Source organism: Melanaphis sacchari, unplaced genomic scaffold (assembly GCF_002803265.2).
Source record: "Melanaphis sacchari strain LSU unplaced genomic scaffold, SCAv2.0 Contig0_pilon_pilon, whole genome shotgun sequence".
NCBI lineage: Eukaryota > Metazoa > Arthropoda > Insecta > Hemiptera > Aphididae > Melanaphis > Melanaphis sacchari.
The window spans coordinates 11,000,905-11,122,800 of record NW_020270366.1 but is presented as its reverse complement, the minus strand read 5'-3'; the positions used below and the strand labels follow the sequence as shown (position 1 = coordinate 11,122,800).

At 26.5% G+C, this 121,896-nt stretch overlaps 13 protein-coding genes across 25 annotated transcripts; 5 read left to right on the top strand and 8 right to left on the bottom strand.

The window, feature by feature from the left end:
* Positions 1 to 3,381: 3,381 nt before the first annotated feature.
* On the bottom strand, positions 3,382 to 5,431 carry LOC112595531 (putative deoxyribonuclease TATDN1). Of its 2 annotated transcripts, none has more exons than XM_025340779.1 (6): positions 5,307 to 5,431; positions 5,029 to 5,208; positions 4,775 to 4,964; positions 4,498 to 4,704; positions 3,839 to 4,042; positions 3,382 to 3,567 (listed from the first exon to the last, which is right to left on the bottom strand). In XM_025340779.1, exons 1-6 carry the CDS (start codon positions 5,365 to 5,367, stop codon positions 3,465 to 3,467), a joined length of 945 nt encoding a protein of 314 aa, XP_025196564.1. In that variant the 5' UTR covers positions 5,368 to 5,431; the 3' UTR covers positions 3,382 to 3,464. The 2 variants fall into 2 exon arrangements, with proteins under 2 accessions (XP_025196564.1, XP_025196571.1); XM_025340786.1 differs by having other exon boundaries at positions 5,029 to 5,228; positions 5,307 to 5,372.
* Positions 5,432 to 8,464: 3,033 nt separating this feature from the next.
* On the top strand, positions 8,465 to 19,214 carry LOC112596224 (putative sodium-dependent multivitamin transporter). 9 transcript variants are annotated; one of them, XM_025341773.1, is made up of 12 exons: positions 8,465 to 8,682; positions 16,071 to 16,149; positions 16,224 to 16,378; positions 16,439 to 16,660; positions 16,799 to 17,023; positions 17,082 to 17,197; positions 17,342 to 17,584; positions 17,642 to 17,816; positions 17,891 to 18,103; positions 18,165 to 18,310; positions 18,845 to 19,052; positions 19,117 to 19,214. In XM_025341773.1, the coding sequence occupies exons 3-12, from the start codon at positions 16,271 to 16,273 to the stop codon at positions 19,156 to 19,158; spliced, it is 1,698 nt and encodes a 565-aa protein (XP_025197558.1). In that variant the 5' UTR covers positions 8,465 to 8,682; positions 16,071 to 16,149; positions 16,224 to 16,270; the 3' UTR covers positions 19,159 to 19,214. The 9 variants fall into 9 exon arrangements, with proteins under 9 accessions (XP_025197558.1, XP_025197531.1, XP_025197570.1 ...); XM_025341730.1 differs by lacking the exon at positions 8,465 to 8,682 and adding an exon at positions 15,573 to 15,896; XM_025341753.1 differs by lacking the exon at positions 8,465 to 8,682 and adding an exon at positions 15,573 to 15,896 and having other exon boundaries at positions 16,215 to 16,378.
* Positions 19,215 to 20,123: 909 nt separating this feature from the next.
* LOC112593479 (DNA polymerase alpha catalytic subunit) lies at positions 20,124 to 29,433 on the bottom strand. Its single transcript, XM_025337874.1, has 27 exons — positions 29,418 to 29,433; positions 29,136 to 29,336; positions 28,845 to 29,044; positions 28,431 to 28,564; positions 27,974 to 28,157; positions 27,799 to 27,894; positions 27,627 to 27,730; positions 27,125 to 27,206; positions 26,738 to 26,902; positions 26,507 to 26,674; positions 26,265 to 26,441; positions 25,983 to 26,184; positions 25,522 to 25,793; positions 25,350 to 25,466; positions 24,596 to 24,660; positions 24,272 to 24,518; positions 24,005 to 24,211; positions 23,785 to 23,940; positions 22,663 to 22,911; positions 22,399 to 22,604; positions 22,061 to 22,322; positions 21,801 to 21,975; positions 21,632 to 21,743; positions 21,483 to 21,546; positions 21,292 to 21,426; positions 20,702 to 20,809; positions 20,124 to 20,327 (listed from the first exon to the last, which is right to left on the bottom strand). Exons 1-27 carry the CDS (start codon positions 29,431 to 29,433, stop codon positions 20,124 to 20,126), a joined length of 4,308 nt encoding a protein of 1,435 aa, XP_025193659.1.
* Positions 29,434 to 30,127: 694 nt separating this feature from the next.
* Positions 30,128 to 41,583, top strand: LOC112602954 (PH-interacting protein). Its single transcript, XM_025351372.1, has 27 exons — positions 30,128 to 30,185; positions 30,299 to 30,357; positions 30,496 to 30,525; positions 30,592 to 30,651; positions 33,868 to 34,012; positions 34,074 to 34,166; positions 34,225 to 34,385; positions 34,451 to 34,627; positions 34,757 to 34,908; positions 35,009 to 35,341; positions 35,423 to 35,633; positions 36,342 to 36,554; positions 36,634 to 36,859; positions 36,989 to 37,072; positions 37,136 to 37,256; positions 37,397 to 37,559; positions 37,640 to 37,927; positions 37,988 to 38,185; positions 38,258 to 38,462; positions 38,532 to 38,690; positions 38,768 to 39,018; positions 39,093 to 39,244; positions 39,472 to 39,702; positions 39,961 to 40,144; positions 40,282 to 40,378; positions 40,438 to 40,668; positions 40,728 to 41,583. Exons 1-27 carry the CDS (start codon positions 30,128 to 30,130, stop codon positions 41,513 to 41,515), a joined length of 5,070 nt encoding a protein of 1,689 aa, XP_025207157.1. The 3' UTR covers positions 41,516 to 41,583.
* A 1,930-nt stretch (positions 41,584 to 43,513) lies between these two features.
* LOC112594228 (presequence protease, mitochondrial) lies at positions 43,514 to 47,267 on the top strand. Its single transcript, XM_025338915.1, has 2 exons — positions 43,514 to 43,552; positions 44,168 to 47,267. Exon 2 carries the CDS (start codon positions 44,188 to 44,190, stop codon positions 47,197 to 47,199), a length of 3,012 nt encoding a protein of 1,003 aa, XP_025194700.1. The 5' UTR covers positions 43,514 to 43,552; positions 44,168 to 44,187; the 3' UTR covers positions 47,200 to 47,267.
* A 1,951-nt stretch (positions 47,268 to 49,218) lies between these two features.
* LOC112591687 lies at positions 49,219 to 51,501 on the bottom strand. Its single transcript, XM_025335588.1, has 3 exons — positions 51,148 to 51,501; positions 50,767 to 50,927; positions 49,219 to 49,671 (listed from the first exon to the last, which is right to left on the bottom strand). The coding sequence occupies exons 1-3, from the start codon at positions 51,177 to 51,179 to the stop codon at positions 49,352 to 49,354; spliced, it is 513 nt and encodes a 170-aa protein (XP_025191373.1). The 5' UTR covers positions 51,180 to 51,501; the 3' UTR covers positions 49,219 to 49,351.
* A 5,493-nt stretch (positions 51,502 to 56,994) lies between these two features.
* On the top strand, positions 56,995 to 62,120 carry LOC112590882 (mitochondrial glutamate carrier 1-like). The gene is made up of 8 exons (XM_025334475.1): positions 56,995 to 57,384; positions 60,305 to 60,331; positions 60,673 to 60,807; positions 60,870 to 61,016; positions 61,082 to 61,218; positions 61,418 to 61,603; positions 61,665 to 61,821; positions 61,880 to 62,120. Exons 1-8 carry the CDS (start codon positions 57,350 to 57,352, stop codon positions 62,019 to 62,021), a joined length of 966 nt encoding a protein of 321 aa, XP_025190260.1. The 5' UTR covers positions 56,995 to 57,349; the 3' UTR covers positions 62,022 to 62,120.
* A 6,154-nt stretch (positions 62,121 to 68,274) lies between these two features.
* Positions 68,275 to 70,548, bottom strand: LOC112596896 (V-type proton ATPase subunit E). The gene is made up of 4 exons (XM_025342771.1): positions 70,382 to 70,548; positions 70,052 to 70,225; positions 69,218 to 69,388; positions 68,275 to 68,644 (listed from the first exon to the last, which is right to left on the bottom strand). The coding sequence occupies exons 1-4, from the start codon at positions 70,412 to 70,414 to the stop codon at positions 68,342 to 68,344; spliced, it is 681 nt and encodes a 226-aa protein (XP_025198556.1). The 5' UTR covers positions 70,415 to 70,548; the 3' UTR covers positions 68,275 to 68,341.
* Positions 70,549 to 70,790: 242 nt separating this feature from the next.
* On the top strand, positions 70,791 to 76,574 carry LOC112596768 (CCR4-NOT transcription complex subunit 2-like). 2 transcript variants are annotated; one of them, XM_025342668.1, is made up of 7 exons: positions 70,791 to 71,696; positions 74,331 to 74,584; positions 74,654 to 74,925; positions 75,089 to 75,397; positions 75,456 to 75,717; positions 75,791 to 75,898; positions 75,966 to 76,574. In XM_025342668.1, the coding sequence occupies exons 2-7, from the start codon at positions 74,412 to 74,414 to the stop codon at positions 76,189 to 76,191; spliced, it is 1,350 nt and encodes a 449-aa protein (XP_025198453.1). In that variant the 5' UTR covers positions 70,791 to 71,696; positions 74,331 to 74,411; the 3' UTR covers positions 76,192 to 76,574. The 2 variants fall into 2 exon arrangements, with proteins under 2 accessions (XP_025198453.1, XP_025198378.1); XM_025342593.1 differs by having other exon boundaries at positions 74,654 to 74,967.
* Positions 76,575 to 76,727: 153 nt separating this feature from the next.
* Positions 76,728 to 79,826, bottom strand: LOC112594421 (proteasomal ATPase-associated factor 1-like). Of its 2 annotated transcripts, none has more exons than XM_025339193.1 (8): positions 79,704 to 79,826; positions 79,299 to 79,361; positions 79,202 to 79,242; positions 78,878 to 79,068; positions 78,719 to 78,814; positions 77,828 to 78,033; positions 77,619 to 77,758; positions 76,728 to 77,204 (listed from the first exon to the last, which is right to left on the bottom strand). In XM_025339193.1, exons 2-8 carry the CDS (start codon positions 79,346 to 79,348, stop codon positions 76,762 to 76,764), a joined length of 1,167 nt encoding a protein of 388 aa, XP_025194978.1. In that variant the 5' UTR covers positions 79,349 to 79,361; positions 79,704 to 79,826; the 3' UTR covers positions 76,728 to 76,761. The 2 variants fall into 2 exon arrangements, with proteins under 2 accessions (XP_025194978.1, XP_025194987.1); XM_025339202.1 differs by lacking the exon at positions 79,704 to 79,826 and adding an exon at positions 79,593 to 79,682.
* Positions 79,827 to 80,441: 615 nt separating this feature from the next.
* LOC112591255 (probable hydroxyacid-oxoacid transhydrogenase, mitochondrial) lies at positions 80,442 to 82,318 on the bottom strand. Its single transcript, XM_025335015.1, has 2 exons — positions 82,087 to 82,318; positions 80,442 to 82,014 (listed from the first exon to the last, which is right to left on the bottom strand). The coding sequence occupies exon 2, from the start codon at positions 82,002 to 82,004 to the stop codon at positions 80,613 to 80,615; it is 1,392 nt and encodes a 463-aa protein (XP_025190800.1). The 5' UTR covers positions 82,005 to 82,014; positions 82,087 to 82,318; the 3' UTR covers positions 80,442 to 80,612.
* A 17,297-nt stretch (positions 82,319 to 99,615) lies between these two features.
* Positions 99,616 to 103,316, bottom strand: LOC112600604 (trophoblast glycoprotein). 2 transcript variants are annotated; one of them, XM_025347885.1, is made up of 4 exons: positions 102,772 to 103,316; positions 101,976 to 102,711; positions 101,351 to 101,562; positions 99,616 to 100,502 (listed from the first exon to the last, which is right to left on the bottom strand). In XM_025347885.1, exons 2-4 carry the CDS (start codon positions 102,222 to 102,224, stop codon positions 99,761 to 99,763), a joined length of 1,203 nt encoding a protein of 400 aa, XP_025203670.1. In that variant the 5' UTR covers positions 102,225 to 102,711; positions 102,772 to 103,316; the 3' UTR covers positions 99,616 to 99,760. The 2 variants fall into 2 exon arrangements, with proteins under 2 accessions (XP_025203670.1, XP_025203663.1); XM_025347878.1 differs by having other exon boundaries at positions 101,976 to 103,316.
* Positions 103,317 to 107,707: 4,391 nt separating this feature from the next.
* Positions 107,708 to 110,269, bottom strand: LOC112600595 (60S ribosomal protein L5). The gene is made up of 6 exons (XM_025347868.1): positions 110,155 to 110,269; positions 109,790 to 109,975; positions 109,589 to 109,723; positions 109,329 to 109,531; positions 109,084 to 109,261; positions 107,708 to 107,960 (listed from the first exon to the last, which is right to left on the bottom strand). The coding sequence occupies exons 1-6, from the start codon at positions 110,155 to 110,157 to the stop codon at positions 107,763 to 107,765; spliced, it is 903 nt and encodes a 300-aa protein (XP_025203653.1). The 5' UTR covers positions 110,158 to 110,269; the 3' UTR covers positions 107,708 to 107,762.
* Positions 110,270 to 121,896: the final 11,627 nt, after the last annotated feature.

Here is a 121,896-nt window from a genome sequence, read left to right as displayed (position 1 = left end):
ATATCAAATATTTCAAAAATGTCAATTATAATTTTTAGATAGGTACCTAGAATTGTTTTTTGTTACCTATAATAGATTAAGACTAAAGAGTATAGGTGCCTCTATGTATTTTTAAATCATGAGAAATAGTTAGGTATTTACATTTTAATGACAGATAAATAAGTATTTCAGTAAATTTAGTAAGACTGTACTTGATTTAACTATATATATATATAGTATATACGTTACCTCTACACGTTATACAATAATAACATTCAAATGATATTTAAAAAACATCAAAATATTCTTTTGGAATGTCCATGTATGTAATCTACAACACCTATTAATAACCTAGATAGGAATAATCTATATTTATGAACGAAATATCACTTAAATAATTATTTCTAATAACATAATGGTATATACAAACATTTCTGGTTTAAAGGATAGGGTTATTTAAAAAATAATATATATTACCTATATAAAAACATTTTCACTTTTTTGTATGGTGAAAAAAAGCCAAGATGGATTTGAACAAACCCTCGCCCTATATGTATATACCACTTAAAAAGCATATATAATATACCTAGGTATCACCTATGTAAAATATACATAGAATTATTCAACAATCATGGTCAACTCCATTTTTTCCCTATTAATAATAAATTTATTCAAATTCTGATTTTTAGAATTTAGAAGTATACTTACATAAAATTCATATTTTCAAGTACTTTTTAAATCACTTAAGTAATATCCTGTAATGATAAAAACGTATTGTTTTTTCAATAAAAACCAAACATTTTTTATATATATTGTTAGATAGATATATTTTTTTTTTTTTTTTGAAAATTATTTAAATATATCTAAATCAAAATTTGAACACGTTCTAATTAATTACAATGTAAAATAGTTCTTACAAATAATCTTACATAAATACGTAACAGATGTGATACTTAATAATTAATCTAGTACTTGCTTACTATATAAATTATGAAATGTCAACAAATTAATATGAAATAAAATAATTTTTAAATAATTATAACCCCCCAAATCTTCCATTCAGATTATCATTATTTGAATAACACAAGTTAAAACTTTAAAGTTAAAATTTTAATTTACTTATCTACACAAACAATTTTTTTAACTATTTATTTAACAATTTACAGAAAAAAAAAGTGATTCTCATTTAAAAAATCAAATATTTTAAAGTATAGTTTTTAAGTATAGATACTAAAAAATTCCAAAAATTAGAATTTAATAAATAAATTATTAAAAGAATGAATTGGATGAGCATGCTTGCCATATCATACATATATGTGTATAAATAAATTATACATGCAAAGCTATAATAGCTTAAGTGTAAGTAGATATTTTCATTTTAAGAGGACATGATGACTGTATGTATAATTGTGTCTTCATCTTACAATTGTATAATTCAGCAACTCTGCATTCAGCAGAATCCAATTATGAGTTGTGTAGGAAGTTTAAGTATTATCCTAGGTACCGTAAATATTGAAAAATTATCAAATTGAATCGTGAGAACATTATTTGTGTTCCCAAGTCAGTTATTTTTGATATTTTAATATTTTAATTTTAAATTAAATTATAAGTAAGTAAAATTATATTTAATTTAAAAAATACTTATAACTTGCTATAAAATTTAAACAACAAAAAAACATTGAGAATCAGAGATAATATTCTTACTTTTAAATTTAATAATATTAAAACTAATAACACAAAATGGGTTTTGCTTTGCTGAATTCAAATTCATTAAGTTATAAGTTTATAAAACACAAGTAAATACAGCATCATTTCCTCCAAATAACTGAACTGCAATAATTATATCAATATTTTTAACTATTAAATATTATTTTTCATGAAAGTTGTATTTGTGGTATTTATTAGGTGTATAATTAATTATAGAATTTAGTATATTTTGTCATTTATTAATTATACAATATATTATAAATAATATATAAATCAATAAAAAAATATAGTCTTTTTTTTAAATCATTTAGTTTATAAAAAATATTGTAACTCTTTATTAGAAAAAATTACTAATTTATCTATAATGAAACAATTTATTTATTATTTATTAATTAGTATTAAGTATCAAATGATTCTGCAAAAATTAATAATAACAATAGTCTAAACAAACATTAAGGTTGTATACCTATTACCCACTTACATTTGAAAATTTTCAATTAAATAATAAATACAATTTGATTTATTATATAAAATTATACTTCTATAATTTCTTCACTAACCTATTCATAAAATTAATAACCTTGTATATTTATTAAACAATAATTAAACCTATAATTTATTTAATTTTACTATTTAAAATATTTTTACTTTATGAATTACTCAGAGTTTCTAAAGAAATCTTTAACACCACAGTTATAATATTATATTGTGTATAGTATAAGGGTAAAAATAATTAACAAAAATTTTAATTGTTTATTTTTTTTTACATTACATTATAAAATGTATAAATAAAGTCTTATAGTTATTAATGTATTAATGTTCATTTAATATCTTTTTGTTATGATGTATTAAAATAAGGTAATTAATAAGCGTATTATAGTATTATATTGTATAACCAATGAATATTTTATTAAGATATATTTACCATACAGATCAATATGGACATAGAAGTAGAACTAATATCTTCTATTCATTGATAAAATTTAAAATAATATATGTACTTAGTTCTTTATCAATAAAAAAAATACATTAATTTACTTATGTAGTATGTATAAATTGATTATTTGTATGTAGTATTATTTGCTCAAACCTTCTACCATTGACTATAAAATAATCTAATCTATAGGTAATCAATGCCTCTATTAACCAATCGGTTAAACCTTTACGCTATTTTAGTTAAGTTTAATAAAAAATACACATGTACATTAAGTATATAACACAATATTATGCATATAAAATATAATTTCTATACAACATATAATTTTTATTTATTGTTTATATCATTTTAAAGAACCTAAATTTTAGCGATTAGAATTCAACATCCTAGCATTGATTAGATACATAAATATAAATTTATTTATTATCAATAATTCTAGTTTAATTTGATTTCATATTCTATATTGAAATATTAATTACTAGAAAGTAAAACAATAATACAATTGTTCAAAAAACAAAAAATTAGCTTTGAAAATAGAAAAAATAATGTGATCAAAACAACCAATCACAAAATGAAGTATAATATTTAAAAAATATAAACGAGATTTTAATTTATAGAATGCTTATTTTGATTTCAGTCATTTAAGTTATCATTAGTATTCACCTGGCTGTGATAAAATAATATATTCCTCAAGTTATTGTATAACAGCAATTGAAAATGTTATCTATAATAATCTTCATAAATAAATAATACAAACATATTATATAAATATATATTTTCTGAGAAACATATGCACTATTAATAAAAAATATTAATGCCTAATTATTAGATAGTTTGAAAACTATCTATGTTTAAAAAATAGATCCATAGTATTTTGATATATTTGATTTCCTAAGTAAACAGGGTCTTCATTTTTCAGTGAAGCTAATACTTCAAAGACTTGTCTGAAAAAAAAAACATAAAATCCAATTAAATTAAACAAAAAGTTAATATAACTCTAAACAAGTGATATAACTTCATAAGAGCATTTAATAGCGATAGGGAACATTTTACAAATACATAAAATAAGCATAATATGTAATAGATAGATTAAATATTCAAATACTCTATAATAGCATAAATAAAATAAATACCATACAAAATATAGTAAAATATAGAAATGTGCACATGTGTTATGTTTATTTTAATAATCTATTTTGATTTTTATGAACTTACTTAATAGTTGATGGTTCATTTCTTCCTTTGACCATAGAACCATCAATAAATTTTTCTTTTTTCACTGAATTAAATTTAGTTTGTACATAAGAATAAGAAGGATGTGTTTGTTTTACTTCACACCACGGACAATCTGTTTCCAGCATCAAACGATTTATGGGCAACTCTCGTACTGTTTTTAAATTATCCTCTGTCCGTAATGAACTAAAACATATTACATTTTAATCAAAATACATTTTCAATTTAGAATACTTAGTGAAAAACCAAAAAAAAAAAAAAAAATATTTCAGGGATGAAAAAATGTATCTTATTTTGTAAAATTAATTATAGTTTAATGAACTTAAAAATATTGCTGTATATAATGCAATAATATATATATATATTACATTATATTTTAAAAAAATATTTATAAAATATTATTATTTGTAAACTTAGACTTTATAAATTTTCTGTAATTTTATGATATAATTTCCTTTATTCTAATTTATATATTCAATATAATTTTATCAATAACAAAAGATATTAAAATATACTTGGCATAAGTGTATGTGTGTATATTGAATTTTATATACTATTCTTAAAGAATAAAAAAATTAATAAAATATTTTATGATACTTAAATCTAAAAATATTAGTAATGTTTATACATATTTTGCTTACCATCCATTAATACCAATATAAAACCCTAAGTTAATTATATCTTCAGCCTCTTTTAAACTTCCATCAAAAGAATGCACAACACCTCCTGATTTTATAAAATTTGAATTTCTCTTCAATATTTCTAAAAATGTAGGAGCTGCATCACGGCAGTGCAAAAATAATGGTAGATTAAACTCTTCACTTAATTTTAACTGCATTTCAAAATAACTAAAATAAACATAAATTATAATTTATAGTACATTACAATGCTTAACAGTAATAGTGTGATAGTACAAACTTTTCTTGGATTTCTTTGGAGCAAAAATGTAATCGTTGATTATCAAGTCCACATTCTCCTATAGCTACTACTTTTGAACGATTATTTTTTATCAAGTCTGATAAACTATTTAAATATGATTCAGGACTTTGAGCTTTAATAAACTCATCACAGCGTGTTGGATGACAACCAACAGTGCAGTAAAGATTTTCTGTAACACTTGTTAACATTAAAATATGCATTAAATTATATTTTAAATAATTAATAATATATACCACTCAATGATGCTATCTTTAAAGATTCAATGGAGTCATCTAAACTGCCACTAGTTATAATAATCTTTTTAATATCATTTTTCCAAGCACGTTCCAAAACATTAACTAAATCTTCTTTATGCTTTTTATTACCATTGTATATTCCTTTAAACATGGGATCTGTCAAATTTGCTCCGATATCTAAAATAAATCATAAGTACCTAACCAATAAGTAAATACAAAATACATATTATGTACCTTTTTCATTAATAACAAAGGTACCTAATATAATAACTTACCAATAAATGGAATAGAAGACATTTTTGTTATCTTACGAAGTAAACTTAATTTCGTAAACATTCAACATCAATCATTTAAATAATATTACTTAATACTTTATTATAATTCCATAATAATATGGAATATTATTATCTCATTCCTCTGATAAAAAATACTTAAAAATGATTATTTGTTATCCATACCTGAAATTATAGATGATAAAAATAGTGATATGGGTATATGACGTCACGTATAGCCAAAAATAACCTATAAGGAACTACTGAATAACTGGGTTATTTTTATTTGTATAGTTTTTCAGTTTTTATTGTTTTAAATATTTCTATTAATTCATAATTGTATTTATATTTTATAACTGTAAACTATAAAAGTGTACATTCATTACAAATCAAAAAAAGTATAAATGTTTTCGAAAATATATTTTTTCACATAATTAGAACTAAAACTACCCAAGCACCAAACAACATGTTTTCACTATTTTTATCATCAGTCTTAAGTTTTTATTCAAAATACATTTTTAATTTTATTTAACCTTTCGCAGAATATTTTCTTGAGAATTTTTATGGGTTAAAAAAATGTAATTTTAATCAATTGATTAGATACCTTTAGTGAGTGAATTAGTTACCTATAGATTGACTAAAATTATCAAAAGAAGACGGAAATCGTGCGTATGTGTGGTGTCACCGTTTTTAAACATACGAAATTAAAAATTTAACCTATTTTGTGTTAGCCTATTAGAAAATACCAATTAAAATTAATTAACCTGTAATCAATTATTTTTTCAAGCTTAGATAAGAACAAAATTATACATTAAATTATATCCTTATCTTACCTTCGACAATATAGGTAAGAATATTATTTGCTTTGTACGATTTCTGACGAACTAATGTTGTACACTCCAACAATTTTTACTACGAAATACTAAACCTATTCAAATCTGAATTTGAACATTTTTAAATATACCTAATTTAAGGCTGTATTACTGAGACTTTCTGTTTTACTCAAAATGTGTACTTTTGAGATATATATATCTGTAATTTTTAGAAAACCCACCATTTTTATTTTAAATTACATAAGTTGATAATTTTTTTTTTTTTTTTAATTGTGATACCTAATTCAAAATTTGATCTAACAATTGTTCAGTAATTTAAATGTTTGTACTAAGTATAGTAGTTCTTAAATAGGTTTTACAAAACTATACATTGGATGTAATATTGGATCCAGTATTTAATATTTATTATAGTTAGATTATCTAATATATTCACAAACTTTAAGCGTTGATCGATTTATATTAATTGCTAAAATTTTCAAATAGTCCACATGTCTTACAAACCCATAATTATGGACTTATTATATAAATAGACCTCAGAACACAAAGTTATATAATTCAAAAAATAAAAACCACTTGTTCAAATTTTGATATTGATATATCAACATTTCTAGAAAAATTATCTGTAAAAGGTTGAACAGAATAGAGAAAGGGAAGTTATATTATAAAAAACAAGTTTTTATCTTCACATAACATTCCTTTAGCAGTATAAAAAAATCAAACATTTAAAAATACTCTACCTTTACGTAAAATATAAGTAGTAAGGACTAAGAAATTCTAATAATCATATTTTAAATAACTGCATTATTGAAAAAAAAAAGGAAATTACCATACCTACTTATTGCTTAGTGAATTGCCCTGTATAATATGTGTACCTCTTCAACTACAATTCATCTTGTTATAAACATAAGAACATTATATATTTCTGTATAGTCATGTCTAAATAGTTAGGGTTCGTGGATACTGGATAATATGTTTGTGACCTATGGACTATGAGTGGATTAATTAGTAGGAAAAGTCAACTTGTGGTCTATAATCGAATAAATAATAACAATATATAAAGCCTGATCCACATAATCACGCAGGTTTATACAGAAAAACCGGTAAGCAATAATTGTGTATTTTAATAACAGATATAGATAAAAAATAAAATAAAAAGTGGTAAAATGGTTATACTTATAACTTTACATAGGTATTACTAAATAGGTAGGTACATTAATATAGCTGACAAGTTATTTACCAGTATACACATTTTATAGTAAATAAAAAATTTAGATAGATAAGTATCAAAAAAAAAAAAAAAAGCTCAAGATTCTATTTTCCACCAATAATACAAAATTGTAACAAATAAATAATTTAAACGTTGCCAGTAAAAATTGTATTTTTTTAACAAATAAAAAATATAATTTGTAAAAGATTTATCACATGATAATAATTTTATATAAATAATTATATCATATTATATCAATAAAACTCAAATGTTCAAATATCAAATAATGATAAAATTAAAATTTACATTTATTTTTAAAAGTGTTACTAACGTACCTACTATTATTTATATTATTTTTAACGTCTATAATAATAATTTTTAGAGCATATTTAAGCAAAAAAATAAAAAATGAAACAGTATTTTTTATATAATTTTTAATTAATACAATAAATACAAATTAGTACCTACCTACTTTTATATTTTTGTATTTTACACACAATATAAAAATTATCTAGTTAAATAGTCATATACCTATTATTATATACATTTTAAACAACACAAAGCATAATAATATGTAGTAGTTATCTGGCTACACCTTCAGTCATTTTTTTTTTACAAGTAATCAAAATTACGTATTGTAATTTATTCTGTAATCTAAACACAGAAAATAATTATTAAATTTTAATGAAAAAGGGTTATACATTTTTACACTTATATTGTTATTTAAACAACAGAATATAAAATAAAAGTTAGTAAAAAAATATAATTATATAACCATTTATAACAATTGTCAATTCAAGTTGTATTTAGATTTTAAGATCAAAAAATTAAAAAAACTAAGTATGTACATTAGGTTTAGGTATACCACTATATCATTTAATGAGTAGGTATGTGTATAATATGTATAATATTTATATACTACCTATAGCTTAATATATTAAATTTATATTGACAATTTAACGCGTGACATCTATATATAAATCCTATGGTACTTATTTTATACGCCAAGCCAATCATATTACAATATAATAATATACTTATCATTACAAAATATTGTATGTCGATTACTGGCCACGGAGTAGGGGACAAATTCTGACACCGCAGTAGGTTAAGAAGACGTGTTGAATGTAACGATGCGGTTAGACAACAGTTATGCATGAACAATTTATACATTTTTAGTAACCGAACAACGTATCAATAGTTTTTGGTTCGAATTTAAAATAATATTATTTCATATTTTAATGTGTCATTCACATGTGCAGTGCTCGTTATCTTATTGATCCCCTCTATTGCTATAAGTGGATATATCATCATTCATCCGAAGGACTATAATACGCAGGTGAAAGTTTTATCTAATTATTACATCTATCAATCATAAATTTTAATAATAAATAGGATTTTAATATTTTATACCTAATAATTCCACTTACTTCTGCAGTAAGGCTGACAATTTAGTACAGAATTATATTTACATAATAAATTTAGGGATATTTTCTATACTGAAAACACATTATATATTTATATGTGTGTGTGTGTGTGTGTGTGTGTGTGTGTATGTGGGACGTGGTTTTTCTGTAAAAAAAAAAAATAGTAATTTAAAGGAATCTTGCAACATCGACGTACATATATCATCAGATTGTCTGATCAGTAACGGAGTGAACTGCAATGCTCGCTCATAAAAACTTATAGGTAGGTACCACATAAAAATATTCTGCTTTGAAGTATTAATTTAAAAATGGATTTCATTATTTAAAAAGTAAAAATTATAAGTAATGACGATTAAAATTGTAATATTTTTCTTAAAAATGCGGTTTTATAATGGCTTTAATCATGCAAAACAATATTTTCAAAAAATTTAATATTTATAGAATAATAATGAGAGTTCTTTGATAAAAATAATTTCCTACTCGTATCTATACACAATGGACAACGACACCGAAATGCTCTACAATCCACATTTATAGATAGGACCAATAATAGGTGCGAGTGTCTGACAACAGTGATTATTATGAATACATTATTATTTTTAGCTATATTTTTCATTTGATTAATGTATTGACAGTTTCTAGTCAAAATTTGACACCAATTTAGCAAGAATCAAGAATTTTTAAAATTTATCAATTTTAAATAATACTAAAAAAAGTAATTAAATTAGATTATAACCTATATGTAATATAATCTAAAATCCTCAAAAATAATTGTTTGCTCGCGTCGGTAAACATTAAGTGTAGCCGTGTATAAACCTAGTATAATTCGTATTATAATATAGTATTAGGTACATAATACTGTAATAGCCGAGGATCTTTTATTTATATACCAAATCATTTTAAATTTTCAAATAAATCACGTGCCTATTTTTAAAGTAAAAAAAATTAAAATACCACAGGTATACTTTATGAAAGACAGACCACAGTTTATTTAAACATTAATGTTACGCTGTATATTTCACCTTCTTTGACGAATTGTAAGACAGAAAGTAGTTTATCGTATTTAAAACATACAATACTACAATTATTGCAATCTCAAAACCAGATCACCACTACATTACTATCATACCGAATGCCGATTAACATACATATAGGTATCTACTGTGTAATGCGTATATTACATGTATGATTGTGCTCTATATAATACGATTGTGGTGATTGCATTTAATGCCATTTATACAAATGTTATAAACTCTTATAAAATATTCAAATAAGAATTTTAAATAATATGCCACGTTATAATTTATGATAAAGTGTCTCCGTTCTTCACCACCGATCAGATGACATCGGCGTCCCAAAATTATACAGTTTGTTGACGATTAAGTAGATACTTTTAGTTATCTAGTGAATAATTAAATAAAGTGTGCGTGTTTTCTTCGTCTTATAAATTTACAATGTAGAAAATTTGCATTAATATTTTAATTATATTGTTTTATTGTCAGCTTATACAATAAATTACTCATTTCAATTAAAAATTAAAATATATTAAAAAACCAAAGTACAAATATTATGTAATGTTCTTGTTCTTAAGTTTAATTATAGATCAATTATTTTAGTAAAATAGTAAAACATAGAATTAACATAATAATATAATATAGACAATATGACTATATTCTGATGAAAGTGTTTTTTTAATATTTAAATTTTAAAGCAAAATATGACTTATGAGTGAGTTAAATATTACAATTTAAAAATAAGCATAACTCACTTTAAAATTAATATATCAAAAACAACTTCTTGCAAAAAGTATTACCTTTATAAGTTTAAACTAACGAAACTAAACTTACTAAATATAAAGTAAACATACCAAACGTAAAATCGCGATATTCCGCATTTTTAAAGAGGTGACATCAAATGCAGGCATGTATCTTAAAATATTTTATTTTCCTATTAAAAATATACCTATATTCATCAATATATGTAATTTAATGTATTAAAAATTATTGGTTTTAAATCAAAATCGATTTTATTTTAATTCTTCTTTAGTTCATGAATCATGATTTACTAAATATTTAAAAAAATATTAAGCCATATGACATGGCGCAACAAAAAATAACATCATTAAACAGGTTTTTTAGATTAATAGGTACGTTATTTTGTTTTTTTATAGGGTCAGTGAATATTGTACTTGCAATTCCTATCTATATTGTGTATGTGGCGTGAATGAGTAATACATTAATGTTGCTATATATTATATGTACAGTAATTTTAGTAAAAAATTTTATTTTTATTTAGTTTTACCAATTAAGGTTTTATTTAAAAACAATATTTTTACTATTTTTTATAAGTGTAATAAAAAAGTTTTACGCTTTTGTTTATTAAATTAAAAATATTTAGGTTGTCATTAAAAACAAATAAAATAGGTAAAACCATAATGAGAAATTTTATTTTTTTTTATTTTTGTAAAATTAATTAAAAATACTATCTATTAAAATTAAAACATTTAAAAGTACAAAAATTGACTTAGAAAGTTAGTGAATTTAGGTATAAAACGAACAATTTATAAGTACCTAACTACTAACTTCCTTTTTACGCCACTTACGCTGAGTCACGTATCTTACAATATTATATTTACACCATTATACGAGTATTTACTTATTTTATAAGTGTGTCAAATTATTGTTCATTTATAAATATATATTGTTTCACATATGATTAACATGATGTATTTATTACATATTGTATAGGTATGAACATACCTGTTTGTATTATAAAATATAAAATATAGGTATATGCTCATATAAATTAAGTGATATTTTTAGGAATCAGATGGACTTGTAGGTAGCAGACGTCTGAATAAAGTTTCTCTGAAATGTCATGAATATAAATATCTACACATTGTATATATATATATATATATAGAATATACTATATATACATATATTATATGTATATAGTACGATTGCATTATAATACATTTATTTCAATTCATCATTGTTGCAGTATACAGTGTAGTATGACTAATGAATACTGCTGAGTGTAATTGTTTTGAAATTAAAAAAGTTATCACCACTTAAAAAAAAATACACAGTAACTAATTAGGTATATTGGCATATAGCTATATAATGTAATATAACAAGCCTTGGTGATTGTTATTATTGGTGTCTTTGATCATCACGACCCAATAATATATTATACATGGTTTATGTGTTACGAATAAACGATTAAACTGAATAACGTTCCAACAATCCTACTAATAATATTGCATTATATAATTTCCTTTCATGCTAAATTATTTTCAGATATAATACATTTATAATTATAAAACAATAGACATTTATCAAGTATTAACTAAGTAATAATATATATATGTAAAGCATACACACCGTATTCTACAAAACGTGTTATTTCTTCGAAATGTTTAAAGAACCATACAGGTCGTCCGAGATAATTTCAGTTCTAATGAAATTTTCAAAAAACTTTTTCCACGAAAGTGCGATTTCAAACAATATCCATTAGAATATTTCCTGCGATTGTTTAATGCATTAAGCCAGCAAATGGCGAGGGTTGAAAATGTGGCCTATAGGTATACACTTCTAAATTGACGTATCAAAAATAACCTCTTGTAAAACAATGTTAGATACCTCGAAGTTTGATATTATTAAAACTAACGAAACTAAACGTGAGGTGCACTTATTTGACTTACTTAACGTAAACTTGCGATGTTACACGCTTTCAATTCAAGGACGTCAAATATAGGCGTAGACGCGTAGCTTTTTAAATACCTATCTTTTTACTATAAGATATAATATTAATCGTATTCAAATATAAAATATTAACATTAATAAAATGTATGTGGGTGTTCTACATCGTATTGGTCCAGTGTCCTACTACCTATAGTTTTTTAAACATCTGATATAGACACTTTACATAGTTTATTCATTGTTATTAACAATTATTATTTATTAAAATGTGTTTAATAATTTTCATCACGTGTAGGAATGATATGAAAATAATGTCTACGCACGAATTTTTGTAGTTTTGTTACAGTGGCGCTAATCCTTACAGTTTACGTATGACTATTGAGGTCACAACATATTTTACTGTAGTGGGGTGATTGCATGTACCTCACATCCTCATATATTCAACCTCAAATGAGCTCTAAGTTCAATTAATTAAAAAAATGATTGGTGAATAGTTGGCAAAATGGCTTTATTTGTTTTCAAACTTTCCATAGTTCGATACCTAATTCATTATTGTCAATTTGTCAATTAGTAAAAACTTAAGTCTTCCCCACTAGTTATAACTAATTATAAATTATTGTAATTTTATTTAGATAGGTATCTAAACAAATCTGATTTACCGTGTATTGACTCTGTACATTACTCCATGACATGAAACTAGTACCTTTTTATCTATACAAAAATGTTTCCTAAAAATAAATCTTGAGGCCAAGTTTCTGTAAAATTATCTACGGACCAAATTAACTACCTAAACATAGATCAAATTCAAATATATTATTTATAGTATACTTATCATCTAATAGTCTATATTAGGTAAATAAAATATAATTAATATTGGTGCGTAATATTGATGTATCATAGATTATAAATGCCTAAATGTATATACTTGTAATTAATATTTAATACATTGATAGAAGTACAGCCTTACAGCTATAACATAATCAATTTAAATGGCTACACTTATTTACTATTAACATTGTTATGTTTAGGACAATACTGGTTTTTTTTAATAATCTACTTTAATAATATTATTTGTACAAAAAATTTAATTCTTAACTATCTTCTTTTTATCATATTGAAATGTTAGGATTTTAATTATTTTTGTTAAACGAAAAAATATATTTAATTTAACATTTAAAATGTGAGATTAGAAACAGAATAATTTTATAAGAATGTTGATAGATGTAAACATCTATACCTACCTATACATACATCGAATACCTACTGATTAAATAGTTTTTATTGATAAATATTAAATTTCAATAAGAGGAGGAAATGACAAAGGGTAATTTACATTAGTTATACCTATAGATCTAACTTTTTTTCCCAAAAAAACAAATAAATTAATGTAATCTAATAATCAATAAGTATACTAAAGTCAATATAGCCAGCAACTACGAGTTAAATGTTTGGATTGCCACGTATAATACAATATGACTTTAATTAATCTACAAGCTATCGACCTATATTGAATGTTAATAATAAAATATTATTGTGAAATAATATTAATAAAATTATTTTTATAAAAATAAAATAAAAAAATATCTAAATATCAAAATAATGTAGATATCACCTAAACCAGTGATTCTCAACTTTTTTTGTATGACGACACCCTAATTTAGATCTATAAAAATGGCAACAAACTGGAAGGATACCGGCTACTAACCCCAGTGACCCATAGATACAATAAAAAAAAACCTTTTTTTTTTTTGTTTATTAATTCTTTAAATAATTTTGTGTTATTTAATATTAGTACTTCTCGTGACACACTCGTTACTCGAAAATTATTAGAATATGTTATATTGTGTATTGTAATTTTTATTTTTTTTATATTGTTCTTTGGTTTAATTCAAGAGTGGGTGCCATACAGTGAGTGGAAGCAAGAAGGTCGAGGGATGTACTTCCACATATTTTTTTTTGCATCCTATTAATGCAGATGCGGATTTTTTTCTTTGATCAGCTAAAAAATTTACAACCACGTAGTATAGGTACTATGGACTGTAGTGTAATACTGGTGCATAAAACTAAAAATTAAATTTATATATTATTAAAATCGAAATGCTTATATAGTAGGTATGAAGGTATAGAAATGTATAAATATAATTAGTATCTATTAATATATACATAGGCGCAAATAGTGTTTGAAGTTTGGGGGAGCTGAAGTCAAAATCCATTCCAAACACCTTAAAAAATTATAATACATAACAATATTGACTAACAGACGATAGTCATTAAAATTTGGGGGGCTCAGCCCCCTAGCCTCCCCATTATTTGCGCTTATGAATATATAATATAAAATGCATCACGTGAACTATTTCTGATATCGAATTTAAAAAAAAAATGAAGCCTATGCTATGCCTACAGTCAAATATATGCGCTATAGATACATAGATAGGTACTTAAAATATGTGTACAAAATTATTACAACAAAGAAAAAGTGGTCAGACAATAAAAAAAAAAATTAGCCTGTTTAAATGTTGGCACCCACCACACCCTTATTAAAAAACTCAAATGGAGCCTCTGATCCTCTGATCTAAGGTATATTCATAGAATAAAATGTGCAATAATCATTCACTTAAATTTTTATTCTTAATTTATTCTATGTTTATGTGACTCTGTACTATGACCACTAAAGGTCTGACGTTTATCCAGCACGATGAAATAGTATTATTTCTTCAATCGCGCTGTTCACGAGTATTTAGCCACACACGTGCTGACCACGTGGTTTTTATTATCACGATATGCAAATTATCATGATAAATAAAAAAATGTCAATTAAGTAATCGATTGTACAATCAGTAGGTACCTACTTGTAAATTGTAATAGTATTGTCAAATGTCAACGGCCAGGGCATTATGGCAAGTACAGATATTGTCGGCAGACAGCAAGACATAGTAACCGCGAACATTGATAAACGTTTGTCCACAATCGCTATTCGCATCGGAAATTTTACCAATAAATTACTGTATTGTAATTATTATATAATTACATATTTATATAATGTGAGATAATTCGATCTGAACTTCTAATTTTTTTCATTATTTAAAATCATTTAATTGTTTAATGGTAATTTATTTGTTTTGTCATCGATTACCTATCGACTAGGTATTTAAAATTCAAATAACTACAAATATCGCAATCGACATATAATTGGGTGATCCATTATATGTATTATGTGAAATATCAAATAATGGCAATGACTATCAAAGCAAAGTTCTGTTAAATTGAATAGTAAATTGTGCCCATAATATTTGTTAAGTGTTATGAGTTTAAACTACAGATCTGAAGCTATTTTTCTAACATGTATTTTGAATTGAATCATGAACCTGTAGTTCTTACCTTACTAATAATATCAGTTAAATGAACTGACTCAATAATAAAAAGTAAGCACTAATGGATTTGACTAACAGTGAAAATAATTATAAGGTACCTAAATATAATATTTTTTTGATGTTGGAGTAAGACTTAGCATATATTTTACATTTTTACATATTTTATAATATATACTTAGTTAGGTATCTACTTTTAATTAAATATGTGATATTCTCTATTTTTAGAATTCATATATAAATGGGTTATGCTATATTGGAAATTTGTAATGACCTATTAAACTCAATTGACATAATTAAGTATTAGGTACTAATTTAAAAATATTTACCTGTAGTTACTATAATAAATAAATGATTTTATTAATTATTCAGTGTTTTCAGGTATCTATTTGTAACAATTGCACATTTGCACTATACTAGTAATAGTGATGGCATTTGGTATCGTTGATTATATTGTGTTTGCAATAATGTTGGTAATGTCAGCTTCAATAGGCATTTACTACAGATTTACTGGTGGTAAACAGAAAACAACACAAGTAAATTTTAATTTATTGATATTAGTTTAAATTATTATTTCTTAAATTCAATTTTTAAAGGAATACATGCTCGGTAATAAAAATCAAGGCATTGTACCAGTTGCATTTTCGTTGATGGCCAGTTTTATGTCTGCTATAACATTATTTGGCGTGAGTGCAGAGAACTATTACCATGGTACACAATTTGTTGCTATTAATTTATCTTATGTCTTGGGAACTCCAATAATTGCATACATATTTTTACCCGTATTCTTCAAACTTGGAAATTTATCTGTTTATGAAGTAAGATGTATTGTTATTAAAAGTAGAATAGATCTTTCTCACTTTTATTTACTTACAATTTATTGTTCATGTACTGGTTAGATATTATAGAATGCAATACTTTTAATACTAATTATAATATGTATTTTATATTTACAGTACTTAGAAAAAAGATTTGGTCGATTGACTAGAACTTTTACATCTATGGCATTCAGCATGCAAATGATACTTTATATGTCAATAGTTTTATATGCACCGTCATTGGCTTTAGGTGCTATAACTGGATTATCCTTAACCTCTTCTATTATACTAGTGGGTTTAGTATGTGTATTCTATTCAACAATTGGAGGAATTAAAGCAGTTATTATTACAGACGTATTTCAAGTAATTATCCACTAATTATTTTAATATCAAACTTTATTTATTTCAATTGAAATTTTAGTCATTACTTATGTTTGCTTCAATATTTGCTGTAATTGGAGTTGCTATGTATGAAACTGGTGGAATATCAGAAATTTGGAAGATTGCTGATAAATATGGACGAATTGAATTTAATAAGTACTTTAAATTTTAAATTTAGATAGAAATTAGAACATTAAATGATATTTTTAACATCAATAAAAATTATATTTTACATTGATAACAAGGATGAACTTGTTACAACCCTTAAATACATTTTTTTTAACTATAAAAATATTTTAGTTTTAATATAGATCCCACCCAAAGACATAGTTGGTTTAGTCTGGTGATTGGTGGTATGTTTACCTATGTTTCGTTGTATGCAATTAATCAAACACAAGTACAAAGGTATTTAACTATGAAAGACTACAATACAGCTGTGAAATCTTTATGGTGTAGCTTACCTCTTTTGTCATTACTATCTATTTCAACAAGTTTTTCTGGGTTGGCAATGTTTTCAAAATACCATGACTGCGATCCTATCAAGTATTTATTGCTGTTTTATTAGCTTAAAACAAAATTGTAACACAAACATTTTCAAAGGTCTGGTCGTATATCACGTGGAGATCAGTTGATGCCTTTGTACGTATCAGATACTATGGGATCAGTTCCAGGATTGACTGGATTATTCGTTGCTGGTATATTTTCAGCTGCATTAAGTTCTGTTTCACCAGTGCTTAATTCTTTAGCTGCAGTTACAATGGAAGATTATCTTAAGGTATCTTTTAATTACTAATTTCATCAATTTTTGTGCATACCAAAACAATAATACATTTTTTCTTTCATATTTAGCCTTTTATGAAACAAGAGATTTCAGATAAAAAACGAGTATTTTATATGAAAATGTTAGTCCTTGCTTATGGTGCAATTTGTTTAATATTAGCTTTTTTGAGTCAATATTTGGGCTCAATACTTCAAACTTCATTGGTTATATTTGGAGTGATTGGTGGACCAGTATTAGCAGTATTTACATTGGGAATACTATTACCTCATGTCAACCAAAAAGTATTTTACTTCCGCTATTTAATATAATAACTTTTCAGTTAACACTATTTAATTATTTTAGGGTTCATTAACTGGACTTATAATAGGCCTAGTATTTTCATTTTCTATTGGGTTTGGTAGACCTGCAGACAAAAATTTGTCAACATACATAAATGGATGCCCAGGGCTAAATGAAACTCTTCAATTATCTTCCTCGTTACATGATGAGTAATTACAGCCTAACTTTATTATGTTTTCAAACTTGGTGATTTTTTTTTTTTTATTGCAAAGTACTTATTATTTAAAATCATTAACATTTTTTAATTATTTTAAGTTATTTTAAACAACGTTTTTGTTTTATAAATATCAAATTTAGGATTAGTAGTTAATAACTTATAAATATTTAAAATTTAGGTGAGCAAAATAGTGAAATAACATCATGTTGTTTAAGGGCCATTAAAAAAAATGTCGAAGTAATAAATGTTTTTACATCATACATCAGTGCATAATAAATTATTTTGCATTAATTAGCATACATTTTAAATTCTAATTTTAATTAATAAATACAATATAAAGTAACATTATTTATATCTAACTCATTACTTTGTAGTTAATAAATAAAAATAAATAAAATATTGCTGTTTTATACAATGATAATCAAATTTTTGTATATGATTGAAATTTAAATATTTAATCAATTATTAAAAAAACTAAAACATTACCTATTATTTGTTTTGATTTACTGAATTTGATTTTTTCAAGGTTACCAAAAGACAATTATTATTATTGGTACCGCATCAGTTATTTGTACTGTATAGTTCTTGGGTTTATGGTAACATTCTTAGTTGCACTTGTGGTCAGTTCAATTTTCAAAGAAGCACATTGCGATAATCCAGATTTGTTTACACCATTTGTAGCCGGACGATTAAGAAAGCGTGGATTATTATTGAAAAAAAATTTTATCAAAATGGTTTGTTTTTTATTGTTACCAATTTATTTTTTATTAATTGTGTAATATTATTATTATTTTGCAGGATATAAATTATCCAGATGAGTTAAATCATATTTTAAGTTGAGATGGATTTGTTACTTTATTTTTTTTCATTATACATTGTTGAAGATCTTTTTACATTTATATCACTGGTATATGTGTTTTATATAACCAATAATAATGATTAACTTTTTTTGATGTTTATTATACAATTGTTGTTTTTAAAGACATCTATTATAGATCAAAAATCAGAGCTGTATAAATTCAGACAGGTTATTGTCTAAAATAGACTGACATAATAAGTTAGTTATGTGTTTCTATTCTATTTTATATGAGAGTAACCTCAGGCAAGAGTAATGGATGTAGCTAACAAAATACTACTAAAAGCATTAATTTATTATTTCAACAACTGCCTTGGTTGTATTTTGGCAAGATTTACACTGTAAAATAATTTTTTAGACTGTGATTGATCATTCAAAATAATAGTAGTTGACAAGAACCGATTTAATTGAAGGAAGTAGTTTGAACATATCACCTAAAGTTATACTTGTATAAGACATGTGATCATCTTAACATTGAAATATATGAAATGATAATTATGAAATAACCAAAAAACAATCAGAATGTAGACTTGATAAAAGAAATCTTATCAAAAAGGTTCACTTTACTATAGTCATAAATGGATTGTCTGAGACAAACATAATTTATTATGCAAATTCTATAATTTATTTGCTAAGTAATTAATAGCTGTTATAATTTATACTAGATATAATACAATTGATAAAAGTATTTAATCATTTTAATCTATATATGTTATGTAAAAATATAAACACTGTATAAAATTTAATAACTAAAATGAAAAAAAATTATTGAACAATTTTGTGCTAAATGTATTAAAATTAAATAATGATTAATAATAAATTATAAGCATATTAAATGTTTTTTTTTTAGTTTTATGATAAAAGTAAAATTATAATAGACATAGTAACTATACTAATTAATAAAAAAATAGGTAAAAGCGTATTATACAAAATTTAATATTAACTAATATTAGCCAAATATTTCTTTTAAATTAACATAGTAAAAATCATGATGTTTGAGCACTTTTTGAACTTTAGCTTTTAATCTACTATAAGCTATATATAATGGATCCTCATTAGCTAATTTTATTTCCTTGTTTCTGTACAATACTTTGTCAATGTCAAATAAAAACAAGTAATACCTTAATTGAAACAATAGCTGGCTGGCTGAATACTAAAATATAAAATATATGTCAAATTAGTTTATTGTTCATTTATTAAGTAAATAATTATATTTTTTTTATTAACGAGGAAAATATAAAATAATAAATAAAAATTCCAGTTTATTTCACTATGATTTATAAATTCCAAATTATACCAAAGTACAGTCTTTTATATATTTTAGTAGTAATTAAAAATTTAAAAACGTATAATTACTTCATATGATAAGTGATAAAAATGTTTAGCTTTTCATTATATTTAGAATTACAATCCAACTTAAGTTCAATTAAATGTTTGTTTTTTTCATTTATTATATCAAATTTTAAGTTACCAAGACTGTATTATACTTAATTGGTTTAATGTATATTTATTTATTAAGATACTTACTTCCTTTCTTAACGTTCCAGATTCACATTGTACACACACTTCATCACTTGTATGTGGCAAATATTTGCTTTTATAATCACAAGTACTTTCATCACATACATAATAACTCTAAATCATTAATTCAAACAAATTACATATAAGTGATTGAGAATGCATAGATATATATAGCAAAACTTCTGAACAGTATTTTAGATCATCAAAATTTTATTCACTAATCAGAGGGAGTGAATATTTGAAATTTATAAAGGGTTAATGTCTAAAATCACTTAATAAAAAAACAAAAGAACCATAGTCAAGACATTTATATTATAATCAATATGGTTTTGTTAATGCATGGTTATAAATTATTAACTAATAATATTATATTTATAATTGTTTATATTTAATGAACATGACGTGTCGATAACGAGTTTGTTATTACTACATCTAGGGAGTGTTTTATCATTATTTTTAAATTAGGTTATTCAAAGGTTTTTAAATTAAGAAAAAGTGGAAATGTTCTTATTACTTTACAGAAATGTCTGTTAGGTTAGGTTTGGGAAGTTTTACTGTATATAAATAATAAAATAAAATACAGAAAAAATAATCACCTTATAAAACTTCATTGTATGCTTCCTTATAGTTATCCATAAAGTATTTTCTAACATCCCAATATATTTAAATGGTGAAATATAACATCCTAAATTAGAACAACTTTCCAAGGAAAATTCTAATTTACCATTAGGCTAAAATATTAAATTAAATTAGTTCAAATTATATTTTTGTAAGAGATAAATAATACCTTTTTAATTGCTGGAGCCAATATTTCTAGTTCAGTTTTACAACCAAGACATTTGAATTTAAATCTAAATTTATGATTTAAAAATTTAAAATATTAATTAATTCAACATTTAATAATATTGATGTACATATTAAGAAATTAATACTCACGGATCACAACTACTAAATCTTGTTGCATCATCCAAATCAACTACATTTTCTTCAAGTGAATTTTCATAAATAGTCTTTATTCTTTGATTTTGGTATTGTGAAGGATCAAGGCCTATTAAAAAAAAACAAAATTACTTTTTGCAAAATCACAAGATAGTAACAACCAAACCTAAATACTCGGCAATCATTTTAGCATCAATATCTTCTAATGGTGCACATAGTCTCATTATTACTGGATGTATTTGTTGTGATAAATAATACTTAAAATCGATTTTTAAATTAGTATTGTTTTTTAGCTCATCTACATGATAAACTCTTTGAGTAGATGCAAGATTTGTTCCATCCTATTGATAATAACAGATATTTTTTTTAACTACAGTTTCTCAATCTATTTATTTATCAAAAAATAAAATATAAAAGTAAACTTACTTCACAAACAACATATGATACAGTATCTCCTTGTCTAAATTTAATACTTTGTTTGTTAAGGCGTTGAGCAATGGCTACATGTGGTAATGCTTTAGAATCTGAATAATCCTGAGGAGCTTTAGTTAATGTTTTACTAATGGCCAAAAGTCCAAGGGGAACTTTATTTCCCTCACAGTCAGCTCTAAGTTTTTCCAATTGAGCACAAATATTTGAAACCCTTTCTTCGGGAGACTGATCACATAGTATTTGTCTCAAGACAAATCTATATAATTAAATTATGTTTAATCAACAACTATAATATAAATAAAACATATGTACGAATATAAAGTGTATTTTACCGTCCAGCTTCTTGTGATAGTTGAGACCAATCTCTTCTTACAATATCCAACCCTTTGATCTCTTCTTTAGTTATAAATTCACCTGAAGGCAATTTTGATATAGATATAGCAGCATATTTTTTCTTTTTTAATAACAACATGTATTTGAAAATCCCATCAATATCTAATTCCACTTGTTTATACATTTTATTGACTTCAGCTTTAATCTATTATCAAATAATAAATATTTAATAATAAGGAAAAAATATATTATAAAACACATACTTTGTAACCAATTTTCATGACTTGATCATAGTCAACACAGTTTGAATTGATCATTAATGAATCCGTATCTCCGTAAATAACATCAAATGACAATTTTTCAACTAATGCTTTAGTACTAATTAATATTTCTCTACCTTTAGCAGTAATTAATGCGGCCAATGGCTTAGCATAAAAACGGGAATGAGTAAATCCCAAACATCCATACATACTATTAGCAGTAAGTTTTAGTGCAGTTTGTCTCAAATTATACTATAACAAAATTAAAAATACAAAATATTATTTAAAATATAATCCTAATATTCATATTTCATTGTATAATTAAAATCTTGTTTTTATATTGGGGTCTTTAACTGAATATTTTTAAATATAATCTTTACAAACTAAACACATTTTACTCGATAAATTTTCTAATTAAATGTATTCTGTACATTATTGATAGTATTGATACACTTTTCAGGCTGTATGTAAACTGCGGCAAAATTTACCTTTTTCAAAAAGTCGATATGTAAACTGCGACAAAAAAAAAATTAAGATTATATAATCTGCCACAAAACCGAAAGATATATCATACAAACTGCGGCAATTTAATTAGATACCTATTGTATTATTATTTATTTATTTATTTATTTTTTTTAATTAAACAATTTTTTTAAATAATTTTTAATATAATAATAATATTTTTTAATTTTAAAATTGGTTTTTTGATTATACAATCATTATGATCTAATTTTTAATAATAATATATTTTTCAATTTTAAAAATTGGGTTTTCTTTATTTTTACGCCTAGTACTTTAAGAGATACTAATAGCTGCCATAACACGTAATACGTATTATACCTAATTAAACAATAAACGTGTATAAGTATATAAAATAAATTGCCGCAGTTTGTATGATGTATCTTATCGGTTTTGTCGCAGATTGTATAATCTTAATTATTTTTTTGCCGCAGTTCACATATCGACTTTTAGAAAAAGGTAAATTTTGCCGCAGTTTACCATCTCCCACTTTTCATAGGTACTTAAGTACCTAATAAAATATATCTAACGATAGACTATTAGTTAATGATCATATATATTAGAATTAAAATTGAATTACTTAAAAGGAAAAAAATATTAAATTACCTGCTCTTTAAGTGTAGCAGATATTTTTGGATCATTCATTAATTTCTTTACTTCTCTTCGTGAATCTACCAACGACTTAATTTCAGCAGGTAAAATTCCACGAGCAACGGATTGATTTGGAGTTAACTTTAATAATTCAGCTATTTCATCATCGCCCTAATTCAATAAATAAATTATTAATTAATTAAATCTAATATTTAATAATATAATTAATGTAAACCTCTTGAGAAACCAATGTTCGAAAGCTAACTGTAGTAAAGCAAATATTGTATTCTTGAATTATACTTGGATAAAGAGAATTGAAATCCATTAATAAGATCATTTTGTCATAAAAACCAACTTTAGGATCAAGTACAAGACCTCCTAAATATTGAGCTTTTTTACGGCCATTTTTTTTATTATCATCTTCTTCTACATTATCTTCATTCTAATTAAATTGATAAAATATAAATATATCAAACATGTATACACGTGAAAAAAAATTTACTTTATTCATTGGTCTTTTTTTATATTGTTTATCAGGAAGTATATATCCTTTTTCATTGAAAGCATGTAATAAAAGATATTCATTTCTTTCAGCACGACCACCAATTAAAGTTCTGGATAGTAAATTTCCCGCGACTTTGGTTATTTGAAGTGCTAAAGGAAGTACATTCATTTGACACATAATGCGCATTATGCAAGAAGTATCCATAATTGTGAATTTGATCAGCTGCATTAAAGATACAGCTGAACTGTAAATTTATATTATATATTCAATATTTTTATATACACATACACATATATATATTTATTTACTCTAGAAACATACCAATACATATAACTAACTTCATCATCAGATAAATTAAACTGCTCATTTTCTTTGACATTGAGAATCTACGAATTAAAATTAATTATAATATAATATAGTACAGACAAAATGGTGAGAATGTTAGGATTTGCCTATTCAACCTTAATTTTATGCAAGTTTTATAATTATTTTTACTTAAAATTACATATCAATAATAAATCATTTAACTTTGAAAATGATTTAAAATGAAGTGTAACTAATATTTAATTATTTTATAGTGATATTTAAAATAATTCTTTTTAATACATTAAAACTTAAACCATCAGCATAGTAATATCAAGGAAAGACAGGGAATTAAACTTATGTTGCTTAAATAATTGAATAATTACTCATAGTAATGTTTGAATGTTTGATATAGCTTTGATAATAATAAAACTCTTTACTATATTATCACTATATGCATATATAAATAGGGAAAAAATTAATTTAGTTCATCTAAAGGTTTAAAAAATATACTAAAAAAGTAATTATAAATTTTATAAAATGGTAAATTTGTTATTTTGAACTTTTTATCTTTATTGTAACTAATAATTATTACACTAGTCATACCTATGAGAGTCACTAAAATACAGTTTAAATTAAGTTTCTAATCTAAAGAATGTTATATACTAAATTTTTTTTTTAAATATATATTAATGTAAAACTAATAGTTTCCTTACTCTTACTCTTAAATGATAGTATAATTATGAATAACTGATTTAAAAATAAAATATACCTGCTCAGATAATGAGTATAAATCATAACTCCTTGCTTTAATTAATTCTTTAGCAGAAATTTGAGTATCACAAATCAATCTGCCACTGAGCACACTTTTTTCAGTCATAAATTTCCCCTGAAAATTAATACTAATAAATAAAATGTTGATAAATTAATTATGTTATAATTACTTTTTTGGGAAATAAAGTTCTACGAAGACGGCCGATTTTTGACCAATTTTGTATTTTATTAGCTTCTAGACGATTTACAAGCGTTGACAATATGTAACTACATATATCATGTCCAATTATCAAATCTGGATCGATTTTGGATAACTTGGCAAGAAAAAAAGTTAGCAATGCTCTTTCTGAATCCATTTTTATAATTTTTGAAGGATCTCCACATTTTTTTAATTCTTCTTGATAACGAACTGGCCAGGGTATATTACTTGGGCGTGATATCGCTAATTCAAAAATGGCAATTTATTTGATTATCAATAATTAGTACTAACTTTTAATTTACAATTTAAGTTAAATAATCATATAAAATAAAAATTGTATAACAATATCTATTTTATAGGTAAAATATATAACTAGAAAGTAAAATAGTATTAATAATTAAGTTCCATACAATAAAATTTAATTTTAATTACCACAAAAAAATTGATTATGAAGAGGGGTTGGTGCAGCTTGATCTAATGGGAAATGTGTATGCACCAAACAACTTATAATTATTATTTCATTTTGTTTTGTTTTTTTGTTATATGTTATTCTTGGATTTAAAGTCATAATGACTACTGGTGGTGGTGCAGCAGTTGGTGCTAATTGAATATTTTTCATATCTAAGCATAATACCTATAATATATAGTTTATTAAACGTTAATTGGTAAAATTGTAAAATGAGGAATATACCAATGAAAATACATTATATTTACCTCTATTTTGCACCAACTCATAGGATTATTTGAAAGCTGAGGACTTTTTATTTCCAACCAACAAGGTCCCTTAATCTTTTGATCTAAAAGCAGAAGTTCTAAGAATGAAGTATTTGTACCAAATATTCGGCTAAATGTTTTGCCACTTAAATTTTCAGGTAAAGGTGGATGTGATGCCTAGAAAAATAACAAAAACTCATTAGGAAAATTGTTATTTAATATTTATGTTAATATTTACTAACAGAATATCTTATCTCCAAATATTCACTCTCGTCAGCAACATCAGCTAGATCAAAAGCATATTTTTTAATAATTTTGCGTGATTTAAAGTTTTGGATTTGGTACTTGTCAGTAAGATTATTAAATTCATTATAAACATCAACCATTTTTACTTCTTCATTGTCAGATGTCTGTAATATTAAATATTATAATAGTATAGTAATTTAATGAATACTAATACTTTTAGATCTTACTGTATTTCTAGGAAGTAGAAACATTCTTCTTTCAATGTTTTTAACTACTACACAGCAGCTTACATAAGTATCAAAATTAACAGGCTTTACTTTGCCAAAAAGAAATACAACTCCAGGTTGTTTAAACACATCTTCAAATGCATCCAAATAAAAAAAACGAAAAACCTAAAATTATTCAAATTGTTAATAATTAATAGTAAATTAACAGTAATAATTTAATACAATGAACACCATTTAATACAATTAATGAAAAATGTACTTTGGTACTATTTTTTTTTTTAATGTCTTCTTATTTAAATAAGTATGGTTAAAGAATCTGAACATTTAGTAATATTAAATGATGTATATTGTATTAAAAAAGAAATAAGAGTAAAAATAATAACAAACTTGAGTTCCATTCTTATCTGTTGTCAGAGGCAATTTAGAAGAAATATCATGTGGTAAGACAATTTGTTCTTCTTCTAGAACACTATTTAATTTAAACCATATTAAATATTGTAATAAAAATGTATTTCATAATTAAGTTATTTTTACTTTTAATTTTATTAAAAGTAAGAATAACTTAGTTATTTTTTTAATCATATTGAGTAATTTGTTTGTTTTACTAACTATATGTTAAGATTTAAATAAATAAAAAAAATAATTCAATATTTGGAGGATATGTGAATAAACTTTGAACAATCGATAAATATAATTTTTAAATTATTAAATCAGAGAAAAAAAAACAATAAATAAGTCAATTTTTAATAGTAAGATGAAGTTCTGCTAGTGATTATTAATTCAGATATAAATTAATGACCATCATTATCAATTGTTTAGAATTATTAAAAAAAAAACCATCAATCAAAATCAAATTATTTAAAAAATAAAAATGAGAAAATAGTATTACTTTTCAATGGGCCATTTAGTCTCTTCAAAGTCAATCTTAATTTCAGTCTTAGGCGACTCTTTTTTAGTACTAGATTCTGTAAGTTCCATAAAACTTTTTTCTGCCTAAATACATTTGAAGATTTAGTTATGATTAAAAATATTATATAAATTTATAATTTTAGTTAATATACCTGGATCGCTTCTTCAAAATCAAAGTCTTCAATATAGTCATCCATACTTTCATCAAATAATTCTTGTTTTATGGGATTTTCTGTTACTGATACAGGCTAAATTTAAAATTTAAAATAATGATGATTAATGTTACTAATTTAAAACTTTTAATCATCAATCAAATTTATATTATACTTTTTTTATTGATTCCATACAAAGTTCTTTAGTTTGACAATTGTTTTTATTGATATCGTTGGGTTCATTTAATTTGGAACTTTCACTTTCTATATTTTCATCTGCCTTTTCTGTTTTTATTACAATGTTATTAACTGATGTTCGAGGGGATTTTACTACAGTAGAAAATGATTCTAAATATCCTCTGTAAAATTATAAGTTATCAATTTATTTTTTACATAAAAACTATAATAATAATTATTGGTTTAAGCTTGCATTGATTTTCGATTATTAAAATTATTTGCAGACCAATCCATGTTATAATTTACACAAGTTATAAAATATGCCCAATATTTTGGGCAAATACAAGAAATTATTTTTAGAGATTTTTAATCATTTAAACCAATTTGCTGTTAAAAATTATAACTACTTACTCTAATTACAAAAAAAAAAAAAAATGAAAATTGTCATACTCTACCTAGTTTGATTTTCTTTTTTAATTTTTTCTGTAACTTTATTATGAACCAATCGTGTAGTTTTTGTAATTACTGGTTCATCCAGTTCTTGAATTAAATCACCAAGAATATCATCTTCGTTCAAATTAACTGGTACCTAAATAAATGAATACATTTAAAGTAAGAAGATACAACATATATATAATGTAAAAGATATACTAGAAATAATAATTGTATAATAAATGTGTTATGTTTGAATAAAGGATTATAATTAACCTTATACAAACTTATTTTTAGAAAAATATATAAATATATAAGGCTAATAAAACTTTTAAGTACCATAAAAAATAAAATAACATACTAAAAAGTTTTGCTTTAAAAAGGTTAACAAACACTACTATCAACTGTAGTCGGTTCATAATATTTAACATTGGTACCTCTTTTTTTTTTTTTACAGGCATATTAGCAAACATTTTCTGGATATCCCTATTTGAAGAGGGAAGATCTTCTTCAAAGCTTTTATCAGCTCTACTTCTTTTTTTACCTCTTCCTTTTTTTTCTTCTTTAGCAATAGATTCCTCATCCAAATCATCATCAAAAATTTCTCTTCCATCTTCAACATATCCATCAACATCAACTAGCAGAAAAAATTTAATAATCAAATATTTATACTATATGAGATACATAATTATCAATTTTCATGAATAAATTAAATTATATTTATTTACAATCATCAACAATCCAATTATCTTGTTGTCGTTTAACCACCCTATCTGTGTATTCTTGTTCTGAAATTTCTTCATAAACATTTTTCATAGGCTCTACTTCATATTTGTGCTTAGTTCCATCAGTTTTAAGCTTTTTTAACTTTGCTAATGCTTCAAAACGACTTGTCTGTCCAACTTTTTGACGTCTTGGTCTAGATGTCTCTGTTTAATATGTTTAGTAAGTAAATATAAAATTATACTTTAAGTCCAAAATCGCCTTTTTTAAATTAATTAAAAACTTACCTGGATTATCATTCATTTTAAAAGTAATTATTTATGCATACGGTGAATATTTTAAATTTTTAGCATTTAATGAGTAATAATTAAAATTTTTAACACACAATAAATAATTTACTATATTGCAAAATGTATTTTTCTGTAAATGCTAAATAGTAAATACGACTTTTGTACTAAATTTCATAAAGTATTATTCAATTATTCATAATATTGATATTTATTATAGAAAATAACACAACATAACCTTAAATAACTGAGGATTTCCCGCCAATAAGCAGATAACCATTTTAACACAAAGAATAACCATGGTAAAAGATTAATAATAAAAATCTGAAAAATGTAGTATGATAATACCACAGAATAGTACAGAATAGATATCGATACAATTACTTGTGATATGCAGAATGTTTGTTTATGTACAATGTTTATCATTCACCATTATTAAATATTAATCATTATATTATAGTACATTAGTCGAATATTCACTTTTATTCTTAAGTTTTTGAGTTGATACTTATTGTTGTTTTGTATACATTTTGAATTTTTAAATCAACGTTGTTCATTGATGAATGCACACGTTTTAATTATGTTCACAAAGGAGTATTACTTTAACTTGATGTTTTAATATTTACTCTTCGATCATCAATATTATCAACATACCTTCTTATATTGTAATAAAGATTTAAACAAAACTTTACAATAGATGATTCAATGCCATGGATTTGGATAAAACGTTTGAAATAATGCAAGAAGAAAACGATAGTATTAAATCTGGTAATAAATAATAAATCATATTTTCTTAATAACTTTTCATAAATTACAAATATATTTATTGTTATTTTGTACACTATAATAACTATTAACTACAACAATTTATTCAATTGTAGAGTTATTCTTTTTGATTGCCAAGTTCCTTAAGGATAGTCAATTTAAAAATGCTTTTGAAGTAAGATATTGTATTTTAAAATATTTAATCTAAAAATACCTATTACAACGTGCGTAATACATAAGTAGTTTAAATATCATAGAATTTTTATCATTTACGACTGTTTTTTGTTAATATTTTTTTATTTTTTATTCATAGGCACTTAAATTGGATTTGAACGAATCAAATGTAAGATATAATATTGAAAAATTATAAATAAATTGTATTTTTAACAAAGATATATTTTATTTTTAGATTCTACCAACACGTATTGATTTTTTAGGAGAAGAAAACCAACAAACTTTTGATGAACTGGTATTTTTTATTTATACATTATTATATAAAATATGCATGTAATATAAAAAACTTCCAATAACAAATTAATAAAAATCAATATATTTAATCAGTAATATTGGGAATTAGAAATTGATGATTAACACAATTTTTTAACATGTTTACTGCATATTAAATTTATTTATACTAATGACGCTAAAAAAACAATCTTTAAAATTAAAAATTTTAATATTTTAATGTATATTTTGTACATTCTTATAAAATCATACTTATTTATAAGAGATACTAACCAAATTATAGTATATTTAATAACAAGGTACATAATGCCAATTAGCATAATTTAGCATATGTAACAATGTTAAATGAAACTTTTTGACATACAAAGTGAATATGTCAATATAGATATGTTAGAATTATATCTGTTTTTAAAAACCCATGAGTTTCATTGAATATATAATCATTGAATTTATCATTGCACAAATTATATGTTATGAATAAGGCTCGGAAGTTGATGCAATTTGCATTTTTTTTTGGAACTTTTTAGACGATGCTCTCCTGGCCACAAATCTGTTTCATAAGCATATGAATCTAAATAACTAATTTTTATTTTGCATTTTTTTGCATTTTTTGGTGTTTATTACTTTTTAAGTCATTTTTTGAGATTTTTAGGTCATTTTCCCACATTTTTAGTTATTTTTACTGATTTCACACTAGTTCATTTCTTATCGTTTTTTGTTAACCATTATGCCGATAACTTAAACCACAGACATTTATAAAACAAATATTTTGAATTTTTGAATTTTCCTATTTTAAGGACATTTTTGTCATATTTTGAATTTTATAGTAAAATAGAGTAAAATATTTAAAAAAAATATATTTTTATTAATATAAAACTAATATTCTTTGATTAATTTTACATAAATTCTGTAGATAGTTGAAAGGTAAAAACTAATTATTTTGAGTCTCTAATACAAATGTAACAATGTTTTAATTTGACAAACAAATATGTTTATTCAAAAAATATTTTTCAACTTGGGATTATTAAATCTGAAATAAAAATATTATTTAATTTTAATAATAATTAATATATTTTATTTATACTAAAATCATCATTTAAACTAAAACCTTACAATTATAAATAAAACTAAGATTAATATTAAAACTATATTACTAATTTTTATATTTTAATATTTTAATTGCGCTAGTGAGAATTTGTTTGTTTAAATTTATTCAAAACAATTTTATGATCATGAAACATCAATTTTAATTATCACATTCACTACTCAATGGTATCATTTTCCTTGTTATTAATGCTCTAAGATTGGGACAGTATTACAATTAAACTATTAAATTTTATTAGTATTTCCTATTAGTAATGTTATATAAGTATGCGCAAGTTGTGTATAGAGATTTAAATTTTAAATTTTTAAAACTTACATTTTTTCAGCATCATGATAAATATATATAAACATGTTACACAGATTATTTGTTAGATAGGTTTTTCAACAGCTTAAATTTTATAATATGATAGAGAAAATCATGAGCTTACCAGAAAACTGGGATTTTCACAGTATGCATACTCCCTATCCATATTTACTCTCATTTTTGGAAAGCTTTTTCTTTGACACCTCGATGATTAAATATGCATGGTCATATTATAAAATATTAATTAGTAATTATATTATTCACTTAAAATATCACAATTAAAAATAGAAAACTTTTGTTTTTAGGTATATTTTAGATTCTATATGAAATAATATAAGTATCAATTTTACAATGTTAAATTATTTTTATGTTTGAAGTTGCCTTTTATATGCTCTTGTTTAAAGCAAGGGGCTATTTCGTGATAACTTTAAAAGGTTAAATGTAAAAAAAAAATAAAGTTTAATTTCTATTAAAATGAAATTAAAAAAAGAAATTGAGGAAAACAGAATTTTTATTTAAAACATTTATCTAACATTATTGATTTTCTTATTCAATTGTAATTAAAAAAATAAATAAAACTATAAATAATTGAAACTTCTGCAAAATGTTTTTGTTTGCATTTTCTATACATAGTATAATTTTCAAAATATTTTAACTTTTTTTTAAAACTATAGACAGGAAATTTCGAACTTTTTTTTATAATTATCAATAAAAAAATGTTTATAATGTTTGGCAAATTAAAAAAAATTTATAATTATTTTATTGTTAAAAATAGTATAGTTAAGTTAAAGTTTTAAAAATTCATTACAAAGATCCTCATAACTCAAGTATTACGTGCTGAAACCAAAAATTCAAAATTTCTCTAGATTTTTGAAATTCATATTTGATATTCAAACAAAACTTATAATTTAATTGCATAGTAATTCAAAATAATTTTTCATGGGGATTTGAAACGATCTATATATATATATATATATATATAATAATGTAACAATAACATTTTCAATACATTTAAATTAATTTTATACTATAACCTGTTTGCTATACCAAAAACATATTTACACCATTCTACAGTATTATAACAATAATATATGACATTAATAAATGCTATTGAATAGTCTAGGTCCTAGGACAATGGTTTTCAACCAGGGGTATGCGACATGATCTCAATGGATATGCGAAAAAAATTGGCTAATGGCGGAAAATGTTGAATTTGTTTATTTAAAAAAAATATTTATTATAAATTATTAAAAATGAAAAATGATATCACAAATTAAAATTTAACCGTCAACTTATCTAATAGATATAGAGTATAAAATGTAATATAGGATTTTTGTTATTTTTTATTTAATTATTTTAAAAGTAGTTATGTTTAAAAGTTTAAAATTTATAATGAGGGGTACAATGTAATGAAATATTAAACTTAGGGTCACATAATAAAATTAAGTTAAGAACAGCTGGTTTAGGAAAATAAAATTGAAAATTCAAAAAACTCTGAAATTGAAATAATATTAATTTTCAAGGAATAATAAATATTTTAAGTACTAAAAATTAGTTATTGAATAATAAGTAATAACTAATATTATATTATTTTAAAATTAAAATAAATGGATAATTTCCTAATAAAAATGTTATTAGATATTAACAGTAAATATTACATTTAATTAGTTAATAGTAATAAATAAGTGACTAAAGCAAATGTTTTTTTTCATTTGTGGGTAGACCCTTTTTTAATATTTTTAGTAGGTTAAAATGGCCTATCCACTTTTAGAAAAAGTATTTGTAATATTATATTTAATATTTTTGTTTTAGGAACGAAAATATAATCACATTAAATCTGATCACTTGTTAGACATTTGTAAACGTATCCGATTATTGAGTAATTATGAAAAATCCTCAGTTCCAGTGGTTTTTTCATTACTTGGAAAAGGAAGCTTTTCACTCGTTAATACTCAAAGTACATTTTTCATGCATTTTATTATTTAAATTTGTATTTGAAATTATTGTTTGTGTTCTAGAAAAACGTAAATACCTATCACTCGCTGATTGTATTACACGTCAACACAATTCTTTGCCATTGCCTCCTTTACATGTTCGAGGTCAAAACATTGGTAATCATCAATTATTAATACATCTATCCTATTTATTTACTTGAATTATATTTTACAGTTAAAGTGTTATTTGGTCGTGAAATTTCTGGTACGGTTGACAAAAGATATTTATTACCTGTATCCAAATTTTCAAACGTGGAATTTCATGGACGAGTTCTTGGTCATTTAACTGCTGTTTATTGTGTCTGTTTTGATACAACTGGCAGATATATTGCTACTGTATGTTATATTTAAATATAATTTTCATATTAAATAACATTTTATATTTTTTTTTTTTTTTTCAGGGAGCTGATGATTATTTAGTTAAATTGTGGGAGGCAAATACTGGAAGACTTTTATCAACATTAAGAGGTGCTAGTGCAGAAATAACAGATATAGCAATCAATACTCAAGCTACATTAATTGCAGCAGGAAGTATGGACAAAGTATTGAGAGTATGGTGTCTTCAAACCGCTAGACCAGTAAGTTTTAATAATAACTTTTTAATAAATAGAGATTAACTTAAGTCTGATAGAAATACGAGCAAATTTAAAATTATACAGATTTTTGCACTTTATCAAAATCATTAATAGTTTATTTGTTATATTTAGATTGCCCATATAGTTGCACACGCTAGTATGATTGTAACTGTAAATTTTTGCCCTCAAACATTTAATGGACTTGGTTATATAGCTTCAACTAGTACTGATGGTTCAGTTGTGTTTTGGCCATTTCGATCTAATAATGGAAATACAATTTTTGAGTGAGTTGTTTGATTAATTTTTATTATTATATATTTATACTGCTCTGTTAATATTTATTAGCTTCTTAAAATATAAAAAAAAATATTTTTAATCTTACAGATCTAACTTAACTGTTTATAATGAACGCATGCGACCAGGAAGTGCCAAAATACTTTGTGGTGCTTTTTCAGCTGGTGGTGTAATGTTTGCTACAGGCAGTGCTGATCATAATGTTAGAGTTTACAAAATGACACCCCCATCACCAGATGCATCAGCTCCAGTGCGCTTAATGGAGGTTGAAGCTCATTCTGACACTGTTGACTCTATACAGTGGGCTCATAGTGGTTTAAGATTTAGTTCTGGTTCAAAAGATGGAACAGCATTAATTTGGGCTTACAAAAATCAAGAATGGAAGTATAAAACATTACACATGACAACAAAGTTAAATAAAAAGTTAGTTAAAGCAAAATATACATTAATATTTAGTACATAATTTAAAGATGAGTAATTAAAAAAATATTAAATTATTATTAGTCTTATGGAAAAAAAATCTGATGAAGAACTTAAGCAAGTTAAGCCATCTGTGACATATTTATGTTGGGATCAAAGTGACCGTTGGATTATTACTGCGTGTACAGATATGACTATAAAAGTTTGGGATTCATTTACTACTGAACTTTTACAAGTAATGACTGGACATAAAAAAGAAGTATATGTTTTAGAATCACATCCATTTCACTCTAAGGTTTGTATGAACTCCTGTATATTAAACGTATTTTATAAATTAATATATTTTAAGTTCTAAGTGGAGCGATGAATATATTATTTTTACAAATATGTGGTTTTTTTTTGAGTATGTACAAAATAATAAATCGAAAGAAGCTTTGATTTTCAACTTTGAAGGTGGTTTTAGATAGAAAATTGGATCTAGTTTGTACTTTAGACAAGTCAAAATTAAAAATCCCCAATACTTTTTTTTGTAATCAAAAATAAAAATTAAGGAAAAACGAGAATTCTTATGCAAATCCAATATTATTATTAAAATAATTATTTTATAACCATGGTTATCTTAACACTTTTATGTAGAGTATTAATTATACAGAGTAAAATTTTAAAAATATGTAAGTTATTATTTAGATATTACCTATCTATTTATATCATGAACTTATTCTTACTTTTTTATGGTAAAGTGGTATTGCTAAAAAATTAAAAACAATATAATAATATAGTGTAAATAAACATGTATATTTTATTTTAGCTACATTAAAAAAAATTATCAAGAAATATACTCAGTAATATAGGCTAACAGATTGTTTCCACTCAAAATGATATATTATTAAATTCAAATTTAACACATCCATAATAGTAAACCACTAGACACCTAAAATATAGCAGGCAGTACTTATGTCCTACCTTTTTTTTTAAATTAAATATTAATTTTTTTTTACATAAGATTTTGTTGAGTGCTGGTCATGATGGCAAGATATTTATTTGGAATATTATAACTGGAGAAGTATTAGTATCGTTTCAAAATTCCATTGAAGGTCAAGGTTTTGCTGCATTATATGATGCCAAATGGTCTCCTGATGGTACGATGTTTTCAGTAACTGATTCACAAGGTCATTTATTAACTTATGGACTAGGAATACCCTCACCCCGTAGAAAAGTATATAAATTTATTAAAATATTGTTATTCTATTTTATTTACTAACTTATAATTTTTTGTAATAATAAATATGCTCTAGGTTCCATATGAAGTATTTTTTCATACTGATTATCGACCATTGTTACGGGCAGCTGATCATTCCGTATTAGATGAGCAAACAAATACAGAACCACATTTAATGCCTCCTCCATTTTTGGTAGACTCTGATGGTTCACCTTATCCTCCAGAAATTCAAAAACTTGTTCCAGGAAAAGAAAATGAAGGGCTTTTACAACTAGTGGCAGATGTAATAATTAACGAACTAGGTTAGTAACTTTTTCAATTACCATCTTTAAAAATGCAATATTTAAAATATTACCATTGTATAACTAATATATTCCTTACTTAGTTCAAAATGTTAATAATATTTCTTTCATCAATTTATTTAATTTTAGGCCGAACTGAAGTTATTGGAATTCGAGGAACTGCTAATATGAATACTGTTGAGCATTTATCTAATAATTCACCTAATCAATCTAGTATGTAAAATGTTATTATTTTATATAATATATATTAATATTATCATTGTCATTATGTTTTAGGAGTTATTAGTTTACAGCCATCAGTAGAACAAAATAGTAGTTCATTTTCATTTGAAAATAGACCAAGAATTATTTGCAAACCATTAAAACCATCAATAATGGATCAAATTCAAAACCGATTGTATGTTTATAATGAACATTTTAAAGACCCACTTTATACAAGCATGATTATTTTATTATTACAGTTTTCTTTAAGATTAACAATATATAACATTGTATTAATAAATAAGCATTATTTTATAATAATTTATGATTTTCTAGAAAAATTTTGGGTGTTATGGAAGAAGAAGAGTTTACTTTAGAAAGTGATAAACCACTAGTAATTGATGAAAAACCACAAGTTTTGTCTGTTAAGCCAAAAAAAAAACCTCAAGCAAAACATTCATATAGTACTAGAGCAACTATTGTAGAAAATGATCCACAAGTTGGTTAAATAATTATATTTTCATTAAATTCAATATTATTTTCAAGCATTAATATTATATTTTTTTTTATATATTTTAGGATAATAGATCATCATCTAACCCTGAAGAATCTGAAGAGGAGGATGCTGATTACACTGATGGAATTGATTCAGATGAAAAAGTTGAATCATTGTCAGATTCTGATTCTGGTTCTAGCTCAGAATATTCTGATTGGGTGGCTGATAGTGGCACTAATCTTGAACCACCTAAACGTACTCAACATCGAAGGCGTCGTGTTAAAAGACCTACTACTCCACCTTCATCTCCATCACCTCCATCATCTCCACATGATGGACCTAAAACTGTACCTCCTCGGAAAGTACTAAAGGTTAAAAGTTTAAGCAGTTTTTTTTCATAGTTATTTTTAATATATTATGTTTTTTATTAGGATGTTCCAGAAATATATAGACCTTCTGAGTGGTTTTCAGAAGTTTTACCAAAAAAATCACCTTATTGTCCTCAAATGGGTGATATTTTAATGTTTTTTGAACAAGGTTATAATTTATATTTAGAAGCAGTAGAAGCAAAAAAAGTTTACAAATTAAAAACAACACAATCTGCTCCATGGGGAGAATTAGAACTTAATGTAAGTAATTTTAAATATATGTAGAATATTTAAAAAATTATATTTAGTATTAATTGATAAATTTATTATAAGGAACCTCAAATGGTAAAAGTAATTGGAATAAAATATGAGATTAGACCTCCTCGTTTATGTGGATTACGTTTAGCTGTATTGAAAGAAAACGGTGATCATACTTCTTTTAGTTTTGACCTAAAGTACCACGATATGCAAGATGTAATTGATTTTTTAGTTCTACGACAAACATATGAAGCTGGATTAGCAAGAAAATGGAAAGAAGGTTTCATTAATTTATTTTAAATATTTTAATTTGATTGTGCAAGTTATTAACTATTTCAATTTATTGAAGGTCAACGATTCCGAAGCATGATAGATAATGCTTGGTGGTGTGGTAAAATAGTTGAAAAAAGTAACTCCCGTTCACCTTTTTTATGTTATCAAGTTCTTTGGGATAATGGTGAAAAAGAAAATTTAAGCCCATGGGATATGGAACCTATAAATCCTAAACGTATGGATTGTTTATACTTATATATTTTACCATTTTTTATAATTTATGTTTATTAATTATTTTTTTTATAAATGAAGGAGAACCGTTGAATGGTATGTCACTACCAGTGACTACAAAAGAAATGAAAGATATATTATACCGACCAGAATCTGGTAATAAAGAATGGCCTAGTGGGTCTCGAGAATTAATTTGTGACCGAATATTAAGAGGATTGCATGATCTTATGGGAATGTCACTTGCAGAACCATTCCTTGCACCAGTCGATATACAAGAGTATCCATCTTATGCATATATTGTAGAATATCCTATTGATCTATCTATAATAAAAGTAAAATAATTTTTATATATATTTAAAAACATAGAAATAATAACTAATTCATTTATTTATTATTTTAATTTTAGGCAAGATTAGAAAATCGTTTTTATAGACGTCTGGCAGCTGTACAATTTGATGCAAGATATGTAGCAAGTAATGCTGAAAAATTCAATGAAGAGGGTAGTGATATAGTGAGAAATGCTCAAATTATCACTGAAATCTTATTGAAAATAATCAAGTATGTTGTACAGATTTTTGTATCCATATTATTTTACTTTCAATATATTAAATGTTAATTATTCAAAATGTTTTTCTAAAATAAAATATATTCTATTTTTAATTTTTATTGTGCCAAATTTTTGTTTCTCATAATCTTTGAGATATGTTAGTAAAAAGAGTTAACTGTATAAACTTTTGATAAATTAAAGTTTTTTTTACAATTTTACTAAGCTTAAATTTTTATAGATCTTCTTCACCAGTTGAAGTTCCTGCTCTGTGTCGTCAATTACAACAAAATTATAAAAATAATGAAGCAGAAAAGAAAAATGTATTGACTGATGATCGAACACGTAAATTAAGGCCTAGATCATTAAGAGATAGAAATCGACGAGAATCTAATCAGCCATTTAATTGGAAATTAGAGTGTAAAAATTTTTTGAAGCTTATGTGGTTGTCAAAAAATAGTACCCCATTCAGGTAAAATTATTTAGTAATTACAATTAATTAATCTAATTTTATAAAAAAAAAATACATTTAGTTTTATTAACTAAGGCTTATTAATCAATAATTTTTATACTTGTGGTAATCAATTTAATCAGTTATACTCATGTATTAAGAATTTTATATGTGATTATTTGCAGTTTTTGTTTATCATTGTTAATTATAAATAACATATATTATTGTAGTATAATTTACTAATAGTGAATATTCATTTAAAATAACTTTATTTTTTAGGGAACCAGTTGATTATAGTAAATATCCAGATTATGAACGAGTTGTTAGTACACCAATGAATTTAACAACCATTCGAGAAGATTTACGTGGAGATAATTACAAAACTCCACTAGATTTTTGTGAAGATGTTAGACGAGTATTTAATAATGCACAAACCTATTTTCAATTTTACCCTGATGAAAAGGTATGATTTTGTATATAATAGTATATTTGAAAAGTTAAATTATATAATTTGGTGATCTATTGAGTCCATTTTCTCAAAAATGACTGACATAACCATAATTAAAATGTATAACAGAAGAAAATGTTTTTATGTTTAAGTTGGAGCAAATTACTCAAGAAATGATAACTATGTCAGAAGAAAACATAACTCAAATACTTAAAAATTGGGAAAGACAATCATCCAAACGCCCCACATGTAAGTAAAATATTAAAAAAAATAAATATTTTTAACTGTCATATATATTTTCTAAATAGCTATAGTAAGTCATTTAAGTTCACGTCCTCAAAGAAGATGTCGCTTAAAAAGACAAAGAGACTTAGACAATAGTCCAAGTGAAGATGAAAGTGATGCTGATTTCAATCTAAGAACTAAAAGACCACGAAGGTTAAGAACTGTTGCAATTAAAGAAGAAACAACAGATCAATCATCATCAGAAGAAGAAATAAAATTTGATCCTAATCAACCTTCAACTAGTTTTGCACATAGTAAGTTTTATTTATTAAGTTAATTTTTAATTTTTAATTTATAAATAAAATGATTTTAGATGAAAGAAATGAGCCTAATCGTGTTAAAATAAAAAAATCTATTGATATGCCATCAACTAGTTGTGAGGTTAAAGAAGAAGTTCAAAGTGATGATGAAACACCACTTAGGCGTCATTCGTCAAGAATTCGTAAATCTACTTATCGTGTACAAGAGAATAATGATGAAAGTGATGAAGATGATGATTACACTCCCACTAAATCTCAGCGGCCAAAACGATTAGTTAAACCACTTCCACAAGATATTGATGATAGTGATGATGAGGTTATGCCTACCAAACCATCGCATAGTAGGCGACTCCCAGTATGTGTAGAAAGGTTTGAAGTACCTCCTATTACTAGAAGACAACCTACAAGATTTCATGATGATGAAGACAATGATGAAGAAGATCAACCTACTAGAGCTAGAGCTACTCAATCAAGATTTTTAAATACAGAAGAACCTGATCAGAGAGGAACAAGAAATTTGAGAAAGAAAAAACGCTGGGATTATGCCAAAATGTTGGATGTATCTGGTGTAAGTAGTGAAGAAGGCGCTGATGACTGGAAACCTTCACCAAAGTTTTCCAAAAAAATATCTTCCCGTCATAAAAGTCAAGCCTTAAAGACCAGAAAAAAAAGGAATTATACAGAATGTAGTGATCAGAGCTTCAGTAGTGATGATAATAATGATGACAATGATGATGAAGATGATGAAGAAAATAGTGTTAATATAAGGGTATCTGTAAGTAGTAGAGGGCGGATTAGAAAATTAACAGCAGAAGCCAAAGCACATTTATTTCGAAGATAATAAAATTTATTGTTAACCTCTCTCATTTCTTAACAATTTGTATTATATATCTTATTTTTTTATTATTATTATTTTAAAATTGAACTGTCAATACAATATTCAAAAAATTACTGACAAATATGATTATTATTAATTAACATTCTATATATTAATTGTAATATATTTTTAGTTAATTAAGATGCATTTAATGCCTAATTATATTTTTATACTTATTAGTATAATATTGTATATTGTAGAAATTCAAATTGTTGTCTTGAAAATCTAAGCTTTTATTTTCAATTCAGTCTGTTTTGATAGGCATGACATACTTGTTTTATAATATTAAAATATTAAATGTCTAAATTATTGATTATAATTTATAATATTGGTCAAGTGTAGTTTGGAAATTTTATTTTTATTGTTTTTAATATTTAAGATTATTACTAAAATTTTAAGAAATAAATGTAAGATATTGATTAAAAGAATAATTTTAAAATATATGATAAAATATTTAAGTACTCATAGTTGTTTTTGAATATTTATTTATTTAATTTAAATTATTTAGGTTTTTAATGTTATTATTTTGTTAGTACCTACCTTTAAGATACAAACCCATACAATGCCTATAATAGAGCTTTCGCTGCACCTGACAATATATATTTAGATATTTATTAAACTTTACTAAACTTTAAAATACTTATAAATTATTATTATTTACAGTTATTTGAATCCCTGATCATTACAATATAACATAACTAAAAATATCATCTTTCATTATTCATAAGACCCGGGTAACCAAATTAAACAACGGACGACGACGACATGGCTGCAGCAGCTGTTCTGCACGGACGGCAACGACTCCGCCTCGATCGTATTTACACGGCGTCAGAGACTTTGGCGCGATATGACTGGTTAATGAATAATGATACTTAGAGGCAAAAGGTAGAAACACGAACGTCAATGGCGCCGATTCCGTGGAAACTTAATGTCCCAAGGTCCGAACCCTAGGACGAAATATAAGGAGAGTATCAGAGCATCTAGTGAATCTTTTTTTCACCCCACAGCAATCCATTCGGCGCATCAAATCTTCGCCGCTCTCCTCGTGTTATTTTGGTCTGTCCGTCGCCAGGGTCATCATCTGCACCATTAACCCTCGCTCCCGCGGTAACTTTTTGGAATCAAGAACCAAGTATCTATATTTAATCCCAAATAATGATTTTGGCGGTTTTTTATTGCTATATTCATGTCTATATATTAGTTGAAATCACACCTAAATCATCAGCATTCAGCAAAGGTGGATAGGGTAATGTCGTTAGAATGGGAGCATAAACTATACAAGCGTATATTTTATACACTATATGGCATACACGATACACCTAATAATTATATAGTTATAAAAAAACAAATATTTTGATCATATTTGGAATTAAACAATTCATACTAAATATAATACATCAATTTTCCATCCTATGTTTTGAAAGTGTTTGGAAATCAAATATTATTTAATACCAAATATGATCAAACCAATTTATACCAAATGGTAAATATCAAATAGGTACCAATTTTCCATTTACATCTTAATTCATAGGTATGTTTTTAATTCTTAAGTTTTTTAACTGGCCGGTGTAACAATCAATAGTTTAACTTTGGTTTAAACCATTGATAATCGATTGTAATACCCGAGGTAATACGGTCTTTTCCATTTTGATCCCGGTTAAAACTCTGATAAGAGGCCCTTAGTGATTACCTACTGATTACTATATAGACATGTAATATATTATACTATATAGTGTAGTCGACAGTCTTCAGTCTTCACTTTTCACACTACACTACTACAGTACTATAGTTCTTCTCGCTCGTTATCCAACAGTTATTTATGTTTCCACATTGTGCTGTACATTATCTAGATTTCTGTACATAAATATTAAATATATATTGCAAATATGACAAAATAAGTATAAATTAACAATTTCTTTGTAATTTTATATACCAGTTAATTAATACAGAAAAATAAGCTTTTAATAGACTTCATTTATTTTTGAAAATACTATTTAAAACGTGAGTATGCTTAACATAATTTAATATTAACGTGCCCAATTTCAAATTGTTATACCTAACCCTAGATTTGTTGTAAGTACTGTGTGTTATACGGACATATTATGGTGTTGCTCACAAGATTTCGGTTCCAATAATTCTTTTAAATGATTTATTATTAATTATATATCCCATTAATCTTTCTAACTAAACAATTGTAAAGTTTGAATCTCATCTGAACTCTGAGACTTGGAGAAGGTTCATATTCAAAGTTGTCAAAAATAGTAGAATAAACCATCTAGTCTCTCTAAGTCTTAGAAGTGCATAATTTTTATTTTTATTTGTTTTATATGTCTGTCAACAGTTTTCCCTTTTATTATCTATTAGAAAAAAATATGACAATGTATTCAGATACTTTCAAAAAACCTGTTGAAATCATTACTGGTTATAAATTATGTTTGCTTACAAATAATTTGAGCTTGCAAACATTAATCAAATTTAATATCTGTCTTTCAAACCATATAAGTATACAATATATTTTAACTGTACAATGAAAGTAAATATTAAAACACATAACATAAAATTTATAATATTATTACATTAAATTAGTACCTTAAACATTTTTTTTTATTTTTACAGTGTTTTTTTAACTGTTCAAGATGCTTAGACTTTCAAAAGTGCTAAACAAACACAGTGCAAATATTCGTAACCTTAGCATTTTAAGAACTAAAACACCAAAATATGACACTGTGTTTGAAGTTGGACGAGAAATAGAAGGCTTTGTTGTTAAAGAAGTCAGGCCAATTGCTGACTTTCAGCTCACTGCATTACGTCTCGAACACCAGAAATCTGGGGCAGATTATCTACACATTGATAGAAACGATACTAACAATGTTTTTAGTGTGGCATTCCGTACAACACCAAAGCAGTCAAATGGATTACCACATATTCTTGAACATACTACTTTATGTGGTAGTAAAAAATTCCCATGTCGTGATCCATTTTTTAAAATGCTTAATCGTTCCATGGCGAATTTCATGAATGCCATGACTGCACCTGATTATACCTTCTATCCATTCTGTACTGAAAACCAATCTGATTATTATAATCTTATGTCAGTATATTTAGATGCTGTTTTTAATCCAATGTTACGAGAATCTGATTTTCGTCAAGAAGGATGGCGTTTAGAACACAAAGATGTGGAAGATAAAAATTCTCCAATAGAGATAAAAGGAGTTGTCTACAATGAAATGAAAGGTGTGTATTCAGATAATCAACAAATTTATAATGAACATTTTCTGAATAACATTTTACCAAGTAATACATATGGTATTAATTCAGGTGGTGATCCTAATGTTATACCATCTTTAACTCATTCTGATCTCGTTGCTTTTCACCATAGATATTATCATCCAAGTAATAGTCGTTTCTATTCTTACGGAAATTTTAACTTGGGAAATCATCTTAAATTTTTAAATGATACATTTTTAAAAGATTGTTTAACAGACCTTTCTATTAAACAAGAAACAAAGGTTCCAAATGAAAAACGTTGGACAAAATCTAAACGTGCACATGTTGCTTGTAGAGAAGATCCAATGGTGCCTAAAGATAAACAATCATCGTTGAGTATTGGCACTCTTTGGAGCGATATCACAAATACACAAGAAACCTTTGAGTTAGCCATACTTTCGAGGTTATTATTAAATGGTCCTAATGCTAAGTTTTATAAAACTCTTATAGAACCAAACATAGGAACTGATTTCAGTGCTGCAACTGGTTTCACAGATCAGACAAGAGACACATTTTTTGCAGTAGGACTTCAGGGGTTAAATATATCAGATTTTGAACGAGTGGAATCAATTTATGAAGACACAATTAAATCAGTCATCAAGGAAGGTTTTGATAATCGTGATATTGATAATATTTTACACTCAGTTGAACTTTCTATGAGGCATCAGACTTCAAATTTTGGATTACAATTGTTATATGGTACATTGCCTATTTGGAATCATGATGGTAATATACTAGATTCCATGTGTGTCAGTGAAAAGATAGATGAATTTAAAAAAAAACTGTCTAATCAACCTAATTATTTACAATCACTAGTTGATAAATATTTGTTAAATAACAATCACAAACTTGTAATGACGATGTCACCAGAAAACAACTTTGAAGAATCTAGAAAAGAAAACGAGGACAAGTTACTAAAAGAAAAACTGGCTCCTTTAACTGATGCAGACAAAGAAAACATTTATCGTCAAGGTTTAGACCTTCGAAAGCAACAAGATGCAACACAAGATGTTACATGTTTACCATCGTTGAGCCTCAATGATTTAAAAAAAACAACTGATTCTGTACCACTCATAAGAGAAAACATAAATAACACTCCGGTATTTATATTTCCACAACCAACTAATCAAGTGACTTATTTTAGAAGTTTAATAAATACATCACATTTATCTGACGATTTGAAGACTCTCATTCCATTATTTTCTAATGTTGTTACCAGAATGGGTACCAGATCTATGGACTTTAGGCAATTTGATCAATTGGTGAGAAAGTCTACTGGAGGTTTACAAATGTCCCAATCAATTATAGATTCACCTACAAATTTATTCAACATGAAAGAAAGTGTTATTCTAAACTCTCATTGTTTGGACAAAAATGTTGATGAAATGTTTGATCTTTGGAAACAAATATTTACAGAAGTAACTTTTGAAGATGAAAACAGATTCAAAACTCTTTTACAAGAAGAGGCAAGTAGTTTAGCCAATAGTATTTCAGGTAGTGGACACATGTATGCAATGCTGTGTGCAACTGCTGGTATTAATCCAATTGATGCTCAACGTGAAACGTACGGTGGACTTCAATATGTTAGTACCATGAAAAAAATTGCCCAAATTGATGATTTAACATCAATATTGAAAAAACTAGAAGAAATCGGTGCAAAGATATTAAACAAAAATACTATGAAATGTTCATTAACCGTAGTAGAAAACAACTCTACAGCAATTAAAGGTCTTGAAAGTTTTCTCAATACAATTCCCGGAAACTGGAATCAGTTAAATGAATATAATAAAATTGATAAACAAGATAACAATGTAAAGTGTTTCCATCATGTGTTACCATTTTCCGTCAATTATTGTGCAAAAGCTCTACCAGGTGTTCATTACGTTCATAAGGATTTTGCTCCATTGAAAGTTCTTTGCAAGTATTTAAGTTCGAAATATTTATTGCCTACAGTAAGAGAAAAAAATGGTGCATATGGATCTGGTGCCTCACTGAGTATGTCTGGAAGTATTCAAATGTTCTCCTATAGAGACCCAAAACCAATTGAAACATTTGAAGCCTTTGATGGCGTTTGTAATTGGGTAAATAATAAAAAAATAACAATTGAAGAATTAAATGAAGCAAAATTAGCTATATTTCAAGGAATAGATCATCCAGTTGCACCAATGTCAAAAGGTAATGCGTTGTTTTTCAACGATATGGACCAACAAATTAAACAAGAACACAGAAATCAAATCATGAATGTAAAAATTGAAGATCTTTTAAGCGTAGCTAACTTATACTTTTCAAACACAAATTTTTCCAAAGCTCTAATCGGTCCAGCGAATAATGACATTCATTCAGGAACTAATTGGAACGTGACCAACCATGAAGACTTATAAAATCATATTTTTGTATAAAAATTTATGTGTAAATTCAGCAATGAAATATGTTTATTAACGTTATTCAATTTAGAACTTAATTGTTTTTTTTAAATATAATTTGTTATAACTATTAATAGTATGAGTTTGTAAGAAAAGTAAAATTTGTTGAATTTTCAGTTGAACATGGTTTATTACTTTATTTTAATAAATACACCTTATTATACAGGTTGTTCCATAAAGAATATCTAGGCTTAAAAACAATAAATTCTATAAAGTATTATTATTTTTTTTTTTTTTGAAAATTGAACCTGGTACCAATCCAAACTGTAGGAAAATATAAATTAGAATATAAAAAGCTCTATAGAAGTCAGCTAGTGACATAACGCTATTAGTATTTATGCGCTCGTATTACCTGTAGGGAACAAATTTATATGTAATAAAAGTACAGAAATATGGAGGTTTAGTCTATAAAATATGTGCTAAAAACATTAGAATATGTGGGAAAAAATTGAATTAAACAAAAAAAATACAGTAAGTATAATTATTAAATCATCAAAATGATTTGTTGCATTGAATAATTACAATTTCTTTTAAATTATCAAATGTTAAATTTTGTATATCAGGTCTTAAAATATTTTTAAAACAGCTAATTTCACATCAATTAATGTAATTAGAAGATATTTGAAGTGCATAATATCTGAAGACGATAATTCCAAATTTTTAAAAGGATATGTGCCACTAATAATGTCATCGATTATTTTAAAATCAATGTAGCCTGGATTATTTTCTGAAAAAATATGAATTTTTTCGACAATATATCAATAGGCTGTTTTGTCCACTGCAACATAAATTGAAAACATATGAATGATAAAATATGTTTAAAAATATTTACAAATTAGTGAAATCTGTAAAATAAAAGTATCATCATTTTAATAAGAATGATTTAAGTTGTAAACATTTCTTATTGAATCTTAAATATCTTATTTTGATAAATATATACATTTACATATAAATCTGTTCCTTGATTATTTGTTTTTACAATTTGTATAATTTTTAAATTATTACCACTTTTTTTTAACTATTTATAATAATTTCATTTTTTTTTTTAGTAATTTTTTTTAGATAAATCAAAAAATTTGAAAATTAACTATGAAATTCCTCCTAAGTTGTTGTAATACATATTTAGAGATATTAAAGATACATAGGTACAATTTGTTTTAAAGTATTTCAAATTAAATTATATAGTAAGTTTAGGATTGAATATTAAATGTTTTCTCATAAATAATTCATACTGTAACCAAAAATCTAAAAAATAAATAAATATTATTTTATCAATAAACATTTAAATTGTAAGTTCAAATTAAGAAAAAATTACATTATATTATTCATAAGGATTTGAAACTTTTAATGTATATAATTATATTTTATACACACATTTCGGTCAATTATTCCTTAATAACAAAAAATACTCAACATCTCTGCATAGTAACCTACATTTCACTTTTCTATATTTAACCATTTACATAATTTATATTCAAATGTAAGTATTCAAATACATTTTAATACAATAATCTTCAACTCTGATCATAGCTCAAGAAATTTTATTGATTCAACAAAATGTTATGATACATAGTTTTTTAATATTCTAACACTATTACAGAAGAACAATTTTCATGAGATACAAATTAATATTCTAACACTATTACAGAAGGACAATTTTCATAAGTGAGGATACAAATTAATTCTGTTCAAAATATTAAGGTTTACTATTGGTAATTAGTACAATTATAAATATTTTAAAACATTCAAAAGATTTTTTATTTGTATACATAATACATAAGTAATCAATATTACAACAAAATCAAAATTGGTTAATAATTTTGTGAATTAAAATCTAAAATATCATACTTAAAAATGTTAATGATAAATACTATAATGTTTAGTTTATCAATGTAAAAATTATTTGGTTAAATTAAATGAATGAATACTAGGAAATTAAATTAAATTATTATATACTTATAATAAAACAAACTTTACATTATAAAAGAAAATAGATACCAATTCAAATATCAAGTTTATTAAATTACTTTTAGATACATCAGAAATGAGTCATTTTTGAGTAAGAAATTTAATTATTTTTCAAAATTTTAGAAATATGATTCACAAGATGTTATTTAGGTTTTAATTGTTCATTAGTAACATCTAAACTACTATCAAAAATATCAGCCAATACATCAGAGGAAGCATCAGAAGGAACATCAGCTGGAACATCAGCAGGAACATCAGCAGGTACATCAACAGGGACATCAACAGGGACATCAACAGGGACATCAGCAGGGACATCAGCGGGGACATCAGCATTTATTACAGTGGGAGAACTAGATTCTGATATATTCAGATTATAAGGATTTTCACTCCCATCAATGTTTGATGACAAAAAGTTTTCCACTTTCTCATGTAACTCAACTTCCATTTCAACTGGTAACTCATCTAAAAATAAAATAAAATAAAATATTTAAAGCTTATAAATAATTGATTTCATTTATTTATTAAATAGTATAATATGTTTATACGTTTATATTTGTTAAAAAAAGAGTTTTGATATGAAGAATCATTTACAATTAACTTGTTTATGGATTACTATATAAATATTACATTTATTATGTATATCTGTAAACTAAAAATTACAGACTATAGGCTATAAGAATAACTAGAAAATTATTTTAAAAAGTTTTATCCATTTTTGTGTGACTTAAATAGTTCTTAATGAGTCAAAACCCCAAGTTATTTCCATATTTATAAAAGGCACTGATTCAATGTGTTACACATACATTTTCTGTTCACTGGGCAACCATATATAGCTATTATCTTTATTTCTATTTATCTTTCTTGTCTTTTAAAAACTCATCATAATTTATGTCATAATAGCATCTTTCATGTCTAATAGAAATTTGTCAAATATAGTTTAATTGTTTGGGTGAATGGATCTTTACCACTCTTCTTTAAATTGTCCAGGCAATAATGAAGAAGCACCGTTTACTCTTATTTCATATCACTTTTACGCTCTATGATTTGGATGTTGGCATTTGTATCAGGATCAATAAACCATTCTTGATGATTCATGGTATTGTGTAGGTATTCTTCACTGTTTAATGACAAATAAGCTCTCCATTTATCGCTATGAATTATATTTCCTCATGCCATGCATAGCCAATAACCAGATAGGAATACGCACATTGTCCATAAGTCACATACTGGCCTGGCAAAATTAGCAGTTGTAGATCGCACATTCAACCGTTGCCTTATAATTTTTATTTATTTTCCTAGTAAAAAAATACTGGGCTTCACTGAGAACAGTTTATAAGTTTGGAATAAAAATAGTTAATTAAATCAGGTATTTGAAGGGGATATACAATTTTAGCCATAAAAATATTATTTAATTTATTTAAACGATTTCCAAGTAAAATCTTTCCAGAATAATTATAATATAATAATTATAATTGTGTAAAATTAAGGAAATTAAGAAATCAGCTTTTAATAAAATTAGATACTCAAGTTAAGAATAAATCATAATTTAACTCATACCACGAGCACGTGCACCAACTTCTTTGTATAATTCTTCAAACTTAACATTAGTTAAATCTTGACCATCTTCATGTCGTTTTTGAAGAGAAGCGTACACTAATTTTTCTACTTTTTCGACCCACTTGGATTCAATTAGTCGTATATTGATCCGATCTTTGACACTGCATAACAAAAAGGAATAACTATTATTATACATATTTAATTATGAGTTCTTAACATAAAAATGAATGGAAAATAGGTAGGTATCCTAATAATTTTAGTTCAAGTCAAATTTAACGATCATAACAACTAAAGAAATTAAAAATGTTTGTGCAATTATAAACATTAGACAGGTAAATATCATCTTAGAAATAAAGTATGTATTATTAAAAAATGACTTACATTTGATCTACAGTTATAGATCGATTACACATCTTTCTGAATTCGATAGATATGTTGAGATAAATTTGAAAAGGCACTCGTGTTTTCTGCTTTTAGATCAAAATACAAAATACATGCATACAACTGAAATAATGTTACTGACTGTCTTACTAAAGTACTGAAACGTCTGAAACATATATTAATATTTAATATATTTGTGGGCATCAAGCACTTTTCTCGAAATCATGGATGAATGGATGTACTGATTTAGATCACAATTCACAAGTCGATGAGAACAACTGCTATCAAGTAAAATAGGTACCTAATCAGAATAAAAAAAATACATTTTTTTTTTTTATCATTTACGTTTTGATAACATAGTAGTCTCAAGTCTGGAGTGTTTAGACCACAAATATATAAAAATATTTTTATATATCTGTGGTTTGGACTCTGTAGTCTAAAGTCTATAGAGTATAAATACCAAATACTGAAAAACCTATCTAAATGACTAGATCCTCAAACTAATCAGGAAGTATAGAAACGTAGGTACCTACCCGATACAATGGATTAAAATATTATATAAATATATTACCAATAGGGCAATAGACAATAGTATTAAGACAATTTATAGTATAAATATACGAGGTCTGGCTATTAAATAAAAAGACTGCACGCCTAGAGAGCGCCCTAGACGGGTAGGGTAAAAACGAGAAGTGCGTTGGGTATCTGGATATCTTGTCTATGCACTATGCCACTATGCAGTATGCAGTATGCACGTCCCAAAACATTAAACAGTAAACACGTTTCCGTCAATATTACAGTACTTGTGCAGTTGCGGTTAGAAACGAATGTGTTTTTTTTCTCGTGCCGAAAACCATTTGTGATGAAAAACAGGAGCAACGTATCAATCTCAAATTTCTCGTTAAATTGAAAAAAACTCCGACTAAGTGCTATAAGTTGTTACAAGAGGCCTATGGGGACAATTCTCTATCTCGTGCACGTATTTTTGAGTGGTGTAAACGCTTTAGTGAGGGTCGAGAGAACACTGAAGATGATCAGCGCCCAGGTCGCCCTGTGACTGTTTCAACGCCAAAAACAGTGACCAAAATTAACCAAATTGTGCGTGTAGGTCGTTGAATGAGCATCCGGATGATTGCCGAGGCTGTAAACGCCGATAAAGAAACAGTTAGAAAAAAAATTTGACGTTGAAACAAAGCGACAAGAATCGCCCAGAATCAAAAAAGCAAGGATGTCCAAATCAAAATTCAAGGTAATGTTGATCGTATTTTTCGGCATTAACGGTATCGTGATGACTGAATGGGTTCTAAATGGTTCAGACTGTCAACCTGACTTACTATTTGTCAGTTTTGGCAACAATGCGAGAGCGAGTTCGTAAAAAACGGCCAGAGTTGTGGAAGAACAACCCGTGGATTTTACACCAGGACAACACACCTGCCCATAACGCGCTATCTGAGAAGCAGTATTAGGCCAGTAAGCGTACTCCAGTGCTCGAACATCCGCCGAACTCACCAGATTTGGCACCGTGCGACATTTTTTTGTTTCTATAAAATTTGCTTTAAAAGGGACCCGGTTTGAGTCGATGGAAGCAGTAAAGCAAGAAACGGCAGAGCTCATAAAGGCCCTCACCAAAAAAGACTTTCAGCAATGCTTCGATCAATGGAAACAACTTATGGAAAGGTGTGTGAGTGTGTGACGATGGGGAGAGGAGCATTCGAATGTAAAATCATTTTTATAATAAAACCCTTTTTCGTAACCAGTCTCGTTATTTAATAGCCAGACCTCGTACTATAGACCACGAATTAAGATTTATCGTGGTTACTACTATTGTATTAACTACTTAATAATTAGTATACCTAATAGAAATATGTTTTAACCCATATAGAGTGTAACAATTATCAGAAAATATATTAAATAGGATTAAATCCTGTAAAATAGAGATTTTACATAGCTTTTAACATTAAAGCTTTAAACTTACTGACCTTACGGTCAGGATTTAGAAATTATAATTTGTTATCTAAAACTTGAAAATTCTATATGCAGTATACTGCCTAGTATTTATTTTTACCTGTTGTTATTAAATGTATTATAATTTATAATAAATTAACATGTGTAATTATATAGTTTTATTAAAAAACTAAAAATTGTTAATAAAAAGATCATCATTATTAAGCTAGAATTTTAATGACTTGCATTTTTACCTTCAGTGCTATACAGTTTTCATAAAAATCAAATTTATTTAGTTGTTTATACCTACTAAATAATTTAAGGAATGTAATTTTTATTTGCATTTTTTAGGTCATTTTTACAAATATTACGTTAATTTTGAGTATTTAAACTAATTTTTATTTATTTTAAGCTTTTTTTTTAATAAATGTTGTACAGATAATCCCAATTATCTACTCCAATCCATTAATATTTAAAAAGCAATATAATTCATTGTCAACTCAGATTTGAATATATTTGTTTAATTTACTTCTTATAACAAATGTTTACCTATTGTGTGTAATATAAAAAATGAAAGCGTGTACTTGAAACACACTAGTATCTTTAAAAGCAATACATGTCATACGTGTCAAGAATTTAAGAAAAAATCGAAATTCGATATCTAGTTATTATTTATAATGTTAGGTAATTCCTAATTAATTACATTGTTTAAATATTTACCTATAATCATAGACCTTATAGTATAAGGTCTATGCCTATAATATATCAAATATTCATGTAAACAATGAAAAAAAGCTATAAATATTATTTTGACGAATATTTTTATTTTTTTTATTTTTACAAGATATTTACAATCTATTCAAAGAACAATAAGTAAATTTGATAAGAGTAATAAAACATGAAAAGTATAACGGAAGAAGCCACCCATTGATGACACTACCTATTTTGTTTCGTTTCAGTTTAATAAGGGGATTTTCTAGGATTCATGCATTTAGCAGGTCACGACACCAGTTACGTTTAAGACGTCTAGCGGGATTACTCGGAATCGAAGGGTTTGCTAGATTTTTTATAAGAGGATTAGGATGGTTGGGTAACCTACTGTGGAAACGCTTATAATATAGTTTTGCTTCGTCTTTGACGGAATTCATTTTAAGGTCTTGTTGAATAGAATGGTTGGAGACATAAGGTGGAACATTAAGTAGTTTCCTTAGCGCAATATTTTGAAAAGTTTGGATCTTATTGATGTTAGATTTTTTTGCATTACCCACGAGCTGTATGCCATATGTCCAGATGGGCTTGATTAGAGATTTATAAATAAGAAGTTTAGTTTTATTATTTGTGTATTTATTGTTTTTGCAAAAAGTTTTTAACAGGCGCAGCCGTAGGTTTAAATTTTGTCTTTTAGATTTAAGGTGAGGGGCCCAGGTAAGTCTGCAATCAAGTGTAAGTTCTAAATATTTGACAATGGAAGAAGTAGGAATTTGAGTGCCATATATAGATAACTCGGGGCAAGGAGAGAGACGAAGTGTGAATAAGGTGTGGATAGATTTTGTCTGGTTAATTTTAAATCGCCACTTGGTATACCAGTCTTCCATAAAGATTAAGTGATTTTGAAGATTGTATGAAGCTATTTCCGGATTTGAATTGATAGATATTATTATCTTATCGTCAGCATAGTCAGCAACTAAAGTGTTAGGTGAGGTAGGCTGATCAGCAGCATAAATGTTATAAAGTACTGGAGAGAGTATACCTCCTTGGGGAACACCGGCTGAAATATTGGATATAGTTGAGTGTGCATTACCGAATCTGATTTGAAAATGACGGTTTGACAGGTATGCTTTAATGGTTAGGTAATAAATAAGGTGCAAATTTTTTTTAATTTGACTAGAAGACCATCGTGCCATACCCTGTCAAACGCTTTTGTGAAATATCTAAAAAGGCATAAGTATAATACTGTTTTTTTTTTGAGTGAGAACGAGATGGCATCGACAATTCTGTGTACCTGATGAATAGTAGAGTGGGCTGAACGGAAGTCAAATTGGGTCTCAGGTAGAACCGAGTTTGAGATATTAAGTAAGATGCGCTTAAGGATCAATTTTTCAGAATGTTTGCGAAAAAAGGCAGAAGACTAATAGGACGAAAGGAAGATACGGTATCTGGAGGTTTCTTAGGCTTGAGAATCATAATAATAGTTGAAAATTTCCATAATATTGGAAAGTAAGAAAGTCTTAAAATACAATTAAAAATGTGAGTGAGGTGTATTATAGCTTTTTTTGGTAAGCATCTGGCAACTTCGCCTGTGATGAGATCGAAACCTGGAGATTTTTTCTGCGAGTACTTATCAATAACATATTTGACTTCACTTGGTGAAAAGTGTTTTACAGGACGAAAAACAGGAAGAAGAGAATTTAGAGACTCGGCAACAGCAAAATTATTTTCAAGAGAGAAAATTTCGGGATGGGGTTGAAATATCTCAGGAAGAAAACCTTTAAATAATTCAGCTTTTTCCCAGTCGGTGCAGACAAAGGATCCATCTGATTTTTTAATTAGTACGTTAGGAGAATTGCGTTTACATGTTCTTTTGGTGGCTCTCTAAAGACTGCCGTCATTAGGAGACAGATTTATCAAGAATTTTTCAAGTAAAGAGGCTTTATGTTTGGCCAACATTTTTTTAAGGAGATTAGAGAGTTTATTATAGTTATGTTTAAGAGAGGGAAGGCGAGTACGTTGGAAAAAGGCTCTAGCCCTCCTCTTATCTGCAATTAATAGACGAATATCAGAAGGAACTGAACTCTGATTTAGAGGATGATGTGAGTGTGAATTGGATGATCAAGCCGCTGACTGGATCAAATTTGTAAAATTATTTATAGAGAACATTTTATTATAAAAACATACATATTTCAATTTATACCATAATTTTATTATAAAATTTACTTCTATAAAGATTATCAGATATTTTTATCTGATTATTTTATCAGATATGGGATTAACATACCTACTATAATTTTTTATGAGATTCAATTCATCGAGATAAATTTATTTAGGACCCAATTTACCGATTCCGTCCCTCAAAACTATTTAAGATGAAAAATAGATGAATCTTTACTAAATAAATATAAATATTTACAAATTACAATATTTTGTCGTGGATATGATACTAAAATGGTTGTACAACCCTTTATTTAAATTTTTGACGTGATGCTAAGGTGACAACCTTTCATTATAATTGACTGCCTATTTAAGTGATCTAGCCGCAGTTTCCTTTTTGCTTTGTTCGTAAATTTGGCTTGTTAGAACTTAGAAGGGAGGCTAAAATTATAAGCATTTCACATTGAACAAGCCCACAGAGGGCTTTGCCCTCTTAAGTTTATTAAGTACTCGTCAACTTAAAAAAAATATAGAAGGCTAAGCTCCTCCCTCAATTTACGTCTATGGTTTTGTACTCAATAAATTGATTCGAAACTTACTTACGACAAAACGTTATTTATGACCACTAGAACGTGTTAAAAGACAGTACATTTGTGTGTCATCATAGCCCACAGGTCACAGGTAAAATACATCTTTATTATCTTTGTAGAACGTCCGCCTTGGAGTAATAGTAATAATTAGCGATATAATTTCGTGAATTCTTTAATAGTTTAATACCTATGATTTCGTAATCATAATTCTATTAACATCCAAATAACACCGTGGCCATGACCTTACCACTTATCACTATGGCACATTGGCACTATCTACAGCAGAAAACAGATTAGTGAATATAATTCACTGCGACAGATTATCCGTGTCGCTGGACGCGTGTCGCATGTATTATCATTTGACATTTATCATTATCGCAGAACATATTATTTTGTACGTTATCATAGCGTAGTAAAGTATTTGCATACAAGCATATTGATTGCCAAGCACAACGCCGACGATCAAACGAATTATTTAACAATCAAGACAAATAATTATAAATTATAATAGTGTTGTACCTATTACATTATCATTTACTTTTCCTCGCCGCGGCTGCAGCGGTACCCACCATAGTATCGGCCAAGGGCGGTCGACGGTTTGTGGTTACGTTAATACGTTAGTAGTTTAGTTAGTACTTCAGTTCAGTTTGTCGCTCGACGCGGCTTAATACGGTTAGTGTGTATTCTATGACGACGAAAACACTACGACAGTCGTCAGTCTCGAATTCACGATCCATCAGTATTCCGAACGGGGTTTGCGGAGTGCTATTATTTGGCGTCTTCGAAAGTTTTAAGTCACCATGACGTCCTCCAATGCCGTCCAGTCAGAAGTAAAGTAAGTAGTCTTATTACACATTCATGTCCGAACTACGTCGTTAAATTGTATGTTTAAAAATACTTAATTAGGTACCTATTAGTTAATACTTATTAATATTATTACTTACGTCATGAACATTTAACAATAAACGATTTTTTAGGTAAGTATAATTGAATAACTATATTCATTAAACATTCGCATAGTATGATACTTGTATTCATATAAATACTTGCTTTACTTTCTGTGATCCATCACACACAAAATAAAAATATATGTAAGGAATATATTTAGTTCAAAAATATATATTCTAAAAAATGCATGTTTAGATTTTGGCTAAGAAATTAGCATAGCCATATAAATAACCATAACCCCTAGAGTAATAAAATGTAACTTATAACATTGAAATAAGCTCATATTTTTTTTTATTTGATTAGCAATCTGGTGTTTAATTAACCTCTTTAGATTAAATGTTTGCTAGAAATATAAATTTAAATGAATATTGAAGTTAGTTGATAATTAACCATTACTTTCAGTTTTTACATTTGAATATTTATATTTTAATGTTATTTAAGTAGAAGTTTACCTTATCTCATATACATATTTAAGATTATTGTTGAATGAACTGATAAACAAAAAAAGTTAACTAACATTAAGGCATTAATCCATACTTAAAAATTACCTCATAAGTATCTTGTAACTATGAGTTTATTTTGTAAATGAGCACTAAAAAAGTATATTTTGTTAGGTAGGTAAAATAGATATAATAGTTTTCAATTTAAAATCATGAATTCTTTATTACATTTGATGATAAACTTACAAATTATAAATTTTATTTATTTAAAAATATAATTATACCTACTTAATTTCAATCATGAATTTATAATAAATTATCAATATTGAAATTTATAGAATCAATTTTACAAAATTGACCTTTGAATTTTTATCTATTATAACAATTATTTTGATTATTTCTTTTTATTTAGAGTGTTCATTCAATTTAAATTAACACTTGTTTATCTATCATTTTTTAGTATTTTATAGATACTTTTAATAATACCATTAATGCTATTAAATATATTCTATGTAATCAAATTGTAGTATTTATTTTAATAGATAGGTGTTATTACTTATAAAGGTATCTACTTATTCAAATAATTTAAAAACAAAATACTTAATAAGTTTCCAAAATAAAAAACTAAAGCAGATTTCTTGACAGTTATAGATTTAATTGGGAAATTAATTTATCCATTGTATAAAATAGAATAGATTAATTAATGATTCGAGTAATGATTAATCAGTTTGTGACAAAACTGTTCAGCTATTTAGATTATAAATGTCTATGATATATTTTTTTTTATTTCAGTAATTGCTATTCAGATAATATATATTAGGTAATACATGTTTAATATATTTTATTATAATCTACTTATTCTGAAATAACCATATATCTTACCTGATAGGAAATAGTCAATTCTTATAATCATGACTTATTAATTAACCATAAAGGATTTTAGGATTTAATCCATGTTAGTTTATTTGTAAAAATATATTATATTTGTTGAATTGTTAATGTTTTGATGAAAAAAAATTAACCACCTGTTGCACTAATTTGTATGTTAAAATGGAATTATTTATATAAAACTGACTGTTGTTTTAACTCCTAGTCTATTAATATTTCACTTTTCTCTCATATATTTTACTATCAAATATCAATTTAATTTGTATTTTTCATCATTAATCATTATTCTGTATTTTTCTATTATATTTTAATAAAAGATAGTTTGTTACAGTATACCTTATAATATACTATAGTAAACCATGTTATAGTATACAGTTGATTTCGCTTTATTAGAACACATCGGTTGCGTATTATTTTGTCCCAATTAAGTGGTTGTCGCAATAATCTGAAATACTAAAACAAACATATAAATTTGTTAAAAAACTGATTTTTTTAATATATTTTTATTATTACAAATTACATATAGTTATAGAACTTATTTAATAATAAAAAAATAAAAACATGATATAACCTAATTATTTTTAAAAATGTATACATATAAAGAACATTCACATATTTTTTTATTTTTTTCTTATGTATTTTATCTTATTTAAAAAAAACTATGGATATTACTTTGTTTCTTACATATTATTGTTTGTGATACTCGATAAAAATGCCTCAATTACCTGTATTCATGGACCAGATAGCAGTGAACATATAAGTATACATTTATTTTCGTAGTTGAAAAATTGTCCCTATTAAGCAATTGTCTTCATTAACTGGTATCTCTATTAAACGGAATCAACTGTATTATTTTAACACATTAATTAATTAGAAAAATATATCTAATTTATTCAAATTTGTCATTTAATTAATATTTTCAATTTTAAAACATGTCTAAACTGTCTCTGTTTGAATTGTTATAGTTAAATATGAATTTTGGAATAATTCCTAGTTAATTATGTTACATATTATTTTATTTATTCTTACAAATATAATAATACTATATCATTTTTAACTTATTTTATTATTATAAACTAGAAGTATATTTTAATAATTACATTTTGAAGTCTGAATATTTTAATAATGTTCTTTTTTCATTCTTATTTATTGCTATATGTATATAATGCATTCTTAAAGTTTAATGTTAATATGAATATGGTTTCAATTTCAATGAAAAAATCGAGGATGCTAAACTCATTCAATTTTCTCCCTTCAAATAAACCTAAGTGAATAAATCACATCCTTTCTTATTTAATAAAAACCTTTAAATTAGCTAAGTTATTGTTACTATTCCCTTATTACTGTTAATTTAAATGTACAATTTTATATATTAACTTTATAATGAATATACTTTATTATATAATTTTAGAATTGCCCTTTGTAACATATTTATTGTGTTAATTAAATAAATAAGTGAAATTTTGTTTTTATTTTCAGAAAGCTTCCATCTTCTGACCGTTTCTCGTGAGTATTATTTTATCAATATTTTTAATTTAATTTAAATTATTTAATAATCATTATTCTATAGGAATATTTATTTTTTTTCAAAAGTACAAAGACAAATACAGCAATTATAATAATTTATTAATTTAGATTAAAATTAATTAATATATACTATAGTCAATATTGGAATTGTGTACTATTAAAACTAAATAATTTTAGTAAATATTTATTAAGATTTCTATAATTTAATATTTAGTGATTCGTTAAACTTAATTAATATTTAATATAAAATTACCTACCTACCTAATTTTCTTTATTTATAACATGGTTAAAATATTAAATACTCAAATGTATATTCATAGATTATTACCAAAAATAATAAATGGAGGTATAGCTGGTATTATTGGAGTAACTGTAGTTTTCCCACTGGATTTGGTTAAAACAAGACTTCAGAATCAAAAGCCAGGTCCTGATGGATCTTTCATGTATAGATCAATGTAAGACTATAAACATAATAATAACCTTTATAATAGTTTTCATAATTTGAACTAATTAATAGGCTTGATGCATTTCGAAAGACATATGCTGCTGAAGGATATTTTGGAATGTACCGAGGATCTGCTGTAAATATTTTATTAATTACACCAGAAAAAGCCATTAAATTAGCAGCTAATGATCAATTTCGACATTGGTTGGCACCGCCTGGGTATGTATTACATAAATATAATTGAATAGAACAGAAGAAACATGTTAAAAACTCTAATTTTTAAGGAAGCCTTTAACGTTAATACGCGAAATGTTAGCCGGTGCAGGTGCTGGGCTTTTTCAAATTGTTGTTACTACTCCTATGGAACTATTGAAAATTCAAATGCAAGATGCTGGACGAGTTGCTGCACAAGCAAAATTAGGTATTTCCAATTATTTTTTTTTTTATTTTTTGTAGAAATTGATGTATGTCATTAAATTTAAATATTTTTGAGTATTAGTTTATTTGTACCATTAATAGATAAAAAATAAAATTTGAATGTTATTACTTGTTAATTTAATCTATAAAAAATTATTTTATGTACAGATATATATGTTCATAAAATTGTATTAATTTTTTAGAAGGAAAAACTGTGCCAAAAATATCAGCTACATCATTGGCACGTGAATTAGTTGCATCCAAAGGGTTATTAGGTCTTTACCGCGGTGTAGGAGCTACAGGAATGCGTGATGTAACATTTTCCATCATTTACTTTCCAATGTTTGCTAGGCTAAATGCTTTGGGACCACGTAAAAAAGATGGCTCTGGTATAAATTTTATTTTTTTTAGATAAATTTCAAACATAATTTATGTTTTTTTATTTATCAGGCGATGCAGTATTTTGGTGTTCATTTGTATCAGGTTGTGTAGCTGGTTCATGTGCTGCTTTAGCTGTAAATCCAATTGATGTAATTAAAACTAGATTGCAAGCAATTAAAAAATCTGATGCCGAGGTAGAATATAAAGGAGTTGTTGACTGTTTTATGTAAGATCATTTTTATAAATAAAATAATTCAATATTATTATATTACTTTATATTCTAGGAAAACATTTCGTAATGAAGGTCCTTTGGCATTCTTCAGAGGTGGCGCATGCCGAATGATAGTGATTGCACCACTTTTTGGTATCGCACAAACTATTTATTATTTAGGGGTAGCTGAAAGAATTATGGGTGTGAAAAAATAAAGAGGCAATATTCAGTGTAAAGCAATAAAAATGTATCTGAAATTAGTTCACTTTTATCCTTACACAGTATTATTGTTAGCTCACTTTTGCGTTTTCACATATTTCTGAGGCTTAGTTAAATACTTATACGAATTTCAAATTTAGTACCTATGAGTGACAAACCATTTACCAAGTTTCACTAAATTATAATCGTTCAATTATTTAATTCAAAGAGGCCAATAACAGTTCAGGGTTGTTATGATTTTCTTGTTTTTATTAATTTTTGTTGGCTTCAACTATTTATTTAGTTGTACTATAATATTTTTATATATATACCAAAAAACTATTTATGATACTTATTATGATAAATAATAATAAAGTAGTTAACTTAGATAAAAACAATCATTTGAATATATGTAACTAATGTTAAGGTTGAAATTAACTGTGATTGTTGATAAACATTATCTTAATTGTGTACTTAAATATTACCTGTGCTGTCATTCATTCCGTGTCCAATGTAACCGTGATTATATGTTAATGCCAAATTTTTACTTTACTTACTATTATAATTAATATAGAATTATACTTATTTTGATTATTTTAATAATGTCTAAAAACCATAATAAATTTGACAATTAACTTTATTAACTGAATAATTCTGTTTTTGTTTATAATTATGTCATTTTTGCTAAAATTCTAAAAAAATGTATTATACTTGATCTATACATTTGAGTTAAGAAGCTGAATATACATAATATATTAGTATATAACTGTTTTGTTTATTGAATTATGTATTTCTTGAACAAAATAAGAATTGTATGCAGAATTGATTAAAGTCTTAGTATTTTAATAGAATTTTTCAACAGACAAGTGCAAACATTACAAAGGTTTTTGATTTTGGTAAATATCTTACTCCAAATTCCAGTTGTATCATACAATTTATCAATATATTATATACTTGCATTATACATATCTGAAATTAAAAGATATTTTTTTATTTTGTTACATATTTAAGAATAATAAAAAAAATGAATCAGTTTCTTTGATTCTTCTATAAATGATCAGAAGAAAGTGCAAATTATGTTTCTTAAAACATTTGCACTAAACTCTAGGTTTAGAATTTAAATGTGATTAGTAGAGTGCTATACTCTAAACATTTCAAAAACACTCATTGTATATCATGAGAATAACCTAACATATCTACAAACATAATGTATGACATTAATTAATTTTAAGTGTATCAAAAAATTGTTCGTTAATAACAATGACATTGACAATTGACCCTTATTTTTATTAATATAACCATTATTACATACTCTTGATGAATACTTGGTAACTAATTATTTATCTGCTATGTTTCATATCATTTTCATCCTTCTAAAGTGAATGGGTACCTATTAATTTATTAGAACTTTATAGAAATATCATAGATCATTAATGTTTTATGGAAAGATATAACACTGATTTACAAATTTATTATTTACATAGTAATCTATAAACTTGATTGAATTAAGTAATGCAGTGTAATTGAATAGTCGCGTACATCAAAATAAATGTTTGTGTAAATAGTAGTTATGTTGAGTTATTTTTATCGGCTATTGCAAAATAACACCACAGTTATTGGGTACCGACAAGGACGCCCTCAGAAATGTAGCTCAGAGGGGACAAAAAAAAATTGTAAGTACCTATACTTATGGGAAGATTTACCGCTACATCTTTCATCTACTCATATTTTATAATACAATCATTAATAATTTTTTTTTAAATTAAAACTAATTTAAGTTAATATAAAATTACGCTATTCTAATATTTATAATAAAAAACATAATAAAGTTTAAACAAAAAACAACTTTATTTGATTGAATTTACATCATATTAATTATTTTATTCAAAAAGTAATGACAATCTCATTTAGTTTGAAGCAAATAAATTAATTGAATCATCAATTTTTTGATTAAAAAATTGTTTATTGTCATACCTTTGGCGATGGATATTAATATTATTAATTACACTTCCAATTTTGTAATTGACTTGAAAAATCTCAGGGGGGCAATGGCCCCCACTGTACCCCTCCGAACGTACCTGGGTACCGACATTGAATCTATACGTCATTATAATATGAATTGATGGTACGACGTTTGCAATAGTAAGTATTTTATTGCTCTGTGATATGTCATTTTCCCAAGAGCAATGTATGTTTGTATAACAGTATTTTTATTTTATTTGGTCCACCGAAAATCCATTTGTTTTTCAAGAAACCCTTTTAAACTATCAGAAAATTGAAGTTTTGTGTATCATATTACGTTGTTGAACAGTGGACCGTATTTTCTTTGAAACAACAGTCAGTAAACATTACTTGTATACTGAGATATTTCAACACAGTTTACTTAGTTGCTTGAAATCGATGAAGCTAGATAATAACAATAATATCACATATCATACATCAACATCAGTTGCGGACCTGTAGTGAGTAGTGACCCAGTTAGGAATATTGTTTCCAAATATGACTAATACACGTTAGTGTGTGTAACTGGGTAGGTACCCATAGGCCAGAAGGCCACTACGATAAGACTTTCCGGATCCGGTCCGTGTACTCCGCGTCGGCCATTGTAGGAAGTTGACGAGCGGTCGATCAGCACGTCTAAGTAAGTGTAAGCTTGTCGGTTCGGCTCTCATCTCTTCTTAAATGTTGATGTACTTTAAAATCATTTACGTAATCATTGCTATAATTTTGATTATATCTATTTAAATAAAAACAATAATATTAATTTGTGCTGTTGTTCTCCATAATAAATTTAAAACCTTCCACTGTACTGTTGCCTATCGTTGTTGGAACACAACACATCTAATGAAATAATGCATTTTTTTACAAGGTTTTGGCGAGCGTATCATCTCCAAAGAATTATGTTCTCACTCCATTTTCCTGAATTATCATCGAAATATAAAAGATAATATTAATTAAAATGTTGGCAATTTCTACTAAATATTTTAGGTAGATGGTAAGTACCCAGTTAATAATATTTATTTAGAAAAAACTTCTACAAATCTAGTTAAGAAATAAGTCTTTTAAAAAAACAATTTTATTTGAAGTACCCTAGGGCCAAATAAAAAAGGTGTAAATATACATAATACCTACCTATGTATGTATTATATCATTATATGTTTATATATTGATGTAAATAGGCAGTATGTACCTATTGCACTATGTATTTCAGTAGGTATTTGTTCAGTTATTTCAGTACTTATTTTATTTTATTCATCAAAAAAGTTAACAACTAAAATAAAAAGCTAGTCGTATTTCTAAAATATTTATAAAAGTAGGTAAATTAATAAATTCACGAATTAAGTAGGTACCTAGGTTGTTGCGTCCGTTATGTCAACGTCGATACATATATCAACGTAGAAATAGAAATACTAATGTTTGCAAGTTAAAAGATTAAGTCTTTATTTAATACAATTAACTCGTACAAGAATACAATTTTATAAGCACAAGATGGTGTGAGTGGTGTTACGACCTGCCTCTGAGCGTCTCGAATATCCCTAACCGTCTGCTGAGCTCTTGCCCTGGTCTCCCTTATATATGGTTAACCGTCAAGAGTGGTGACTGAGGAGGTGGTGACTTCCGATGACCTAAAGGAGCTCTCTAAATTAAATGTATTATTCAGTTGGGTGCCTTTCCTGCGATTTCATCGGTTCTACGAATTACAAGACGTGTGATCAAGTCTTAATTGTCAAATTAAATAGTACAATGTTAACACTGTTGTTTACTCATCATTTCTGAGAAGTCCAAGACGTGTGACCATGTCTTATTCATTATATTTAATATCACGATGTGCAGGTGTTCGCCCTATCCGTTGGTGCTACACTGTTTGAATATATTATCCCATCGGTATACACATCACCTCTCCGTATAATATATATGTGTAAAATAACACGGTACGTAACAAGGTATTGTTTATAAAAAATTTAAAGTTCTTATTACCTTAATTTCTCAAATTTGAAAATAAATAAGAAAAGTACATAATTGAAAAAAAAAATTGATTGCCACATAATCTTTAGATAATTATTAATAGGTACAGAGGTATTTAAAAATTCCAAAAATGAGAATTCGAATAAATACATATTTTATTATCAAAAGAAAAAAATTAAAAAATTAATTTTGCTATAAGTAAGTTTTGAATGTACCTTAACGTTGAATACACTATTATATAAACATTAAAATGTAATAGATATAGGTATATTATGTATATTTGAATTGAATTTCCAAGCAGATAAAAGGAAAAAAAATTACGAGTATAAAATGTATGAACAACGCATTTAATAGTACAAAATACGATTGACAATAAGTGGTGTGCGCATAAGTAGCATATTATTAATTATCATTATGGCAAGTGTCAAGCGGTGGATTGAAGTAATTTTCATAATCATTATTTATTTTTGGAAATCATAAATTTATCCGTCCTCACAAGAACTAACAAACCATGTTTAAATGTAGGTAATAAATATATAAAAATACAAAATTCTAACTACTTGTACATTTTTATAGGCAATAGGCGTCATCAGTGTGAAGAGACGTTTTGATTAAATATATTATCCGAGGCCGAAAACTCCTATTGGTATAAACAAGGTCTGCTAAATTAGAAGAAAGTTTTTTTCATGTTTTTATTGTTTAGTTGGTAGGTTAACTGGTATACATTATTTATTGCATTAAACAAGTAATACAAATTAGCCCGATTTGTATCGAATTAATCGATTTTCAAACAAAACAGCAACTAACTGGTAGACGATTACATTTTGTAGTATCCGTGGTGAGGTGGTACTTTAGTATCTTTAGTGGCTTGATGGTTTCATTCCCACTACAACTGATAAACCTTTTTGTACATTAATTTTTACAATTTTATTCATTCACTGAGTTCGTGATCTTAATACTATATGGTTATGTTTAATCATGATCTATGCCAATTATATCTAATCACCGATGATAACTAATAAGTATTCATTTTTTTATAGCTAGGTATATCGTTAAGTATAAGAGGGTGAACACGCACTTTAATTTTTCTTTATGACTCAGGCAGGCATGTGCAACTTAAACATAAGGTATATGAGTATTGGTATATTCACGAAAAATTTATTTTTTCTAAATCTAACTTATTTGTCTGAACATCAGAAGGAAGGTAATTACTTTAATTACATAATCTCGTTGTTTGATGATAAGATCTTCAGTACTTATCAGTGTAGAGAATTTATTTTGATTTCTTTAAATCTTCATTAATTTTAGTTGTCATTTTTATATTAAAACAGTAGTAGAAATGCTTAAAAATTTATCAAAATATTCAATAATTTTCATTCCATTCAGAAAACAAGAAAATAATATGCACAGGTAAATGCGTAATGGTAAAAAGTTTCAAGTCTCCATACGATAGAACATGAAATATAAATAATTATAATTATTATAATTCAAATATTTTTGAATTGCAACAAGACGACTAAAATTTTTCTATGAAAATTCAGTATTTTTAAATTTAATATTCAATCATATCAAAATGTAGTATTTAAATATTCACAGAAAATTAATTTTACATTTCATCCAACTATTTTTTTTAGAATTCTAGTAAAGACAACATATAAGAAACCTTGAATTTAATTAAACTTTATATTCAAGGTTGACTTACAAACATGAAAATCAAAAATTGATGATTTTATAATGTTAAGTGTTTACTAATAATGAAATATGTTAAACAATTTAAATCTCTACATAGGGTATTCTTTTCCAAGTATAACAAATATATAAAATTGATTTTACTTAATACTGTGTTATACATAAATATGTGTTTAATTTATTTAATGCACTAACCAGATCACATTTATTACTAGAAACCATGTGTTATGTCAAATTTTAATTTAAAATATTTTGTTCCAAAAAACCACCTCTAATCAATTTATTTTTGTTTTATTCTGAATCTAAAAATAAAATACTTTATTTTGTAAAAACGGAAGTTTTGTTAAAATGTATTTATTTGACGACACAAAAAAAATAAAAATAAAATAATACAGTAATAACAATATCAATATAATTTGTATATTAATTAATTAAACAACAATTTACACGATAAAACTTGACACTAATCTACAACAAAGAAAAAAATTCACTCAAAATATTATCTTAAAATATGTAGACTCAAATGAAATAAATGTGTATTGAACCTAAACTATAAATAGATGGGATGGTTATAATTTATGCAATTAAATAGTTACCAAATGGAATGCGAAAAAATATTTTAAATAGAATGTTTTATTTTTGTTTTTAATATGCATAATATTGCTGTGGATATTTACTGCAATTATTCAGCAAATTTTCTGTTGGGATTGCGACCGAACAATGCAGTTCGTACAGCTGGTACCAATTGCTGTGCAATCAGTTCCAATCGTGATTCCAGTGTGTTACAAATTTTTATTTTATTCTTTTGTGCCAACAACTCAATACCGCCACATGTTTGGGGGGCTAAAAATGAATCAGTGTCCAATTTCAGATGTACATCTTTGTTGGATACTTTCTTATACTCTGCTGCTACTTCATCAATTAATTCTTCCACAACTGATACATCACTTTCACGAACACGTAACGTGACATTTTTTTCCAACAACTAAACAAGACAATAAAAAATTTTAATTACTTAATATCAAAATTTTAACATTTTAACTGCATAAACAACTTATATCTCAACATATAAATAATTAATAAAATTAAATAAAAATCTGGTGTTATAATATTATGATAAATTGTTTTAAAATAAATATTTTCTATAATTACCTTTAAATAAACAAAAAGTACATAACAATTTAGAAACCTTAAATATACATGTGATATCTTATCTAAAGAATGCGCAACAAGTCATATTTAAGGTTCAGAAGGATTTGTTTTAATCTGTTATTTGTAATATTAGTGTTAATCAATTCATTATTAAATTTAAAGGAAAAAAAATTATCTAGAGCAATTTTTTTATTTTGAATAAGTTGAGAGAATTTTAAAATTTACAACTTTCTCTTAGTTATTATAAAAAAGCACAACATATAAAAATAGTAATAAGATGCTTATCAACAATGAAAATAGTTTTAAACTAAATTTTAAATAAATCTACTAATTTTACAATTTGATATGAGAACAATTTATTTCTTAGAATGCTTAAATAATATATAACTTTTGTTATTTGTCTAACCTGTAAGATTGCTTGTAATATTAATTTCCTTAGAACTTCTCTGTACAAATCAGGGTTATTTGTCACTTGGACCAAACGCTTTCTTGCTTCATCTAAAACATCACTGACATGATCTTCTCGTACTTTTAATGTCTTAAGACGAGCTTGATTTAACATATTAGAAGATTGAATAAAAAAATAAATAACAATTAATCAATTTTTAAGAAAACTGTAATCAGGTTCTATTCTTAATGTATGTTAAAATGGCATTATAATTTATAATATAATATATCAATTAATTTAAACATTTCCCTCAATTTCTTTTTAAACCATACAAGTCAAAAGAATAATAAAAGATTGCCATTATAAGCTATTATAATTTATAGCTTTAATTAGATTTTAAAAAAGAGACAACAATATTTTTATACTTTTTTTTTGCGATAAAATATTTTTATTATACACTCTATAAAACAGTTTACTATAAGCATAAATGATGTAATTTTTTTCTTTCTATTATATGGTCGTTAAAGATATTTCATCGTATCTAGTTGATTTTAGGTATCTTTTTACATTTTAAAATGTATTTTTTACAAATTTTCAAAATATGTTACTGATTGAAGTCTGGCATCTTTTTACTACTGTTTTCTTAATTTTCCATTTTAGTTTTGGATAAAAAAGATTTAGTTAGATACCTAACTACATTCATTGTAATAATTAATTAATGGTACATAAAATATGATAATTAATTATCAGATGAATAGTTTTTATAATTTTAATTCAAACAACTATTATAACCTTGAAATGGACAAAGGTGTGTTCAATTTGTAGAAAAACACTTCAGGAGCATACTCACATTTTTTTCTGTAATTCCACTTGTTTTTCTTTACGCTCAAAATACTCCATAATCTTGAGTCGCTGGTGTTGGACCAGACGTCCCTTTTCAATGTTGAACTCTTCTTCGGCTTTGGCATCAATTTCCTCGGCTTTTTCATTGGCTTCCTGTTCGATGAAGGCCATCATGTGTTTGATTTGTGAAAGGAAATAGGAATCGATGAGTAAATTATGGGGTTGTCATAAGCCAACTGGACATAACATAGAAGAAATAACATAATGACAATGTAGTAACTGCAAGGTGTCGGTGAGACAGGGTAGCTATGGACATTGACAGTTCAACAAAATACTTACTTGTTTTTGAACATCAGCATCGCTGAGCGCCATTTTTGGACCGTGTGTTGGACGTGAAAAATATCGACAAGACAGAAAAACGGAAAATCAGAAAGTGTAAAGAAAAAAGTTGAGAAATGGGCGACGGGCGACAAGCAGCGAAATAGAACAACCAACGCCCAATGGCAAATTAAGTGCAACAGCAGTACGATGGGTTGGTGGGATGTGGATTGCAGTAGGCGGAGTGGGGCGCCAAGCTGTAGAAGAAGATATCGCTGTGTTATCAACGCGTTATCGGTGGGATGTCCGGGAAGACGGGAATTTTTTGAAAATTAAAAGGTAAAAATCGACGTTTCCGTGGGTCACGGTTCGGGTATCGAAGATTGACAAATGCGAGCTCGAGACCAAAATTTTTTTGAGAACCCAAGGCCGACAAACCATATATCCGTTTTCTCTTCCACGGGCCATCACTGGTGCTTTGTTTTGCCCACCAGACGTGTTATTGAGTTTGTCGGCGGCCGAGTAGGTGTACTTATCGTATATACTGTATAGGTACACACACATATACACACACACACACAAATACACACATACACATCGTCGTCCCCGATCGGCCGTTTCGCAAAAGTCTACCATACGATATATTACATTTATATATATATATTGTTATAATACAACACCAGACCGTTGCCGACCCGCACCAGTGCACCACCAGGGCATTGTCAATCGTCATCATATTGTCATCATCATCATCGACACGGCCGCCGCCGACAACTGCTGTTGCTCGAGTCGCGCGTCTAGTCCGCGAGAGTTGTTACTAAACGTTACGTTCTTTTAGGCAACTCTCTGGTTTTTTCTTTTTTTTTTTGTCCATCAGTTTTTCTTTGCATCACGCCGTCGTGTCTCTGACCACAGTCCGCCGAAATCGTTTTTCTACAATAACTATTTATCTTCTATCACATATTTTTGTACGTTTAGAGTCCGCCGCCGCCGCGACTTAGAGCGTATGTGTGTGAGTATATATATATATATATGTGTGTGTGTGTGTAACAGTACGCTTTCGGCACCACACGCCGCCGCCGCTTAACACGGTAAATCGCGCGCCAACATACGGACCGTGCGTTTGTGCCAAAACGACATCGTCAACAACAACAACAACGACAACAATAACAACGACAACGACAAGGACAACCGCGTCAACACGGACGACAGTTTTTGCTTCTGATCGCACTGGCCCTGGTGCCAGGCATGTCGGCCAACGAACGTCGTTGAACGGATCGACACATAGCCGTCACCGCTCGCGCAATTCAATTTGCGAGCATCTCCCCCCCGAGAGGTAAGAACCGACCAGGGTCTTTGCTGTACGCAGTATCGCAAGTTAGAAGCGCGGCACAGTAGTTTTTTACTGTTGTTGCTTGCCGCCGCTTTCTCGAATTACACTTTTTTTCCTTTAATCGTCTTCGCATTTTATTACCCATCACTGCTTGTCCGATTATGTTTTTCTTGGAATCATTTGTTGGTTGGTCGCCAATCACGTTCGACTATACACCTGTACTTCAAGACAAAGAAGACTATACTCGTATCGCTGTCCGTCCACAGTATATGAACCTAGAAAGAAAAACAGTTACATTTGTCAGATAGATATTTTTCTATATTGATGTCACTGCGCTTCCTAGAACAGCGTTTTCACTTCTTTTTGTGATTATTAGCTCACCGATTCACCAACTAGTGTTCATTTTGATTAGTAACATTTGTTCTAAAGTACGATCAATGTATACAAGTATAATATGCGGTGTAAACGGAGTGTTAAAATATTCTTTGTTCTACTCTCAAACCGGTAGATAACTAAAAAGAAATTTCATTGATGACGGTATTATACTTATTTTGTTACAATATTTTATATAATTTAGAGTTATATACTTAAGTAAATGATAAGCAAAGTGATTAGTTGGTATGTTATATGAGAACAATTTTTGAGATCTTAATTCCAAATATGCATTCATGAAGAATTTATGAGCATCCTTAAACAGTTTAAAATGTATCGCTTGAAGAGCTAGTTAGATTATGAGTTTAAATTTAACTGTTTTTTTTTTTTTTTTTCATACAATATGATGTTTTAAGTTATTTATTATTCATTTATCATTCTTACTATGCAATAATATGTTTATAAAAACTCAAAAATATTTTTTGATGTAATACTTAAGAATTGTATAATCAACCTAAAGGTAATTGTTTTTAAATTACTTTGATTTCTCCATGTGGTGTATTTGAGTTAATTCTTCATAAATAATTAAGTGCTGATACATTTACCACTGAGATAATAACTTGAGTATTACAATATATTTACCTCTTTAGTTAATTAGCTTTTTCTGTTTAAGTTGTATTTTCATTGATTAGGTTAATTATGTTTATTTGTATATATTATGTAACAAATAACAGATAAATCCTTTACTTAAATGCATTAAATATTTTACAATTAGGGTGTATTGTATAATTTATAATTAAATTTGTAAGTGCTTGCTAATAGTTTAAATGCAATGCTTTTAATTAATTAAGCAGTTACCAATAATATAATAAACAATAATACATAATTTACTTTTGATTGAGACTTTTCACAAATACAAAATTTTTGAAAAATTAATGTAGATATAACTATATTCTAACTGTTGGTTTAATTTATGATTAATAATCATCAATATTATTGCTTAGATTTTAATAAAGAAAAATAGATAAGATTTCTGTTAACAATAAATATTAACACATAAATTTACAAACCAATTGTTGTTATTACATTATATGTTGTACAATCATAATCTATAATAAAAGACTTAAATAAATAATTTGTATTATCATAAAATAACTATTGATTTAACAACAAACATATAGGTATTTGTTATATGACATCTTTGAAATATTTATTGAATTTTAAACAAAGTAAATAAAATTATGTAAGAAATCATTAATGACTGTAGGCACTGATGAATAATATTTCATGCATAGTGCAAACTTACTTATATTGACAGTACCTATGTTATATATTTTTTAAACTAATTATCAATTTATTCTACTAGTTACAGTCCTTAAAAAAATTAAAATCAATAAAAAAAAAAAATTTAATAGAGACATCATTATTATTGTTATTTTTTTGTTTTATTTTTAAAATAAAGCCAATGCATACCTACATAAATAAAAAAAAAACACTTGATTATAATTGTTGTTGTTATTTTTATCTTAATATAATATATTCATAAAATTTAGTGGGTAATTAAAGTGTTTATTTTATTTGTGCATATGCTATATGTGAATATTATATATATACAAAATGTTATCTGTTGCGTTATATGTATATATTATATTTACTCACAATTTAAACCATTATGACAGACATTTTTATTTAATTGACTTGTGTTCAAGGCATTTTATTGTATTAGTCTTTAAACAATTCTGACTAAACTTTCAAAAAATTATATATCTATATTATTTATACTTAATGGAAATAGTCAATAGACAATTTAACTTCAAAAATATTTACATACCATTTTTCTAAAAAACAGTCATCATGTAAATCTTATGTACCATCACAAACATTTTAAAATTATAAATAAGATAGCTTAATAATATAATAGTATTTAAAACAAGTTATTGTTACAAATACTGCCACTTCTGTGTTTATTATTATTATAATCTTGTCTACATATTATGTAGTATTTACAGTTTTCAAGTTAACTTTTCTTTACTTGTAGGTAATATTTTTGTTTAGTTTTAGATAACTATTATGTAAATAAAAATTGAAAAATGTAGTTGTACATACCAAATAATTATACTATATTTAATTAATTTGATGGAGTTTTAGTTTTTTAATAAATTTTATCTTTATTTCCCTTTATTTTTTTTAATTTTTAGTAAGTAGCATAACTTAATTAAATATATTATAAACATATTAACTAAAATACTTTTTTATATATTCTAGCAAGCTGAATAAAAGACGTGTGCTTAGGCACATTACAAAGTTAACAACAGGCGCAACAGTGGCTACCGCGGCAGCAAGCAAATGTTTACACCACAACACCAACAGCTGTCGCCTAATCGGGCGTCAATCAACATGCAGTCGCCACAAGCCAGTAACCTATCGAGGGGTATATTTCAGAGAGGCGGATTTGCGACCAACCCTGGAGCAGATAGGAGGAATCATATGCCGGGTATCGCATCACTCATGCAAGAATGGTTTGTTACAAATCCTAGAAAAAACAAATGTATATGTATTATAGTTTGACATGTATACATTTAATAAAGGAGTTCAACATCATTGGCGAATAACGCAATGAATAACTATGGTGGGTCAAGTTCTAGTAGCAGTAGATCTGCGTCTGGCTACAACTTGTCTTCCCAACATGGTTTTCATTCGGCATTCGGCAGCAACCATGTTGACAATGGCAATGCAGCACCTCCTATACTGGACCCGTCTGAGTTTCCTTCTCTCACCACTGGACGTATATCTAGCAGTGGGCAAGGAGACAATGTCGGTGTTCTACATTCCAGCACAATGCCTGCAGGAAAACCTTATGGTAAACATTCACCATTCAAATCATTTGATCAGCTGTTTAGTAGTGAGTTAAAATCATTCTGTATTTGTGTAGTAACTTAGTGGTACTATTGTATAAACTATTAAGGAACACACAATTTTGTTTAGCAATTTTTAATCATTTTAATTGTGCTTTATTATTATAGTGGGAATGGTGAAAGCACCGACGTCTGAAACGAGTGAATTTACAATGAGTAGTAAAGACTTCCCAGCATTGCCTGGTACGCAACCTCTCAGTGTTACAACTACCTCGTCTACGACAACAGATCCAAACCAACAGTCCTCAACAACAACTTCTGGCTCGACGACCATTTCATTAGATCAGAATGGAATGCAATCGTCTACTGACCATTTGTCAGATCAGAGACTGAACAACCTGAATAGCCAATCGGACAATAATTCTCAAGAAAATGGAGACTCTGGAACCAAAAAAGGAGTACAAACATCGCCTGATGGTTTGTATTATAAATTGATTACATGTTATTCATTGGCATAAATTCAATCTTAATATAGGTAAAGTGACTAACATACCTGGTAGTATGGTACGCGATCAATTTGGTATTGTTGGTTTATTGACATTCATTAGAGCAGCAGAATCGGATCCTAACTTGGTATCATTGGCTCTTGGACAAGATTTAACTGCGCTAGGGCTAAACTTAAATTCACCTGAAAACATTTACCCAACTTTTGCTGGCCCTTGGGCAGACGCTCCATGTCGGCCGCAAGATGTTGAATTCCATGGACCGCCTGAATACATTATTAATCATGGAATCAGGTAATAAATAAAATTTTAAAATAATTATACATGCTTGGAATTGGAATACAATCTTATTTATTTTATGTTTAAGGGATAAGTTAGCGCAAGTCAAGTTGTCCAGATATAAAGAAGACCTGTTGTTCTACCTCTTTTACACTAATTATGGTGATGCGATACAATTGGCAGCGGCTAATGAATTGTAATTACATTTTTATACTGCTTATTCTTCATAATTTAATATTAATAAATGATCTAAATTATATTAGATATTCTCGAGACTGGCGTTATCATATGGAAGAGCGCGTATGGATTACGCAGGCGCCTGGATTGAGTTTAATAGAAAAAACTAGTACATACGAACGGGGCACGTATTATGTGTTTGATGCACTTACGTGGCGTAAAGTGCCTAAGGAATTTTTGTTGGAGTATAGCAAGTTGGAAGGTCGACCCACCGTACCAAATGTGCCGCTCACTACCCCTAATCTACTCTGACACAACGAACACCGTCGGGGCGTAGACGCACTGCCAACAGCGACCGAACCTGACGTACACCAGCCCACGACGGTCGTTCTCAATGCAGCCATCGTCAACTCCTAAAACCCCTTCTCACTCCCAGTATCCCAAGTATATATAAAATACCTACAGAACAATACTTTCTGCCCCCTTCCCCCCACAATACACTCCTATAAAATAAAAATTATACAAGTATTTATAATAACCGATAGATTTGCTGTCATTTTTTCTGGTGAATACACTCACACCATAATAATTTAACATTTATTATAAATAAAATAAAATTATTTATAGTCATTTTATAAAAGAAACTTACGTACAATTTTGTAAAGACAAAATAAGCAAAGAAAAAAAAAAATCATTCTTCATTTATTAAGATAATGTTATTTGTTTTTAAGTTGATAAATAAAATTTTGAAACAATAAATAATTGTTTTTATATTTTTCTTTTTTCCTATATTATTGAATAGTTTAAAAGTTATACACCAGAAATTAATAAATAAAATAAATAAACAATTAATTTTTATTTAAAAATATTTATTTTTCAGTTTTACAACAGTTCAGGTAAATATTTTCTGATGATGCCATCTCTGCATGCAGTGTACAAAAATCTTGTATCTGTACTAACATCATATATTGGTTCAGCATTAGTACCAGTCAGATATGCTTTTTTGCCATTAACTGACCTCAATACGCACGAACCATCGCCGTGTCCACAAACCACTAGTTCTTTAAACAAACACAGACAACGAACTGGCGAATTTGTGTCAAATATGCAGTGCTTAATTACTAGTTGTTCGTTTAGCCAAATAACACGTCCATCATTGCAACCAATATAAATTTGTGCATCTTCATTCAAATAACAAGCATTCACTGGGCAGTCTAAGTTGTTTGTGACTAATATTTTGCGCGCATACACACCAATCAATGAAAGCATTCCATTTTCACAGCCAATTAATAAGCATTTATCTTCTGTGCCGATTTCTGTGTCAGCTGCAATAATTACACAATTGTATTTTAATAAATCACCATAGAGTTTGTTAATTATCTATAATAATAAATGTTTATAACAAATAGTACATTGATCTAAATATAAATTTTAGTAACTAATGAAGATACTATCATTGACAGAATTTTTTTTTAACCAAATTTAAAGGTGAGATATCAAAACAAGCTTTTTTAAATTATATATTTTATTAGGCCAACAAAGAAGAAATTAATAAACTACACTTAGTTATTGGCAAAATGTGCAAAAAATGTATTCTTAAAATCAAATGTGCCAAAATAATAGTCTCATTATTCAATTTTTATGCAAACAATTTATATACTAATAAGTAATAACTATATGAAATATTTAATATTATACTTTAATACGTTGGTACACATTCTATTAATTATATTACTTACAAGTAGGTATATTACGTTCTCCTAAATTTAAACTTTTTAGTGAACTTATTGAACAACAATTTATATATGTTTGATCTAGCTTAATGAGATCATCTATTACTTTTCCACTTCCAACATGCCATAATTTGGATGTTCCATCCCTAAAAGATAAAAAAAGATGTGTTATAAAATAAATATTACCTAATTTTATTATTAATTTTTTTGAATACTTTGAAACAGATATAATATTTCGTCCTCTGTCTATTATAGCTAAATCAGTAACAGCTTTTGTGTGCCCTACTAACGTTCCAGCACATTCTCCAGTATCAGTGCTCCAAATTTTGATTCGTAAATCTGTACCACAGCTTAATACAACTTTTACACTAGGAAACCACCGACAACAATAAATGTCACCATAATGTCCAGTCATTGTAACCTTTAATCACAAATTAATAATAATAACAATGTTAGGATATTAAGAAAGTCTGAGAAAAAATTATTATTTATTAAATATATTTGTAAGAACTATGCATTTACTATAATACTATAATTATTATAAAATTATTCATTTAAAACTAAAGTTGGTAAAAAAAAATATCAAAAAATTGTCAAAATATGTGAACTTAAACTTAAATTTATTTTTCAGTAAATGTAGATAATATAGAAGGTAAATGCATCCTCATATTTTTAAATAAAATCCAATTATTTCACAAGCAATCTTAACATTTGCTTATTTAAACTTAAAGCGCAATATTTATAGATCAGAAAAATAGTTACACTACTCGTTCAAAATACTTAAATATTTTTGTAAGCACTTTATCTTTAAGGGGAAAAACAATAAAGAATGGTCACACATCTTTTGTTTTACTTTAATAAAAAAGTAATTGTAAGCAATTTTAAAAATTAAAAAAAAATATGGTATTGAAAATATTCTGAATTGTAATAATATTAAGTGTAAAACTGTTTAGTATATTTATTTAAAGTATGCAGAAATTAAACATACTCAAAAAACTGAATAATTTTTTTATATATTATACAATAGATAATATTTTTTTGAAGTTTTTATAGTTTACCCAATATTATACTTTTTAAATAATGAATAAGTTTTAATGCAGCCTTACTTCTTTTTCTTTTTCATGATCTAAACTACTCCAAGACTTTAGAACACTATCTGATGCAGATACACACTGACCACTGACAACATCCAGTGATGTTACCTATTACAAAACTAATAGTTTTAGTGCAAAATCTTTTATTAAAATCAAGTACATTATACTTACACTAGCATTATGAACATCTTTGAAAATCCTGTATGGTGATAATAATGTGACTGGCGGACAGGAAGAATGCTTTACTTGAATGGCATGTGATGATACTGATTCGACTTCAAATCCATTTGTCCCTTGTATAATAGGTATTCCATTGAGTTTGTGTGATTTACATTGTAAATGACCATGTACACTAGGACCATCTTAAGTTACATAAAAATTAAATGTATGTTATTTTTTTAAACAAAAGTATGATTAATTGATTGAGAGTAAGTCATCGTATGAAAAATAATACATGGATTCATATGTAATGCAATTAATAATTATTATATTTACTTCTTGGCTTGACAGATATCCAAACACGGTTTTCACTAGATCTAAAAAACACAAAATTTTAACACCAATAACTCATAGATAATACTAACATATTTACCTGATGCATTCTTCCCAATCATGTTGAATGTACATAGAGTAGTCGTTCATAATTGATCAACAACTTGAAAAAAAATGAAAAATTCCACATACAATTCATTTTAAAGCAGTAAATACAATTAAAATTAATAATAATATTATTTATTTAAGTAAAAGTAAAAAAAAATTAATGAGTAATGATCAAGAAGTATAAATGTTAATTAAAACTGATTAATACACCTCTACACAAAGAATATGCATAAGTGTCAAAATTCAAAGTATTTATAGTCAATAAATTCAAAAACAATTTACTTACAATGTTCATAAAATTATAACTAGGGTATTATTTAATTTATTTTTTTACTACAGCATAACATTGTGAATGAAAAACTTAATACTCAATTTATTATAGTTCAGAAAATATTACCTTAGGAATGATTACTTGGATAGTGGTATTTGAGTTTAATCAAGTATTCTTAAAAGATTTATACAACGTTAATTTTTTTAAGCCTTTAGTTAGAAAAATAAAACAATAAATTTTCGTTTATAAATTATTTTTATCAATTTAATGTTGTGAATTGTATTTTAGTATTGAGTATAGATAGTACTATCTATACCAATGATTTCAGATATTTCATTGATAAGGAAATTATAATCCATCGATTTTCCATGTACAATTTTACATTTATGTTCTATGCTCCTAATTATCAAATATTATGATTCATAATGAATATATTTTAAGAATTATGAATTAATAACTTATACAATTTAAAAAGTTATAAATAGTAATTTTAAATAGTTCAATATTATTTGTTTACATATACGTATATGAAAAATATTATAATTTTGTTAATTAACAAAAAACATTTAACATATAACCAAAATGATCAATTTTTATCTCTTGGATGTATATACATTTTAGAATTTTAGATTGTTAAATTATTTCAATATTAAATAATTTAGTAAATGTATTTTGTTAAAGATTGTAGTTAGATTTATTTATATTTTATACTTATAGAATTCTTATATTTACATTCTTCACAGTTTCAACAATAATTATTAAAAAAGTTAAATGAAAAAAATACTTTATAAAAACGCTTTTAAATTTTAATAATTAATAAGTTTATAATATAAATAACTAAAACAAAACAAAGACCAGATAAAATAATTGTTAGAAGGGAGTAAAATTATATTTCATTATTTCCATAAACAGTAAACTAATATATCTTTTACACAAAAAATAAACAACAATGATTAATTGTATGACAATTAACTAGAATTTTTAAACATTTTAAAATTTAACAATAATAAATGTATACAAAATCAACATAAATTCTTAAAAAACTGTTAATGATTTTTCAAACAACAAACTTAAATCTTCTTCCGATTGTTCTCTTGGAGCAAGCTTTGTAATTCTATGCTGTGGTAATGTACCTTTCACTAACCCTGGAATGTCATTTTTAGTATAACCAAGAGCTGACAAACCATTATCAATTTTCATATCCTGCATGTATCCTCGAATGACATCAGCTAATAGCTTTCCTGCATCAGCATTTTTAACACCACTGACATCAGCACCCAGCAGTTTAGCACCTTCAATGTGGCGCTCTGGACTAGCTGGAGATGTGAACTCAAATACTGCAGGTCCAGACATAATTACACTTAACCCATGGGGAATAATTGGATGATCAGTAATGTAGTCTGTGGCTTGATATTTTTTCACATTTCCTGAGATTGGATAAGACAGTGCATGACACAAATGAACACCTGCGTTACCAAAACCTACACCAGCCATTGTAGAGGCTAAGTGCATGTTAGAACGTGCTTCAAAGTCTTCAGGATCATATACAGCCCTTTTGAAGTACTTCTTAATGACATCCAATGCATATCGAGCCCAAACATCTGAAATAGGATTACGTCCCTGGTATGCAGGTCTTAAAATTGGATCAGTTGGACGTGGTGATCTTTCATTGTATGGTACAGCTGTGAATGATTCTAATGCATGTCCAAATACATCAAAACCACTAAAAGCACAAACTCTTTCTGGCTGACACAATGCATGTAATGGATCAACAATACCTAGAGTAGGTCTTAATGCTCGATTTGCAATACCAGTTTTAGCCTTCAATTTTTCATAATCAAAAATACAAACACCAGTAGTTTCACTTCCAGTACCAGTGGTGGTTGGTATAGCAATCAACGGCTTTAATGGCACAGTGACTGGTTTTCCTTTTCCAATAGGAGGATTTACATAATCCAACAATTCAGCTTCTGGATCAGAATAGTACAGGTTGGCTGCCTTACAGGTATCCATAACAGAGCCACCTCCTACTGCTATGAATGCATCAAATTCCAAATTACGCACAAAGTTTGTTGCGGCTTCAAGACTTTTCTCATTAGGTTCCACTCTGATTTTATCATAAAGGTCATATTTTATATTATTTTTGGTAAGCGAATCCAGAACAGCTTTTACTGGTGGCAAGTTCACTAAGTTTGAATCAGTCATGACACACACACGTTTTACTTGCATATTAACCATGTCCATACCCACCTCTTTGGTGACACCAGGGCCATACCGAATTGTAGAGCATGCCATTTCAAAAGCATATTCTTTTTGATCTATGCCAGTACTGAGCCTTGAAGGTAGAGACCCTAAATTTGAATGAGAGGGACATCTACACGACACTGAGTTCAACGTATCCATTAGGTTAATTATTCTGGACCTCATTCTCACGTTTCTAAAAAAAAAAAGAGTTGAAAATAACTTATTATTATAAAAAGTATATAGAAAAAATGTTGATATACCTTACCTTCAAACCTACAGATACAAATTTCAATTAATTCATAAATGGCACTATTCAGTAATTCAGTCAAAACTGATGTCCAGGATTAACACGTGTACCAGTTGAAAAAATATGATCACTCGGCCGCTGATGTAAATTGTAAGGTCTGAATTAGTATAATCACTAAAATTGAATGTCTTTGAAGAGCAGGCTGCAGCCACATTAAAAATAATTTAATTGATAACAATATCAATAAGTTTCAACAGGTATTGGCAATAGTGAAGTATTTTATTTTTATAAATGTAATGTATATTATATTACTTATTAATTAAGAATAATCAAATTCCTCTATTTACGTCAAACGATATTAAAATAATTATTATAGTATAAGTAGGTGCAGCCATAGTACCTATAATCCTTACTACTTTATTACTTGTATCGAATCTATAGGGCCGTTACAGAAAATATTTTCATTTTAAAATAAAATGTAATTTCGATAGTTAAACGCCTTGGTTAGGTTTGTGCAAATGTATAATATAAAATTTTACAATTCTTAGTTCCAAATTAATGAATTTTGAGTCGATAATGCAATGTATATTATAAAATATTTAATATTTTATCCGGTACATCATATTTTCACATGAATTACTCTGTAGACTTGTAATAGCTATACATATTAAGATCATTGGGCATTGACCTAATGACTAATACCGTTTATCATTTAATAATAAGTCATACCGACCGTGATTATAGTGCTTGCATTATACTAATTAGGTAGGTAGGTACCTGCGTCAAGTAGGAAAAAAAACAAAAGTTCTATGTATGAAATGTTTTTATTGTTGGTCTTTATACTAGGTACTTATTAAGTATGCACTTTTGACTTTTCATTTTAATCAGTATACCTATGCTGATAAAATGTAAAACGAACGATACATTTGTAATACTAAACTAGTTATTACCTGTGATGGTTATTGGTTAATGTTAAACACTAAAATATCTCTATTTATAATTGATGATGAGTAAATACTTTATTTGCTATGATTAGCGAATCTTGGAAAAAAACTATTTAAAAAGTAGCTAGTAGATCAGTATATGTATAATGTATCTATCTTACTGCTAGCTCATATACATTTTAAATAGATAAGTATAATTGTATAGATACATATTTTATTAATAATTTATATGTAATAGATAGGTACTTGGGATGATTATCTGCGTGATTGCATCGCATATTCGTAGTATTCAAAAGGATCTGAAGTACAATTACGTGACGTCGTGACGACTAGAAAAAAAAGTGTCTCTCGACACAATTTGCCGCGAATTTTCGAAGGTGAAATCTCACGTATACGTATTATGTATTTAATAAATATATTAAATAGTTACAATTTATTATTCATAAACTTGTGACACGGCTAAAAAATTGTATAGTGTAAAGGTACCTTCAACCTCCATAACTATATTTTATAGTGTTTGAAAACCTGATCAAGCATAGAAATATTTAATACGAAAGTTTACGTTCTGAAGTTGTTATTGATGATTGAGAATGCCATCTACATAAGTTTTCATCATTGATTACCTGCCAAACTCATAACTTAAAATTTGGATAATCCTATTGTTATTCAAATATTTATATAAACATATCTAAAAATTGTGAGGAACTAAGAATGAGGTCGAATAATAGACGAGACTGTACGACTGCAGCTTATATTTATTATTACAACTTAAACAAGCTACAATCGTATCCGTTATAAATATATATTATTGTAGTCGGTTTAACAAGTATAATTCACTAGCTGACCCGGCAAACATTGTTTCAAGAGTGGTTTAGAGCATTGTTGTCATCAGTACTCTACGTATATGCCAAACTTCAGTAAACACACATATATTGGTTGCGAGTTCATACAAAAATCCTAACGAAAAAAGCACTCTAAGTTTTTCCAGAATTTTTCAATTGGCTATCTTCCAATATGCGAACTACCAATAAACACGGTCTACAGTAGTAAAAATTACAATATAATAAGCGGCCTTTCTACATTTTATAAAAAAAAAATTTTAAAATAATTTATCTGGAAACTTCTCGTATTTTTCTCGGTCATTTCTTCGATACAGTTTTACTTCACCACCTTATTTACGGTTTTGTATTGCACAAGGTAGCAGGCCATAGTCTTGTAAGTAGGTATATAACACTGACTTCTCAATTAAAAAAGTGTTATAAATTTTTTTTACGAGTACTTTAAAAAGTTTTTTATAAATTATAATATACGAGTATTATATTATTCAGTTTTATACATCACAAACGACACTAAACTATCTAAACTATTTTTATGCCGACAGTAAACTCTCACCTCGACACGAGTATCGCTTATGATTGATGACGTAGATCGGGTAGATTACCTTTAATTAATAGTTTTATCGATGATAGGCATTGGAAAGTACATAAATAAAATATATAAAATGGTATAAAATACCAGTTCGAGCATTTTATCTACGTATAATATGTTAAAACACACAACGACGGTAAACCGCATATCGGAAAATAGCCTTAAAATAAGCCTAATCGATTCATTCATTTTTAAGTTACGCGCTTACCAACGAACAGCATTTTATTTTTATAAATTAGTTTGTTAACTCTTTAATGATAATAGATATATTATGTATATAGATCCAACAATCCAAGGTTGAAATCAATTTTTTTTCTGAAAAATACTATTTATTGAGGCATTGAGCAAGATAAAAAACCTAGTTGAAAAGTAGATATATACCTCTACACAACATTTTAAATGTTTTTTTATATAACTATAATAATTATAGTCTATATGACTTATTACTCTGTTTAACGTAATGTTTTTGTAAATATCAAGGAAATATCGATGATCTGGGATGGAGGACCCTAAGCCTTCCTATAGATTCACCATACTAATATAGGTTTATTTATAATATTAAATAAATAATGTGTAATGTTTTTAATTTTTATACTTTATACGTATAAATTACCATAGAACTGTGTAAGCATTTGAATTGTTACTCGTGGTGCATGTAGCACCGATCACTTAATTTATCTATGACAAATGGCATAATAGATTTTGTAGGTGGAAGGGCCAATGGAATACTAGGACCAAACTGTGGATCTAGAATTTTATCTAGGTATCAAGATAATTAAATACGACGTACAAAACGATTAATAATGTCAAATTTAGTGTACATATATATATAATAAATAATGTATTATTATATTTATATATAGCGTTTGTTATTTTAATAAATTTTAATTAGAAGGATGAAAGTGACAAGTGAAACCTCGATGTACGTGCTATAGTATTTTTTAAATACTTCAATGCCACTGAATTACTATCATTGCGAGCTAATATAATTTGAATATTTAATTAGATATAATGATTTATTTGATCTCCGTACGTTTTTATAATTAATTTTTTAACCATAACAATATAATCTATACCTAGAGTTAAGTGTATATGTATAAAATATGTGATATGTTCTAATAGGCACCTATGACATATGTAGGTATAGCCGTATAGATTTCTGCAATAAGGCACCGATGCAATAACCTGCAGATGTTTATTTTTAATTATTTTTTTAAGCTGCCAAACAACTTTTTAATAGTAATTGATATATAAATCAAAAATTAAAAACGCAATACCTTGTGTTTATTTTTCATTTTTTCGTCAGGATAATATAGGTATATCGAATAAAAAAATTTAAAAAAAGGTATTCGAGCGAGTACCTTAATAATACTTAATTATTACAATAATATTTATTTATATCATGTGGCATATTATATCAACTTATATAACTGAAATCTAAAAATGTAATAATATATTTTTGTAAAAACCGTAAAACAGTAAAAATATATTCATAGTGTTACGTCCGACTTAGTCGATTGATACATCAACGTAGAAATGAATACCTATTTCCTACGTGATGCATAATGTATAGAAATACAATATGTGTACATATAGGGTGTTAGTTAAGCGGTGTTACAACCTTTTTCTGAATGTCTGTCTTCCTAACCGTCCTATACTGTCTGTTAAGCTCTTGTCCCGATCTCCCTTATACTTAATTGGTTCATAAAGAGTGATAAAGTCGTGGTGGTAATTTAATATTCGTGTCGACTCGTATCCTTATCCAGTGAAATCGAGTTTCGATTTTTCCGAGAAGTGAGCGACGTGTGAACATATCTGAATGGTTTAATTAAATAATATGATGCTTACAATATTTTGTACTGACCTCAACATCGCTTACATTATTAATTGTACCGTCACATCTTACAATATTCGATTTAAGAATTTTTATGCATATTTATCATTGGCTCGTAACAATACTATAAATAGTTAATATCTTAAAATAAATTATAAATGTTATTGCTACTAGAAATCATCCCTCATTTTTGAAAATCAAAGCATTTTTATTGTTTCAAAAGTCAAAAGATGATGACAGAAGAGAAAAAAAAATCATTGCAAAATAAATACATTCATTGCTCTACTTTGAATCTAAAATGATTTTTTCATACTACGTACCTGTAAAATTGTATAGTTTTATAAATCATTAGTCAATAATGACAAAACATACAATTTATTAATTGCCTGGATTATTTCTATTGATAATTTTAAGTGCAAACATTGATTATAAATTTATAAATTATAATCAATGATCGTATAATATACAAACGCGTTTGAATTTAGTGATTTAAATTCATATTAATTATATTACACATATACTGTAGGTAGTAGGTACTAGGTTAGGTTAGGTACCTAGTAATTAGTACACTACCTCTATCTATGTAATGATACTGATACATACTGAGATGTAAGTAACGATATTTCCATACATAGATACCTAGATATCTTACCTTTAATACTTGGCTAATAAAGCTATACTAATTAGTAACTTCGACGAATATAATAATTAGTTAGTAATTACTTAATTGCAAAATGTAACTATATACAAGCATACACTGATATATTTACGACCTACACATAATGATATATCGCATTGAGTATAAAATATAATTGTAAGTAGATAAACAACACTGCCAACAAGCAATCCGTATAATTATGTATACTTATCTTTATAAATACAACGTAGGTAATAGGTATATAATTATTTATTATTATTTATAGTTGTATTGACTTACATTGTATAAAGACCGAAATATATACATATATTATGTTTTATGAATATATATAATATCAAACTAGTTTTTTATACTCTGTTATAATAGTTATTATATAATTTATATCGCACTTGCAATTTGTAAAAACTATACAGGATATAAGAATATACATATTATAGTTAATTATTTTAATATATACCTATGTACGTATTATGGCTTTAATATAAATGTTTTCCTTTTTATAATGTTTGTTTTTACCACATATTAACTGTAATTCTGTAATTTTGTGTATATTAATTAATCTTTCAAAAGGGCAAGTCCCGTATCCATGTACAATAGAATAATATACATATGTTTAATTGCAATTTTCTACTTAAGTTTAAGTTTACCTACTTTCTTGTATGTATTTACCTAATGTACATACGTATATAGTGTGCAGGTGTCTTCACAGTTAAGCATAGTCATGTTCGAATAAATTTAAATTGAATAGAGTTTAGTAAATAATATATGTATAATATATAATATAGTATTAGTCGTATTATCTTCCTGATTATTATGATTTATTATGATATTTCGGTCCGAGAAGAGGTTTTAACCGCTATCAAACTGCCGTCAGTTTCACACTTCCTCTGTGGTCTTATAGACGTTGATTGAACAAAAAAATATATTTTACCCCTATTCCGATGTCGTTGTATAGTTTTTGTATCGTACTCCCACAAATTATGACGATCATATTGTAAAGACACTACGCTGCACTGCTGCAGTATAACATCTCTGCAATACACAATTACAATAACAGGTCATACCCACAAAGTCCATCACAATGATGTAAACCCAAAATTATATATATATATACACTAAGTATGGTATTACTGTGAATAGTTTTATACATATATACATTTTCTTGTCATCTTCAGTTGTGACAAAAACCAACAAATCATATACAATGTATTTATGTATAACTATATAATTTATATAAGCATTGTACTATTATAATGTTACACATTAAATAATGTGACTACAACAATAAATATAAATAACTATAGGACCCACCAAATCCCTATAGTGATCTTCATCGACAATAATAAGACGTGTACCGATGGTACTTATAAGACTATAAAGGTTATACTCGAGGCGAGTGGCAAAAAATAATAATGCCTACAGGAGCCTATTATATTATATAATATATATTATTGACTGTTGTTGCTGCATACCACAAACCTATAGCAGAAGGACAAAAAGGCGCCGCACATAAATTATATCTGAACATAAAAGGTTTGCATTATGTCTCTATTTGAAGTCTATTCACCATTTATTTGAGTCTGTATTTTTTGAATCGTTTGTGTCTTTGTGATAAAAATTATAACACTCATTGTATTATATCATCTTACAATATAATACATTTATCTGTTCCATAGTCTGCGAAGACGACAATAATACAAACTTATCACTGAAGGCGTGATATAATGTACTCTGACGACGCCATTTCACCATACGAAATTATGTATATACAAATTACACATATACTATGTAGCAGCATAATTCTTGTAATATGATATATGTTTTAAATTTTAATATTACTCGGAACAAAATGAAAACATGCAAAAGAAATTAAAAATCGAAATTTACTTTCAGACAGAAACGAAATTTAATATTTTATCAAGTTTTATTTTAAATTAAAATTCAATAATCAGTCCGCTAATTAGTAAACTTCCATATTTCATTCATTATAAAATATACACACTATTCATCGTTTAAGCTTATATCACTTTTTAATCTAATAACAACGGTAAGCTACGCGTAAAAAACCAAAATAATCCACACTATTTTATCACTCGGACTTTGGAAGACTCTTTAATTATAATGTATACGTATAGGTACACATAAACGTATAAATAATTTAATTTACTTCTGCACTTTGGTATTGATAATTTTAGTTTTATACTTTATTAATCATTTTAAGTATTTTAAGTATAAGTAGAATAAATATTGAAGAAGAACCTGAGGGTTATTTTTCATGTTGCTGTAAATTTACCCCAATAATCTTGGCCAAAGAAGTCAAGTAATAAAAATTTATTAGTAGGCACATTGCCTAATTTAATCCATTGGCAATAAATAATGTATCTTAAAATTTTATTCTGCAACCGAATTAAATGTTACGAAAAAATAATATACTTGAAAAATATAGAAATTGATAATTAATTTCAAGCTAATAAACACTAAAATATCTACTTACATATTATAATAAAAACAATTGATTATTTAAAAACACATAAATTTATAAATCTATAGTAACATATAACTTTTATTTTAAAATAACGCCTCCTTCCTGGTTCATTATTATAACCACAAATAAATAAATAATAGTTTCTAAATTATAATATATTTTACTTTCTCAAGTAATTATATTGATTTTTGTACCTTAATTTGCTTTTTATTATAATTTATAATGAAGGTTAATAAATACTTTAATAACTCCTAATATGAAATTGTATTAAATTACTGATTATTCTACTTAGGTATTTCTAAATTAAGTATTTATTTAATTTTAATGTTAATACTTTAATAGTTTAACTAAATATTTTACTATGTTAAAATTTAATGTAAAATCCGATTCTAGACTAGTGGCAACATAATATATATGCATTTATTATATTACACTGATTGTCAATAGATATAAATATATCAATTAAGTATTCGCAGGACATAAATTTAGTTTGGTTACATTTAACTATACATATATTGCAAATCGTAAATAAATTGTAAATTAAGTTTTATAGGTATAAAAAAATAAACATCACATAAATATATAACATGCGCTTAATATGAACATTAAACATTTTTTATATGTACGATTTGTATTATTCGTTCAAATTTTCGATGGATAAAAAGGTTGTTTTGCCTTGTTATTAAAATGTTTAATATTTATATAGAACTACTAACAGAGCTGCCTCCCTACAAAGTACAAATATACACTACAACACACTGCACACGTACTACGTATAAGTATTATAAACCTGCACAAAACTGTATAAAAAATATAATATACAGAATAATTCATCAAGAATGATCTACGCCCTTTTTTCCTTTAATAATGGATTTGTCTAAATTCAGATTTTTGGAATTTTCATGTATATTTTCAAATATTTAATTTTTTTTGTAGGATTTCAGGAATTTCTTGTAATGGTGATACAAACTTCTGTTTTAAAAAATATGTTTATTATCCTGTTTTACTAAAATTTGTTAAGTAGATTTTTCGAAAAATTGACACAGATATTTGAATCAAAAAATAAACCAGTAGTTCCTGAGTTTTTAAAATCGCTCTGTATAAACGGCTATCCATAATATATGCATATAAATAAATAATCTATGGTTACCTACCTATTATACATAATTCATTGCTTGGTAGCAATACCTATATAATACATATGTATCATATACAATATTACGCCCATATACGCGCTGTATTATATAAATATTTAATTGTATTTTCGAGACACGTCAAACGTGCATGCATGTGTGTAGCCTTATAGGTATATATATATAAACACACAGTGGTGACAGCGGCAAAACGATCGTTGTCATGCTGTTACGATTTCGCAATTTTTGATACAAGCCTAATTTATAAAATCTACTAATTTTTGTTACATTTTTTTGGACACGTGAGTATTAGGTACATATTTAATGTAGCTATATATATTATGTTTATACTCACTGTGTATATTATGTATAGTTTTATCTATCAAATAGGTAACCCATAAATTTATTACTAAAGCTATTCACATTTTTAAAAAAAAAACGATTTTGGTATATGTATAATAATAGAATATTTAACGAAATATAAGTGTTATTGTTTTTTTAAATGTATAATGATTGGTTTAAATTTAAATTTATTATATCATAAGTATTTTGCAAGCACAATTTAATGTGCTTCAGTGTTTATAAATTAAATAAGTAAAAACTATATAATACATATATTATCTATTTAAGAAGAGAGACTAACAAATACCTGGGATTCTATATGTTCATGAAAATATTCTAATTAATTAGCTATATGAACAGAACTAAAAATTTTAGTAATTGTATCTACAATATTTACTTTGCCGATCACAATTATTTTAACCGATTAGTTTTTGAGAGTTCGTGAGTTTTCTATTACATTAATCAATTGTTTATCCGTCTAAATTGTAGCTCAATAAAGAACTTGTAGTATTCTTTTAATGTTTTTTTTTATCTCGAAAAAAAATATTTAGTTAGTCTTATTTTGCGTATAGTTTTGAATTTCTAACATCCAGTTTTTAAAATCGACTAGAAGATTTATAAATATTATTCATATTTTTGATTAGATTAAAAAAAAAAAAGTTAGGGTTTGAACGTTTTAAATTCACAAATATTGATGATTTTGCATATTTAAACTCATGGATATCTACAACAAATCCATAATCGATTTACTTAGTTTATTTTTAATAATTATTAATTTTAGAAATTTGAAACTTGCAGAAGGCCTACAATTTTAATCAATTTTAAAAATTTTATAGGATTTTAGTTTTATATATGTTGATAAAAATATTAATATTCATACAAAAATTGAGAAAATTTAATTCAAAATTCCTTATAAATTGTACTTATCTATATATAAATTTAAAAACATCTATATACATACAGTAGTTATAGATACTATATATTAATATACAAATATACAATATAGGTGTATATTTATTATACAAATATTACAAAATGTTTATACTATAAAATATGTACATGATGTTATAATATTACGTCGAGTGATAATAATAATTTTGAAATTTATTTGCATTATTATTATTAAATATAACATAAAAGATACATGTTAAAGTTAAAAATAGGATTCAAATTTCAACTCTCGTCAATTATACCTACATTCATATTTATTGGTGAGTAGAAGATACCTTTTCATATTTCAATATTTAATCATATATATTTTATAATTTCGTGAAAGGAAGTTCTAGAAGAAATTCAACGGTGAGTTATTTGTTATTGCCACTATACAAAATTAAATTACTTCACTTATATAGTATATTATAATAATAAAAATATCTAGTGAGTATTTAAAAAGTCGCTATATTATCATTTGTTGATTTAAATTTTTTATCGATTAAATTTGAATTCAAATAATGTAAGAATATTAGTTTGTTGACACATTTAAAGAACATTTATTTTATTTGGAATCAAATAGAAGAAATAGGTTGTTTTTTTTATGGGAATGGTTAAAAATATACAAGGGTGGAAGTATGTTAAATGGCCAGGAGTATTAATGGACTTCGCTACTGCTCTGGTTAGATGGTATACCGTACACATAAATAAATGTGTTATAAATGCTCATGTTTTAAAAAATAACTAAGTTCTGAATCTTACGGCACGAGTTAATATTATATTATTATTTCTCTATACTGTGTATGGTACAGTGTTGGATTGGATATGTACTTGGGCTAAACTATATAATATTGCATGCGGGTACTTACAGTCCACGTCGACCTCGGTCGTCGTTGATACCGTGCCAAACTGTTGTTTTTTAATCGTGTGCTTCGTTGGCATTATATATTATTATGTTTTACACCCCACACGGTATTCAAGTATTTTTCTATATATTATAATACCGCTAGTGGCGCACCTATTATCTACAGCAACCGTTGAAGACATGATTTATAATATTACCTTTCTATTTTTCTACCTGATCAGTAAAAATACAATTTCAGCCAACGCCAGCAGCAAACCATACGATTTATACACGTCATGATGTATGCATAGTTATAATTGTATAGGTATACGTATTATATTCCATTGCCGCGCGTAGATACTTTTCGTAGGAAATGCCAATATTTTTTGTAAAGGAATTTTTAGATATTAAAAATGTTCATTTTTAGAAGTATCCCCTCTCCCATTACAGGTACACACTAGAGCAAATCGATAATATCCTATTTTTAAATAAATATCATCGCAATATGAACCCTGCCCACTTTGCACGTAAGCAAGTATAATTTTAATTTGATAAGGAGTAATTATTTATTTATTATTTATATTTTATACACATTATTTTATGACAGTATCTCGGCGTACAGAGTCATTTTCGAATTTTACCGTCACACAAATATATTGATATAAAAATAATATTGAATGGGATGCGTGTGCTGATTGGTTTCCGGTGATTTCTGATATGACTAAATTATTAAAATTTTTAACACTTCAGCTAAGCCAATCCTTTTTTTAGGGTCGGTGATTTTAAATAGACATTGGTAATTGCATTTCATTACTGCAATAACCTATTCAAAATTGAATTTTTTATTTTTTTATTTTTTTATAAAATGTAAATCCTTTTCATCAACTACAGCTATACATGTATTTTATATAATAATCACTTTATACGAACAAAATAAATAAGCACAAGTTCGTTGAACATACATAGGGATTTCATTAGAAGATAGAAATTTGTATGTTTGTTACAGTAAAATATCAACTAAACCTGAAAGAGCCAGACGCCATATACTTACTACCAAGCTTAATGATTATTATTTTCGCTGTTTTTAGCATATTATGCAGCGCAACAACAAAAAGCTCTAATCCTAGAAACGGTTAGGTAGGTAATCTTATATTTTATTGTGTTATAAATTAAATACAATCGTGCGTTATATATACGTTTATGACGATAATACAATATACATAAATATTGTTGTTGCATAAACAACGACCGAACCTTAATATTATTAAGGCATTGTATATATATTACCATACAATAGTATACCGAAGATGAATACCGCAACCATAAATATATTATATATAATCGTCAAATTTACTAAGAAAAAATAAACATTTATTCATTTAGGTATTTACTTTCAAAAAATATAAATAATTCGATATTGTTTACAAAATTAAAACTATAGTATACACTGCACAAGCACCTAATTGAACAACTATAAATATCATAATAGTATATTATGTATGTGTACCTATACGACATACGTATACCCATACGAGCTATATTATTTAAAAATCATGATTTTTTAGTATAAAATGAATGTACCTATCTAATAAGTAAATATTGCAAACCAATTACACGTAGACAGGTACGTATATTGAATTAGGGAAGTAGGGAAATATATATGTTTTTGGTTAAGGAAGATAAAACTTGAGTAAATAATTTATTTTTGTAAAGGAATTTCGAAGGATAACTTCTTAAACCTTTTCCCGGTCTGTGCACTGATCAGTGATCATAATTCATAACTGAATAAATGAATACAAGATATATTATAATATGTGATATAACTGTATTGTGTACTTGTTTTAAATTAAATTGTAATTTATTAGTTATATGCATACTAAGAATGGTTTATTATGTTCACAATAAAATAGAAAATCAAAAAAAAACAGCTTGACTGGATCCCTCCTACCAAAACGAAAAAAAATGCATATCTTCATTTACCTACCTATATAAACTTAGAAATCATTGTTTGATTGGGAATGGGTGGCTTCTTGGACACTATTCTTACACACTGAGAATAAAATAAAGAAATGAGGTGAAGTATCGAGGTATATTCTCATTAAATTTTTATATATTGACTAAATAACAATAATAATTTGCATACTTATTGACGTGTATCTATAGTAATTTATGATTTTCCAAAACATCGTATTTTCTTACGGTTAGTCATAGCTTTAGTTTAGGTGTAGGAAAAACACATAAGAGCTAGGTAAAAGTGTCGTACTTAAAATCGATGCGTGACACACTGCAGCAAAACGACGAGACTCATATGAAACCAATCAATGGCGACTACAATTTTGATTCACTCGGTCTCGTCAAATATAATATATTGTGTATAATATGTGTATAGGTACTCATGTAGATATTATGCAGAATAGGTAGTCTAAAAAATGAATACGCGTACTAAAATGACACAATTTAAAATGTAGGTTAGATATTGACATTTTACACGTATAAAGAGGTTTAAAATATTTTATGCCATCGACACATATTGTTGTTTATAGAATTTTTATAGTAGGTACATCTATAGAGTGAAATGTATAGTTCCACGTTGTATAGAATTTTTTTTTCAATATTAATAAACAAAGAAAAATTTTAAACATTGTAAAATATAATGATCAATTTTTTTAAACACCTTTGAAATTCTAACTTATCGATATTTTATTTTTCTCTCTATACATATACACATATACACACGTTGAAACGTGTGACCTTATTATACTCTACCTACCTATTTTATCCCTAATACAAGGCGTTTTATTGTTTGATTTTTTTATAACATTTGTTGTCCGTAAAACCAAAAACAGATGGAAGGTAAATAGGAACATATTATTATCTATTTAGTAATCGAGTGGCTAACGAACATCACGTGGTTATAATGCATTACTTGGCTTGCGATTTTACGAGTAGATACATCCAATATCGGATGACTGTCGGCGATACGAAATGAAAAATAGCTTTGTCGGCGCCGTGGGTAACTCTTAGCCTTTAGGCATACAAATAAAACGGGCGATCATTCTCTATTCGTTTCAATTAATAACAACGTACGAATAGAGGAGGTTAGTGTACCGTACCTATACGTATAGTACCGACAGCATATTATAATGTTATTCGATTGCATTCGAAATAACTCCACGCACTTCCGTTTACTTGGAGTTTTAAATTGCACAGGCACGTGGTCGTGTCAAGTGGGTACTACACAATTTTACTGTATCGATAATTCAATTACGCATTACAAGTATATATATATATATATATTGGACACATAGGTACATCGCACACACGTTGGGCGCTTCGCCGAGCTGATGAAATAAATTGGCTCGCCGAACACTCATATCTAAAGACCGGATTTTGCATAAAATGCATGTTGTTATTTTCAACATCATATACATGCAGTCAATGAGTGTCCACAAATCATTACTTGATTGATTAAATATCAAAATTTTATACTGCATATTTTTGCATATTCTGACGTTAATGCATGATCTGCATATTTTTGCATATTTTAACAAAAACCGTACAAATATACAAATAAAAACATAGATCATAGGTACGTTTATATAATATTATAATATCAAATATTTTACGTCTCAAAGAATATCTCAAAGGCTCCGTATAGAATTCAATTATATAAAGAAATGTTGCCAATTACACATTTACCACCGCAGCCAATAATTACCCGTTGGGGTACTTGGCTAGAGTCAGCCTTTTTTTACGCAGATCATTTTGAAGAGTTCAAAAATGTGATTGAAAACTTAGAAGATAATACAAAATGCATTCAAAATTGTAAATCAATTTTTAATAAATTTAATGTAAAATATGATCTTGCTTACATTAAAGCAAATTTTTTATGTATCGTTGAAAGTATCAAAAAGCTTGAAACCTCTAATTTGTCCCTTGTAGACTCGTTAAAAATTTTAGAACAAGTGGAAAACTCTGTTAATGAACTTCCTACTAGTGCAAATAGTACAATAATTAAAACAAAATGTAAAAACGTTTTGAATAAAAATAAAGGATTAATGGTTTTAAAAGAAATTTCAAAAATACTTCAAGGTGACAGTGCTAATTTCGACGATTTATCTGTTCCAAATTATTCGCTGGATATAATAGCAAATTTTAAATATGCTCCAATCACCAGTGTTGATGTCGAACGTAGTTTTTCATCATACAAGTACATTCTTACAGATCGCCGTCATAATTTCACGGAAATAAACATGGAACATACTTTGATAACTTATTGTTTTTCAAATTAATAATTTACTACCTTCAATAAAATTGTTCGTACTTTTTTCCTATTTATATCAGTATATCACCAATGTATCTACTATTTAATTTTAATAAAATATTTTTTACAATATATCAATGTTTAAAAATTAAATTACAATTTAACAAAAAATTAAATTTTTGTACTATATTATACATGTAACTTTTTGTTTATGAAAAATGTAATAAAATTAATAAATAATTATCACTGCAAAATTAAAATCAAATATAAAATTGAAATTTTATTTTGCATGTTTTGCATTTTTTCCTTGCATATTTTGACTTTTTTTAGTGCATGTTTGCATGCATATTTTACAATTTAAAATGCATATAAATCCGGTCTTTACTCATATCACTCTGCAGGGGCGAGTATCCATTAATTCGATAATATTACAGACGACGATGATAAAATGTTTAACACTCACCATGACACAACAAGGATATTATAGGTTTACGAAATAGAATATTATGAAGCGTCCCTCGATGTACAGATTACCAAGTTATCAATTATTGTAACGATTAGTTATTATGTACGTCATGCTAATTAACACAGCTGAAGCTTTTTTAAATTTAAAAACTAAAAAGGTTTTAAATATATTATACATTTATACGATATACTTATATGTATATATTTTTTTTATTATTTGTTTTTTCCTTTTATATAATATTTTATAATAATAGTAATAATAATAATAATAATAATAATAAACGTTTCAACTCTTTGCGCTCCAATACAGTAATAATAGTAACAATCAACGCGTATTTGGATTTGCATTGTAAAATGAAAATATGCCAACTGCACATGAGATAAATTGTCATCAAAATCAAACAATATGACATATTTTGGAATTTTTATTGACTCAGCTAAAACGGTGTTATCAGAAAACATTTAACTGACAACAGAGCGCAAAGTGTTAAGTGCGTCTTCACAACTCATCATAATATATACACATTATAAACAACGTTATAAAATCCGAGATTCAAAACAAAACATCAACAAATTTGTTAAGTACATTTAACATTTTTTTTTCTTTTTTTCATTTTATATGAAACATTTTTAATATTCCGACGACGTTACCTTTAAAACAATCATATAATACGAGACAAGTAAAAGCTGTCTAAATATTATTTTGTTATCCTTTTTAAGTTTTTAATGAAGGTTTGTTTACAGTGTGGTGTTAATTTTTATTATTACAATAACATTAGAATCCAAGATATGCAACTTCGGATTGTCAACAATTGCCTAAGTATTTAATAAGCAGTTAAGTATAAGTTATGATTACAAGTGAAGAATAATGAGAAACGTGAAGTATTTACGTTGCTAAACTTAAATCTATAAGAAACAAATTTTAACAATGGTATAAAAACGTACACTGTAAATTGCATATAATTAAGAATTAAATTTTAGCCAAGTATAGATAAATAAATTAATGTGTAATTATACTTCTAAATATAAGTTAAATATCCTAAGCATTTATATTTACATTTAACATAAATCACAATAAATATTGTAATTCAAGAAACTTGAGAATGTTTATAAATGTAACATGAGATGAAATTTGAGTACATCATATATACGTATATAATATATTAAAATTATGGTTTACCACAAATGTAAAATTAATCATTATTATAGCAAATATATTGTGAAAAAGCCATTGGTGTTCTTCTCGAGTTTCTTGATTGTCTAACAAGAATACAATATCCATAAGGCATAAGTTAGTACAGATAATCAAATAACAAAGGTATAACTACATAAATGTTACATAATAATATTGGTGACAAGAAACATGAATATAGGCGCAACTAGGGAATGCTAAAAGAATTTCAGCACCACCAAATGTTTATACCCTATTCTTTGTTTTTATCTTATAATTTTAATAGAAGTATATTTAATGGCTTTCAATAATGTTTAATTTAACACTAATCCAATATCTAAAATATTAGCACCCCAAAAAATGTAGGTCTAGTTGCGCCTATGATTACTATAAATTATTAGATAATAAGTCTAATGTCATTAACTTTAGTGTTTTCTAAATTTTAATATAGAAAGTAATAAATTATTAAAAATTAGGAAAAGTGGACTAAAATAGTGTGTTGAAAACATGTGCTAGTCAAAAATAACCAGCGTAATCTTGTAAGTACATAAATACATATGTAAAAGCTCATTCATTTAAAAATTATATAATGTTAACACTTAGCAACAAAAAATAAAAATAAATGGGACGGTGTATTTTTATAACATCTCACTAGGATTTTAAAAAATTCATAATACTTAATCAAATACTAGGTAGTCAACTTTAAGTTTCCTTTATAACAGATACATGACGTGAATGAACACAAAGCGACATGTTTTTTATAGCTACTAAGGGGAATAGGTATTAACAGATGTGGAAAGTCCGACTGGCCATACTTTCACCCTACAAATAGATAGAGATACTTTTAAGGAACAAGAGATATAAGAGATCAACAATATATGACAAATCGACAATAAAAATCATTTAAAAAAATAATAAATATGTTATATAACAGTAATTTTCTTAATGTCATTAATAAAATAATAAAAAACTTGCATCAATCAAAAATGAAAATGTTTTCTTTTAAAATTGTCCATTCAAAATTTCCACAACATAAATATACAAAAGAGTAACAATTCATAAATATACTCTTTAATTATTTAATTAAATTGAATAATAATAAAAAAAAAAAAACAGTTATCAGTCTTTCCCTAAAGCATGAGTCGGAATTTCCACATGCCATACTGTTAATACCACTAATCATTTATCATACTATCATACATGTATTTCTTGTTCTTCACATTTTCCAATAGTTGTGTAGTGTATTTTTCTTGAAGTATTAAATTCAGGTCTCAATCGTTTCAATCCAAATCTAGATACATATACTACAACACCCAAAAATGCTATCACAGCACAAAACACAAAAAGCATTACCAATTTGTGTCCGCCATGATTACCATCAACTAATGTGGTGCGTATTGGAGTTGGACAATCATTGCGATAAGCAGCATATGGGTCAAGAGGGTTTTTTGGCAAATCTTGGATACATCTTATTGAATCACTATTGCGAACATAAACCTTAGTGGTACGCAACCAACTATAAAGGTTTTCAATATTACAACCACAAGAAAATGGATTATTGGACAAATCGATGGCTAAAGATTTATTGTTAGATTGTACACTATCTAAGATGGAGAATTGTTCTTCAGAGAGTCCACGTATAAGATTACCTTCTAAGTCAATAAAACGTAAATGTGGCAAACACTTAATGTCAAAATTAATGCCTGTAAGTTGATTGTTGCTGAGATGTAAGTCAAGTAGACGAGGCAATTGGCAGAAAACAAGAGGTTCTGTTATGACACTTATCTTGTTTTGTTCAAGATGAAGTTTGGCCAAGCGACTTAAATTACTGTAGAGGAATACTTCATGCAAGTCAGTAGTAATGTTCATAACACCCTCATCAGCAAATGCATTAGTGAGATGTAGTTCTACCAAACTTTCAAAGTTTGAAAATACTCTATAAAATAAAATTTTGATGGTGTTAATTCTTAAAATTTGTTTGAATCATAAAAGAAAATAAAAAAAATATAGAAAACATTTTACCTTTTAATACTTAGAGGTATTTTATTATTATTAGGATAGGATTATGTTATTAAATTATTATGATAAATGTTGGGAGGAACACTTTTAAATAAAATTTCAACAAGAAATTTTAGACCAAGTATTAGTTTTGTTTATTATTTATTCTATGAAAAAATAATAATTTGATAGATTTTTAATTGCATAAATGATTGTATTAATTAAGTTAAATTTGAGTTTATGTAAATCATAGAAGATGGTATACCAATGTTTACTTAATACTTAAATTACTGGAATAATATTTAAAATAAATGCATAAATCAATCCTTATATAGACATTCTGGTACTGAATAATTCAATCAGTAGGTGGTCCTACTAGGTGTGGCAAACAAACAACATGATGAGATCACACACTAGTGAGTAATTATTACTTTTAATGAATATCAAGATAGTGACCTCACAAATTTATATAATAGCTTACTTAATATTCATTAGAGATGAATAATACAAGTCACCTTTTTTAATACTTGTATTGTTAAATAAAAATATGAATAATAGATTTTAAATTCAAAAATATAATTAAAAATAAAAATGGTAACAATTTTTTAACATATCCTAAAGTTTAAATAAACAGATTTATGTTAATATATTTATTTTAACAAGAGATATTGATCAAATTAAAAACAAGAGGTCACTATCACTATGTTATAACTATGATTATGAAATTTACATTACTTAGTTAGATATTAAGATTTTAAAAAAAAAGAAGAATTATTTGAAACTCACCTGGGATGATGAAACCCAATGCCATTTAATCCTATCTTGTTGTTGTTGAGTATCAGTCGTTCAACATTCGAAACATGATGATAACTCTTTCCTTTTATCTCCTGTATACTATTATTAGACATGTCTAGGAATCGTAGTTTGTCCATAGTACTGTTGGGACCAAATATGTTTGTCGGCAGCTCAGACATAAAATTACCTGTGAATATCAGCACCTGCAACCAAAGATAAGATTTAGTACGGATACGGCAACAAGGCACAAGATTGACAAGTCCTCATCTACTATGTACTAATCACATTAATACAAATTATAGTACGGATATGTAAACTAGTTATAATCATTAATCATCTATCAACAGGCCAGGCATTTAAAGGGAGAAAATGATATTTCCGCCACTTTCTATACTAGAAAACGGGGCCAAAGCAAGGTGACAAAAGAAAAATTAATGATTACTGAATGTGAGTAACTACGTTTCAAAGAATTTTCATTTTATTGATGCAAGTTTTTTCAATTTGCAAAACTATTTTCACGGCTATAACCGCAAATGACCGTGTTATTTTAAAAATATCGGATTTCTGGACCCAATAAGTGCCACCTACGGACTGCAAAAGATAGTTGATCACTCACCTCGGTTTCACTGGGCAAGTTCAGCAACACGTCTAGGCTCTTTTGCGTGGACAGCCCTGTTCCCGTACAGTTGACGGCGTACAATTCCTGTCGGTCGTACATCGTCCGGCCGCAGTAACACGCGCTCAGCTCCGTCTTGGCGCACCGGACCAATAGTGGCCCAGACGTAGCGGCCACCGGTGACGCGGACAGCAGCATCACTATCAGCAGCGCGGCCACGGAAGCCGCCGGTACGATGGACGCGTCCATAGGATCGTCCACGCCGAAAAGCGAAAGGACGGAGTTTCACGCGGGTCGGGAGAGCTGCACCGACACCGACGAACAGGAATCAGGGACGAAGCAGTGGCACCACCGGACGGACAGGCGACAACTCGTCGTCACCACCACCACTGCAGGCGGCTGCGGGGGACGGCGGAACGCATGCGAGACGACGATGACCGCTTAACGCGAACGGTGTTGAGTGATGAAATCGTTTTTATCGAACAAACAACCGCGCGCGCGGTCGACCTAAATAGTATCGTACGTGAGTCGGGCAAAATCGGTTTTTTCTCCTATATTGTTATCCCTTTTTCTTTTTCTTTTTCGCGCACTGCCTTTTTATTGTTATTATTTTTTTTTTTTGAGGTTATTGACACGGGGGTGCTATGGAGGTACGACGTTACCCGGCTATTTCGTTCGACGGTGCGCGCAACCCCAGTACAAAAATTTACTGTCACTGTATTCGGAGACGTGATACCTACACACAGTATAAATATTATTTATAATATATTAATAGCTATAACGACGTGGTACATACCTGCGACTATAAAATATTAAAGATCGAATGCGCTGCAGTTGGCTTCGGTTTCTTTTTTTTAAATATAAGATATATTATTACCTAAGTTACCCTTATATGGCCTTATTGTAATGTTATTTATCACATGTACCCAATAACGTTGCGAATAATGTAAAATTTTTCCTGTCTCAGATCGTAATAGTATGATTTACAACAAAAATATCTGAACAGTGAACGTCGGGACGTGTAGTAATGCGAGCGACGACCGATCGTCGTGCTGTGATATTATACTACTGAAACTGAATACTGATGTGGCGATAAAATGTAAAACTACAACGGCGACGATTACGATGCGCGTGATGCACTATTGTAGATTAACACGGAGTGGGGGGCTTGCGAACGATGATGCGATTTATTGGATTATCAATTACTATCGGAGCGACGAGAACGAGGCACGTCTACCCGGCCGGCCGACCTCGTTTCGAATATTTTGCGCACGCGGACGTAAAATAATATTATTTATATATTTTATCCGCGATGCGACGATCGGTCGCGGTCCTCCTCGGATTGCCGCAGTGGAAAAAATATATATTATTTTATGATATAGTACCTACATGCACACGCGTATACAAGGTGATTGGTTAGACCGATATTTTGCGTTTTTTATTGAAAAAAAAAAAAATGAAAAAAAACTTTTTATCCAGTAGCTTGAAAAATGTTGTATACAAGTATTATTTTTTTTTTTTTTTATAAACATGCATTCTAGTAAACCTTATTATAGATACATAATTTATCATATTAAATAATATCGAAAAAAAATGTTATTTTATTACATTATATTGTTATGTTATTTATTATAATTTATTTTTAATGATGCGTTACGAACCTTGGAGATTATTACGAGGCTAAATCGAACTGAAAAAATAAATAAATATGTTACGATAATAATATGGTGTCGAAAAATATGAAAAAAAATATTAACCATGACAATTGTAGTTTATTTTTCTATGGTTTTCATTGTTTCGATTTTTAAATCGAACTATGTTTATTAAATGTTTGTTCCTGGTTGAATTTTTGTAGATTTCACTTCGGTTTTTGGATAAAATAACATTACTATCTATATTTTTCACAAACTAGTGGAAAAAATTTAAGTTGTGATCCAGGTAAAATAAAAACAGAAAATCACTAGAATAAAATATGTATAAGATTTTCTTTTTGTAAAATTTTATTGAAACTATAAAAAAAAAAAAAAATACATAGATACTAATATTGACTAAGAAAATTCTACATGACGTAAACTGATCATTGATCATCCATCACCCTATAGGTACATCAGAACAACTATATCTCTTATTCTTATGTATTTATATTTTATAATAATATATATATATATATATATATATATATATATTACAGAAATAGCCATTATAGATACATTGTACATACCTTCCCAAACGTAAAATAATTTATACAATATACATACCTAGGTACTAAACTACTAATGTACCTATTACCACTTACCTTGCATAGTTGCATGTCTCATGGCTTATACGATAGTAATATATTTTATGTTTTATTTTATACACGACACATGTTTCATAATTATACAACGTTTTATATTATATACTATCGACTAAAACGTGCGTATTTGTCGCCAACCCTGTGATTTATGTGGACAAATAAATTGTGTTGCACGATCATTGCTGTTGATCGCGACGCACGTTGCACGTAAAATAATGCCAATTGACATGTATGCCAGAACGCTTTGTTAACACGAAACCAATATAAATTATTATAAGAATTGAGTGATAACCGAATGGTTATGACTTAATGAGTGCTATGATTGGTATTTTAATATGGTTACCAGACCTTGATCAAGTTGATTACCTATATGAAAAGATAATTTTTTTTAGTTTTTTAGGAACTACTAAACTAGACACACGTATGACATATTATAGTCTCTGAGATAAACAGAACATAATATACCAATTACCAGCTATTATAACAAAATACAATATAATATAAACCATATATAATAATCTGTTCTAATAGACACGAGACACCTATAACTTATTTATGTGTAGGTGTATAAGTATATAGCTATGTACGTTTCAGATGTTCATTTTTTTTAGCCGACACAAAGCTCTTCAATAGTAATTGGTAAATAAACCAAAAACTAAAATCGCACTAATTAGTCCTTACTATTTATCTTTTTTTTTTTTTAAATGATGTTTGTAGTATCGATTAAAATAATTAAAAATGGTAGTCGAGTGAGTATCACTATTCTATACACTGGATGTCAAGTTTCAAGTTAGTTACTAACTAACTATTTTAGGTGTGTTAAATTTGAATTCAACGATATAATATTTTTATGTACGAAAAATGATTCTGAGCGGAAACGGCCCGTCAGTCTATATCAGTTATAGGTAACACTAAATATGTTAATTATTTTACTGTCATTTAATTACTCTAAGTACATATTACAATAGGCTGGCATATTTTTGTCCAAAAATATTGCAATTAATAATTATCACGATATTTGTATTTAATTATTAGAATAAATAATAATATATACTTGTATCACATTATATAAATTTATATAACTCAAAGTTTAATAATATCTTTCTATAAATATGGTAAAACAGAAGAAATAGGATCGAATTTTAAATAGATAATAACTACACTTATACATGTAGGAGACCCCCCTATTCGCTCATCAACGCCCAGACCAAACTGCTGGATCTAGAGACTTGAAATGTTGTACAGGGATTCCTTAAGCAAGGAACAAAGTACTAGGGTAAGAGGTACTAAAGTACGAAACGAAGTAGGGGAATACTAAGAAAGGATTTTTCAAAATTCGACCTCTTAGGGGGCAAAAGGGGTTTTTTAGTTTGTATAGACTTTTATATACCTAGGTATATATGTATTTTTTTCCGACTGTTAATTGCTGTTTATAACTGGTATTAATAAAACTAGTCGTAGGTAATCGACGACCCGCGATTGCAATACACAATAAGTACCGGTAGTGGACGATCAAAGTCCAAAGAAAATGGGAAATGGTAAAACGGTGCTGCGTTTATTTATTGTCAATCGTCGGTCTTAATCTAATAGTGTTTTTTTGACCGAGTAAATAATGTTTTATTAACAACTAGTAAAAAACAAAAAATTAAAATTTTATCATGCTTATAAATAGCTCAAAAAGAGTCGAAATATTTTGAAAAAGGTAATCATAAATAGAAAATGATTAATGACAATATAAACACATTTTATGAAATTCATACATATTTTAAACGAGTTATATCAAAAAAATAAAATCGATTTTATCAAAAATGTAAGTAAGTTTCTAAGCGATAAAAAATGAATATAATATATTCTTTTAATTCTTTGTAAAACATTTGTATCACTTTGGCAATATTTTATTTTTATAATTATGTAATAATTGAACATTTATAAGTATAAAATAACTATATTATTAAAAATAAATTAGAATTTTTAATATTTTAAGACAATTATAAGAGTTTATACCTATGTTACTTTTTATCTGCTAAGTAGGTATAGAATATTAGTAGTATGGACAAAGGCAAAATGTGTAGGAACTTATATTGTCCGGCTTTGGTTAATGTAGTTGAAAATAAATTAAAAATAGTTTAAAACTAACTCGTATAATTTTGTTTGGAAGTAACAGGTTTTTGTATCGATGTTTAAGGTTAGGTTATATTTTATCATTTTACAATTAATTAAAGCTAAACCTGTATAAAAAGTATAATGGACCTTAGTTTTAAATTTAATATCACATACAATTCCATTGATACATCATACATCATTCATGGCAAATGACAACCTACTATTTGAAATTGATGTAGTCAGTCGTTAGGTATTATTTGAATTCTTTACTTTATCCAGCCATTGCAAATATAATATTGTGTACTGTTAATCATATCTGATTAACTTCATCAAAAAAACATGTACCTATTTAAATGGCTAAATGAGATGTCTTCACATTAATTAACAAAAATAATACAATTAAAGTTGCATTTAAAAAAGTACATGAACGTCCCCAGACATTTTTATTGAGGGGGAATTAATTTGAAAAATAAATGAAGATTTTTTATACATTTTATTTATAATTTATGATCATGTTTTGTCATTACAATTAGTGAAAAAATTTGAAATCCTAGGAGGAGGGGACAAGCACCTCGTCTTGCCCCTCGGTATTATATGGACAAGGATGACTATAAAATGTAACAAGTATTATTTGATTTAGAAGTCCTAATAAACCATCCTACCAATAGGTATTTATTAAAAACTCATGTCATTTCTATTAAAGTGAATTAATTTTAGTTACACAACTTTATGGATTAAGGTAAAATTAATGAACAGGTATTTTTAATTTATAGTACACATTATATTTCAATAATAGTATTATTTTACCAAAGCCAAAGTATACCTTGTAAAAAATAATTGAATGCATTATACTGTTAATGTTTAAATTTATGATATTGTTATTTTAAAAAGGGCGAAAGAGAATAATGACATTTAATAGACATAGAAGTGATGTTTAAAAAGAGGCAATCATAAAATAGTTTTTTATTACATAATAATAATAAATATGTGAACTGCCCATTTAGTTAGTCGTAGCTATTTCCAGGCTACTATGATAATTAAATATTATATGGTTTTATGCAGGACTCTTTTTTTACTCAATTCAAAATAAGAATATATTTGTACAGAGACTAATTTTTCAAGTGGTATTCAGATAATGTTTATCTGTCACTTTCCTTTTGGACAAGTTGGTAGTTGTAGTATGATCTCATTATGAATAGTGTAAATGTATTTATTAGATACTTTTAGCAATACCATAACTTTGTTTGATTTACAACATAAGACTAAATAGAGTTAACAAAACTATAAATACCTAAAAAAAATTGAGGGAAATTTGGAATACTAGATAAAAAACTTTTAGTGAGTTTTATATGTTTTATTGAAATAATACACTCAGCACATAAAACGGTTTAGGATTCCATCTCTTCGCCTTGTAACTCTTTAAGATACGCAGCTTTGGCGTCCACAACACGTTGTTTGCGTTCAGCATTAGTTAATTTCTTAGCGTTCCAGCGTTTAGGTTCCTTTGAAACATCCTTCTTCGGTTTCCTATCTCGTTTCGGGTCACTTCTGATATTTTCATGAGCTTTCTTGTACATATTTTCCAACTAAAAAATAATGAAATGTGTTAATTAGTAGAACTTTGTAGTTAAATATATTTTCATGCACAGAAAATTCTTTATAAAAATCTAAGATGTACTTCTTATATTATTTAAAGGATATTGATATGTCCTCCTAAGTTGTAAATAAGTATGGTCAATATATTATGTTTATCCCGTAATGAGCAGTATATTTTATATATCAACTTGGTTTATACCAAAATTTAATTTAATATTGTTGTAAGTTTTATCATAATATATATAAAAAAAAAAATGTTGTAATTTTTATGTTATAATTGATAAAAGTATTTCATGTCATACATAAACACAATAATAATTTAATATGAAGCTTATTTATGTTACTGCAAAGATCAAAAAACAACTAAAATGGAATTTTAACTATTATATACATCACACAGAAAGTTAAGACTATGGGAATAACTGAAAAAAATTATGAATCGAAATAGAATCAGATAAATGGTAAATCTTGCATACATCAACACGTTTAGTCGAGAGTTAAAAATCTACTTGAGGGAAAAATTTATATTATTCCTTTACACTATTCCTAAAAATATTCTATGATTTCTTAATTTTCTTTGAAGAAAAAAATATTTTTTTATTCTCTAAGATATAATATACATTTAGGAATTGTTAGATTCTTTATCGTGCCAGTGGTTTTCTCGAAAAATTATTAGGGTTTTATGAATTTTTTTAAAAGTTAATTATAATAGTACATACGAAAGAATAAAACTGGTTACATTTACATTTCAATACTTTGATTCCATTTTTTGTTGTAGCTATCTTTTCTCATTTATAAAAGGTATATATAAATATTGGTATCAAATAAAAAAATTAATAAAATTCAGCAATCCAAGGGTTAAAAAAAAAGGTGAATAGTCTGAGTCAAAGATCACAATATTTTCTAAATACTGTTAATTGCATCTGAAGCTTAGCAAATGTAGGTTATCAAAAATTAAAGTTTTTAACATTAAAGATTTATTTTAAAAGAACAATATCAAATATAATTATCATCTTCTATTTTATAACCACCAATGCAACAAGAAGTATTATTTATTATATTTTTAATTAATATATCATTTTATGCACCTATCTTTAATAATAAAAAACTTACATCATCGGCAACAATTCCTAATTTGATGTACTGAGAGAACTGACGATTGTAAGCATCTTCATCTTCTTCTTCTAATTTTCGCATGTATTCAGCAACGTGCAAGCCCAAAATGTGCTTACGATGAGTTTCAGCACTGTATTCTTTGGCTTCAGCATCGTAGCCAGGGAATCGCTTTACACTATAAATATATAAAAAGAATAATACCAGTTTTATAAATTATTAAAACTTAGCTAATTTATCTTTACCTGTGAGGAATGTTGAAACCTCCATCAACGGCTCCTTTCATTGCTCCAAAAACTCTAGCACCAGTGCTGGTTTTCATCAAACCAACATCTAGATTGCAACGGAAAGCATTTGGACCTTCATCTGCAGGTTCAACGTAGTATTCTTCACCATTAGCCTCTTTTAATCCTTCATACAAACGGTCCAAACCAAGTTTTTTCAATAACTAAAGGACACATGGAATTAAAACATGACATCACAATCTAAAAATAAAATAACTTACCCTGCGGGCAACCAAAAGTCCAGTGCAGTAAGCAGCAGCATAATTGGTTAAACCTACTTTAACACCATATTTAGGTAGTTCATGGCTGTATGCAGCACATACAATTTTGTCTCCTTCAATGCGAGAGTGTGCAACCTAAACATTCATAAAAAATTTACTGAAAAAATCTGTTAAACCATTGAATTACAAATTTAAACGAACCTGGCATGTGATGTCTCGGTTGGAGAAACGAACGATTAAACGGTATTTGGGAGTGTCATATTTATTCTTGTCTTGGACGATCAAACGTTTGCGAGCATAGTAGTCAGTTTTACCTTCACGACGCCTCTTGAATTTGACTTGATAACGCTTAAAGTACTGTTTGTTCTTAACAACTTTAACGAAACCCTGAAAGTTAGAATGTCAAAATGAACATACGTAATAGCTCGCCGATTACAAAAATATAGCTTTTAGGCGAACTAAGAGGTTAGCAATTTTATCCGTTTGAATCCGCGAAAGTATAAAACGGAAAACTTATAAAGGATTGAAATAAGTCTATTTATTTATAATTAATCTCGATTACTTACCATTATTAATACGAATAACCAAAAACGAACGACGTAAACCTAAAGAATACGCCGTGCAAAAGTAATGATTTTTACAGAGGAGCAATAAAACCCAAGAAGAGACAACAATCCAAAAAGAGATAACGTAACCTAAAAATGACGGAACACCATCATGGAAGAAAATACTGTAAACATTTCACGTGTTGTGAACATGGTTTCTACTCCATGATTAACTTTAGTTTCATTTTTTTAAGTTTGAAAAAAATGATTTTATCATTAGAAGAATCCTTATCATTATCACGCTATCATGGAAGTTACTTTATTACTAAATTGATTATATTCTGTGTCATCAGTTTTATGTTAATCAGCAATCAAAGAATCATCAGAATCATCGACTGATCGAACTATGACATTGTATAATGTATTTTTTTATATTTATTATAACATGAAATATAAAGATTTAATGATTTATTTTATAGTGCTTTGATAAATATTAAAACAATTTGAGTATAAAAATTAATAATACATAATTAAATACACATTACACAAACACAATAGACAATAATAGTATAGTACAATACACATGTTTTAATAAAAATGTTTTGGATTCTTAATGCATATTTCAATAAAATGAACTGTAGAATTTAATAATTGGAAAGACGATGAGGAGTTAGCTAGTTTAAAACGTTATGACTCACATCGGAGGTTGGTATTTATAACTAAAATTAAAGGGGAAATGTGAGTTTAAGATAACTAGATTTTGTGATGTAAGTAAAAAGTAATTAGGGATACATTATTTTATATATTTTATTGATTTTTATATCATTACTGCTCTTCTTTTATAAGAACTGTTGTTGGGTTCTACAATTTAGAATTGGTTTATTGTAAAACTTACTTTTGATATCAAAATGAAAAGAGATTTTTTCCTATTAATACTTCAGTTCAAGAAAAGATTGCTGGTATGATTTAATATTTAATTTTGGCTCTTTTTAAAATTGGTATATTTTTAGTTGGAGTTGAATATTGCTTAATATATATATATATTAATACTATTAATATTAGTAATGATATTCGAGCATCTTCATATTTTTTTGTATTTGAGATAATTGTTCTTTTGGTTTTAGTATATATGTACATAATATATTTTGATATGTCCTTGTAATTGTTACTAACACATATAACCAATAATAGTGATAGCATGGTTATATAAATACTAATATTTCTTTTCTTATTTTTGGGTTTATTGGGCCTTTAAGACCATCCCATCTCATGAGCAAGCTTCCATTCTTCTCTATCTAGCATTAGATTTTTCCAACTGAAATCATTTCCTATCTCTTTCACATCCTTTTTTATTTCATCTTCCTACCGCTTTTTAACAGTTTTTTGCCCATGGAATTCTGTTCTACTACTGAATATAGCAGTGGATTTTGGTTCCTCCATATATGGTCTGTTCATCATAGTCTTCTTCTTCGAATAACCTTCAGTAATCTGATTTCCAAGTTCAAATCTGTTTTTCGTTTAATTTATCCTGAGACTTATTGATTGATTTCTGAACAAATGTTTTTACTAAGTAGGGTTGTTAGTCCTGCGTTTAATCCTCAATCTGGAGGACCATTCAACTCTAATTAATTAAGATCAGTGTGGGGCTATTTCAGAACTTAACTAGGTGTACTGGGCAATGGGGCGCCAAATTTCCTAGGCCGGAAAATACTAATATATTATGCCAATTTTATGCAAGTTTAATTGTTAATTATATATATTTATATCAGTAAAGTGCATATATTCTAATATCATCAATATAAAGACCTAAATACTTAATTGTAGTGCTCAAATAAAGAAAAATTACCTAAGTAAAGGAGCTCAATCCAACATTTTTAAAACTGCGTTTCAATTGTAAAATAATTTAACATGACCTGTAGGGGCTTTGTTCCCCATATCCCTTTATTCATCACTAGATATTTTAAAATACTATATTTCTATATTATTTATACTTAATTAATGTTAAAATACCTATATATTAATGGTAATTTAATTCAATGGAAACTTCCCAGAAAAAAATATTAAAAATTATAAAATGTATTTTGTTTTTCAATAAATTGTTACTACATTCTACAGTATCATTGACAACAATTTAAATCCATATTTGATAAAAAATAAATATGGGCATTATATTACATCATCTCTTCATTCCATTCCATTAAATAAATAAATTTGTAAAGAAGCTCTGCTTAATTGCATTTATTTTAATAATAACAGCTAGGTAAACCATAATTGTTGGGATCAAGATTATCTACTCAAGTCATTGTGCTGAAAAAAATTTTAATTTTAAATTGCAAAAATTAAGATTTATCAATAATTGATGATAATATTTATTGAATGAAAATTTACTTTATCAAGACTAGTGTCTATGATACTTTCCAGAGTATTGGCACAGTTACTGCTAAATAGAATAACAGTGTCATCTGTGAAACAAAATATTTTAACGTTAATATTTTGGTGTAAGCCTTTTCAAATTGCACTATTAATGTAGCACACGTCATATAGCTTAGAAAACACTTCAATATCTGGGATTTCATACGCACATTTAATATTATTATATACCTACTAAAATTAATGTTTTAAGATTACTATTTTACTGATAGATGCATATTATAATGTAATTAAATATGTTTTGGTATGTGAATGGGGCCTTACTGATTTGCAGATGCACAGTATTTTTATAGGCGCTTAACTGTACAATTTAATTAGTATACATATATTTTTAACATGGTGTTATTGTTTGGATGACTTATTAGAACTTGTAAATTTTCACAATGTTTGATAGGTTGGGAGGAGAGATGGTGTTATAATTTTGGGTTTTCTAGACAGTTGCTTGATTAATAATTCAAGTATAATTTACCAACTAGTAATATTTCATTTGGGTTGTTTTTATTTATTGAAGATATACTGTTACCATTTCAGAGAAACTGTTGATAATTGAAAACTAATATTATATTGATACAGATTAATCAAGCATACAGGAATAACTCCTTAGCATCTAGCTTATAACTTGAAATTTCATTTTTTAAACTAAATATAAATGAACTTTTAAATATATAAGTTATAAGATTTATTTTATATATAATTTCAGATTAGATGTCAATAGAGTAAAAATTATCAGTTTATTTAGGAATTATATTGGAATTTCTAATGGGAATGAGACTTAAAATATTTTTGAGAATAGGTACCTAGTAAGATATCTTATTTATTTATTGGGTAAACGCCTATGTGGGTTCAAGTACAGGGAAGATCTAACATATTTAATAAAAACATAGTAAGAATAGAGATACATTGTCTTATGGAAAGTTATAATCAAAGTCAACTTTTATCTCAACTATTGGTTCTTGACTATCATTATTTATTTTTATTTCAATTGTAAGAGTGTAAGACTATATCTTAATGTCTTTGTAACCAATTTCATATTACTGATTATATTTTTATTATGATCAGTGATGAACTTGTTCAAAATAGTTTATTAGTACTTACAATTAAATCTAATTAAATTATAATTTTAAATGAACACAGTTAATGATTAATTTTTACATGGATTAGTTTTTAATTAATGAACATAGGTAACACATTACCTATTAATTTAAGTTAAATTAAGTAAACATAAGGTTGTTAAGTTAGAAATAAGCAATTAGTTAACAAATAATAAATTTATAAGATACTAAAACCACTTAAATAATTAAAATAAGTATCAACTATCGAATATATCTTTTTTACTACTTATTTATATATGTAGAATTTATTATTGTATTAAAAAACATTAAAAATTATAGTACCTGCTAGATTTTTTTAATTTAAAACTCTGTACCCAATGAATTAATGTATTAAACTCATTAAATATTCATATATATATATTTTTATACGTGTCTATTTAGGAATTGAGGAACTTTTTTACTTCCTGTATGATTTATTAAACCATAACTTATACAATATAATTGTTGTATTTTTTTGACGGTTTTTGAACTAATTTCTATCAAGTAAAGGTGTAAAATGTATTTTTTTCTTTTAAATGTTCTGTTATATGTTTATAAGGTAAAAATATATTTTAGACAGGTTCTTACGATTATAATTTTTTGAATTATATTAAAATTTTCAAACATTTATTTTATGAATACTTATGATTTATTATATAATAATATCTATAATCAATGGCAAATGGCAACTCACATTTCGTTTTGTTTAGGTTAATTAATGATGTGGTGAGTTGTATTTGATATATAATTTAATAAATTAAATACTTTGCATGTACAATAATCCTTGATCTAAAAATTCAATAGGCATAACTATAAAATACATTTTTGGATGATAAGGGTCAGTATTTTTTTCACATTTAGTTTGCAATTTGATTTAAAATTGTTTTTGACCATATATTTACAACTATGCAATGATTATAATTTTTTGAATTACTTAGTTATGTTAAAAAAAAAAAATAATGACGTAGTTATAAAATAGAACCACAGTGACGTAAGATTTCGAATTTAGTTTTTTCTGTATTCTTAAAAAAATATTAATTTCTGCAATGCATAGTTTAATATTACGAAACAATACATGTTCTGAATAACAGAAAATAAATTTTTATCAGTATAGGTTAGTTATCCAAAATATCTCAATCGGTATTTCATAATTTTATTGAGAGTTGTGTAGGTATTATAGTATGTACACTAATTTAATTGTATTTAGAGAGCTTTATGAGTTGTAATTTCATTTAATGTAAAATAACGATAAAATATTTTAAAATTTGGTAAATTTTACAGTGAAAAAATCTAATACATTTTTATACGTTGAACAACAACAAAATAATGATTAACATACTAATTTACTAATATATAGGTACTATATACAGTAAAGTTTTTAACAATAGTGTCGTAATTAGAAATTTACTCTGACGAGAGGTGGGGAATTATTTTTAAATTATATAACAATTTAAAATTTTAGAGGTATGATATACCTATGTGTATAATATGGCATGCGTCTAAATTTCCTTTAAACTATACAAAAATAAATATCGCACCTGGGTCTTTAAAAGTGTAATACATATTAAATAGCTATAGTTTAATAATATACACAATATAGGTATACGAAACAATATCGTATAGGTTAGGTTATACATTTACATAGGTTATATATTTTATATACAGAATAAAATGATTAATATAAGACATTAAACATTTATATTATATAATAGAGATATATAGAAATCATTTTTATTTTAAAATATTTATAAATTTCTATAAGTTTTGTATAGAACGCCTTATGGCTTAGAGGATAGTGGTTTATAACGTGTAGACTGTAGAGTGTAGATTTGCATATGGTGTCTACGTCTAACAACTAACAAGCATTCAACCAGTGGTGCATTTTTCGGTGAGGTTAGGAATGTCAATCACTTAAGTCTCCGTATTTACTTACTTAAATGGTAATCAAAAACACTTCAGTTTTTTACTGTAAAACAATTATAATAAGTTTTAATACAGTGTTAAAAAAAAAAAAAGGAATAGATCCAGGGAAACCCGTAGGTAAATGCATTTTAAAAAGCAAGAATGTAATGAAATATAAAATTGTGTTGTAGTTAGTTTATAAGAGATTTCTGTTTATTTTGATTTTTAAACTCCATAAATGATTAACTGTATCAAATGCATTAATGCAATTTTATTTAGAATTCACTTAGGGATAACTGGCAAAAATATAAAAAATGTATTTAAAATAAATTAACTTGAGTACTTATATTAAAAAAAAAGTGAGAGTTAGATGGACGTTTAGAGGTAAAAGCCTTTTAAGCAATATAACAAATTAAATTAACAATAAAAGCATGGAAGCTGAAGATTATAACTTACTCAGATTTCTAAATCTAATAAATTAGAAACTAATCAATTTTATCAATAAATTATTATTCTGACATCACTCAGAGATCACTTGCAAAATTTTTAATGTAGGTATAAATAATAATCATAATTTTGAATGTATAAAATATTAATTTATTTAATAGCATAGTTTTATTAAAAGAAAAAAAAGGTAAGAGGAATACAGGTGCCAATTGGCAAATGTATTTTAAGAAGAAAAAAATCAAATAAATAACTGTAAAAGTATGTTCTAATTGGAGTCAGTCGGAGATTGCAATCTTGTAGGTACAATTTTAATTGATTGGTATTTTGTGAGTTCATACGTTTTCGAGTTAGTATATTCTGTTAGCGTTTTTCGTTTAATAAACGGTAATAAATATTGAAATTAATTGAAGGTGTAATGATCTCAAATATGAAGTGTTTTTTCTACTGGAATAAAAGAGTTTAGAGTAAAGCTATGTATATATATTTTGCGTGCTTGAAGTTTACTAATGTTGACGATATTAGTTTGACTTATAATTACGATAAACTAGTTTATTATTTTCTAAGAAACATTATAAAAAAATTTAAAAACCTAGGTATCGTATTATAACTTAAATTATTATTTTCTACTCTCAATGAAATCTTCAAAATATTAATATATTTAGACTTATGCTTGTTATAGGGTTTTGAAAATTTTAGTTTTTGTTTTATAAATGTCGATAAAAATGCTTATGATCGTTCAAATTTTGGATATATTGACAACACAGAAACAATATGTATATAGGCTAGGTACGATTTAATATATATACATATATTGTAATTTCATACTAGTTAAATTAAAATTTTGAATTTATAATATTTGTTCAAGCAGAGCAGCACTAGTAAATAAATCGTGATTATAGTATCGTAAATATTAAGTAAAATAATAATTAAATTTTACAATTCACAACAATTGACGTAATAGTTTTTTTCAGTATATTTGTTTTATGTTTACCGAATGAATGCATAATTAAATTTATTGTATTACGTGTCTATTTGTTTTTGATCGTAAATTTTCATTATATTGAGTTCATAATTTAATAAAAAACGCTGAGATAATTATAATGATATTCATATTATTTTAAGATTGAAAGTACTCTTGTATAATAATTATAATATAATACACAATATGCAAAACAGATTATTTTATTGATTTCTTTTGTTTGACTTTAGTATAGTTTTATTTCATTATTTCTTTAAAGAATAAGTTTTTCGATTTATTTTTTTAAAAATATGATAAACTTTTATATATTTTACGCAATTACGCCACACTAAAAAATTATGTGACCATTGTGTTTTATATGACCATAGCATTTTTTAATGCATAATAATGATAAAAACTAAGCAGGACTAAAATTAGTAAAGTAATTCTATGCTCTAGAGTTTCTGTAGTTTTACCGTTATAAATATTAATTATTTTTAGTAGGTATTAGTTGAAAATTAAATTTAGAATGATTAGTGAAAATATTTTATTTTTATTGTATAGACATATTTTGATGTTTACGAATTTGATTTAGTTGTAATCTTAAAGTTGAGTATAATTATTGAATATAATTTAAATTGTATAAAAAAAAATTGTGAGTTATAAAGTTTTAAACTTTTTGAAATTATACTGTGAGCAAATTATTTCTTATGTTAAAAAAGATCTAGTAATATAAAAAGTCTGTGGATTAGGTTAACATAAACATATATTTAAATTCTTAATGGTTAAATGCACATACTGAAAATATATTACAAGTATAGAGAAGAACTTCAATAATTTATAATACCTCACATATTGCTTATGGCAAGAGAACCAAACCATTTAACAGCTTAGATATTAAAATATTATTAAAAAAAAAAAAAAAACAGTATAAAGTAAAAAATTATAAAAAGTACTACAATGGCTTATAGCTTAAGAAGTCAAAGTTGTATTTCATTATATTTGAATACATTTGTGGTAAATAAAACAATCATGTTACTGTTATTAAATGTATTCATTATATTAGTTATATTATTATTATTTATCAGTTTTATGTGATAACTATTAACTATTTTTATATAGTTAATTTTTAACACAGTATAACAAATAAATACTTTGTTTATCATGAATGTTTACCGTATATAAAAACTACCTACTTATGAATTACCGTGAAAAATACTTATGAATGTCGTTTTAATATGAATAAAATATTTTTTATGTGGATCGTGTTATTTAAAATTAAAAAAAAAAAGGTTTATCCAAAATATATTTTAATATAAATCCTAAGATTTATGGCTCGAATTTAGAATTTAGATTCAACTGAGTTTAAGATTTCAATTTCTTACATATACATAAAAAAATCGTTTTAAATTTACCAACGGAGAAAACTTCTGTTCAACGGGAGATGTATTAATCTCAGTTTGGTATACTTTTGACGTTTTAACTAGACCATATAATATCTTAAGTTTTAAACGCCATTGTAAGGCACACACACACACACACACAAACATCCATAATATATCTATTAAATTATAATATAGGATATGTTATGTATATATAATAAAATGTATGTATAATGTACATACATAAATATATAGAATATAGATATTAGATATATTGTATAATATATGTATGCGGTTTAACAATACAATGGCGAAAAACTGTCAAGAACAGACCGCTTATATTTAACTAGATTCAAAGAGTGTCAACAATTTATAGTTGACTGCGTGCGTACACGATATCAAACTGCAGTTATCGCACACATACATGTATTATGATACAGTTCGTTTACTGCATATTTGAGAGCAACAATTAAAAATTCAACATAGTATTACGATAGTCTATAAATATAATGTTCACTGTTCAGAGAGTTACAGAAAAAACTGACAAATATAATAATTTTACCGTAGGTACCTAATAACTTTTATTCTTATCAATTTTATAAAAATTAAATAAATGTTATTATTTAATTATATAAGTATTTAAAATAAAAATTTCTAAATAATGATAAGAACAAAAGTTATTGTATATTTGGACAATATTTGTCAGCGTTTAGCGCTCGGCTTTTATTTATAAAGATATATTATAATTTATTAATATTACTTTTGGTAAACTTTTTTTTTATCGAGATGATGGATTAAATATTTCAAAATAACTGACTAAATATTTATTGAAAGTTGTATTTTACCTTTGTATACTGAAAAAAAATGTTATGTGTATCGTATGTCAAAATATTTCAGTTACTACAAATAAGTGAAATCGTTAAAGAATAAATCAATATTTTCTGTTAAAATATTTCAATTCATCAGAATTTGAACTTAAAATTCTTATACAATATTCATCTTATCATTCTAATCTATTTTTAAAAAGTTATAAAAAATCATTTATGGAGAATCTCGTTTAAAAAGTTTCAAGCTTTTTGACTGAAAAATTGTGAATAACATAAAAAAAATTTCAAAAATTTCATAATTTTAAATATCTATATTATTATTAATAACTTAAAATTAGTCTAATTAATATTTTTAATATTTCAGTGTCCATCTAGAATAATAATTACAAAATATTAATTTTGTAATTAAAAAATAAAATAAAATTATTTGTCAAAAAATGGGTTTCCATAAATATTTTTATTTTTTAGTACTTAATATATTTTGCTTTTGGTTTTTCCTAGGTTTCATATGGTATCAACGACCACCTCTAACATGAGAGATATATCTTTTGATTGGACATTTTTACAGTCAGTTTTGATACATCAGTGTTTAGTTAGTTTTTTTGTACATGACCCCCTAGAAGTTTAATAATATTATATCCATGAATTGTTGATAATCGATATATTTTCTCTTCGTTTCGATGATAATTTCTCTATCGCGCGTCAACCATGCTTGCGACAGTTATTTAATAACAAATTATGATAAAAGTATAAAACTAAGCCAATTTAAAATTGAATACCAAAAGAACTATAATTTTAGTTATTTACAGTTATTGAGTTATTGTTGTAATACACGAATAGTTTTCTGATATTAATTTAATTATTATACTTGTATTAGAGACGGCATTATCAAATTAATTATATTATACGTGATTACGATAAAGGTAATTAAAAATATTCTTACTTTATTAGTTTTATAAATCATAAAAAAAAAATACTATACTAATTTATTTGTATTATCAATTATTACAGTTAATATACATTTTTATGAGCTTGATAAATATATGTTGCAGTCCCACTGAAATAATAGTCCTGGCACCGCCTTATTGATAATTGTGTAGTTAAAAGTGAGCAGGCGTTATATCCGAGTACAATCGTTATTATCATCTTGTAGGTATAGGAGAAATTATACCTTATCGGTTGCGTATGGTTTCAAGTGTCTAAACGAGATATGACTTCAAGTGATGGTCGAGGATAATGAATATGTACATGATGTGAATTTAAAAAATGTTCGATACAACTGTTTGAATTGTAAATTAATAAAAATACAAGAAATATAATAAATAGATGCTATGATATTTTATACACTTTCTTATTGGTTTAATAATTTTTTTTTTGTGTTTAGTTACTTGTGTTTTATTATCCGTGAATTATTTAAACCCATGTTTTTTGTTATGGTCGTATCTTATCATATTTTTTACGACAAACTAATATTCAGTAAATATATTTTCCAAGAGAGTTATATTAGCTTTTGTAGGTCATCGACTTTTGGGTCCTTTATTAATTACCCTCACGCTACGGGTAATAGGTTCCCGCACGAACGCCAATAGAACAGACAACTTCGTGTATAGAATAAACTATAAAGTCAATAGGACCTTGGAACTTTGACTAGTTTCCTGATCACCTTAGAAGAAAACTTTATGATTTATTATGTTAGAAACTGTATATAATATGTAGATCAGTGGCGTATTTACGGGGGGGGGATCAAGGGGATAAATCCCCTTTATAGGCTGTATACACACAAATAATTATAGTTATCATATTATTTAAAAATTATTATTATTATTATTATTATTATTTTATCAATAATTGATTAAATTTGCAAGAATTAAAATATTATAATATATTGTACAATATTCTCATTGGTATCTTCATTTATATATCCCCCCCCCCCATGACGAAAACCCAAATACGCCACTGATGTAGATCGATGTGCAGAAATCGTTTTTGATATACTCAATGTATTATAATTTATAACGATTAACACTGCGTGCAACCATGGGTCGTTTCTTGTGATCTATATATGTATAAAAATATTTATACGTTACAACCCGTAGCCTGTTGATGAAAATATATTTGAACGAATTATACTATTTTAATTTTTGTGTTTTCAGACTGAATTTTATTCATTTTATAGAAAATCGATTACGTTGCATACAATTGAGCCGTTTTAGTTGTACATTACTGTAGACGGAGTTGAGGTGGAATTTTCTTACTCGCGACCTCACTGTAAAAAAATTAGTTTTAAGTACGTTTACTGATATATATTCATAAATGTTATAATATATTATAAAATTATGTGATAGTAACCTTTACATTTAGATCATTGTGTTCTTGAAAATATCACACAAGATTCACATATTACATAATTTATATTATATTAATACTATAACATATTTAATGTATAGAGTGTTTATACTTAAATACAATACATTTTTTCTAGTTAAAAGTTTTAAAATATGTAATTTGGAAAATCATTATCACGTAATTATACATTATTTGCCACTTGTTTATATTGGAAACTACAATGTTATTACAGTTATCATAATTTATAGAATTTTTTTTGATAAGTTAATTAATGGAAATATTTTTTTCAAAAGTTAAATCAGTAGAGTTTCTTTGTGTGTAAGATGTAGATAAATAGCGATGATGACTGATGAGTACAATTACTGATACATAAGATACTT

What these genes read in the sequence shown, in the direction of transcription:
- LOC112590882 (XM_025334475.1), top strand. Translation starts at nt 57,350, where the DNA reads ATGACGTCCTCCAATGCCGTCCAGTCAGAAGTAAA. An exon ending in GCCGTCCAGTCAGAAGTAAA is followed by an intron (nt 57,385 to 60,304) that starts GTAAGTAGTCTT and finishes TTTTATTTTCAG; the next exon opens with AAAGCTTCCATCTTCTGACC. An exon ending in CATTGGTTGGCACCGCCTGG is followed by an intron (nt 61,017 to 61,081) that starts GTATGTATTACA and finishes CTAATTTTTAAG; the next exon opens with GAAGCCTTTAACGTTAATAC.
- LOC112594421 (XM_025339193.1), bottom strand. Translation starts at nt 79,348, where the DNA reads ATGAACGACTACTCTATGTACATTCAACATGATTGGGAAGAATGCATC. An exon ending in AAGATGTTCATAATGCTAGT is followed by an intron (nt 78,815 to 78,877) that starts GTAAGTATAATG and finishes GTTTTGTAATAG; the next exon opens with GTAACATCACTGGATGTTGT. An exon ending in AATATTATATCTGTTTCAAA is followed by an intron (nt 77,759 to 77,827) that starts GTATTCAAAAAA and finishes TTTATCTTTTAG; the next exon opens with GGATGGAACATCCAAATTAT.
- LOC112594228 (XM_025338915.1), top strand. Translation starts at nt 44,188, where the DNA reads ATGCTTAGACTTTCAAAAGTGCTAAACAAACACAGTGCAAATATTCGT.
- LOC112602954 (XM_025351372.1), top strand. Translation starts at nt 30,128, where the DNA reads ATGGATTTGGATAAAACGTTTGAAATAATGCAAGAAGAAAACGATAGT. An exon ending in AATTTTACCCTGATGAAAAG is followed by an intron (nt 40,145 to 40,281) that starts GTATGATTTTGT and finishes TTTATGTTTAAG; the next exon opens with TTGGAGCAAATTACTCAAGA. An exon ending in TTCAACTAGTTTTGCACATA is followed by an intron (nt 40,669 to 40,727) that starts GTAAGTTTTATT and finishes AAATGATTTTAG; the next exon opens with ATGAAAGAAATGAGCCTAAT.
- LOC112591687 (XM_025335588.1), bottom strand. Translation starts at nt 51,179, where the DNA reads ATGTGTAATCGATCTATAACTGTAGATCAAAT. An exon ending in TCTATAACTGTAGATCAAAT is followed by an intron (nt 50,928 to 51,147) that starts GTAAGTCATTTT and finishes TTTGTTATGCAG; the next exon opens with TGTCAAAGATCGGATCAATA. An exon ending in AGTTGGTGCACGTGCTCGTG is followed by an intron (nt 49,672 to 50,766) that starts GTATGAGTTAAA and finishes TTTTATTTTTAG; the next exon opens with ATGAGTTACCAGTTGAAATG.
- LOC112596224 (XM_025341746.1), top strand. Translation starts at nt 16,271, where the DNA reads ATGGCATTTGGTATCGTTGATTATATTGTGTTTGCAATAATGTTGGTA. An exon ending in GAAATTTATCTGTTTATGAA is followed by an intron (nt 16,661 to 16,798) that starts GTAAGATGTATT and finishes TTATATTTACAG; the next exon opens with TACTTAGAAAAAAGATTTGG. An exon ending in TCTTCCTCGTTACATGATGA is followed by an intron (nt 18,311 to 18,844) that starts GTAATTACAGCC and finishes GATTTTTTCAAG; the next exon opens with GTTACCAAAAGACAATTATT.
- LOC112595531 (XM_025340779.1), bottom strand. Translation starts at nt 5,367, where the DNA reads ATGTTTACGAAATTAAGTTTACTTCGTAAGATAACAAAAATGTCTTCT. An exon ending in GTCTTCTATTCCATTTATTG is followed by an intron (nt 5,209 to 5,306) that starts GTAAGTTATTAT and finishes GATTTATTTTAG; the next exon opens with ATATCGGAGCAAATTTGACA. An exon ending in AAAGATAGCATCATTGAGTG is followed by an intron (nt 4,965 to 5,028) that starts GTATATATTATT and finishes CAAGTGTTACAG; the next exon opens with AAAATCTTTACTGCACTGTT.
- LOC112600595 (XM_025347868.1), bottom strand. An exon ending in GACTTTTGGTTGCCCGCAGG is followed by an intron (nt 109,532 to 109,588) that starts GTAAGTTATTTT and finishes TGTGTCCTTTAG; the next exon opens with TTATTGAAAAAACTTGGTTT. An exon ending in GGTTTCAACATTCCTCACAG is followed by an intron (nt 109,262 to 109,328) that starts GTAAAGATAAAT and finishes ATATATTTATAG; the next exon opens with TGTAAAGCGATTCCCTGGCT.
- LOC112596768 (XM_025342593.1), top strand. Translation starts at nt 74,412, where the DNA reads ATGTTTACACCACAACACCAACAGCTGTCGCCTAATCGGGCGTCAATC. An exon ending in ATTTGATCAGCTGTTTAGTA is followed by an intron (nt 74,968 to 75,088) that starts GTGAGTTAAAAT and finishes TTATTATTATAG; the next exon opens with TGGGAATGGTGAAAGCACCG. An exon ending in AGTACAAACATCGCCTGATG is followed by an intron (nt 75,398 to 75,455) that starts GTTTGTATTATA and finishes ATCTTAATATAG; the next exon opens with GTAAAGTGACTAACATACCT.
- LOC112593479 (XM_025337874.1), bottom strand. An exon ending in TATCATATGTTGTTTGTGAA is followed by an intron (nt 21,976 to 22,060) that starts GTAAGTTTACTT and finishes TATTATCAATAG; the next exon opens with GATGGAACAAATCTTGCATC. An exon ending in AATGATTGCCGAGTATTTAG is followed by an intron (nt 21,744 to 21,800) that starts GTTTGGTTGTTA and finishes TTTTTTTAATAG; the next exon opens with GCCTTGATCCTTCACAATAC.
- LOC112591255 (XM_025335015.1), bottom strand. Translation starts at nt 82,004, where the DNA reads ATGAGGTCCAGAATAATTAACCTAATGGATACGTTGAACTCAGTGTCG.
- LOC112596896 (XM_025342771.1), bottom strand. Translation starts at nt 70,414, where the DNA reads ATGGCGCTCAGCGATGCTGATGTTCAAAAACAA. An exon ending in ATGCTGATGTTCAAAAACAA is followed by an intron (nt 70,226 to 70,381) that starts GTAAGTATTTTG and finishes TTCCTTTCACAA; the next exon opens with ATCAAACACATGATGGCCTT. An exon ending in AAGTGGAATTACAGAAAAAA is followed by an intron (nt 69,389 to 70,051) that starts ATGTGAGTATGC and finishes ATTTATTTTTTT; the next exon opens with ATTCAATCTTCTAATATGTT.
- LOC112600604 (XM_025347878.1), bottom strand. Translation starts at nt 102,224, where the DNA reads ATGGACGCGTCCATCGTACCGGCGGCTTCCGTGGCCGCGCTGCTGATA. An exon ending in ACTTGCCCAGTGAAACCGAG is followed by an intron (nt 101,563 to 101,975) that starts GTGAGTGATCAA and finishes CTTTGGTTGCAG; the next exon opens with GTGCTGATATTCACAGGTAA. An exon ending in ATTGGGTTTCATCATCCCAG is followed by an intron (nt 100,503 to 101,350) that starts GTGAGTTTCAAA and finishes TTTATTTTATAG; the next exon opens with AGTATTTTCAAACTTTGAAA.